Source organism: Calypte anna, chromosome 3 (genome assembly GCF_003957555.1).
Source record: "Calypte anna isolate BGI_N300 chromosome 3, bCalAnn1_v1.p, whole genome shotgun sequence".
Lineage (NCBI taxonomy): Eukaryota > Metazoa > Chordata > Aves > Apodiformes > Trochilidae > Calypte > Calypte anna.
Genome location: NC_044246.1, coordinates 87,931,345 through 88,075,523, shown reverse-complemented (window position 1 = coordinate 88,075,523; position 144,179 = coordinate 87,931,345).

Here is a 144,179-nt window from a genome sequence, read left to right as displayed (position 1 = left end):
TTTCTCTCTTGTCATTTTCACTAATTTGTCTTCTGTTATCATAATTGTTCTTCCTCCATTTCTTCCCCCACTTAAAAGACTTGCTAAAATCATATTTTCAAATAATTCAAATTTAATAAAATTAATATCTTCTTTAATGTCCTAAAGCTCAAGGTGTTCTTAAAATAAGAACTCCTTTTATTGAATTTATAATCATAGTGTCATTAAGGTTGGAAAAGTCCTCTAAGATTATCATGATGTTATTATCATCAACCCTACACCACCATGCCAACTAAATAATGTCCTGAAGTGCCACCTCTACTCCTTTCTTGATATGTCCACACCCCTTCCCTGGGAAGCTTGTCCTCATGCTAATTTCCTGTGAAGAACCTTGCTTTTATAAATTTACCTTAGTACCAAGTACCCCTTACACTTATATGCATATGCACTTGAAGAAATTTTTGTTCATTTGAAATTCTGGAATCCTAACAGTTAATATAATATTGTCAGTCTTGGAAACTCTATAGAATATATGTAGAACTTTGGAAGTAGGTCAAATATCATATAAATCTTTTTTATAGTCCTCCATCCAATTATGATATTTAGGATTAGCCCTCAGGACTCTAAAGCTTCAGACAAATATTGATTATTTGTCAGATTATGCTAATATGGTAAGTGTTACTGCAGATAAATATTTGTACGGCCAAATAACCCTTGACAGCAAATACGTGCATATTGTTTAAGACATAAATGTCAACGAATTCATTCTGGTGATTGACACGGTACTGCATGGATCATTAAGATCCACCCTTCTCTAATGGTCATGGGAACATAAAGTACAAACCTAATCAAAGTCTCCCTTTCTTATCCAGGATTATTTGACAGAAGAAATCAACTGTAGGCCTAAAACGTGCACACTATTCCAAAGTGAGTGTGAGTGAAAAAAAAAATTTCATATATTTACTTTGTAGCATAGTAAATCAAAGATATCTAGATAGCTCCTCTGTAAAAATTAAATTATGTCCTTAAAAATTGATTCTATGTGTTTATTTTTCATTGTCTCTTTTATTTTTTTTTTGCAGTACTTAATGAAAAGTACAGTAACACTTCTACATGTAAAAAACATTAGCACAATACTTGCTTCTTAATTTTATTCATAGGCTCTAGATTATAGGCTAGTATTTTAAAAATATTTATGAGCACTGTGTTTGTCTTTCACACCTTACAGTAGACATACCTTTTAGGACAATTTAGTGCTTTTTGCTTTCATGCTCAAGGCACACTAATAGGTGGTATCTCATTTGTATCATTTTTGTAAGCTGTGCAAGTATTTTGTACAGCATAAAGTAAGGAACAGTACCATTAAATACATTTTGACTAAGATGCAATTATTCAGTCATTAATAATTAACGTAATAAACATTATTCAGACTGAATGAAGTATGGTTCAATACATGGGTGGAATATACCTATTTTTGCATGATCTTTGAATAGGAAATGTACCCTTTAATATAAAAAGATATGAAACCAGATAAATACAAAGAAATGGACTAAAAGCTCAGTGAGATGCTAGGCCCCTCAAAAGTCACTGTAAACAAAAATATTCGTAATGATGATATTACATGTGTATTCCTGGAGCATTGACTCATAACTCTTAGTTCTACTGATGAACTGAAATACAAAACAAAGAGTTAATTAAACAAGAAGAACAATATAAAACAGAAGTAGAGAATGCAGATTTGTCAAGTTGGTTCTGAAAAAGTTTCAGCAATTTTACCACATAATGCTAAGCACGAATAGGACTAGGACTGAGACTAGGGCTAAAACTAGGATTAGGACTAGGAATAAACTCCTACCAAGGTTTGGCCAAAAAGAGATAAATTGATCCTTGAATGTACAAACTAAAATATTGTCAAGACTGGAGATGTTACAACAGGTTTGGTTTTGGCAGTGGAATAGCCATTAATGAAATGTTATTTTCTGTTCTAGTGCTCATAGCTCAACATGAGAAAGTCTAGAGAGGAATGTAAAAAACTGGCTGCAAATCACATGTGATACTGAAAAACAATGAGACAAAATATTTAAATCAGTAAGAGGAGTTCCTAGTGTTTATTTAGTTCAATATACTACTAAGTATTTGAAAGGTGTCAGGTCATTTGCAGAAGAAAAAAAGAGACGAGAATGAGGAGAAGGATCCTGAGTCACTTATACAGCTGAAGATATGTTGGAGAGAAGTATACAGTTACTCAAGGGAATGCTCACAACTACCACCTCTTTCCATCCTAGATCTATATGAGTATATTAACAATAATTTTCTTTTCTTCTTTGTTGTTTTAAGCACTTAGGATCTACATCCAATAAAATAAGAAAAGGACAAAGTAAGAGAATGTGATTTTCTAAAACTAATACACTCCCCATCCTATTCTGTTAGAAATAAGCAGAAGAGTTAAACTTTTGTCCTTTGTTCTGTTAGAGAATAATATTGTGCTGTATACCATACTCAGATGAGTCATTTCTCACAATAACAAGAAGTAATGGCTATCCTTCCAAGGTAAATGGAATTAAGAGCACTTCTTTGGAGCTATGTAAGTTTAAAGTCTTGCATAGTCTTCTAGATAATCTCAATTTAACAAAACAATCCATCTTATGCAATATATTCTTTATGGTGCAGAGGATTCAAACAGATATTCAAGAAGAAAAAATTTGCCCCCCTACTTGCTTGACCTGACTTTTATGCACAGAAATGAACTATATACTTTAGATTTTTCCTTGACTTGAGCTGAATGGCCTCAGTGTAAGAAGTTTAGGACCCCCAGAAAACAAAAACATGAACTGCAAACAAGTTCTTTTACTAATGAGTTGTGCATTACTATAATCTTGCCTCAGTTGTTGTGAGGAAAAAAGTCATTAATTATTCACTTAAGTAATCAAATAGGATTCATATGTCAATGGGGAAGAAAGATAGGGTGGCAGTGTGTGACAACAAAATGCAAAAGCACACTCATCAGAATATGCTGACATGCTTACTACATTTTCTGTAAGAAGGTAGTACAAAGCTAAAAAATTGAAACAAGATAAATTAGCATGCTGTTCATAGATACCATTTTAATAAAAATTTAAAAGGTAATTCATTTGAAATGATGGCAAAAAAGATCACAAAAACATGCCTTATGTTGTATATCATTGAAAAATAAACACAGGTAACTTACTCAGGAATCAGCCCTAGCTGGTGATCCATTTCCTCCTTTATGGTACATGTGTACTGTGTTTATGCATTAAAGCTATTGAGGATGCTATAATACACTTGGAGAACCCCATCATGACTGTCATAACACATGAAATATAACCAGAAGATTGCTCGTAAAAAGAAGATTTTGGTCAAATTCTCCTGAAGTGTAGCACATAGACAATTATTTCTGGAGTTTGGACCCACTCTTTCTCAAAAGCTAAAAAATATTGCAACCTCCTTACTTCTACTTCCTCCTCTTCAGTGGTCAGCATTTTCTGTATAATTTGTTTATATGTGGAACATACTGGGTATTCAGGTGTGCTACTTTGTGCACAAAGAAGAGAATTTTGTGACAGTTGTGATGTGGTAACTTACCAAAAGAGGAGCCCAACATGGTAGATCAATATGATAGTGAAAACAGAAGGAAACAAAAGCATTTGGTTTCATGAGGAACTTGCATATATATGCAAATATATGCATATATAGCATGTATTTAGCACATAGCCAGCTTCACAGAATCACAGAATATTAGAGATTGGAAGGGACCTCAGAAGATCATCAAGTCCGACCCCTAAGCCAGGGCAGGATCTCCTAGAGTAGGTCACACAGGAACACATCCAGGCAGGTTTTGAATGTGTCCAGAGGAGGAGACTCCACAACCTCACCGGGCAGCCTGATCCTCATGGTTAAAAAGATTTTCTTTACGTTTACATGCAACTTCCTATGCTCCAGATTGCATTCATTGACCCTTGTCCTATCACTGGACATCACACCTTTCAGGTGAAGTCTTGAAATTATCTTCAATGGGAAGACTTATGAAACAAAGACTGTAGTAGATGCCTTGGGAATACCTAAATGAACTGTGTTGGACACCTTAATCTTCACCACACAATCATTGGCCCCTTTCTGGAAGTTTTTAAGGCCAGATTGGATAAAGCCCTGAGCAACCTGATCTAGTGGGAGGTGTCCCTGCCCATGGCATGGGGGGTTGGAACCAGATGATCTTTAAGGTCCCTTCCAACCCAAACCATTCTGTGATTCTATGTTCACCAGCCAATGCCATCAGCTTCAAAATTATTATTAAAGCAAACTTAAACCTTCATTAAAAGTCAAAGGATAAACAGAAAATGAAAATAATCTTTGCTTTGCTGCAGTCTACCCTTTGATATTCTTCTCAAAATATTTTCTTGCAAGACTAAGACATATATATCAATATGTATGCTGACTTCATATTGATCTATCTTTCAATACCATGTTGGATGAAAGAACAGTCTGGTCTAGTGGAAGGTGTCCTTCCCGTGGCAGGGAGTTTGGAACTGGATGATCTTTAAGGCCCCTGCCGACCCAAAACACTCTGTGATTCTATGATTCAAAGAACTTTAATATTGAATTAATAGATAAAAAATAAGTAGAGGTAAGCAGTATTATAATGTTGAACACTTTATTGTTTTCCAGAAATTACAAAATTAAAAGTACGTAATTTGATTTATTTACTTATTTACTAAAAAACAGCACTAAAAATCCAGATTTCGTATGCTTCTGAGGAAAAACAACATATCAATTGCAAAATTATAACATTTACTATGGAAATTTATTCATATTTATCTAAAACTTTCATGCTCTTTTAAAGTACATTGTGATCTTATCATGCAAATTTAATCGTTTTTCCAATGACATCAGGATTGTATGTAGTCTCTGTCAAATACCCTTTTGTTTTCTTTATCTTTAAAATTAAAATAAGTTATGGTTGTTGAATCAACTAATAATGCTATATATAGCCAGCTTCCTCAACCAGGAACACAGTCATTTTAGAGGAACCCTACTAGGCTAACATTTATGTCCATGACACTGTTTTCTCACACATTTTCCTAGCACTACCACCACCTTTTTCATCCTGTTCAGAGATGTTCAGTGAAAATAATCCTATCAACATCTTATAAGGATTCCTGTGACACAAATGACAATCTGTACCATCTCTTCTTTATGGATTTTACTGTCTTCAATACTCATACACAAAGAGAATATATTTATATTCTGGATTTTTAAAAAAATGTGTTGTTCTGTGTGAGTAGGAATGCTTAGGAACTGAAATCTCTGCTTCTTTAAGAAAACTAATTGAAACATATGTTATTGAAAGAAGGCTATGCTTTCCTATTTCTCTGCTCATTAACAGACAAAGACCCCAAAAAATCCTGGCAAAATTAAGTATGTTTCTTAAACTTGTATGAAGACGATGTAATTAGATGCCTTTCTAATTTTGTGAAGAGTAGGATAGTCACATGACAGCATTCATACAGGGCATTCATATAGGCATTCTGCCTATAATTTACAGAAAACTACAGTAGGTCACATTGTTCCCTTGAAAACATCATGAACTTTCCTCTATGCTAAAATTTTCAGGTGAGAATCTCAAAATAGATCATGAACAGAAATTGATTCCATTTCTGCTTTTGATATTTGGACAGATAGCGTCTGCTGCAAGAGCAGAAAGCAGATGAAAACACTTTTCAGTGCAACAAGGAAAGCAATCTTTATAAGCAGTTTTGGTTGTATCAGCTTTTCCTTTTCCTGAATGCTGTCAGACAGATAATACTGGTATATGGAAACTTGAAGGGAGACATTCAGAGCTGGCTTCAAGTTACAAAATTGTATGACGTTGGGAAATATTAGGATTCACGAAAACGTATATGGTCATTCTCAAAGAAAACTACAGCTCTCAATTTAGATGAGGAAAAGATTCAGAAGATCAGATTATGTTTGTGTCTTAGACTTTTCAAACTGAGAACAGAAGGGCTTAAATATCAGACTACTTTGGGGAGACCAGAAAACACATAAAATTTTTAAAGTTTTAGTAAGTACAGTTTGGAATAAATTAGGTATTCAATATATTTTCAAGCTTTTCCCTTTGCAAGATATATAAATCTAACACAGTCCTGAGAGCTAAAGATGGTTCTTCCATTGCTGAGGTTCACAGGCAGTGAAACCGTGAACACCTCCTACCAACATTATATATTAAATATTCTTGAGGACAAGACTTCAGATGTTAGCAGGTGCCACACTGACAGGTCTCAAGCATTACATTCTCTAAGTCAAAATAAAAGCCAGTACTGCTGTAAATAAGAGATATCGAAAGAATAACTTCCCAACATATTTTAATTTCTGTGACCCATTTTATGGGAAGACAATGACACCATGTGAAGTAGATCTTCAGTATTTCTGTCATGCTGATTAATGTAATTGGAGAAATAGGGCTGAACCTTCCCTAAGGAAGAAGTAAGTACAACCTTAATGAGTTTCCTTAATACTGCAACTTGCTTAAATAAAACAGGAACACAATTAAACTTATTCAAATGTAAGACTAAATCAGAATGACATGAACTGTTGTTCAGTGCACTGAAGGGTGATATATATGCTTTTATATTTGCTGAAAAATGCCATGAACTTTTAACATTAAAAGCATGGGATAGAGTAATACAGAAAAGAAAGGAAAATATAAATAATAGATAAAAATAGCTACAGTCTGTGAATTAGATGCATAATATAATACATGTGTGAGCGTGAATGATGGAAAAATATCTTTGGCACACCAAAGGAGATAACAGGGCAGAAATTATAAACAAATTACTTGGTCATCTAAGCCTCTGGTTCTGCCTGAAAATTTTATTGTGTAACGCTTCAAGCAGAAGGACATATAATCAAGTAAAGACAATCTGATCCTGCCATTCTACTCTTATGCTCATCAGCATCTACTCAGAGTAAGTTTAGTCTGCTTTAGCATATGCAGTCAAAATTAGGATCAAAGTCTCAGAACTAAATGATGATACATTCATAGGGACAGTCTGCCTCACCATCGTCTTTACCACAGCCTGCAGAGGAGTTTCTGCTCCACTGTCTGGAGCAGCTCATCCCCCTCCTCCTTCACTGACCTTGGTCTCTACAGGGCTTTTTCTCTTACATTTACTCACTCCTCTCTCATAGCTATGTGCAGAATATTTTACCCTTTCTAAATATATTATCACAGAGGCTGACTGGCTCAGCTTTGGCAGTCAGGGGTTCTCTCTTTGATCTTGTTGAAATGGGCTCTGTCTGACATTCAGGCAGATTTTGGTGTCTTCTAACAGGATTCACTTTCTGCAGACCCACTCTATCAAAACATTTCCCCTTTATCCTAGTACGTTCCAGTCCTTACCTCTTTGAAACACATGTTTAAGGATTAACTTTAAAATATACATTCATCTCATAATCTTCACTTACAGAATTCCTCAGAGTCAAAATAACATCATCACAACACTGTCGGAAGTAAGTTTACATACACTCCACTCCTCATCCCTTCACCACAAAAACCTCATCATATTTATACCTCCTGTGGCAATGCTAAGGTCATGTTTTGCCCATTACTTCTCCCACTTGCTGTCCTTATCTCACATTCTTCCAGACCCTCAGGTTGGGATCCAAAATGAGGACTGTGGTAAGCTGAGATTGGCTAGCTGCTAGATAACCACAAAGCCACTCTTTCATTCTTCTTCTCAGCAGGAAAAGGGGAGAAAATAGGATGAAAAACTCATGGGTTGAAATAACTGCAACTTAAGAAAAGAAAGCAATGACCACTTCTGGAAGCAAAGCAAATAAAGATTTAGTCTCTACTTCCTATCAGCAGGTGATATTCAGGCACTTTCTGGGAAGTAGGGCCTTAGTACACATAATGGTTGTCTCAGAAGACAAACACCTTAATAATGAATGCTTATACCATCTCCCTCCTCCTTCCTCTTTGATTTTATTGCTAGGCATGACATCATATGGTATGCAATATCACTTTGGTCAGTTTGGTTCAGCTATCCTGATGTTCTCCCCCAGTCTCTTGCTCCCCCAGTCTTCCTTTTTCTGACATGTTCATAGTTACAAACATTTCAGTAAGATGATTTGATTCTTCTATAAAATTGGTAAGGTTCTGGCAGCAGTGGCATGTGGGGCAGAAGGCTGGTAGCAAAAACTTTGATAATTCAAGTGTACTAGAGATTATAAAGAAATCTGCTATCTTTTACTAACATTCAACTTTCCTGAAGACTCTAAATATTTATCTTCTATCTTTCACCAAATTTTCAGCCATATTTGGTTTTGAATTTTTTCATGTTAACAACTCACAACTCCCTCACTTCAAACCATGGAATAGGTACCTGCTTGATCTACTCTCACAACCACTCTAAGGAGTCCATTTCTATCTGACTCTCCTGCTAGGCCTTACCTTCCTTCTGTTTGTCCCTGTCCCTTCTCATGTCACAGCCAATTCAATGTCCTCCCAGTGACTCACAAGAAGCCAGTGACTCATTGAGCTCACAGTGAATCACAGGAAAGATGGGAGGAAACTCCAGCTACTCAGCAGAGCCTGAAGGAGAACACAGCATTTCCTATCAACTCCTGTGGATGCTGCTGAACAAATGCATTGGATGCCCAGTATTTCATATAGGATTAGACTAGAAAGGACTTTGGGGATTATCTCTTCTGATTTAATGCCTATCTTAAATCTGAAGAAAAATCAATGCATTACAGCATATTTACCCCCAACCCTTTCACCTTTTTTTTTTCTGCTGCAGCAGCAGAGTTCTGTATGTAATTCTCCCACCAGCACTGTTTTCATTGTACTTCCATTAAATGCCTTACTTTCTGGAACAGATTTCTTTTTGTCTCATAAATAGCAGATTTCCTTTCTGCTCTTTCTCTGAGGGAAAGGAAATCTGGAAATGAAACAAAATCACATATACAAAAAAATGCTTATTTTTTTTTTCCCTTGGATTTCACCCTTGGTGCAAACTAATTGCAGCTGCCCAAATATCTTTTTTTTTTTTTTGAGTCCTAGCTTTGTTGGTATTACTGATGCAAATAAATGCTTCTAGACCTGAGGAAACTTTCTTCTTTAATCTCCTACTATTTCAGTCTGAAACTCATTGTCTGTGTCTGAAAACTTGCTTTTCAATTGGTCTCCTCCAGCTATGGCATCTGTTGCCATAACTTTCACTATGTCCACCAATAGATAATCCTTTTTCATCTCAATATCAGTGAGTTTCGAAAAGGAAGTGGAAGCGTCACTGATGCAAGATAAATGAAGAAGAGAGAAGCTCAAGAGCTTGGGTGTACATCATTGGTTTTGCTGCAGCTCTGTTGAATAACTGATGAGATACTGCATATTTGTGTTTCTCTGTAAGAAACAAATCTTGATATTCACAGAAGTATTTGGATGATGATTTTTGTCTGTTTTCTAATATGTGGTAATGTAAGTATTCATTTTGATGGCTACTTGTCACAAATACACACAGAATAATACTCTTTGTAACAATAATATTAATAACTCAATTAGCAGAGGAGAGGATATAATCAAACATACTAATCTGTAAATAGTATAAATATGAGAGCCATTTTTCACTTTACTTGTACATAAAAATAAAATATTACAGCTTTAAAAATCTTTCTAACACATTTTAGATGTTTAATTTTTAATTAGAGATACAACATATTTGTAAGAATACAAGCCAAAAGAAGTGTCAAGAATAGGCTGAGAGACCATATGAGACAACAACAAAAAAAACCAAACAAAACAAAACAAAAAAATACTCTTAGAGGTTACAAACAGAAATAAAGATAGACTTGGCAAGAATGAAAAGAACCCCTTGCAAAAGGAAAAATAACATTGCATTTTTGTCATTTATAAGGATAAAAGAACATAAGGATAAAAGAAAATACGAATAGAAGAATTGAGTATGCTTTTTATTGAGACTGGAATGTCATGAGGACAAACCAGTAGTAATGATAGTGTGTCTGAAGATAGCCCAGAAATACATTTCAGTGAAGGAACCTGAGCATTTAAAGTGTTGGCAAACACAATCACACGTCTAGCAAACAATGATCTTTTCTATATCTGCTAAATGAGAGGTAGTGATAGCATATATTCTGCCTACCTTTGAGAAGCATTAGAAAATTCAGTCTGCCCTGAGTAGTAAAATAGGCTAGATGAGGCCTACTGTCTGCTACTTTTAATGAAAGAGGATGAGGGACAACGTTTGCTATTTGGCCAGGGGCTATGTATTTCCCAGTTGTGTATGACAAGAACACAGAATCCAGACTTGGCAGAGAGCCTTGATAACACCAGCTGGTAGGATAGAAAAGTCAGTGTAAGACTGTGGTGCAAATCAAATATGCAAAACTGTCTGAGAGGAGGTTTGCTCCAAACTGATAGAATTAAACAGGAAGTTGACCATCAGCCATTTTAAACATTAGCCAGGGAATTTCAAAGACATACGCAGGATCCAAAGTGAAAACAAGTATAAATTAAGGAGTAAAATTTGTAAAAGGTGGGAGGAGAGGTCTTGGAGAAGGGTGAGGAACAGTGACCGTGGTTGGACTAGTCTGAGCATCTCCCATGTGAGAGATGCGTAGCTTGCCCCTAACCTGTGATCCACATCATGGGAATGGTGTAGGAATATCTCTTCTTTCAGTGTGTCTGGTTCCACAGCTTGTACCTTAGAGGGATGCCAGCAGTGGCAGAGGTATTTCCTCAGCTGAGGTGCCCACATCTCCACAGAAGGATCTGTCATAGTGTACCCTCACTCAGACATCTTCCTCTATGTCCTAAGAAGGATGTGTTTAGACATGGGAGATGGGATGCTACAAGTTTTCAGCACCCTGAGTTCTCTCAAGGGAGGCCTGTGATAGTCATAGAATTTGAATCATAGAATTTTCAGGGTTGGAAGGGACATTTAAGATCCTCCAGTTCCAACACCCCTGCCATAGGCAGGGATGCCTTCCATTAGATCAGGTTGCTCAAAGCCCTGTCCAGCCTGGCCTTAAAAATTTCTGGAGATGGGGCTTCCACCACCTCTCTGGGCAGTAAGTCCAGTGTCTCATCACTCTCATAGTGAAGAGCTTCTTCCAAACTTCCAGTCAAAATCTACCCCCCTCTAGTCTGAATCCATTCCCTCTAGTCCTATCACTACCTGATATTCTAAGAAGTCCATTGCCAGCTTTCTTGTAGGCCCCTTTCAGACACTGGAAGGCTACAGTAAGGTCTCCACAGAGCCTTCACCTCTCCAAACTGAATAAACTCAACTCTCTTGGTCTGTCTTCCTAGGAGAGGTGCTCCAGTCTTCTGATCATCCTCATGGCCTTTCTCTGGATATACTCCACCAGATCCATGGCCCTCCTGTAAAAGCAGCTCCAGAGCTGGACGCAGTACTCCATGTAGAGTCTCACGAGAGCAGAGTAGAGGAGGAGAATCGTTTCCCTCGACCTGCTGGCCACGTTTCTCTTGATTCAGCCAAGGATCTGGTTAGCTTTCTGTACTGCAAAAGTACACTGATGGCTCATGTTGAACTTCTGTGAGAGTCTGATCTCACTGATTTGCAATTGTCTCAAAGGAGCAATTTTAAAGTGAATAGCCCTGGCTAGGGTGGAGGACCTGGCCAGAGCTGATCAGACGGTGACATGCAGCAAGAGATAAGAACTACTGGGTGGAGACTGCTCCCCTTTTCTGAGGGCCAGCTTTCAATGTGGGGATGTCCCTCCAGGCATGATTACCCTGGCCAGGGTGGAGGAAGCCACCTTGATTGTACCTATCTAAGGTACTGGGTGGAGGTGGATGGAAGGGAGTGGGGAGTGGCATCTGGAAAGACCTGTGTGCTGGAAGTCATACCCCACCCCCTCGAGTCTCTTTGCAATGGCTCTGATGTTAATGAACCCGACCTGGCCGAAGCACAGCAGGGGTGACCCCTTGCAGGAGATAAGAACTGATGAGTTGGGGGGGGGGACTGCACCCTCTGCCACAGCTCCCCTGCAGGCAGCCTGTCTGTAATGGCTCTGATGCCAATGCCCCTAGCTTCTGTGGCAGCTCACTGACAGCTGCCCCTTCAGAACTAAAGGAACTCAGGAGTATATATGGCTGTCCATGCTGTGGCTGTTTTGTAATCTCTTGACTCACTGTCATTTTGCATCGGACCCTGTCCAGGATCAGCACCATCTTGAGGAAACTGACTGGACAGCTGGACAGCTGGTGGTGACTCTCTCTCTCTCTCATTCTTTCTTCCCACTTTCTTACCCTTTTTCTCCACTTTTCTCTCTCTCCTATATCTTATTTTCCTCTCTCCCTCTTTTGTCTGGCTCTGCAATTTTGCCTGGCTCTGTAATTTTGCCTGTGTCAATTGTCAAATAAAGTCTGCTTGCACCCGACCCTTCTGTTTCACAGATTCAAAAAAAAAATAAAATTTAATGTTACCTTGGACCGTAACAAATTCTCATCCACTAGCACCTCCAAGCCCTTTTCCTCAGGGCTGCTCTCAAGCCAGGCACTGCCCAGTCTATATCAGTGCTTGGGATTGACTCAACCCAGATCCAGGGCCTTGAACTTGGTCTTGTTGAACTTCATGAGTTTGGCAGGGGCCCAACTCTCTGTCTGGAGGTCATCCCTTTCCTCTAGCATGTCAGCTGCACCACACAGCTTGGTGTCATCTGTGAACTTGGTGAGGGTGCACTCAATGCCCCTGTCCATGTCACCAACAAAGATGTTAAACAGGACTAGTGCCAAGACTGATCCTTGAGGGACTCCAGTTTTCACTGGCCTCCACTTGGGCAAGCACCTGTTGACAGCCATTCTTTGGGTGCAGCCATCAAGCCAGTTCTTAACACACAGACTGGTCTGTCCATGAAATTCATGTTTTACCAGGTTGGAGAAAAGGATGTCATGCAGCACTGTGTCAAATGCTTTGCTCAGGTCCAGGTAGATGATGTCGGTTGCTCTTCCCTTGTCTATTGAGGTTGTGACCTCTTCACAGAAAGCCACAAGGTTTTTCAGTCAAGATTTGCCCTTGGTGATGCCATGTTGACAAGAGTGGTGGAAGAGTTTTCTTCTGTTCAAACTTGCACTTTTCTTGTTTTTTCCAAGTTTTTTCATCACAGACTATTTCCATTTTCCACTACATCTGGCTGTAGTCCCTAGCCCCAGGCATACAAAGAACTTTGATTTTCTAGGCTGTGACTAAAGGGTACCTCCTCCCCAGCAGGTGCTAAACTAGCAACATCCAGCTCAGGCCATGATGAGGCTGAGCCGCAGGCACTACCTGCCATTATTGGTAATCACAAAGTCATTACTTGTGGGTGTGGAGCTTCTTAAGAAATATGCATGGAAAGCTACCTAGATTTCCTTTTAATTTTCTTGGCACAAAGTTTAGGTGTGCGTTGATATTTTCTCATAGGTCGCATTGGGAGGATGAATTTGATTTAGCTGAAGTAAGAATCAAAACAAACACTGGAGGCTAAAATGGTTTGGGGGTTTTGTAGGGACTAATGAGAAGCATTTCTTTAAGATGCTGTTTTCTCATTAGCTGTAAACTGCTGAGAAATAGAAAAGCCTGCATTAGTCATTGAAAGTCTGCAAGATGCCAGTGTGACATAATACAAGCAGAAAAGTGATCTTAAAATCACACTAGATTTTTCTTACAGAAATAAGGATTTTTTAATTTCTTTGTCTGTAGCATAGATCTTTTCTATAATACTCTACAAAGTTTTTGACCTGCTGAATGGTCTAGGAAGAATATTGCAGATTGCAGCGAGGGCAAGAATTTCTTATAGCTGCAGTGATCAAAAACTAAGCGTAAGATGCTAGCTTGGTGAAGATCCTGGGTAATTTGAATATAATTTGAAAATAAATGAGAAAACCATTGAGTATACAGGTGTGCTAAAAGGTGGCTGTTCCTGAAAGTCAGTAGCCTATTGTTACCTGCAGCCAAGTTGGGCTAATTACAGGGGAGAAAGTCCTTATGATAAATGTAAGACTCAGGGTCTCTCACCTCCCATCTGAAAGCAGCTGTCACTACCACTAGCATCCAAAGAATAGCAGTGAGAGTATGAGTTTTTTGGGCTAGTCTGTACTCAAGTCCACTTCTTTACATGCAGATGTTCCCAGCTGTTTGCCACAGCTGAGACCACCTCTTATTTTCTTCCATCTGATAGATACTACTGCAGCCAGCCATCTATCAACACCAATTCTGCATGACTATAGCAAAGCTGTTTATACTAGTGGTTAGCAGTCTCAACTTGAATGAGATAAACAAAACCTTCTAAAATAAGACCACTCAGGACTGTTCTTCCTCTCCACCATACATGGTAGGCAGCAATGAATAGCACTGCCTTTTCACTGAGACTTGTGTCTGACCATGAATGACATGATGTTGGGATAATTAACAGCTGCTGAAACAGATGGATAAAGAACAGCACTTCTTTAAAACTTTTAATAATAGTTTTCTTAAATATTAACTCTTCTGGCTACAGTTTTTATCAACAGGAGCCTCATCATGGCACAGAGGAGGCTACAACACAGCAAAACATAGTCAGTGTCTTTGACCTGTGAGGATTTCATGTTACGGTGCATTTCAGATGGAGGCAAAGGCAAAGCTCCTGGACTCGGTCTGAGACAAATATACAGTCTAACAACAGCCTCTGTTAAAAAAAAAAACAACACAAGGCTGAGATAAAATTAATATTTGCAAATGCACAAGGACACCAAAGAGATAATTTATGCAGGTAAATGAAGAAGTGGGTATAAATTTACCAAGAGGAAACATATCCAGGAAATTAAAAGGAGGTTCCTAATCACCAGCAAGTAAGGTCTGAAGAAGCAGCAGGAAGAAACCTGGCTCATTTAAAGTTATGTTTATAAATCAGGTAATTGACTATGACAGGAGAAAACTGGATTTAGCATTTTAAGAAATTATTTCAAATCATGTTTGATATTAATGAGATTTTTAGACATGATATTTACAGATATATTTGCAGGGCCAAAAGGTCTAGCATGTCTTGCTCATTCTGTATGAGATCTAGGGGGCAGTTTCTGTTGTTGAAGTAACGCTCAATCATCTTCTTGGGGTTTAGACAGTCTGGGTTCTGTCAGAAAAGTCTTTAACTATGTAGGTAATTTTTAGTCTTATATGCATCAAGACATCTACAGGTCAGACAGCACCAGAATCAGAAATCTTCCTGAAATGGTGAGTTAAGATTTGGGTGATAAAGTCTTTCTGTGGCTTTAATCCAAATCCTTTTGCAATTCTCTCTCTGTTATGAGAGTGGAGAAAAAATTCAATTCCCGTTGCAAAAGCGATCCAAGGGCTGTCACGCTTCTGAGAACAAAGCTAGAGCAAAACCACCCTGAGTTCAAAAACTTGACATGGGCAAAATCCTAGCTGATAATTTTTTGAGTGGATTAGAGAGGCTTAGAGAAGAGAGAGAGGTAGAATAAAAAATAAGAAGATAAGAAATTTTTCCTTAAGTCACTTCTGAGCATGGTAAATTGGTACCTCTAAGATTTTCACAATACTGAACGAAACATTCTCCTTTTTGACTTTACACATTCCAAACGTCCAGACTGAGCAGCACTTGCAGGTTATTCTTGGACTGCAAAAGGGCTCAAAAGAAAGAACAGAAAGTGAAACTAAATACTGGTATTTAAAGATTTTTAAATGATTGCTTGTCCTTTTTTCTGATATTGTAGTTTACACATTTTTATGATTTTGCTTTTTCTTACGCATGATTTGATTCAATGAAATCTTAATATGGTGCTGATACAATATGTATTTATTTTCTACCGGATGTAGAAAGTTTTAAAATCCTGTAATACTATCTTTTTAAAATCCTGTAATACTATCAGTAGGAAATGCTGCACTTGCATTCATCATAACTTGGTAGATGATTCAGATGATAGGTCTTACTGATATTGTTGATATTTTTTTTCCTTGTGTACATGTGTGAAACCTACTTGGTATCTTTAAATAGATTCCCTCATTATTTGTGTATGTGTGAATTATGTTCGTGTATCAAATAGAACTTATCTCTCTCATAGAAAAATATTGACATATTTTTTTGTTTTTATTCCATTTTGGGTTTTGCTATTCAAATGTTTACTTCCATTATAGTTTTGGTACTACTTAATTGCCTTAAAACTAAGCTTTGCAATAAATAGGAGAAAAAAATAAACTATGTAAGGATGTGAAACAAAAAATATTAATGCTTCTGTTCTGTAATGCTTCTGTAGTTCTTTTAATCTCAAACTTCATATATGTTATCTATCATTTGTTCATGGGTACAAGTATTGGTAGTTAGTGTGTATCTTCTTTATTCAGGTACCTAAGAAGCATCTTTGGCTACCTAATCGGCCTAGAGTATTTTTCCTATAACAAAAGTGTTATATGTCACTTTTGTTTACAAAAAGCCTGTGTATGTAGGTCATATGGAAGATATTAAATGCGAATACTGCTAGGTTGTTTCTTATTCTATACAGGTTCCAAACTCAGCTCAGTAGGGACTTACCAGTACCTACAGACTGGTAAATTTTTCTGGTTGCCATTCTATATCTCTACACTCTTGCTAGATAAAATAAGTTCCCTTAAGTGACTGAGGATCAGCATGGCAGGTTACTCTCTGGTGAAGAGGGTTTTGCAGTAAATTGAAGCAGTTGAAGGGGGATCCTAAATCCTGCTCTGCTGAATGTTGTCTTCAGAGAAACCTTTGGCAGAGGAGCCATTGTAAGTAATAGTAAAGCCAAAGAAAACATAGCTTCCAATTATTTACTTAGGGAAAATTAATTAGAATGTCTTGATAGCTGGGTGGTTTTTGAAATTTTATTATAATCCTTGAAGTGAAATAACGGCACATTTTTGATTAATTGCATATATTTTTTTTACAAAAATATTAATGAACAATGCATTGCACAGAATTATCACCATAAGAAAGTCTAAAAGGAGTTTGTAAAGGTATGTCACAAGCCAATTCTTTATATACACTTGCACCAATCTTGTGAGTGTTAACACAGAGCACTTCATCTTTGTTTTGGCTCCATCACCACCTCTGCTACCTAAAGGTGGTTCCTGAGAGCTTGAATTCTAGAATAGCTACAATCCAATGTCATATCCATTTCTTACCTCATCACCCAGATAAATTTCAGTCCCGATCAGTGAGTCTTTTTGTCTCTGACTTTCTGGCTTCTGGACAGTTTAATTCCTTTTGCATTTAGGTCTTTCCATGTGAGATGATTCAGTGGTCAGAAGTTACCATTGCTGAGCAGTTGTGATTTTAATTTCTCCTTCAGTTATCTCAGGGTACTTCCCCTATCAGGTGCTCACATTCTTAAAAAACAGATGACTATTATCCAGTATCACATCTGATAATCTGTTGGAACTGCAGACAAGTGGAAAGGATGAAGCTCATTTCTTGGCATGAGGAACATAATACTTTGCACACACACAACTTGATTCTGCATTAGGGCTTCATTCGTGATAGATCTGCCCCCCTGCTGTGGTGAATAGAAATTCAGGCATTGACAATGACCAGGAGTGGAAACCTAGGCAAAGATTATAAGAGATAGGAAAGCATATTTCCTTAAGTAGCTCTGTGATTAAAACTGCTAGTCAGATCCTTGCTACTGTGTGCAGAGAGCTAAGAGGGACCTTAATGAGGGAAGCTCAATATGTTTATTTTTTCTGTTTCCATTAGAAAGGACATTCAAAGCACTCAACATTATATTGCAGCACTCTGGCTTTAAACCTGATGCAATCCTATTGCAGCAGCAAATAGCACTTGTGAGCCTTTCCTATGGAAAACAAATGAATAAACCTCACCAAAAAAAAAAAAAATCCAAAAAAAACCCCAAAAAACCCAAAGCAAAGCAAAGCAAACCAAACAGGAAATACACTATAGGAAATGGAAAAGCAAAATCAGAAAACCTAGAGCAATGTAGTGAAGCATTAGGCCCAATTTGTTTATTCATAAGGAAACAGAATGATTAGAATTTAGAGAAAAAATCCAAATGTGCTTTTGTAATATATGCAGATTTCTATTGTGCCCACTTTACAATGTTGTCATTATTCTAGAAGGAAAAGAAACAGATTTAAAAGAGGAAAATAAGTCTTTTTCCTTTATATCTGCTTGGTTGAATACTTGTATATTGCTAAAATTCACCCAGTGGGAGAATATATACATTTTAACTTTAATCTTCATCACAATAAGCTATATTTCAGACAGAGATAAATAACCATTGATCTATCTAACAATCCATCCAGCCAAGTTTGTGTCCTAAATTCCTCATTAAAGGATCTGGGACCCTCTTGCCAGACATAAAAACACAACTATAACATGTTTCCTCATTCTGTCTTTTTCCATACCCACTTCATTACAATAGCAGTAATAGCTATGTAGTTATGATTCATTTTGCTGGATGGTTGAGAATATCAGATGGTACAAACTAAAGAACTAATTAGAGCCTCTAGTCATAAAACTGCTGCATACTATTTATACTTAGGGAGGTGGCAGCAGTAATGCGTGTTTTTCATCATCCATCTACATAGTTTCACATATTGACAGTCTTCAGCATATTGTCTGAGTGCCTCCATAATGCCTGAGTATTAGATATTAATCCTAAGTGACTGAGTGTTAGATTCCAACCTCACTCCTTTTTTAGGTGTTTTTATTTTTGCAGCTCTACCTCAATGTAATTGTTCTTAATTTTCACTTCACTGGATGGACGTAAGGGGGAGCAGAAACATGCCACTCAGCATCATTTTGATTACTCTCATGAAATCTTATGCTCTGATTATTTATTTATCTAGAAAATTATTTATAAAACATTCCAAGATAACAAATAATAGTGTTATACACAGAGCTTGTGAGGACATGTGTCCTACAAGGACAGTGGATAATGAAAAAATGTTTAGGACAGAATTAGCCTTCGTTCAGAAGATGGCACTCATTTATTAAGAAGCTTTATATGACAGCACTATCATATAAAAAATATTTTCAGGTGCTTTTTGGATGTTTTTACTCTGTGTAAAATAATTTTGTAAGGAAAGACTAAAATTAAAGCAGAAATATATTAAACATTTGACCTGAAGCACCTTATCTCCACCTTCCATATTAATTTTCATTGTATTATTAATTTTGGATAATTATGGGAAGTAGTAAAACAGATATCTTTAAAAAAGATATCTTTGGGGAGAAAAATTATATTTCAAACTTTTTTTTTTGGTGTAAGAGTACTGAATAAAGCTGCAGAGAATGGAGAGAAGAAAGCATGACAATGAGGAACTAGTAAGGCAGTTTTGCCACAGTCTCAGTCAAGAGACATGTATAACAAAGGAACACACCTATTCAATATTATTTTAATATCTATTCAAACAATAGGTATGTCATGAATTTTGGGTCAGTGTCAACATAGCTTGAGCAGAGTTTAAGGAAAAATTCACAAAAAAGAATGGTCACTGTGCAGTTACTCAGGACCACATTATGGAGTTCGTACTCTTATTGATATTTACTTGTGTAAATCATCCTGTTAGGCAGGATAAGTTTCATGGGTAAACTTTTGATAGCATAAGACCTTCATTATCAAGCTCTTTGTATTTTATTGTTATATGTGGCAAAATTCCATAGTAACATTACAAAGAGATTAGTTTGAGAGCACCACCTGGTCCTTGACAGTCTCTGGAACATAAATAATAGAAGAATCTGCAAAGATAAAATAAAAAAAATATATATAAAAAAGTCTATTTCTTAGTTTTGATTTTTTTTTTCCAGAATCATGTTGGTTTTGACAAGATTTCTGAAGTACAACATACAGTTCTGAAGCAATTCAAAATAAAAATGAGTAGGTGATGACCTAATTCAGAGGAAGTAATTCAGCTTGGCCTTCTCACTTATTTGGAATTGCTTATCCTCTAGGCCCTCAGACAATATTTTCTCATTGTAGGTTGTCCAATTTATTTAAAAATCAAATATTTATATAGACATGGGTCTCATAAATGTAATTCTTTTTTACAAATAACTATGAGAGAGAGAAAAATATAAAACTGACTTTTTGTCAACCTCTTCTATATATCCATCACAAACCATTGTGATTGGGAGAGAAAGTGGTATCAGCAAAGTAGTTTCTTTTCTATGCTATCTCTGTTGAAGGCTTTAGGCACCAATGCATGATTAAAAGACTAAGACATGTAGTCTTCCTTTTTCCTTAAAAACACTTGAAGTTTTTTTATTCTGCTTCCCATGTGACTGGAAAAAAAAACAAAGGAAGAAAGAAAGAAAGAAACAAGACCTAAGACAACCCACCATTTTCCACAATACAGAGAATTGTGCTAAGAAGTTGATTTTCTTCTGTAAATGGCAGGAGGTAAAACTTTATTATATTTCTTCAAAATATGATTACTGAGCAGGTCTCAGTGCCTCTGTGCAAACTCTTTGCTCAGCCTCAATTCAAAACAGGAGTCTTCCCACTTTGTGTTGGATTTACAGTTTCTATAAGAGTAAAGACTCCAGGAAAGTGAGTGTATTAAATAGAATATCACCATTTTTTCTCAGATCAGTTTTACCGATTCCCTGACTGCCTTCTTAGCATTTTAGGTATATAAAAGGTCTGTAATGCCACGTGCATACTGGTAACAATCTACTTTCTATTATTCATTTATGAGTTTTGCTTTCTATTATACGTTTAATGGTAACAATCTTTATATTCTGTGTTACTGGATAGGTATGTTAATAGCAAAAGGAAGACTAGAGAAGGTGTGGACCCCTCAGAAAGGAAACAAGTAAACTACTGACAAGTGATATGGAGAAGACTGAGGTTCTCAATGACTTCTTTACTGCAGTCTTCACTGGCAAGAGCTCCAGCCACACTCTTGAAGTCACACAAGACAATGGCAAGGGTTGGAAGGGAAAACTGCCCACTGTAAGTGAAGATCAGGTTCATGCCCATCTGAAGAACCTAAAAGTGTACAAGTCCATGGGACCTGATGGGATACACCCATGGGTACAGAAGGAACTGACAGATGTGCTTGCTAAAAAGCTGTCTATTATATTCCAAAAGTCATAGCAGTCCAGTGAAGTTGCCATTGACTGGAAAAGAGAAACACAACGCTCATTTTCTAAAAGGTAAAGAAAGAAGATCCCGGGAGCTATTGGCTGGTCAGTCCCTCCTCTGTGCCCGGTAAGACTGTGGGGCAGATCCTCCTGGAAGCGCTACTGGAGCAGAAAAATAATGAAAAGGTGACTGAGTATAATCAACATGACTTTGCCAAGGGCAAATCATGACTGAAAAACCTTGTGGTCTTCTATGGGAAGGTCACATCAATAGACAAGGGAAGAGCAACCGACATCATCTGCCTGGACCTGAGCAAAGCATTTGACACAGTGCTGCACAACATCCTTGTCTCCAAGATGGTAAAACACGAGTTTGAAGGATGGAATACTCAGTGTTTTAAGAACTGGCTTGCTGGCTGCACCCAAAGAGTGGCTGTCAACAGGTGTGTGCCCAACCTGTTGCATGCCCAGCAGGTGCATGCACTCACCAAGTGGAGGCCAGTGATAAGTGGAGTCCCTCAAGAATCAGTATGGAGACCTGTCCTGTTTAACATCTTTGTTGGTGACATGGAAGGTGGCATTCTGTCACCAAGTTCGCAGATGACACGAAGCTGTGTGGTGCAGCTGACATGCTAGAGAAAGGGATGTCATTCAGAGGGACCTCCAGATAGGAGGCCCATGCCAAACTCATGAAGTTCAAAAAGACCAAGTTCAAGGCCCTGGATCTGGCTTGAGTCAATCCCAAGCACTGATATAGGCTGGGAAGTGCCTGGCTTCAGAGCAGCCCTGAGGAAAAGGGCTTGGAGGTGCTGGTGGATGAGAAGTTCAACGTGAGCCATCAGTGTACACTTGCAGGCCAGAAAGCCAACCAGATCCTTGGCTGAATCAAGAGAAGCGTAGCCTGCATATTGAGGGAAGTGATTCTCCCTCTCTACTCTGCTCTCATGAGACCCCACCTGGAGTACTGCATCCAGTTCTGGAGCTGCTTTTGCAGGAGGGACATGGATCTGCTGGAGCACGTCCAGAGAAGGGCCATGAGGATGATCAGAGCACCTCTCCTATGAAGAAAGACTCAGGGAGTTGGGGTTATTCAGTCTAGAGAGAAGGATGTGAGGAGACCCCATTGAAGCCTTCCAGTATGCGAAGGAGCCTACAAGAAAGCTGGACATGGACTTTTCAGGATGCTAGGTAGTGATAGGACTAGGGGAAAGGAATTCAGACTAGAGGGGGGTAGACTTTGACTGGAAGTTCAGAAGAAGCTCTTCACTATGAGAGTGGTGAGCCACTGGAACTTACTGTCCAGAGAGGTGGTGGAAGCCCCATGTCTGGAAGTTTTTAAGGCCGGGCTGGACAGGGCTCTGAGCAACTTGATCTAGGTGGGATGTGTCCCTGCAGAGGCATTGGAACTGGATGTTCTTAAATGCTCCTTCCAACTCTGAAAATTCTGTGTTTCTACAATTCTTTGAATGTTACAGTACTAATCTTCTTTCTCTTTTTTTCCCCCTCTGTTGTTTAAGTATCCATGTTAAAATAGTTCTTGAGGTAAAACAATGAAAGTGAGCTCTAAACACAAAAAAAGCCTCCCACTTTAAACTTTAACCCTTTCTTACAGGCTTTGTTTGTACTTAGCCTAACATCTAGTTCTAAAAGTTAAGCGGGATTAAAAAATTTCCTTCCATTTTACCAGAACCAATTCTGACTGACCCACCAGAATCTAAATGAAGAGCACACTACAGAAGTGATATGTGAATTCATGTACAGCCTTTCTTTCCCTTATTATTAGCTATGAGTCAAGACCATTTCCCAGTTAGGAAATTAGTTTTTCCACTCTGAAAAACACTAGCTACTACATGTAAAGCTGCAATTTATAATCCTACCCTGGCAGTGGGCCTCATCACTTGTCCTCCCAATATGTTGTTCTACTTCATCTTCAGCTGCCTTCCTAAGAATGAGTGAAGTCAGCAGCTTGCTTTGGCACTGGCCCTCAAAAATTAAGAGTATGTACCTCAGTCTTTTGTTGCAAGACAAATCTCTTTTAGGGCACAGTGCTCCAAGGTCCAACCAGGCGTTCAGCAGAAACTCACAAATAGTGCTCTGAGTCTATTGCCCTCAGGGTTGACTAGCCTGGATCAGCATTATTGCTCCAAAAGAGGCTAACCTCTCTCCTGGCTTGCTCACAAGTGAGCTGAGCCTCTGCTTCAAGCTTCACCTTTTATTGGCCCCCTAATCCTGCTCATGTGCAGTTAGGGCCCACCTTAATCAGACACAGGTGGGCTTAACACAAGCTCATGCCCACTACCTGACAATTAGTGGCACCTGGTTGCCTTATTTCACTACAGTCTTTCACCCACTATCCCATAAAAGAGGCAACACCTCAGTAGGAATTGCTTTAATGAAACTATTATTTTCTTCAAATGTATTATACCTGTCCAATACCTTGTGTATTTTCCTAAATCCTCCAAAAAAAATTATGATGGTCATACAATGTGAACAGCTAAATAAACCGAGTAGTAGAGATTTGCACCTTGGGACAGAATGGACATAATAAATAATAGTTACATAAAGTTGTTGTAAATTTGAAGAAAGAGAAAAAAATATCAGGATTTATAAATCATCATTAGACCTGGTATGTTAAAAGTGATTGAGCCAATTTGGAAAAAACAAAATTTAGAGAATTTTTAATTTGAACAAGTTATGTATAATGTATAATGTTGTACATTGCATATTTTCACAGATATAAGCAGTTCTGATTCCTTATTTTAATAACTGGATGATCAGTAAATGCTATGGTGATTTCAGTAGGCAAAAAATGTTCTTCAGTAAATATATCACTATATAATATTTACTGAAAAAAAAAATGTTTATTCTTTTAAATGGGCCTATGTATTTTTCTATAGGATGCATTCTGTACTGCCTGAGACTAATAATTCAGTTTAGGGTCTCTGCAACCATGATTCCTAAATATCACATTTGAAGAGACAAGCTGATAAGAATGTCATAGTTTTCTAAAAGTATAATAGATATAGCATCTGCTAGTTGTCCCAAGATTATTTTTGATCATTATGTGTGTACAAAAAATACCATACTTTTGGAAGGCAAATGTAATACTGGTAGTTTAAAATGTCACCCAAAATAGAAAAACAGTACATATCTCTACAATCACAAAAAAAGGATCATTTTAAGCTTTCTATTGAAGATGCCTTTTCCCAGGTGGGCAATTGCACTTGTCATCTGTTATTTTGGAAAATGTACAGAATTTAATAGATGAGGTATATCAAACTAACTACATTAGGAACATACCAGCTGTCAATATGGCTTCAGCCCAGCAGAGCCTTTTGGGAAAAGCAAATTCTGAAATGCAGACAGAGTACTGTTAGTCTGATAGAATGATTATACGTTTCACCATCTGTTGCATATTTCACAATTAATTGTGATTTGTATCAACAGATATTTTCTAAAATTCATATTTTTCCTTTTATGCAAGAAACAACAAAGCAGAACTACAACACATTGTCTCAAGTAATGATGTACCAATCCCAGAGCTAGATCAGATAAGCTTCACCCTGGTTTAGCAAGGTAGATATCGAGGGTATTGATTACAATAAACAGATCTAAAACCATCAATGTCAGTACAGAAAAATTACAAACCAGATTATATATCCTTGCTTGAAAAACTTACTGATTTTTCTTTTCAAAGCTATTACATTGCACAGTCATATACTATTTATGTTTAACATTTCAAAGTCCATCATTTGAAGGCTATTGGATTGTAATTACAGGAACCTATTTAAGCAAACATAAATGTAGAATCTATGAGCATTTCAAATGCTCTATCTCTAGATCAAAACCATAGAGAAAATGCCTGCAGATAAAACTGAATGTCTAGTCAATTTATTTAATATGAAGCATCATGACAGTGTTTAAAGTTTTATCAGAAATAATTAAAAAATTATTTAGGTTTGAATCTCAGAATTTTGGGCTTTGCTGGTTATTTTTTGCTTATATTCTTTTCTCCACCACATAACCCTGGTTTGTTTGGTTTTTTTTGTTTCATTCTTTCTTCCTTTATTTCTTTCGACATAATCTCCATCTGTTTCCAAGTGATAGGCCCAGTTAGTCCCAGTTCTACTATTCTTCAGTTTGGGCTTTCTCTCACCCTGTCCGACAGAGGATGAGATTGACACAGTGGTTTTGGAGCACACCTGACATTCAGCCAGGGAATGGTTTCTGGTTTCTGGTTCTCCAGAACCAGAAATCTGACTTGCAAAAGTTAACTATGAAAGAGGGGGAGTCAGCTGGATGCATTCAACATTTGTGTTATATTTCTGTGGCTTTATCACAGAATCACACCATAGCTGAGGTTGGAAAAGACCTCTGGAGGTCATCTGGTCCAACCTCCCTTTCCAAACAGAGACATCTAGAGCCAACTCCCTGGAACTGTGCCCAGACTTTTTTTAATATCAGACCCATCTCTGTTTTGTGTCACTAACTTATAGGCAGCTGGTATTTATCTATATCCCAGACAAAACTATAAACAGAAGAACCATTGAGCTGGAATTTTCCAGAGACAAAGAGGAAAATCTTTGTCTTCCTTGTACTGAAAGTACTGCAATTTCTGCTTCTTCCTCTGCTATTCTCATAGCTTCATTGATTAGCAAGAGAAAAATAAAACAGGACCCTTCAGACTCTAACATGAGAGTTCCTTAACTGAAGGAATTGACAGTCCGATATTAAAAATCTCCGGAAAACTCAAGAAATAAAAAGGAAGTAATCTTATAACAGTAAGATAATTCCTTCTGAACTTGACAGCCATAGCAATTAACGAATTGATCTGATCATTGAAGGCATATTATATATAGACTAGTGCAAGAAATTTTTTGTTGGATTTTTTGGATTTGGCTCATGGGTTTTTTTCACTTTTTGTCAGTCAGTCAGTGCAGCAAGTGTTACCTTGTAGCACACCAGTTATTAATCTAGTAGTTCATAGCAAACTCAGAACCAGATGAAAACTAGGCTTTTGATTTATCTGGAAAAAAACAATGTCCTTTGTCTTTTCCAGGACATGTGTATGTGTATGTATACATACATATATATATTAACATTAATAGCTTTTTGAGCATTTGCTGTGACAAGACCTTTGTAGAAGTCAGTATCATGTCCATTAAGACCTGAGCTTACTTCCTCAAATGGTCTTTAAGCTACATATGAACTTCTATAAGAAAGATAGAATTCTGTAGGACAAGTGGAATTCCTTAAATGTTGGTACTGGGGTTGGTGCTGTTTGACATATTTGTTGGAGAGATGGATGGTGGAATTGAATGCATACTCAGCATGTTTGCTGACAGCACCAAGCTATGTGGTGGAGATGCCATCCAGAGGGGCCTTGAAAGGCTTGAGAGGTCCTGCAATGGACTAGAGTAAACTCAAGAATAATTGAGGGTTTTGTGGAGAATGAATTGAGAACAGCCCTCAGGAGAAGGACTTGGGGGTGCTGGTTGGTGAGAAGCTGAACTAGATCCAGCAATGTGCACTTGAGGCTCAGAAAGCAAACTGTATCCTGGACTGCATAAAAAAAAAAAAGAAGCATGTCCAGGAGCTTGAGCAAGATGATTCTCCCTCTCTACTCCAGTCTTGTGAAACCCCACTTGGAGACACCCGCATGAATTGACCAGAGAAGTTGTGTATGTCCTCTCCCTGGCAATGTTGAAGGCCAGGTTGGATACGACTTTGAGCAACCTGGTCTACTGGAAGGTGTTCCTACCTATGTCAGGGGGTTGGAACTAGGTGATCTTCAAGGTTCCTCCCAACTGAAACCATTTTGTAATTCTTTTATTCTATTATATAGAAAAATATGCATGTTCCTTTCTAAACTCCTCTGTTTTTTATAAATAGTTTCAAGTGATAGATCAGATTAAGAGGGATGTCGTTTTTTTCAGAAGCTGTTATTAGTGAAGATCTGTATGTTTTACAAGTACAGTCACCAAGGCACCACTGTGCCTGAATGGATGGGGAAAAAGATTATTACAAATGCACAGAGGATTACTGTCAAGCCAAGTTATCTAGACACAATTCAGTTGAATTGCCAAGGTTATGGCATTGCTGGAACATAACCAAAAAGCTTTGCTTTTGTCCAGTGCTATAAAACTATTTCATAATATTAATAATCTACAGCATTAACAAAAAGCCCATATACAGCAATTTTTGTTTTGAATAAACACATTTACAACATATTGAAAATAATTTTAGATACTTCTGACAAATTTGAATACTATTGATAGTATTTTCTATGAGCATGACACCTACTATAATGCTCTGCTTCTCTAAGACATTTTGTGTTTTCCTTTGGTTATTGGAAAATCACATTTTCTTTCCAATAATCAATATCTTTAGACTAATATTTACATTTTTATAGTTATTAAAGCTACCAGTCAACTGAGATTCATGTTCTAGAAACAGCCTTCTCTTCCCATTCTCCTCAACAGCTCTTGAGTTCAAAGTGCTATGTGGATCATATTTTCAAGTCAATTACCTTAGTTTGGTTCTTTTGGATGCCCTTAATAGATTTCTGAAACTGAAATTATGGCAGACTGCTAGGAAGCAAATCCAGATTCTTCACGTAATGACAGAACCTGCCAGGCTCTTTGCTGCTTCTCTGTCTCTCTTTTTATCTTTTGGTCAATAGCAGCTCCAATAACACTCATTTTCCTTTTCTTTCTGCAAAGCAGCTCCTCCTATATATACATATATGTGTATTTTTTTTCTTCTTTTTTGAAGCTAGCATATAGTCTATTTTTCTGTGTATTATTTTCCATCCCTCTCTTCAGCCTTGGAGTAATATTCAGGCACCTTTCCTTACAGGTCATACTACTTTCTGAAGGATATAGCAATGGAATACTCTTTCACAACCACAGATTTTGGCACAAGATGATATCTTTAAAATCCACTAGAGAATTTCTGTAGAACTAGTTACAACTAATCCTTCTGATTTTGGACTGTTGTATAGCAGTAACTGCAGAAGTTAACATTCTTTTCTGCAATGTGTTGGCAAAGAAGACAAAGAAGCCCTGATTTGCTGCTACCTGCAAGGATTTCTGTAGTACTTGATTATAAGAGCTCCCTCCTAAAACATTCTGAAAGGCTGATATCCAAACATTAGCACTTAGACTTGTAGCACTTTTCTGTGTCTTGACATTAGACATTTACTCCATTTTTGTTTTCAAGCTACCCTTCTCCCCTGTGTTGCTTTTTGTTGTTTAAATCTATTCTCCCAGGGATAAGTAGCTATCTAGATTTCAGCTTTTCAGAATTCATGTTTAGATAAGACATAAAATCAGCAGCCTAATTACAACTGTGACTTTTTTTCTCTGAAAAGCTAAGTGTTCTGCTTTGTCCTAAACCAAGACTGTTAACCACTGATGTTATAACTATTAATCTCACCCATTCTGTTTGTAAAGAAGCAATATTGCTATTGACTTCCTGTACTAAATCACAGCAGAATGTTAAATATTTTAAGTTAGCCTCTGTGATGAAGTGAATTCTGCAATATTATGTACTTTATAATGTTTTTTGAAAGCTAAACAAAAAGCCCCAAACAACTATGTAAATATAAGATAAATCTTAACAGTATGTAACTTAATTCTTCAAAAATTGAAGTAACTACTTTTATGCTGGATGTCTTGGTAATGATTACTCTTTTATATTGTGCCATTTTTCAAATTCATTGCTATAGACTGATAGAGAAGAACCCGTGGGAAAAAGACAGAGGTCTGCACTAAAATCTAGCTTGAATGAACTGTCAGAATTAACTTTCCTTCCCTACAATTAATTTCCTGTCTCCTAGTGTTACAGACAGACAAAAGGTACAACCAATAGCAGGCACAGCTATGCTAATCTTAAATGTATGACTCTCAAAATAGAAAGAATTTTATGCATGGCTGCCACTGTTTCTGCCAGTGAGCCAGGGGCCTGTTTTCCCTGGACTGAGCTAGGGAAGATTTAAGTGTCTCAGAGTAGGATCAAAACCATTCAGCATGCTGGACAAGCTGCTGGAAAATTAACACTGAAAACAATCTATTGTGGAGCTTCCACCTCACTCCAGACTTTGGCCAGAATTTTGGGCATTTGCCTCTTCTACTTCAACTACCTAGGAATAAGTAGGATCTGCTTTTAAGACCTACTGCTGGTGCTATTTTGCATTTTTGTGCAATAGCTGCCAGAAGCATTTCTGCAGGGATTGTTTACCTGGGCTCCGTAGTATTTCAAGATGTGAATTCCTGCCTATCCAGGGAGAAGCCTGAGCAATCAAGTGATGCCATTGCACAGAAAACACAACATCTCTGCCAGAAACCAGAGGCTACAAGACGGGGACAAAATCTGGAAGCAAGAAATCTCTGAACCAAGGAAGTTCTTGAGCCAGAGGGCTTGTGTTAATGTGTCTTAATATTGTTGTCCTTGCTTTGAGAATTCTTGAGCTGATCACTATGCAATGGCTTAGCTTCACGTAAGAGACAGCAAATGAGATTCTTCCTTCTCCCTCCATCAAAGTAACAGCCTTAGAGGTTATTAAACTTGCAAGGAAAATATGAATTTGAATTCTTCCCTCTTTACTCCCTAATTCTTTACATCAAAACTATAGGAACATGTAGACCCAGACTTTGTGAGTGAACTTCTTTTTCCCCAGTAGAAATGTAAATGCTCTTTTTTTTTTTTAATACAAGAGCAAGCTGTATATAAAGTACTTTCCTCAGGAAAGTGACAAATGTCTTATTAGGAAGCAGATTTTATTCCTGTCGGTTTCAGTCCTTTACTAAATAAAGTCCTCATGGCCAAGATCAGCTGGCATCAACATTCCACTGAAAGCATACAGTCTGCCTTTTACAACGATCCACAGATCCACTACTGATAGTAATGAAAAAAAAAAAAGATTAAAAAAAGGATCACCTACTCCAGTAACTATATCATCCTTGGTGTCTTCTGTGACTCCTTAGTTTTTAGTCCATCACCATCCTGAAGGACAGTACTACCATTAACAGTGTTGCTCTGATGCCTTCCCTCTCCACCTTTGAGAACCAAGAGTTCAGTGAGAGCCCTTTCAACCAAATTCTTGCCTGTTAGATACAGCTGCTTCTGTGATTTAATTCTATAAAGGAGAAATACATTGTTGAACCAGAGACCTGGGACAAAGTCTGCTTTTTAATGGCCAAACAATATTTTTATGTCCTAAATTGTCTCCATACTGTCTTTAAAACCAGATGACTCTACATTAGTTATATTTTGGTTTCTAAAACACAGGCTGTTAATCAAATTGAATGCTAAAAAGCTACCACCCCAATAGATATGAAATCATCAAACTTGCATATAATTTCAATGGTTTCTGCATACTTGTCGAAGTATTTTTAGAAGCAAAGGTTTTTAAATGAAGGAAAAAGCCACTAATTGTGCCTATTTGCAGAAGCCTCTATTTCTAGAAGTTGCTATTTGTAGGACTCTCACTGTATTTAGTCTTTTGATCAGGAGCTACAACTGCCAATCTACTTTAATGTGAAGTTACATATTAACATTTAAATAACTACAGTGCCTGTCAGATTAGTTATACAATATTCTTAACCTTTTCATGTAATAAATATGTACAGCTACTAAAAATTCTGTCTCTATAAGAAGATTTTTATTTTAAGCCTGTTTACACTTTTAACAAGATGCTGTGCCATTATGTCTTTTGTTTATACAGGATTATACAGGATATGATTTATCTGTTCCTGGAAACTTATATATATATATATATATGTTAGAGATATATGATATATATATATATGATAGAGATCTTACAGGTGTCATCAGTATGTCAGGTATTGAGATTATAAAGATATTCAGAACATCTACATAAAGTCTCTTTGCTGTAGATGATAGGAGCTGGAATAGAAATGTCATAGCAAAACTTATGAAAGTTTTTCACAGGGCAGTGAATAATTACTTTAAATATATAATAAACCCTCCTTACAGGTGGAGAAAAAAGCTGTTGCTGCCATGACAGAGCAAAAAAGTTGCTGCTTTTATGATCTGTTAGAGCCAGCAGTTGTGATGGGCATGGCATCACCAGCACTGTCATCATCGGCACTGCTGATAACTCTCTGGAACTGGAAAGAGGTATGAGAATATTCTGAGAGAAAAACCTTATTTAAAAATTAACAAGACCTTCCACTATTGGAAAATTAAGCTTAATGCATATAATAATGCATGAAGGAAGCTCTTATGAAAGAGAAAGGTTAATTTTAGTCTACAGCTCCATGTTTGAATTTAAAAGATAAGAAGAATACGAATAAGATAAGAAAAGATAAGAAGATACGAATCTCAAGGTGAGATAAAATAGCAAAATTTTAATATTTTTTCATGTTCTTCTGCAGTTATATCTATGATGGTTTAAGGGTATAGCAATGTAGGTTTTCGAGGAACAGCAATACATTTTACTAGATCAGTGAGTGAAATATTAAAAAAACTTACTTTCAGCCACACAATATTTTGTATGGGCTTTCAGACCTGATCTTTTTAATCAGGTTAAGAAACAAGGACAGTCTTATAGGCATGAACAACATACAAGTGGCAGAAAATTGAGTATTGTGTTTACAACTCTTTACTAAAAGTTTTTCACATTTTAATGTCAGGTCCTCCTCTGTGCTGACAGATAACATTATGTACAGAAAAAAAAAGTACAAGAATGAGAACATAAGTATCTAATATTTATGGAAGATGCCCTTCAGAAATGGGTTTACTGTACAACAAACTGAGATGACAAAATAAGTGCTGGTATTTCATTCCTGTGAGATAAAATATAATTTTTGTTTGAATGTTTTGCTAAAGTCAGGTAATAATAGTTTACTGAGCTTGACATCTGTGAACTTTTTTGTGAAGTACAGCCATCAGCAGCAGCTATCACTGCAGAACAGTAGCAAGCAGTGAGTTTGGGTATCCAAAAGCAAGAGCAGTTCTCAGCTGTACAGAATTTTGAAGTCCTGGTTTCTCCACTAGTGCATGTTTGGTACTTTGTCCTAACCCACCCTTTCCTTGTTTTACCTGTAATGTCTCTCACTAACCAGCATGTGAAACCATTCAAGAATGTTGTTTGGCACTCTACATGCACTTGATATATGAGTGGTGCTATTCATACATTTTCTTCATTTCCCTCAAGGTCAAGTTGCCTTTTAGCATTCCAGATACTTTTTGAAATCATAATCCATCTGTCTAGCCATTTAGCTGCCTTTCCAAGATTTTATCTTGGTGCTTACCATTGCACTGTTTGAATACATCATGAAGGTATTTATAAATGATGCATATATACCTGTTCTTTCCTCAGTAACATGAGGAAAAATTTACATCCAAATGCATATAAGTGAAATTTCAGCTATGAAAAAAAGAAAAAAAGATTATTACTTCAATGAGCTTTCAGCAAGGAGGAGGATTTGCATTTTACTTAGCCCTTAACTGCTCCATTTTTGCCCCCGTATGAGCAGTTTTACAGATATTGACAAATCCACAAAACCAGAAACCTATCTGTATAAGCAAATATAATGGAAGTTGTTCTTATTCTATTTTTCTGGTTTTGGGTTTTGTTTTTTTTCTTGTTGTTGTTGTTTTGTTTTGTTTGTTTGTTTGTTTTCTTTTGTTTTGTTTTTCCTGGCATTGGATTTAAATTCACAGACATTGCTGGGTTAATTTTATTTACAGCATTTACAAACTTAGGGCCAGAGAGCACTACTGGGCCTTTACTGCCCTGAATTGCATGACAAGGGATGCACACTGCTGAGCTACATTGTAGGAGTGCTACCTTATCTCTGACAGCTCTCACTGACTGAATGTCCTGCCTGGATAGACCTCACTCCTGACTCATTGCCTCACCTTGCAGGGACTGTCATAGAACCCATCCATGGCCTGAGGACAGTCAAACTGAGACTGGGTGCCTGCTCTAGCCTGTACTGGAGGGGCTTGGCAGCTCCTTTCTTTCTTTTCCCTCACCCCTTGTGCATGTTCTAAATGCTTCAGACAAAACTGACAGATTACTGCATTATAAACTAATCATGAGGCATGCAAGGGAAAAAAAAAATCAGTATAAATGCTGAGTGCATTACAGAAATTCAGGAATAATGTCCCACTGATTTGTTTATTAGGCTTTTATTGGAAAGTAACTAAAACAGATTGCTGCATCTTTCCAATCAAGAAGTCACCCGTAGTAATAATTTTTTTTAATTCACTGAAAAAATTACCCATTTTCTTATTCACATTCCCAGCAAGGAAATATCATAACAGATATAATGATGATATAAACTACAATGAAAAGAATAAAATTATCGTGTTACTAAGTAATACAAAATTAACGTGGTTATTCATGACTAAAAAGCAGAGGTAGGTCACAGAAAGGTTTGGACAAAGACTGACCAAAATTTTAACAAAGAAAATTTTAGATAGACAATTGTAAATACATTCAGAACACTGATGTAGCTTACAGTCATTTCAGGGTCTTGTGCAAGATGCTTAAGCTGACTTTGCTATGTGCAGGAGGGTTGAACAAGATCACTTAGGTCTCTCTGAACTCCTTCTTTCTGTGATTCTGCAGTTCAAAAGTTTCATAAATGCATTCCTCATCTTTTTATCTCTTCCAAGAGCAGTAGCCTCTGATTAGCCAAGTTTTATTTTCACTCTGATGAGCATAAAGAGAAAGTCCAATCAATGAACTCAAATGTAGATGTGTGTCTTGTAGTTGTTTACTTCTCTTCAGGCAATAACTTAAATGCCAGAATGGTAAAAAAAAGTGAAATTAAATTAAAAGTTTGTAGGCATTTGCCATATATTACTGTGCCCTCTGGTGTTCCCTGTGCAAATACATATGGGCATCCAGCACACATCTTTATTACTTTCCTCTTTGAATAGAGAGTATAACAGTCATTTATTTCAAACAGAGATAATTAGGACCAAACTACTACTACCTAATACCTAATTACTCCTATCATGAGATACCATGGTTGAATAGTATAAGTATGGCTCCATTCAATTTTTATAGGAAAAAGTTTTGAGGTCCTAATTTGAGTGACTGATTCACTCAGACTGCCTGTGATGTGGCCTCCCACGTTCATTATACAGTTTCTTAAGGATTAGAGAAGGCCGATGGCATCCTGGGGTACATCAAGAAGAGTGTGGCAAGCAGGTCAAGAGAGGCTATCCTTCTGCTTTGCTCTGCAGTGGTGAGGCCCCTGAGCTCTGGACTCCCCAGCACGTGAAGGACAAGGAGCTACTGGAAAGAATCCAGTGAAGAGCCACCAAGATGTTTAGGGGACTGGAGAATCTATCATATGAAGAAAGGCTGAGAGAGCTGGGTCTGTTCAGCCTGGAGAAGACGGAGGGGATATCTCATAAATGCTTACAAATATCTAAAGGGCAGGTGTCAGGAGGATGGGACCAGACTCTTTTATGTTGTGTCCAGTTATAGGACTACGGGCAATGATCACAAATGGGAACAAAGGAAGTTCAGCTGAAACATGAGAAAAAACTTCTTTACTGTAAGAATAATAGAGCACTGGAGTAGGTTGCCCAAATTGGTGGCAGAGTCTCTGTCTCTGAAGACATTCAAAACCTGCTTGAATACTATCCTGTGCAACTTACTGTAGCTGAACCTGTTCTGGAAAGGGGGTTGGATTAGATGATGTTCAAAGATCCCTTCCAACCCCTAATTTTCTGTTATTCTGTGATTCTGTGAACTGTCCTGGTCCTGCTTCTGTAGAGTTCCTATATACCATGGAATGAGATAAGGTTCCTGTAGTGCACACAAGGAAGTGACTAGGGAAGGCAGTGTGGGTTGTTCCTCCTTTTGGAAAAGGAAAGACTATTAGTGGATTTTAGCTTGGTGGATAATACAAAAAGATGGGGAGATCTGGTTTGTACCTGAGGTAGATTTAACCTCAAGAAGGGAGAAATTAGCAGTGACGTAAGTTGTATGTCATAGAAGGTAATTGTAATATCAGCAGGTAATCATAATGTATCAGGAACTACTCAAATTTTGCAAGGAACTGGGTGAGTGCAGCAATGACCCAAACCAAGCTGATGTTGGATCCCAGCAATTAAACATGCTATTTCTCCTGTCCTGCGCAACCACTGTGCCACAAGGAGCACAAGTCACACAGAGCTGGTGCAGTGGCAGAAGCACTAAATAGCCACAGGGTTATTTATTTAAGCCACATTCTATAAATCTATGTGTTGGCTATAAAGATCATTTTAGTATGTAATGTTACTTGTAAGTTTTAGTAAGAATGGATTTCAGTAATTATAGGCAGGTACAATCAGATGGTCAGAAGATATGTAAATGTATCAAATTACATTGGTCCTAACCATGACGGAAACCATAAGGAATAAGGGGATGAGATTGCATTGGATTTAGTTGGGAAAGAGATAATTTTCTCCATAGAAGCCCATACAGAACTTTGCTTTTATTTGTAGCTAGTAGGGTGTCAATAACACACCAGTGTTTTGGCTGTTGTCAAGCAGTACTCCTATAGCATCAAGGTTGTCTCTTTAACTTCCCTCCAAAGGCATGGACAAGAAGCTGGGAGAAAACACAGCTGGGAGAAAACACCTGAAATAAACTAAAGGGATATCTCCTACCAAGTGAAATCATGCTCAGCAATAAAAGCTGGGAGGAAGAAGGAGAAAGGAAGGGCATCTGATCAAGGCCCTGGCCCTCCATATTAACCACTATGTATACTAAGGCCCTACTTGAATAAGTCAGAAATTATCTTTGAATTAAGTGATAATATTTTCTTTGACTCCTGTGGGATGGGAATTTTGTATCAGTTTGTTTTCTTAAGTTTCCCCCAACTAATTGGAAATCAGTTCTGAATAATTTTGTATGTTCATAAAGTAGTTTGAAATTTCGTGTTTGGGGAAAATGTTACTGCTAGCTATACAAAATTGTCGCTGTGCTACAAAAAGATAAGAAAAAGAAAATCAAACTAGCCAAAGACATCTAGTCAATTTGAGAAACTGCTGTCACAGCTAAAGTAAGTAATGCAAAATTGATGAAAATCCTTTTTATTTGAATACTAGCAGTTAAAATCTACTGGCTTGCAGTGAGTTTTTGTCATTTAATTCAAATAGATTTACATGGATCCATTTCCATATTGCTCTTTAAATATGAATAAGGGTGAAAAGATTAGCTATGCATTTAACTAACTCTAAACACCCATCTAATAACTTTCAAGCAACAGTGCCATGCAATTCCTGTGAAAAGACTCTTTATTAACTTATTTTAAAAAATTTCTCTTTAAGGTATTGTCACAAAAATGTCACCCTTGAAGATGGAATTTCACCTGCTTTTATAATCGGATAATGTAGCTGTGATAAAGACTGCAGTTGTTACCTCCAAGACTGACTGATTTGCATTATGCTGATGAAGGAGCCAACCAGAGGGTCCTGGGTGGACTATTGGGAATAGTTGTGTCCTTATAGGGAGAAAATAAAGGAGTTTGCCTTAAAATGTGGTCAGATATTTGCTAAAAAGGTTGAGAATATGAAAACCATGGGCTTTTTTTTTTTTTTTTTTTTTGAGGCAGTCTCTAATGTACAGTCCTTTCTGACTTCAAATTTCTTCTCAAAGCCAAGAACATTCTTTCAATGATAATATTTCAATGATATCATAGTAAATGGGTTCCTATACTAGCTCTATCACAACTGAAGTTATAGTCCTAGCCTCCAATTTGACAGTATTAATACAAATATCTCACAAGGCTCAACTGAGCTTAGTTTCAGGGCGGGTTTATAATTCTGGGTGACACTACAGTAGAAGATAATTAAATAATTTCTTTCTCCATTCTCCCTGTCTTTTTTCCCTTTATTTTTATTTTTTCCTCTTTCTGACTTCTACTCCACTTTCCTAAAGTAATTATTTAAAATGATAACTTCCCACAAAAAGTAGAAATTAACATTTAAAATTTTAAGATTAAAACCATCCATAAAATTCATAGATTTATTTCATAAGATAATTTCATAGCTTCACTTAGTCTTCTTATGAATAATTCTTTTAGATCCTAGTCTAGTATTGTTCCTGGGAAAATAGCCGTTCCTGATTTGCAGCATGCTCAGTTTATCTCAAGCACCTCATCCTTTCAAGGGGCTGATGAATTTTGATGTCACATTTTAGAATTCACAAAACAATGCTCTTCAAAAGGTGAGAGGTAGACAGACTCTACTCATTGCAGCAAGCTACATAGCTCATCACTTCACTCTTTTCTTTCACTCACTAATAGGTTTTGATATTTTTGTTTAAACACATTAAATACACATAAGGCTTCCCTTGACTTAATTTTATACATTCATAAAGGCAGAAATACAAGATTGACTGAAAAAAGGTATTTCTTCACAGGGTACTTTTATAAGCATGAATGAGGAAATTCCTAATAAGAAGAGTCTACAGTTCTTCTGTAATTTCTTCTTATAGTAGCACACAAAATCCTAAAATCCTTAATAATTATCTTATAGTGGAAAAGCCATGCATATTTTTATATTTGTTGGTATAGTATAAATTAAGACGTCAGTAAATAGCAGGTTGCAGCTAACTAGATATTTTAGTCCTTTCTTTATCAGAGTACCGATTTTTTTATATATATAAAATATGTTATCAGGGGGGTTTAATTTAAGAGTGAAACAGAGCAATGAAAGAGAGCTGCCAGACATAACTTAAATAAGAAAAAATTCAGAAAACAGGTCATTCAAACCCGATTTTAGCATTTAACGTTTGTGTAATATTTTATTTTAATAAGTATACTTTATATCTTAAAATGGTACCAAGTTTCTATATAATTAAAAAATACAACAGAATTTTCAAATTACAGTTACTTCATACTAGCTGAATAAATAGTATTAAACACATAAAAACATGAGGTTGGAGCATATAGTATTAAATATGGTCATAGAAGTTAGTTAAAAATAAGGTATCACCTAAGAGTTTATTGTATGCCTGTAAAAGACACAAAAAGAAACATTAAAACTAATGGAGATGGGAAATTTATGAAGTTACCCACTCTATAAATAAAGGGCAAGTATTCTTTGGAAAATTAAAAGAGAAATCTGTTTACTTTGGTTAATGTATCTTTTTTTTTTTTTTTCCCCGGTGAGTTGCACCCTGATGCTGAGTAAAGCATATATGAGATTAATTCTAGAAAAGTTAAAGATAGTAACTTTGGTCATATAATTCACAGTGAATCTAAGCTATAAGTTTAGAATAAAAACTTTCAGAGATTACTGCAGACCTAGCAGAGAAAAAGAAAGCAGAACTACATCATCTGTGTAAAATAAGAAAATAATACAAGTCATTAAACAGCTGTGATAGAAATAAAACATGGATTATCTCATAACACTTCTACTTACATGCTGTTCAGCTTCAATTTCTATGTAAATTATAAGAAACCTGCATGAGGTAGTTACAGATGTGGAAACATGCGTCACTGAAGAGTTTGTAAGGAATAAAAACGATAATAGTATACCTAATGGGTTTCAACCTCCAAATCCTTCAGTTATTGGACCATAAAACCTTAAACAGCCAAAGCCCTGTCAGTATGACCATTTTAAATGAAATATGTTTTATGATCACAGTGTTCCCAGGTGTACTAAAACAGTTCCCTCAGACAGTACATACATACATATACTTATTTTTGTGTGCTTTTACTCACAAGCAAGCCACGAGTAACTCTTAAATTACTGTTTACTGTTCCATTGGCCTCCAACAGGACTGAAAAAATAGATCGTAACTAGGTTATCAGTTTTTCAGTGATTTAATTCTTCAACACATGCATCCTTTAACCTATTTTCTATGTGTGACCTTCATCCAAATTCTTGATGAAATTACCTCTCTAAATTTCCCTTACTTGGACTTGGATGTTTCATGTGTAAGCTGCTGCTTTGCTGATATTTCCAGGTTGGCTGCCATTTCCTTAAATCGTCTAACTTTTATAAACAAGAGTACATGAGAAAATAAGGAATTTTTCTAAATATCTTTTGGACATAAGTGAAACAATCTTTTCATAGAGAAATTAGTCTTTGCTATCTGCTTAAGCATTTTGATTGAAAGTGACTCCAGGTTGAGGTATTTTGCATTTACTACTAAAAGGAGAATGAAAATAATTTCAAAAAGTGCTAAAGAAGGCATGAAAAATAAGCAGCTGTGATTTGTAACACATCTTGTAATCATAAAATATCCAAAACTAAAGAAAGTCATGAATAAAGGATTAAGACAAGTCAGAAGTGGAAAGTAAGTTACTGATGGTGATGATAAACACTGCTCCAAAGAGAATACATCATAAGCCAGTTCTGCTAAAAGTGTTTTTAGGATTTTGTGCTACACTTGGAATTGCTCCAAATTTTATGATTATCTATGTGATTTAGAGCTGTATCTTTTCCATCTTATCTTCCACACTATTTTCTTTATTAGCATCACTGAGACTATTGCCATCATATTGAATCATACTGTGAGCTACTGTGCTTTGTTTCTTCAGTAAACATAACAATTTTAGAGACATTATGAGTTATGTTTCACTAAGCAGACAGATAAAAGTTAGCATTTCTTTCTTCTTTTAATGAATCTTAAATTTATTGGCCTACACAATGATAGCAAGAAGTCTTTTTCTTCTGCTCTTTATTTGTATAAAGTATGTTCACATTAATTTTAAGGATAGGGTTGTGTTTTTCTGAAACCTAGCAGTTACCAGAAGAAAGTTACCATTTTTTTTCTAGCTATTATGAAAAAGTTTTTACTTTTCTTTTTCAATAAACATGAGTTTCTTACTGGAAAGCATGCAAAGTAGAATTTGTTCATAGGTTGCAAAGTAGAATTTGTTCATAAGTGCAGTGAATTAACCTTGGCTGACTGCCAGCTGCCCACAAAATTGCTCTATTACTCCCCCTTCTCAACAGAATACAGAGAGAATATACAACAAAAAACTCATGGGTCAAGCTTAGGACAAGGAAATTGCTTAGCAAGTAGCTTCATGAGTAGGAAAGACTTGAGGAAATAAATCTAAATGACAATTAAATGTTGCAGAAAAATGAGAAATAACAAATCTAAAAATACCTTTCCATCTACTGTTCCATTCTTCCCAGGATTAACCCTACTCACAGCTCTTCTGCCTCCACCCTTTAAGTAGCGAATGGTAAATGGGGACTGTGGTCAATTCATAGAATGTCACTGCAGTTCCTCCCTCCTCCTCCTCCTCCTTTCTTCTCTTGCTTCAATCTAGCAATCTTCTCTTGATTCAAACATAGGATACAGTTCTTCATCAAAATTTCCAATGTGTGTCCTTCCCATGGGGCTGCAGTTCTTAAAGAACTGCTCCAGCAAGTGTCTTTTCCATGGGGTACAGGAACAGACTGCTTCAGAGCTTCAGAGTCAGTGAACCATGGGGTCACAGGTCCTGCCAGAAAACCTGTTCCTCCGTAAGCTCCACTCCATGGGCCACAGCTTGTGCCAGAAGCCAGCTCCAGAAAAGCCAGCTCTTAGTGGGCTCACTTTCCTTCAGGGCACATCCACCTGTTCCAGCATGGGATTATACATAGACTGCAGGATGAAAATTTTTCCCACCACGGAAGGAGCAAAATCTATCACTATTGTCCTATCTGCAGACCTTGGTGCCTGGACACTTGTCACTTATTTCCTTCACTGATCTTGCTGTCTGCATAGTTGTTTGTCTCATGTGTTCTCACTCTTCTCGTCCAGTTGATGTTGCACAGCATATTTTACCTTCTGTTAAATATGTTATCAAAGGGGTGGAAGCAACATTATTGATTTGCTCATCTTTGGCCAATAGTAACCACATCCTGGCTTGATCTGGCTGTGTCTGACATGGGGGCAGCCTCTGTTGTTTTCTCACAGAAATCACTCCTGCCACTCTCACCAAACCTTCACTCCCTCACCCCCCTAAAGCCTTGGCACATAAATATTAGTTCTAAAACAAAAATACCACAGTTTTTTTTTTCTCTGATTTTTGAGCCAAAATCCCACACTGTAGGTCTTAAAATCTATTTAAATCTTCTTGAAAACTTTTCTGTTTGCCCAGCAGCTTGCAAGAAAAAACAAAAATGTTAACTTTCAAAGAACTCTGTTAACAGAATGATTGTAAATATTTGCAAATAAAAAATAATACTAAAATTTGGAATCTCACTGCCCTACCATTTTTTTAACTTACAATACTTTCTTTTTTACTGTCAGTTCTTGTGCCTTTGTTTGTTGGTTTTCAGAAATAATTGTAAAAAGAAAGGAAAAAGACAAAATCAATATAGTGAATATACTTTGTATTTATTAAATGCAATATAAAAGTCTAAAAGTCAAATTGTTTTCCTCACAAATGGCTCATGCAAATATACAGACTATAACTACACAGATGATGCAAATATGTCATAGTAAACTTAATTATTTATAAACTTCAGCAGAGAAGTTAACCAAATACATCCGATGCAATTTGAAATAAATATGGATTTGGGTACTTTTTGTTGGCTTATTTGGATTAAATATTTCATCACACTGTGTAAAAGTAGCAACAAGATAAAATTGCTTCTTTGTCTCATAGTTCCCGTATTTCATAGGCACTTTGTTTTTCAAGCCAGAAGAATAAGAATATGTTAATTTTATTTATTTATTTATTTATTATTTTTTTTACTGTATTACATTCATATACATATGGCTTTGGAACAGGTTGCCCAGGGAACTGGTAGTCACTGTCCCTAGAAATGTTCCAAAAACATGTGGCTATAGCATAGAATATGGTTTAGTTGGTGGTTAGTGTTGCTTTGCTGGTTGCATTTGATGATCCTAGAGGTCTTTTCTAACTTTAATGATTCTGCAGTTCTGAGATTCTATTTCTATTATATGACAAGAATTAACAAATAACATCTTTTACATATAGATCTATAGAATAAATATTTCTCTAATAAAATATTTAAGCAATGATTCTTAATTAAATATTTATATTTTTATTTTTAAAATGGGATACAGTGTTTATAGAACTCATATAATGATAATCTCTTTTTTGGCTGACTGTTCAAAGCATCAAATTAATAAATAATGAAAGTTCCCATCTTCATTTCACTTTGCTTTTTACTGATTAAGACAACAAAGAGTTTTGGTTTCAAAGATTTTTAATAACAATGAATACTAACTGGTCCTCAGGACATTCTTCATACGGGCAAAACAACATTTAGTAACACTCATGTATTTCCACCTTGCAGTATAACAGCTGTAGTATTTACCTTAGAACTATTAAGAGTTTCAAGAAAAGTTTCTTGAAAGTTCAGACTTTCAAGAGACTAGGTCTCTAACATTGATTTCTTAAAATTTAAAGCATTAAATTTAAAGCAAACGTTAACCAAGTGCTGGTGATCACAGAAATAAAGAAAAGGTATCCAGCCAGCTGTTCATCCATTGGGCCTCACACTACCTGGTAATCTTTATCTTTCATTCAAATTTAAGATTCAAATCTTAATTCAACACCTTTTCACAGCATTAGTTCATTGACTTTGTAAAATTGCTGGTTTACTGTCTTTGCTACCCTGCAAAGGGATGCCTTTCTCAGACAAGTTCAAAAGCAGTATTATAGTCCAGTAACTTGATATTTGATAAATTATTTTTAAAAGTAGCAGAGAAAAGGTAAAAATAGATTTCTGATATTATCACACTTCTACTGATTTTAAGTTCCGAACATAGCCTTCAGCAAAGGTGCAGGGAGAGGGCACTTAAGTATGTGGAGGACATGAAAAATAATGCAAGTGAAAAATTTAAGTCAAGATTAAAAATATTACAGTTTAAACAAATGTATGAACATTGCAGGTAAAATGGTCATCTATTTTCATTCCTGAAGGTCTGGGAAACTTTAAACAACTGTAGAAGCACTGTAGCTACACATTTTGTTTGCTCACTCACTCTCACAAGTAAGAGACACCATTAATATTAGGTGAATAGTTATCACTTTAAGACTTAAGGAGCATAATAGATAATCAACTAGCCTTGGATACAGAAAAAGAGTTCAAAACCTTATGAAATCATTGTTCCTTTCCCAGGCATTTAATATAAATAGTTTATTCCCCACAGGAATTTGAAACTGCAAACTACTTTGAAGAACAATGAAATGTTTTAGTTACAATTCTCAGAACTGATAGACTGATTTTAATAATAAATAAAAAGACAATCCTTTGAGTGCTAAAAGCATCTATTAAAAAAAATCAATGCATGTAATGAATAATGGAAAAATTATATAGAAGTTAACAATTACCTACTTGCATATTTTCCTAAATAAGCAATAATACTTTTCGTCAGGACCATCCTTTAGTGTTCATTAATTTAACACTGAATGTTGAGTCTCCAGAGAGAAGTAAACATATTTCTAACTGCAAATTTTATGAATATAAGAACCAAAGGACCCTGTTAATTAAAAATATTTTTACCTTGTCAATTACAAAAGTAAGCATAAAGCACTGTTGGAGAGTGCAAAAGATAAGAGAATGGAATCAATGAATTTTGAATATTCAGAAAGAACTCCAAACCAAATAAATATGAACAATGGGTTTTATGAACCTTGGAAAAAAGAAGCAAACAACCACTAAATTAGTGAGCTCCTATAATTTTAGCTTTCCACTCCTGTGACTCTTCAACCTCATGAAATAAAGTTCTATATTTGGACAAAAGTTAAACCCATGCAAATAAACATACATATAATACACAGGCTCAATGGAACAACTGACATATTCATTGAAGTATTTAAATAGCTAAAGTAACTTGCTAAATACTATAGTCCTTACATTAAGCTCAGTGATGAAAGGAAAGCACTGGTTTGTATGGAAAAACAAGAAAAATCACTAGGGTGTAAAAACTCATTTGTGTTCATACTTCCAAATGTATGAGTGCATTTAACAGAGTGCCTATAAACTCAGTAATATATCTAGTATGAAGTAATTTTACTTAACAGAGTGTATATAAACTCAGTAATATATCTAGTATGAAATAATTTTACTTTCTTGTAACACGCTTTGACCGTATACATCAAGATGAAGTCTGTATCAATATTGTAAATACGAGTTATCCAAAAAGGTCATTACTGCGATACAAAGAGAAGACTAATAATATAAGCCATCTGTACACAAAACATGCATCAGGCACGGGAGGGTGAAGGCATTATTGTCATTATTATATTTTGAATTAAATATATTTCTGGCTGAATGCTTAGTTATAATAAACTCTTAATATAGCTCTGGATCAAAAAGAGAGAATGTTGAGGGGCTTGTAAGCAAAACCTAGTTAGGTAAAGATCCTATCTGAGGTAATCTGGTGTGCCTAAAGATATTGTACAACATTAACATGGTGCTTGAGTTTCCCATGTGTCGTGTTGTATTCAATATTATATTATGAGTAAAATGGGATTATCCTATGAGGAAAATGAGACTGCCTTATATGCACATCGAGAAACCTATTTTTCATCAAATACATACCTGAGCAATCAACAAACAGCTAATTAAAACATAAAAATACACTTATTATTGGCTCTATTACACTGGTAATAATACAGTCTGAATGATGCAATTAATTAACTAATGTTGTCTTAATTTATCACTGTCATGCAAAAAAATTTTCTATTTCTACTCTTTTTTCTCTGGAGCTATATTCATCCTTCCACTGCCTGTCTAGGTCTTGAGGATGGTGGTACCCCCAGATGGATACATAGGGTTGTGAAGAGTTGGCAGTGCCAGAAGTTCTTCACTAGAATTCAGGCTTCCTGGAGAGGGATTTCTTCCTTCTCTGTCTTTGATCTGCTTAGAGTTACCTTCATATGTTTCTTTATGCAGACTTACTTGTCTATAGACTTAATGACTGCTTGTTTGTTCTTTTTTCACTATTCCTCTACACAGATTCATTGTAGTTTTATCCTGTACGGTATCTATGAAAATAACCAAAACCCTTCAATAATCGATCTTTACCCAACCCTTGAATAAATGTTATGACAGCTGAAATAACCTACAGTCAGCTCCTTCCAAAGCAGACAATTGTTTAAGTTTCAGTGGTGGCAAAAGACCATATAATTTTTAGTCACGGCAAGGACATATTTCTTGGGCTATAGGGCTACATTTTCAAATATTAATTAATCCTTTAAAATGACCTTTTGTGCTTATAAATAAACATTATGGTAAAAAGAAAATATGGTACTGGATAGCCCACATCCACAGAGGAGTGCTATTTTGTAGGTTGTTTTTTTACACACAGTGCAGGAGAACAAAAGATCCTTGAAGTAGCCTTGCTTATAGCATTATTTGGAGTTGACCTAATGAATTAAGACCATATGAAGTTCTCTGAACTGAAGCTTTCTCTTATCAAACTGGTCTTTCTTCACAATTATTCCTGAATTTTTCAGGTTTCTCGGCACAGGTTTCTGTGAGAAATAAAACTGAATTTTTTGTCATAGTCTTGAGGTGATGGGATCATATTTTTGCTATTCAAATATACATAAAATTTTTACTAACCAGACAGAATGACTTATCAATGCTATCTTCCATGCCATTTAATCTGTGGACTACAGTAAGAAATTAATCATTTGGGATAATAGTCTATCTTATTCTATGCACAGAAAATTTATTGGGGAAGATAGAAATTTTGTTCTGGCATCTACGGAATGGTCCTCTAGGACTGAACTACACTTTCCAATCATTTCTTTACCATCACAGTTTCAATGATGTGAATCGAATTAGCCATTTTATTCTTGATAAAGTATATACCATATGAAATCTAATCTCCAGATCAGAAAAAAAAAATTCCTACATCACTTAGGAGTAACTTCTGAAGTTAAACATTTTGTTTACAATTTTATTTTGTAAACAATATTATTTTATATTGTAAACAATTTTATATTGTATATTTTATTAAATTCTCAACAACGATTTCAACAAATGAAATTTAGCTTAATCCCAGAATAAAGGTTTCATGAGAATAATTCTGTCCTGAGAATAGCAGGAATTAAATGGCTTTGTGTATTTAAAAAAAAATAAAGATTTATTTTTGCATAACCTCAGGATTTTTGACCTTAAGTATTTCTTGTCCTATAAGTTTCATAGTCATGACTAAATCATTATTATTATTCCATAGTTTTATTTATGTGAATAACTAAGAAAAGATGTATTATTGTTGATTTAGTATTGGGTTATTTATATACTGTTATGAATCACTAGTGATTATTTTAGAGTGGAGCAAAGCTGATTTATATAAATAGCTACCTTAAGATTGAGACTGAGTACACTAAATCTGTTACATACAAATCACTACTCCTAATTTCAGAGTAAGTTTAATTCCAGGGAAGAGAGGAGGGATTTGTTTGGTTGTTTGGTGTTTTTTTGTTTGATTGTTTTTTAATGAATATGGTAGTGAAAAAAATTATCATATGCAATAAAGATCTACAGAAGTGTATTACAATCAATGGAGTTGATATCTTTTATACAAAAGAAGATACAGTGTAGCAATTACGACAAAAATAGTATAGACCAGCCACTTAAAGACATCAGCCTCATATTATCTGTATTACATGAGATTTTATGATAACCATTCCCTCTAATAGAACTAATGGAATTTTAATACAGTTTAAAAAGTACTACAAAGCCCATTTCTATACCTGTGCTCAGGCTGCTGAGCTATGAGCTGTGGTGTTATTTGAGACACGTTGTTACATTTTCTCGTTAATACGATCTTGAATTATGGAAGCTTAACAATGAAGATGTGGATAATAAAAAGATATAATATATAATAAATATATCACAAATTCAAGCATACATTGAGAAGTAAGAAACTTGTTTTCCCTTTTTTGTTTATTTTTCTTCTTCACATTGATTGTCATCCTTAATAATTATGACAGTGGGAAAGATCTTATAGATGATAAGATGATACTAATGTAAATTAGCATATCTAGTCATAAAATGGCAGCACTAAAGTAAGTGAGACTTGTCTCATGCAGCAAGAGGGGAGAAAATATCTTTACCTGTTACAAGACTTTGAACATTTATAAGTTAAAATTCTACATAATTCTAAGATAGAAATTTATTAGACTTTTCTGGATGATAAGATAAACTGCTCCTTAAATATCTGTCCATAATACATGATAATAATAAAGTTGGTGAGATTCAATCCACTTCATTCAAATATGTATCTTCACCATTCAGTCGGAGACTATGGCCTTTGAATGCCTTCAGAAGTGGACTATATAGACTATTGAAGCAATCATAGATGTGCTTTTTAAAGAATGTGTAAGCATCTGAAAATAAAGCCTACAAACACAGGAAACCTCTGACCTTGTTTGTGACTATTAGTTCACTAGGACTTAGGTTTAGTGCCTATCTTAGACACTTAACTTTAGTGTTGGTATGTTGCTCCTGCTTTCAGATGGGGTTTGTACTAGAGGATCTGCTAAAGTCCTTTCCTACCAGAATCATTCTATGAACTTCCAGTTTTAGTCTGAAGATTATGACTTATATTATAGGTTCCATAAACCCTCATTACAGTCCATAAAATCCAGTCATTGCAGCCACTGGAGTCTAAAAGGTACTTATCTTAACCTAAAGCTGGCATCTGCATTTGGACAGATTAATAGGTCTTTGAGCTCCACTGACTAAAGTAGTTGGATGTCTACTGACCATAACAGAGAGTTGAGACTTCCAGTTCCTCTACAGATGTCTACATTTGTAGTTATGTGTCTGCACATGAAAGTGAAACACAGTGCTCTAAAGGGGATTAAGTTGTATTAGGATTCTGCAGGAATAAGGTTTTGCTAAAACAGGATTTATTGTTTCTTTGATAATAGAGTTTGGAGTCAGGGGCTAATGAAAACTATTAGTTGCAGAGTTAAATAAAAGGTATTGGTTAAATAATCATGAACAAGTAAGAATGTGGTTTTTTACAATTAATTATGAGATTGAACAGGGTGAAATGAAGGGAACTGTTCTGTGAAGTAGGGAATTGAAGAAAATTTGTCTTGGAATTTTAAATAAACTGGAATACTCAGCATATATAGGGCTATATATTTGACTCCGTGTATAATTAACAAAATTAACAAAAATTATATTATTGGTCAGTGTTTTGAAACATTTACTATTCAGAAATAAGAAGCAAACATTTTGTTTCATTAGTAGATGTGTTTCCAAGAAATTCTAAATACGATTAAGTATATTAATACTAAAGGAAAGAAAGTTGCTTATCAGAGTATTTCTCAGTGTGAATATATTTTCATTGCTATTCTGTAACAGACATGAAAATCAGAAATTGTACTGAGAGAATGTAAGCTGTGTACAGAAGGTCAGAATGAAGTACATAGCCTAAGTACCTACTCCTGTGAAATTTTATGCATTTGTATTGATTTCATTCCATGGGTGTCATTGGGTAACGCACAGACATGGAAATGCTAAAAAGGGTGAACATCCACAGATTGAAGTTTTTTATAGTTTAGATTCAATAACAATTAAAATAGCTGAACAAGTCCATTCTGCAAGACCCATCTGTTACTCTGAAAGCTTAAAAGATTTGAGAATTTTTCATGTATTTCTAGATATATGTGAACTCCAGATCACTATAAAAATCTTGATCTGATCACTAAAACAATATTTATGACTGTGTATCAAGATTGTTTTCTTCTATAAAATGTATAAAGAAAAATCCTAGAATTAAGATTCAATATGTTTGGCTTTTTTGCTCCACCTGGATGCAAACATGAGAACCTTGTTAGCAGGGCACTTGAATGAAATGAACTCCAGAAGTCCTTCCCAAACCCTATAATTCTATGATTCTGTGATTTTATCTTATTATATACAAAATATAGAGTACAAATTAGAAAAAAGCAAACAAAACCAAAAGCAAAACTAGTCTATTTCCTCTTTGGAGTTATAAAATAATGCCAATCCAAAATTTTATTCAGGAATGGCTCGTTTTCTGTTCTGTGCTGTTCCTCTGGAAAGTTTTAGATCCAATTTTATTTTACAAATATGAACATAAACATCTACATGCTACAGGTAAAATGATAGTGGTAAGCCTCTGTCTCAACTCATCCACAGTTTGTGCATGCATGTGCCATTTCAAAGAATTTTATAGATGTGGAATCTCTGTATTACCACTCGGGACCTGTGATCAATAAGATGTGAAAGTGCTTTCATAGTCTCTGTACATACTCGACTAGCCCTTTAATCCTTAGGGCCATGTAAAACACAGCTAGCAGAAGTCTTAAGAAAATATATTATAATTTATTTAATTTTTTGCCAGTTAGAAAAAATATCAAGAATTTATATTCAGGAAGCACCAAGGTCAGACAAGGAAATTAAAGTTAAATATTTGGAAAATAGCTAAGCACTGTACTGTATAGTAGGAATACTCAAGTCTTTATCAATGCAAGGTATCAGCTGTTTGACTTAAATTTATATATCTCCTATGCAAGACATAATGACTGTGGCACATCAGACAAGAGGTCCATAGGGACCAATATATTATCTCTGACAGTGACAACTGAGATGGCTTAGAGAATTCTATAAGAATATATCAGCACACAGAAATGTGATGATACTTCACCAGAAAGTTTTCTCCCTCAGCACTTTGAGGCTCATGAACCTCAAGGAGATCTTCTCTTTCTACATGAGAGTGCAAATAAACTTTTCTTCTGTGTATTCGTCCATCAGCTCTTTCAGAATTCCCTGAAATTGCCTGATGTTTTGTGGGATTTATTGTTTTTCTTTTTTTTTTTTTGCATATAATAAAATTTAAATGAAATAAAAAACATAATTTTAAAATATCTGTTGTTATTGCAAAAGAATATCTCTGCTAAAACATGCTGTGAAATTTTATGATGTTTGTTATGGGCAGCACAGCTGGATTCTTTTTTGCCTTTAGTAAACTTATGGTAGATTAAAGCTACTGACAGTAATATTTTAATGTGTACAAAAACAGTGAAATTAGTGTCATGTTAATGAATGTGAGCAAGTTGCACTGCTGGACTGCTGGCATGAGTGGATGGGTTTGTGACTATAACTTCCTGTGTTTCCATCATGTAGATCAGCTATATTCTGGTGATGTGAATGGCTTTTGTGAAAACAAAGAATGTCTTAGAAAATCTCTCTCTAAATCCTTCAGTTAAATCTTCTATGTCTATAGCAGGCTCAGCTACATCAAGGCTGCTCAGGAATATGTTTAGTTGTTCAGAGTATATCCAAGTAAAGGGACACATGTTCCTGGGCAACGCATCCCAGTGCTCAATCAACCTTACATTAAAAAGTAATTTTGTATTTTGAATGGGCTTCCTGGTGTTTCAGTTTGTGCACATTGCCTCTTGTTCTCTCACTGAATACCGCTGAGGAGAGGCTCTCTCCATGTTCTTTATCCTCCTATCAGGTATTTATATACACTTCTCTATGCTTCTATAAATAATTTCCTAATTATTAATAAAATATAGGAGCCTTGTTGCTCAGTGCTTTTACAGGATACTTTGGTGTTATTCTGTATAAATAATGTGGTTTATTTAAACAGTTTTCTCCTGTTAAGCTCTGCAAGTGTTTAGAATGTTTAGCAAATGCCATAAGAAAAATCATACTGGTCTGGTCCTTGGATTATGTCCTATAGACTCTTCATTGAAATATTATTTAGATACTTACTATATATTCATGAACATTTATGGCTGTTCTAACTAGTGAAATATTTGCTATAATAATAACTTAATATCATTATAAGAAAGTGTAATTTCTATGGAATACCCACACTATATGATTTTGAAAAATCCATAACCAATTCAAAACAACCATGTTATTTCATTCATTTTCTTTTGAAATAAATTTAAAATGGAATTATTTCAATTACACACGTCAAACTTTAAAAATGGTAAGAAGAAGATTACTGGCAAACTAATAAAACATACAGACTTCAAACTTTGTAGGATTATTTTTTGTGTTTGGGAAATTTATGCTTAAAGAATGCATAAAATTTATTACAGCAATTTGAAGGTGCCATTTTGAAAGGTTTCACTTTGCAGTATTTAGCATTTCATTTGTCTAAAATGCACTAGAATGCTGTTATTGACATGCATGATGGATTCATTAATTTAAATATATATTGCAAAGTGTATGCAAGTCAGCTATATACACAAGCAGATTCATACCTATCAACCTCCCTCCACTGAAGTTACTCTCTATTTGTTTGTATGGATAAGACCAGAAGGCCCTCTAAGATGAGTAAAATAGGCTTATATTTAACTGTATACAAGAATACTTACATTTATTGCAGAAAAAAATGTGAACCATGTCTGACTGTTGTTTCTTTATCTTTATGAAAATACACTATGCATTTTTCAGGCAAGTTCTATTTTTTTCTAGACCCACATATATCTGGCACACTCTCTTTAATTAAAATGTTCAGCAAGGTGTGCTAAAAATGGCTAATCACCTTGCATCACTTGCAAGTTACTTCTAGCATGTTTTATTGTTTTTTATGGTAGGAAGGGGTAACTTTCCTGCCATTACAAAACACAGAAAATAAAGTTTTAATGAGTCACAGTAAGGAATGAAATCCAACAGATGACATCCTTTTAGTAACTACCTTACACTTATAACAAGAAACACCACCTCAGAAGTTGCCACTGGCATCAAATGTAAGATTATGTTTATGAGAAAGTGAGCGAAACAGAGAAGCTGAGACACAATAGATATATCATAGGTTTATACAAACACTTTGCACAGCCTGCAGAACCTATTGACAGCCATTACTTTTCAAAAAGCGGTGTGACGTAACCACAAGATGAAGTTGTGGTTAACAAGGATGATCTACACATTATATTGCTTCATTCTCTGAGTAGCCTCAAGGTGGTGACCAATGTATATTTCATCACACCTGTATAAAAAAAGGATAACAAAGGCATGGGAACATGGAAAATTTTCTCAGGTGCATTCTTGTCAGTGGATACAGATTCAAAGTTTGGGACTGGATACAGTTATTTGACCACAAAGTGCAAATCCTGAGGATAGCTTAGGTTACTACCTCACAACCAGCATAAGGTGGAATAAGGCTGTATTTTTTTTGCAAAGTAACAATCTTGCATTTCTCAATTATGGTTTTCAGCAACAAGGAGAGTTAATTTAGCTTGAATTTTAAATAAACAAGTAGCATTTAAATGGTATATTATTAAAAATCTACCAACTCTTTATTTTGTTTTTCCCTAACTACACCCACAATATCTGCTATTTCAGAACAGGTGTCTGGGAAGTTCATAACCTGAACTAATGTGATTGAAGAATTATTTAAGATTTAGAATTATAGAATCATTTTGGTTGGAAAAGACCTTTAAGGTCATCAAGTTCAATTTTTGCATCTAAATATAAATACTGCACAGAATACCTAAAAGTAATGCATAGACCAAACCCTTCAACAAGAATACAGATGAGCCCGTTTCAACATCAGACATACAAGCTAAGATAGATGCTTGCTAGGGAAAAAAAAGAAGGAGAACAAAACATAAAGATGTATATCAGTATGTATTCATTGATATAGCATCTATGATGGTTACAGAATAAAAATAGATACCTATTTTAAGATCACCATTGTAGAATAGACATGAATTTAAGTCTCCCACATTTGAGGAAATTTCTCTATTGGTGTTTTGGGCTTACATCCCTGTCAATTTTTTTATGAGGAAGTGTTTTACCTGAAAGATGTATTTAGAGAACACTAACATATTCACTTTCTAACTGCCCGAAATCTATTGGTGGCAGCCCTGAGCACTGAGCTATGGAGGTGGTCTATCAACCCTCTTACTCATCCTTTCTCTTCTGGAACTGTGAACAGAAATTGCAGTTCTGTTAGCATCAAGACTAAAGCAGTTTTGCCTGTGTCCACTGACTTAGGTCCTTAGATCAGACATGCAGACGTACTCTGCCATCTGATGTCAGACAGCAAAGAATTATATCCAGATACATTTCTAGTCAGGGACAACCTGTGCAGAGTCAAAACAAATTCATCAATATCCATTTTTATCTGAACAGCAAACCGGTATAATTTACACAAGCCAATGTAAAGCTCACAACAGTAATAAATTAACTATGCAAATTATTACATTATGTACACATTCCAATTCACTTCATGAACAACCAATCTGTCATACAACTCTTGAGTTCCTCTATTTTAATTGACCTGTCACAAACCATTTAATTTGACACATAGGCAGCAGCAGAATGTCACAGGCTGATGAATTCCACTTCTCTCTAGGCCACTAATGTGCAGTAGGCCCTTACATGTGGTACTAAAGTCAAAGATAGCGCAAAATTAAATCCTTATAGAAGCATCTAAATTGATCTACCAGCTTTTAAAAGAAATTCCAGAGATTCTACAAACATGACTGCTTTTGGTTTGAGTTTCTCATAACCACCGGAATATATAGGTATTCAAAAAGCTTCAAAAATAAGACTAAGTAATTATATCATATGGATTTTTGTGCCTGAAATTGACAAACTGTATGGATACTGATCTTATTTTTAAATAAGTGTATTTACATAATACAGGCATTAAAATTATGTAAATGCCTGTATTTGTACCTGCTTCTCTAAGTTTTAGATTTATAGACATCAGTGTTCTATTGGCAAGCAAACTTTTCTTGCACCTTTCTGCACTATGGCTTCCAGTGTCTTTGGTGGCAAGTCTTCATCTTCACTCAAAACTGTTGTAGCTGCTTCCTGTAGATTCTTGCTCATATAACTTAACTTAAGGTTTTTATGAAGGAAATATTTTTTAATGATCTGTTTATCAATTTTTTTTAAAGAGTAAAATTTCTCGTCAAACAATATCCACTGCTGATTTACTTCTGCAAAGATTGCTTCCTCATCATTTCATAATGCACTGTACTACTTAATTTACAATACTAAACAACTTATTACACTTTTTCAATATTAAGTAGAGGGTGCCTGAAGAAAATTAAGAATGCCAGGATTGATGGTTATCAGTCATAATAACTGCTTTTGTAAAAGTGCAGTATGTACTAATATCGCAAAGCTACAATAAACGTTAGATAAAAGTTACAATAAAAATAAAAAAAAATATTTATTCATTCATTTATTTATTTTACCATGATATGAAAATCAAGAACACAGAAGAAATACTGATTCATTCCTATCTCGTGTAGACTTTTTGGTTATGGTAGTCTGTTTATGTTCCGTGCTAAGAAAAGGAGCAAGAAAGAAACATGGTAAAAAGCTTCTTAATCTCTTTTCTTGCAGTTTTTTGTGTATCCTTTCTAAGCCAAATACTCTTAGTCTGTAGATGGAAGATAGGTTATCAATGTATATGAGCAAAGATATTTCAATTTTTTGAGTTTCAGTGAACATCATAAATTTTGATACAATTTCTGAGGTTGTTAAAGTGGGGTGAAACTTCAGACTTTCTGCTCCTTTTGGTATTTCCTGTGGCCTTGAGAAACGTTATCATCCCTTCACTTTCCTACCATTCTCATTGGAAAAGCCCACCCAAGTGCTGATGCTGTCATAATTAGGATGCCAAATCCAGAACCGATTTTACTAATGGAACCAAATGCTTAATTTATATGTGTTCCAGAACTGAGTATCACAGTCCTTAGCCTTGTGTATTAAATGTTAATTTAACTGGTTGTAGCTCCTGACACCACATGGGAGAGTAGGAGTAGTGAGGTTTCAGCCTGTTCTCCCTATATAATAAAAACAAATGGGGTAAATCACTTTGCCTGGAAGGGAAAAGCCGTAGGAGGTTTGCCTGTGAGTTTATGAATAAATCTGTGCCTAGCTCTTTCATAGCACAGGTAACTGCTTGGGGACAGTGAGATCACAATTTGTACACTCCTGTGTTTCATCTGCTTAGTTTTAAAGTGCCAGTTTTCTTGTTATCCATCTTGACATACAAGATATAATTCTGCCAAGAGGTTGGCATGGCAAAGGGTAAAGCAAATACTTGATTAAATTATTCTGTGGTGTACTCATATCTCAGCCACCTGTAAAAGACTGCTTTCACATAGCTGATTAATAAATCAGACTGACCTCTCTGATAGTTTAAACAAATTTCTTCCTTGTCCCTGTAGCCTTTGGTTATTGGATTTTCTTTTTCCTCCATATTAGCTGATACTTCATGTTTGGTACAGTACACCATGTACCCAAACACTGTAGAGTAATTTATGTAAGTTACATTTTTTAGCATTTCAGGTTCAAGGTCATTTGACTACTAGGAACTATCTTAATATTAGTCACAATATTAGCTTCAACTAGCAGCACAAGTTGTATCAAGTATTCTAATTTTTAGCATCTTCTTAGCATCAGAAATAGCATTGGATTTTAGTTGTCATCAGACACAGTAAACAAATAAACAAATCCAACAAAAGGAACCTGGAGATATCGGTCCCACGACCCAACAGGTATATTTGTACCTTGGTGTCTTAATTCCAGCTGAAATTTTGCCATGAAATTGTCAACATGCTACAAATTCAAACTGCCCCTAACATTTGTAAAGCAAATTCCCTCTCAGGAGAACCACCCTTTCCTTTATCTCATCACTATTATCTGAGAATTTATGGTATCAGTACAAATTGTCATTTTAATCCAAATCCCAACTCACATAGAACAATTACAATTTGAACTCATTCTTCAGACCCAGAAGTTCAATTTTCTGGCATAAAATCACATGTAACAATGGATATTAAACCAGTGTAGTTTCTTCAGCTAAGTGACAGATTTTTTAAAACTCAAATTTTTGAGCTGACCCCTACTTAAAGCAAAGTAGTATCTTATGTCTTAGAAAGTAATACTGCAGAATCTTACAGAACATCAGCCTGCTTGAATTCAGCCCTCAAATTTTTTTCCTCATTATGTGAAATAGAGAAATTCCATGTATATAAAATACATTAAGAAAGAGATTCTAATTTAATTTTGTCTGGGAAAAAAACCAAAGAATGAAGAACATTTATAGTGAGACTTCCTTATGGATTTTAGGTTTTTTGATCAACAAAATTTTTAAATCAATGATCATTGCTACTAAAGTGACTACGGATGAATATTTCGATTTTGCAAAATTATTAACCAAGAGAGAGTTATTATGAGTTTATCTGCTTCTAGAATATGGTAAAGGCATGCAATATCTTCTTGGCTGGAGAGACATAGTTGATTGAATGCTTACCTTGCCCATAAATGCTATAAAGCTAAGACATATATGCATTTGATATGACTGTGCATGGAAAAACACTTTTTTCTTTATGCTAAATAAATCAAGACAGCATGAGAACTTAGAAAACAATCAAGTCTACATTTCCATCACATAAGTATCAAGTGATGCTTTCCCCCTAGCTGATTTCTGTTTCATTACCTGTTTAGTCTTATCTAAGCATGATAGTATTTTATCACAGAATCAGCTTGGTTGGAAAGGACCTCTGAGATCATCAAGTCCAATCCTTGATCCACTACCACTGTGGTTACCAGACCATGGCACTGAGTGCCACATCCAGTCTCTTCTTAAACACCTCCAGGGACAGAGAATCCACCACCTCCCTGGGCAGCCCATTCCAATGCCTGATCACCCTCTTTGTGAAGAATTTCCTCCTAATATCTAACCTAAACCTCCCCTGGCAGAACTTAAGTCCATGCCCTCTTGTCTCACTGGTAGCTGCCTGGTAGAAGAGACTGACCCCCCCCTGGCTACACCCTCCTTTCAGGGAGTTGTAGACAGTGATGAGGTCTTCTCTGAGCCTCCTCTTCTTCAAACTAAACACCCCCAGCTCCCTCAGCCCTTCCTCACAGAACTTGTGCTGGATCCCTTCACAGCCTCCTTGCTCTTCTCTGGACCTGCTCCAGGACCTCAATCTCCTTCCTGAACTGAGGGGCCCAGAACTGGACACAGGACTCAAGATGTGGCCTCACCAGGGCTGAGTACAGGGGCAGAATCCCTCCCCTGGACCTGCTGGCCACACTGTTCCTGATACAGGCCAGGATGCCGTTGGCCTTCTTGGCTACCTGGGCACACTGCTGGCTCATGTTCAGCTTCCTGTCAATCCAGACTCCCAGGTCCCTTTCTGCCTGGCTACTCTCAGCCACTCTGTGACCAGCCTGGAGCTCCCCATGGGGTTGTTGTGGCAAAAGTGCAGGACCCGGCACTTGGCCGTGTTGAACCTCATCCCGTTGGAATCAGCCCAACTCTCCAGTCTGTCCAGGTCCCTCTGCAGAGCCCTTCTGCCTTCCAGCTGATCCACACTCCCCCCAACTTAGTGTCATCTGCAACTTTGTTAACAGTGGACTCAATCTCCTCAACTAAATCATCAATGAAGATATTAAACAGAACTGGGCCCAACATTGATCCCTGGGGGACACCGCTCATGAGCAGCTGCCAATTGGATCAGCATCATTCACCACCGCTCTCTGGGGGCCTCCAGCAGTTCCTAACCCAGCACAGAGTGCTCCTGTCTGAGCCCTGGGCTGACAGCTTTTTCAGGAGAATCCTATGGGAGACGGTGTCAAAGGCCTTGCTGAAATCCAGGTAGACTCCATCCATAGCCTTCCCCTAATCCACCAGGTGGGTCACCGGATCATAAAAGGAGATCAGGTTGGTCAGACAGGACCTGCCCTTCCTAACCTTGTGCTGACTGGGTCTGATCCCCTGTCCAGCCCTGTAGGTGCTCTGTGATTGCACCCAGGATGATCTGCTCCATAACCCTGCCAGGCACTGAGGCCAGGCTGGCAGGTCTGGAGTCTGCTGGGTCCTCCTTTTGTCCCTTTTTGTGGATTGGTGTGACTTTCACCAACTTCCAATCATCTGGGACCTCCCCAGTGAGCCAGGACTGTTGGTAGATGGCTTGGCGAGCTCTTCCACCATCTCCCTCATCACCCTGGGGTGGATTCCATCTGGTCCCATAGACTTGTGAGGATCCAGATGGTGCAGCAGGTCACTGACTGTTCCCTCCAGGACTACAGGAGGCTGTTCAGCTTCTTATTTCTCTCTGCAAGCCCCAGAGCCAGCTGTCCTCAGAACAACCTGTCTTACTGTTGAAAACTGAGATAAAGAATGTGTTAAACACCTCATTTTTTCCCTCATCTTTGGTAACTATTTTTCCCCTCATATTCAACAAAGAATGAAGGTTTTCCTTGCCCCTCCTTTTGCTACTGGTGTATCTGTAGAAGGACTTTTTGTTATCCTCAGCAGAATTGGCAAGATTAAGTTCAAATTGTGCTTTTGTCTCTCTAATTTTCATTCTACACAACCTAACTATATTCCTAAACTCTTCTTGAGTAAACAGCCCTTTTTTTCATAGTTTGTAAGCTCTCTTTTTTACCCTAATTTCCTTGAATATCTCCCTGTTCAGCCAGACCTGTCATCTTCCCCTCCAGTTTGCCTTTGGGCACACAGGGACAGTCTGCTCCTGTGCATTCAGGACTCCCATTCTTGAAGTACACCCATCCCTCCTGGACCCCTTTGCTTTCAAAGGCTGCTTTCCAGGGTACACTCTGAATCAGTCTTCTGAAAAGGCCAAAATCTGCTCTCTGGAAGTCCAGCACAGAGGTTTTATTTTTGGCCCGCCTTGCATCCCTGAGTATTGAAAACTCAGTTATTTCATGGTCACTCTGCCCCAGGCGGCCTCCAACACTACATCTCCCACCACCCTCTCTCTGTGAACAGAAGGTCTAGTGGGGCCCCATCCCTGGTAGGCTCATTTACCAGCTGGAGCAGGAAATTATCCTCTATATGCTCAAGGAATCTCCCAGACTACCTCTTCCCTGTGTGGAGTTCCTAGACATCTGGCAGGTTAAATTCACCCATGAGAACAAGGGCTGGTGATTTTGAGACATCTGCCAGCTGCTTGTAGAATCGTTCATCACTCTCATCATCCTGGTTGGGTGGTCTGTAACAGATTCGCACCAGGATATCAGCCTTGTTGGCCTTTCCCCTGATTTTGATCCAGGGTTTCCTTCCTCTTCAACATTATTTTTCGCTGTCATGAAAGGGAACAAAAGCAATTAGAAACAAAAAACTTAAATGTCCTTATCATTCGTGTGATTCAAAGCTAACAGAAAGTAGATTTTCCTGCAGATCTGTACTTCTTCACCTTGAAATCTGGCTCGGAACACTATAGGAAAGGATGCCCAGGTGACCATACTGCATTACTGCCTTACCAGCATCTGCCATGTAACGCCCCTCATCTAAGAAGATGAAACAGATTTTCTTTGTTTCTAAATACTATTTCAGGGTTTGTTGCCTGAGACCACTCCAAACTCTGAGCTAGTAAACATCCATATGAAGACATGACTGTCAGGAGAATGGTGGTTTCTTTGAGAAACCTCAGGTAAACTGATCTGGATGATCTTAAACTGCTGTTTATATGAGGATGAAAATAGGCAATTACTGCACTGAAATGTTGACTTTTGTGACAATTTTTCAGATGTTAAAGAGATTTTCTGGATGTAGGATAAAAATTCAGGTTGGTAAGATTTCCTCAGAATCAGAGAGGCCCCTCTAGCCATTAAAAAGTTGAGACCCTTCTGAAGTATGGTTTTCTCCACCCCAGGTTGATCTCTACAGGAATTCTCTGTGAAGCAAGACCATGACACAGTCCCTAAGTGGACAGATCAGATTTCTGCACTCAGGTCTGGGCCAATGTTCTTCTATATCTTCATCTGGCCCACCTGCATCAGGGCTAGCATGTACTTCCTGGAGGCATAGTTTGAGACCTCTAAGCATGGTCTTTTGTCTGTAGTTTACATTCATGATTGATACACACTGAAAGCCTTCGTTTTGATACAGATCACTCCTTTTTTCCAATGTTCCATCAAGGACTGATGGTACATATGAAGTAAATCAAAACAGAGGAGCTCTTGTGCACCATAATTTCTCTGTGAATTGAGGCGTTTCTATAAAATAAGGCAACTGGATGAGCCACTTTGAAACAGCTCCAAACAAAATATAGATGTGGATGTGGAAAGTGATAGAAGTACAGATGAGTTGTTTCAGTAGCTTACAATATCACAATCTAGACACAGATATTAACAGAGGTTAACACAATTTCAAGACAAAAAGTGATCAGGAAAAACAGTGAATAACAATTTTCTTTTTTTTGAGAAGAAAAATTCCTATAAAGAGAAATGTAAGACGTTTTTAAAAGCCTTATATTGCTATGGAATTTATAATATTCACATTGGTAGCATAACACTTCCCTTTTAATTTCAGTCACTGAAGTGAAGCATCCCAAAGTTTCCTTTCCAATCAAAGAAAAAAAAAAAAACAAAATTTTGAGGCTGTCTCAGATCATATTAAAAGTAGTAGCAAAATTCTGTGGAGCTTAAACAGCCTATGAGACTACACACATTATCTGGGATGAAGACTCTGTAAAGATCTGGAAGTCTGTGAAAATACTTCAGTGAACAGATGTCATCTTTAAAGCACTCATATCTAAAGATATGCTATTTTTTCTCATGTCTCCTTTTGCAATCTAAATTTTCTGCCTTTCAGTTCAGCAACAATTTAACTTCTATATTAATACATGTTTAAAGAGAAGAGGAAGAAGGAGAGAGAAACTGATATAGGAATAAGAACAAGATCTGTGAGTGTGTTTATAAATAACAAAAATTATGTTAGCACACCATTTTTCTTTTCCCTATACATTCATACTTTTTTTATGCATAGGAGCCCAATGTCTACCCTAATCTATCTATGAAGTTTCTATTATAATAACTGAAAGTGGGACATCTGTCCCATTTGTCTCTATGTGGTCTAGTTGCTGTATTAACACTTTCTGGGGCAGACCTTTACAAATAAAAAGACACTTATTATAAGCTATGAGAGAAAGAAATTCATGACGACTTCATTTGTGGAGTTGCTGCAATATATCGAAAATAAATAATAAATCTTTTTTACAATATTTTATTCTAAGCTTTATTCTGAGCCTCTATTTTTAAATATTTTTTTTATCTTTATTTCATAATGAAATTGAATTGTTAATAAAAGTGCTAAATTAACTGATCAAAAGGTTGCCCTTTTGGTAAGTAAGCTCAGTATCTTGTAGACAGCTGGTCTTGCATGTAGGTGGTATACATAATAAAATATATCATTAAATTTCTAATAAAAACTAAAATATTAAAATCAACCATATATTTTGGTGTTCTGGGGTTTTTTTACAATGTGCTTCAGACATTATATTTCACATTTCCTAAAATATTTTAAAATAAATCACACTCAAACACTCTCACAGCTATGACTATAGACTATAGAACTCCTATATTCTTGAGGTGACTGTCAGAACACACTACAGCAACAAAGAGAAACAAAAATCACCAAGAACTTGATTTTGTCTTCTCCTGTACAGGACATCAAACAATTAATAACCACATTACAACATTAGTGAAGTCCTCAGAGAAGCAGTGGGACTGCTGACTGATGTATTCTGCTTCAAAGAGCTATTTGGAGGACTTGGGTAGAAATGTTGGTCATATCAGGTCATGTAACTCACGGTTCTCCCTGGAAAAACTTGTGAGATTGAACAAAATTCTATTACAGGTGCTGTGCTGTCAACATTTCTGTGACATTGCATAAGTCATATGCAAAGTTCCTAAAGTTTGTGACACTCTTTTTTAAAAATGTATTTTGGTTTTATCTCTTTTTTGCTATGGAGTGGTTTTTGTTTGCCAACAGGAGGTCTGATGCATGCATTACTAGAAAATAACATCCTATTAACAAGATGAGAGCTCACTGCTGTACATTTTGTCATCTTGCAACAAATTCAGGAACTCCTTATTAGAAGCTGGTAAACATTGTGTGAATCATTCCATTTTTAATATTTGATAAAGCCTTTAAAAAGCTCCCCACCCCAAAAATAAAAATAATGAAAAAAGGAAACATCCTTTGACAAATACAGTTTTCTTTCAGCTATGTACTATAGATAGGGATTTATTTTTCTTCCTTTGCAAACTTGCCAAATTAATAGTATCATTGTTTATTTTCCTTTGAGAATTATTTCCTCCCTAAAACAAACACTAGGTATAAAATGCTGATGTCATGAAAGAGACATGGCATGAAAGAGATACAGCAGGTCTGGGAAAAAATCCAAAAAGTTTCAGACTGATTTTTCTGCCAAGCGCAGAATTTTTTAGCCAAAGATTTCAGTTCTCAAAAACAGCGTTATCCTTAAAGGTAATGGAAGTGCAATTTGAAAAAATTAGACCTGTGTGACTGGAATGCAAGCTGTCTGCTTCTTTCAACAATAGAATTAAATTTTTTTCAAAAGAGGAAACAATACCAAAATCCATTGCTTAATAATTACTTAGACACTTGTGATCTAGAAATGTAATTTTGAAGTTGAGGTTTTTTTCCCCACGATACTAAATATTTATAAAACTTTCCCAGCACCACACACATTCCAATGAAGGTTTATGTGGTGTGGGAGAAGGGACACATTGTAATAACTGCTTTTTCTTTAGGAACGAGTTTACATGTGCAGTCAGCAAAACTACAGGAACAAAGAAGTCAGACGTTTAAATTCTACCATTAGCAATAAAAGGGACATCAAATAGTTGTCTCTTGAGAGAGAGCATGCTCTTCTGCATTTCAGTATTTTCATTGTAAGTCATGAAGACCCAAGAAGACTTTAGAACTTAAGCTAACATGTAGAAAACTGACACAGAAAGTGAGAAAAAGGCTGGACTTATTTAAAGCAAAGACATTTTTCTATATCGAACAAATGAAGAGAAAAATAAATAAATCGCTGTTTAACTGCCAAATTAGGAAATATGTTTTTAGGACAAAAACCCCCCAAAATGTAAACTATTATGAATATTACCAAAAAAATCTTAAAAAAACCTCTCTGTTTTTTCCAAATGTGATACAAGGAACTTGTAAAGGAGGGCTTATAGTTATAAACTTCTGCAAGGCAATTTTCATACTCCTTGTTTGCTAATTCAAATTGGAAAAATTCCTTCATAGTGAACAGTGCAGTGATTAGACTGGTCAAACAAGTATATTAACCAGCAGCCTGGTTCTACTTGATTGGCCTTTTTCATCTCCTGTCCCTCCTCATTCTTTTTCCCATGCGTTTTTTGCCATCCACATTATTTCCCATCCACCTGCCTTTCTCTGCCCTCATCTATTCTTAAAAATAGAAGCTATCCTTTATTACTTCTTTCTCAGTTCTAGCACATTTGTGCACCTGAATTTGGTATTTCTGTAGTGATTACCTGGGTTATCTTCTCCTTTTGTGCTATTCATAATAGGTAATTCTAGTCTTATCAGATTTGCCACTTCACAATGTCCCTAATGTTCTGTTGAATTATCTGTGGAGTTTTGCTGTCCCTCATAACTCTCCTAAGCCATCTGTGAAGTTGGCCATATCTCATGGCTTTATCTGCAAGTTCTGTGAATTTCTAACTCTGTTATGCTCACCAGTTTTTTTTGTGCCAAATCCAGTAGTTTTTCACAGTCTTCTTGCTCCCCTAAACTGCAGCCCAGGACCAAGTCATGTCTCTGTGATTGAACAGTTTTGCAAAACAGAAATTAAAGATTAATTCTGATCCTTTCTGAGACACAATCCAAAACTCATTCTGCACAGGTGTCTATATGTAGTCTAAGTGCTATACTTCCTTTACAGGACTGTCATCCTCTATGGTGACAGAAACAATAAGTGAAGAGGTGAGGACTTTCATGTCCGATACCATTGACTGAACAGGAAGAGGCAGTTAGTTATACCTGTACACAAAAAAATAATTTGCAATCTAATCAAAACAGTAATTGTCTTGTGTGAAATTCAGAATTCCAAATCAGAAACCCTAACCAAATACTTTGCTTAGGCATAAGTATTAGAGCAGCATTTAATAACTAGATTATCTAAGATGACATCTGAATCTTAAGACATCCACAGCATCTGCATGGATCTAGAAGATGTAACAGAGGAGTTAAGGAGAGATCATGTACTAGTAGATACAAGCCAGGGAGGAAATCTGGCCCATCTCAAATGATAATATGTGTTGGCAACTGAATCAAGACTTTTTTATGTGGTGTCTATCCTGGTGGATGTTAGACACTCTGCTAACATGCAGATATCTAAATCATGGGCTGAAACTTCATCCCTAGCAGCTGACAGCTGAATTGCCCATTGACTTGATTGTCACAATACAGTCTCTGTTGATTGTAAAATAGTACAAGTGTAGACTCTCCATCTGGAGTCTTCCGCTAAAATGGAATTTCACCCTTTGAAACATTATGCAAAGGTCTCTAGGACATCTACCACCTTGGGTTCTTCCTCTGGAAATACTGATGGAGTGAACAAAACTGGAGTCCTGGAAAGATTCATATGACATACAGCTACAAAAGATTATGAGTAGATTCAGTTCTGAATCACACTTTATTTATATGAAGTTCTGTGCTAGAAGGTGAACTTTCATTAACTTATCTCAGCCCACACTGCTCAGCTGTATATACAGAAGTTATTTTCTTCATTTGTTCTCTAAACTCTTGAGATCATTTTTCTCATAATCTATTTTTGCAAATCTTGAAGTACAAGAACTTCCTGACCAAAACCTCCTTTCCTAAAGTGGACCTATATACTACCTTTAGAGTAGTAACTGAAAAGTTAGTGGTTATGTTCCCGGGCACTGAGTGCAGCTGGTAAAAAAGAAGCATGCATCTATGCTAGTAAAATGTTTTAGCCTCCAGAAGAGCATAGCTGCACATGAAATGCATTGGAATTAGTCTATAGACTATTCTAACTTCTAAGCTACTTCCAGAGATAATTTTGGAGAGTTCAAGTTCGCACAGACTGAAAACATCAGACCTCCTTAGCAGTTAAGCAGGAGAGATGATTGAGTTTCAGCACCCAGGAGTATTTCAAGAGTGTTTAATCTACAAGTAGAACCATAGCCATATGGTCTCCAAAAAGAAGTAGCACCTCATCATTCCGTCTTGTTAAACTGACATGTAAATCTGCTTATGCTGACCAGGAAATCCTTGTGCTTACTACCTGCATCTTTCAGAGTAGTCTCTGGAAGAGTAGAATAATCTTCAGTACCTGCATATGGCTGATAAAGATAAAACAAAAATCTAAGTGTAGCACAGGAATTAAAAAAAGGGAAGGGGAATTTTTTCTAATTGTAATAAAAAAAAAATGCTCTTAAAAATAATCTCCAGAAATTATTAAGAAAGCTGCTGAAGACATTTCTTCTTCCCTGCTTAGTTAAGCTTAGTATTTCACTGAGCTCATTAGAGGGATACAGATATGCCTTGAGCTATAAAAATTTACCATTTTTTTAGCTTAAATGCACACGTTGAAAACAGCATATCTATAGATGGGAGGTGAGCTATCTATTATTCAAAGGAAGAGCATGGCATGTCTATCTATACATAATCAAAGACTGTACTTCATCTAAGAATTTATATACCCACCATCATTTTATCTTTCATATAATTCACTTCAGAAAAACCTGTGTGATTTAGGTGAATATCGACATCATAAACTTGCTGATCAAAAGCCCCATGCTACCATAGTATTGGGTTGTTGTATTTAATGAAACTTATATTGCTTTAAGCATGTGCTACATCTGTACGATAATCTAGTTTCTCAAGTCACTCCTGGTTGTCTGAAGTACATATGTTTTCATTTACAAAAATCCATCCAATTTTTCACCATCCATTTTCACCATAATTTTCACCAATCCAAAATATTCTGTACATCAGGTTTTGGAAAAGCTGTGTGATTCACTAAGCAATATTCCTTTTTCATTTTAGGCAATGCACATGATGAAAGAATGAAATAATTTTTTTTCTTTAAGACTGTATGACTGAGGAGGGTTTGGATTTATTTTTCATCATTTTATAGATTTTTACAGATTATTCATATTACATAAAATTGCCATAAGCAGTAACAGCTCTGTGTGAGTCTCCAACTCTACAGGGAAAAATATATATTTTCTGATTCTGATCATCATAAGATGGCTAATGGTGGAAAACATGGTGTGTATTTTTCAGAGGCATTGCAAATCCAAGTCAATATGAGTAAGCAGGCTTCCAAGTATCTTGCTTTTAATAGCAGTACTATTATAAAGTTGATTTGAGTTTGTTAGATATTTTTGATCGGTAAAATTAAGCCTAAGTTCACTTTCCTCATACATTTATAATCTGAAGGAGAGAGGAAAATCATGAACATTGTTTGTTGGTCATTCTTGTTCCAATAAGGGTGATTTGTTCTGACAGTTTGCTGAAAGAAGTGGAATTCAAATGTGCTTCAGCCTATGGAGAAAGAACATGGAGAATTGAACTCCGCTTCTCCTATATTCTCCTATATTCTCCTATATCCATCTGCTTCATGCCATATATAATACTTTATACTCCACCTATTTGTTCCAGATGACCAATATTTTTTACTTTATTTTTTTATGATACTCTTTTCAGTGAGAAAAAAAACTGTGGTTTTTTTTAACTTCCATACTTATATAATTATTACCTATTTTCTTTTTAGTATGAAATGCCAATCTAAAGAAGTTTGGAAATACAATTTGTTTAGATGAATTTCCAAGCCACTGATTCATAAGGTTCATCTCAACAGAACAGCAGAAATGTATCAGACAGATTATCTATACCAACAGACACTGTAGAATCTGCTGGGTGTTTCTAGTGACAATTTCCAAAGACCAACTATGGCATAGCATTCAAAATATGAATGCAAAGTGAAACTATATTTATATAGACTTCAGTCTGTATTCTTTATTCACATCAGAGCATATTAGAGATGATGACTCACAGTTTATGCCTTCGAAAAAAATTATACAGATGAGTTATTGTAACAAGTGAAAAGAAAGCTATTCAAATGCATGCAGGAAAAGAAAAGATCTGCCCAAGTGTAGAGGAAAATACTTCTGATGCAAAATTTGTCCTCATATTCAAAGCCTATCTGACCTTGTTTCTTACTCAGAAATGCTTCCACACATTCTCCACATATTTATTGCAGTGTTTACAGACAGCTAATACATGGGAACTCTCATGGCATAGATATTCTCTTGAAAAGGATATGTGGGTGGCTCAGTGAAACGTATTTGAAAATTGTTGCACTGTATGTCTACTTTTCTACAGCTGTATACCCTGAAAACTACGTAAAGCAGTCCTTATTATCTTCTGATTCTCCACCTCACTGAAAATTTAAATTTTTTGTTTAGAATCTTTTTTCCTGTGTGTGTTAAGCAATGTCAGGTTTGACAGACTTTTGTACACCATGTTTTCAACTTCTTTTGGAAGTTTCAATACTTTATGATGTAATGGTTTTAGTTTTGTAATGCTTTTTTCTTCATGGCAAATATTTTAACCAGTAAAACAGTAGGTTTCATTTGGTTTGTTTATATACAAATAAACTTTTTAAAAAGGGAAAATATATGGTCAGTATAAGAAAGTGGGTTCATAATTAATTTTTAACTGTACATATTTAATTTTTAAATATATATCCAAATAAATTAAATTTTAAAGTATTTTCAGAACTGAATTTATGAAGATTATTCATTTAGCTTTTGACAGGTATCATTGGCTTGGAAGACGTCACTTATACAGTCTTCATATCTATAGAAGTGTGATATGATCCTGTACCACTGCAAGATGGCAGATGAGATGATGAGAGATGGCAGAGACTATGCATTGCAGTCATGCTGACAATTGCAGAACATCTGGGATAAATATGCTGGTATTACTGAAATGATACAGCTAGCAACGTGAAGAGGCAGCTTACTCTATTTCCTTGTGCATGGGTAGTTCTCAAAGGAAAATATACAAGTTGAATCTCTGGGCCTTTCCATAATTCTCTCACCACGTTTTTGTAACACTGGGGAATAAAATGTGCCCAATAGCTTGGCATCATCCATCATCCAGACAGTGTATAGTAGGAAATGACATGGATGCAGTGCCCAAAACCACTGTCTGACTCAAATAGAACCTGGTTTCAATTCATCAAATTCTTAAAGCATTATGTCCCACTTACTGAGCATGTGGGTGAAGTAGAAAAAAGCACGGCACGATTTCTGTGTGAGTTGGGTTTTTCTGTTGTATTATAAATCCATATAAAGCACTTTCATCTCTCAGTGTGGCAGGAACAGGTGATGATGAGATAAATTGCCAGCATATCTATTTGCACTTTACATCCAGCTTTGCCACACTATTCAACAGGCACTACTAGAGTTCAATTAGAAACAAGATTGGAAGAGTGCATGTTGGAAACTGAAAATTTTTGACATTTGTCTTGAAAATAGCAGAAAATTATTAGCATGTTTTTCTTGTGAATAAGGACACTATCCAAACCAATAATTTACCAGTGATATTTAATCCATTTTGGTTTGGAATATCCAAGACAGGCTATTTTACCTTGAAATACATTATTTGTTTGTACTGCAGAACTGTACATTCCAGAGGCAACCTGGTTTCAGAAGCACTTCCACCATTGTTACCTATCCATAGAATTAAAAAAAATCACAGATCGGTTGAGGTCAGAAGAAACCTCTGGAGATCATGCAGGACAACTCCCCTGTACTCAACCAGGGCCAACTATGGCAGGCTGCCTCAGGACCATTCCCAGCTGGGTTTTGAATAACTCCAACAATGCAGACCCTACAACCTCTCTGGACAACCTGTTCCAGTATTAGACCATACTCATGGTTTATTTCTACTCTTAAATGGCACATCCTGCATTTTGATTGTGTCCATTGCTTTTTGTCCTTTTACAAGGAACCACTAGAATCTGGCTGTATAACATGGCTCTATTTCCTTCACTTTCTCCATCAGGTATTTATAAACATTGATAAGATCCTATGTGAGCCTTCTCTGCTTGAGGTTAAACAGTCTCAGCTCTCTCAGTCTTTCCTAATTTGAGAAAGGTTCTAATTCTTTTATCATCCTTGCTGGACTTGCTCCAGTTCATCCACATTTCTCCTGTACTGGGGACTCAATTTGGACCCAGCACTCCAGACATGTCTCATCGGGGCTGACAGAAAGGATCACCTCTCTTCAGTTGCTGGCAATGCTCTTAATGAAGCCCAAGATACTGAAAGGGTTCGTGTTTGTGTTCATGTTCAATCCATGGTTCACCAGGTCTTTTTTTGGATTATTTGCAAAACTGCTTTTCATATGGTTGGTCTCCAGCCTGTACAGCTGCATGAGGTTATTTGTTCCCAGGGTCAGAACTCTTTATTTCCTCTGCTGAAATTCATGAGTTTCCTATCATATGTTTTCTCCAAACTATCCAGGTCCCTCTAAATAGCAGCACAAGCCTCTGATGTTATCAACTACCCCCCATGGTTTTGTATTATGTGAAAACTTTAATACCAATTCCTATAAATATTCCTGTATAAAACTCAGGAAGTGAAGTCTGCTGTGTGTCTTATCTATTAGTTATTTTTGTACTGGTTTGTTGGTGATGGTTCTGTGCTATACTTTATAGAGAGAACTTGGCTTTCCCATCATTTCCATAGTACAGAGAATACGTAACTGCAGGGATTTCAGTATAGGTATTGATAAGATCTGAATTTCCCATAAAAGTAAGCAATTGTCATGAAATTTTTATCTACTAAATCAAGGTAACTCAAGTTAAAAAGTAAATTGCAGTAGATAAATAGGGAAGTGATTATTCTAATATTATTTGTATATTTTTCCCCTTTCCAGAAAGTTCAGAAGTTAGAAGAGTTGTTACTTCAGTAGGGAAATAGAAACTATGAAAGTGCAAGTAAACAGAATTTCCTGCACAAAAATAATGTGGTTTTTCTCAGTAAGCCATTAAGAAATTTGAATGCAATGAATGTTTTAATTTTTATCACCTTAGTATGTAAAATGATGACATGTTAGTTTATAACTTCACTGAATATTTTACAGTTTGCCTTATATTCAAGATTTATTATTTGTGTTTCAAAATTAGGAATATCATTTCTATATGTAGCAACACCAGTTCTGGCATTGAATATTATTAGGGAAGTTGCTATATAGAGAGCCAACTGGTACTGCTGCCAGTATGATGCTAATTTAGCAAAACCTGACCCACAATAGCTTTTAACAAGAGTCTGAGTAATCTAAAAAATCACATGCTTAATGTTAAGGATGTATATGAGAGCTTTTCTGAAGGTGGATATTATAATACTTCTGTAATTACATACTGAAAGTCATTAGAGTTTGTTTTTTTCTTAGAAACATAACCATTTTCCTTTCAGACTTTTTCAATTCTTTCTTTTAAACGATTTTCTTAAATTTTAGCTTCTAATTAACATAAGGCAATACTATTCTTTTTTGAAAGCAGTTATATTTACATTGGAAGATTTTTTTTTAGTGAAAAATAAAGGACTCTGCTACATACCAAGTAATTTAATGACCTCTGTGCATATTTAATATGCTGGATCTAAATATCAAAAATATCAAAATAAGCTTTAGAGAAATTTACAGTAGGTGTACTAACTTGTGAATTTGAAGTCATTAAATACTACTAGAAATTCCATATTTTAGAAATAGATATTGGAAGGTTTGTTTCCAGAATCCAATTATTTATTTTTTGCATCTTTCTTGTGTGTCTTAAAAAGTCAATCAATATAATATAAAATATCAGTCAACATATATGTATTTATTTTGAATTTTATTTTCAAATATAATGTTTTGCAACTTAGGTTTTGGCCTGAATCATGCCCTGGACATCAAAGGGTGAACTGATGATATGAAGTGTAGGGAACTGCACTGCCATTCCCATTAGCAGCAACGGCAGATGCACATTTAATTCCTCATTCACCACACGAAAATTTTCCCCTCAAGAGTCATGAAAGCCAAGAAACTTACTGTGGGGGTGAAATGCTTGTAATGGACTACTTAACTAAATTCTGGTACCTGGAGAGAAAAGAGAATGAAATTTCAGGAGCTGTATTTAACTGATAACATACTACATTCCAAAGAAGACTGTACAAGGATAAGAAGCAGTGTTAGAAAAATGGTGCCAGAAGCAATGATTGTACAGAGAAATAAAATGTAAGGGATAAAAGGAACAAGTTGTTACCCTTGGGACTGGAAGGAACATTAAACTGCTGTAGGTTATACATAAGAGCTGTTATTCTTGAAATCCTATTCATGACAGGAGGGTCTCCTAAAGGAGCTTACAAATAAAAAGATAAGGAAAAGAGGGAACGGTAAAGAAGGAGGTACAGCAACCTGCAATAATGATCCACAAAGAAGAGAAAGATAAAATTATTATTCCAGTCTATTATAGGTATATCTAGGAAGGATGAATGTAAGTGGCAGTGATGGACTTTACCTGCAAGTAAATGTGTAAGGATGGGTAATGAGAACCAGCAGTGGTATCTCTTGCTTTTATAGAATTTGGGTGGAATGCTAGTCCTGTAAAAGTGAAAAGGCACTTCTGTAAGTAGGATTTCATCTTGTAATTTCTTCTTAATCTTTCTTTTGTCTACTCCTCATTGCATATTCACTGTGAATAGTCGTAGAGGACCTCTCCTTCGAAGTCACATTCTTATGTATTACTTCATTTTTTTCTGAGTTTTACTCAATTAAAGTGATACTGGAAATATTTTTTTCTTTAGTCTTTGATTGTCTCTTCTTTTTTTTTTTTTTCATACTGTTTTACATTTACAGTTGATACTTATTCAGTGAAATATTATTTATATACAGTTATCTGAAAGTTATTTCAAAAAAAAGTGTAGATTTTTTCATGTATGCTTAGACATAATTTATAAAAACCCACCAAAGTATGTTTTTACTTTAAATCTTGAAGATCTATGGAGTCAGTGGTAAGATTTAATAAGGGTCTTACTATTCAGATTGAAGGTCATTTGAAATAAAAACAGTACCCAGAACTGAAATTCTGTATTCCATTTAAAAAAAAGCAATGCCAGATTGTGAGTGTAGAAACTTCTGATTAGCTCCTGCCTTATCTTGAAGGTAGAGAAAAGTAATGAGCATTGTATTGTTTTTTATTTTGAAGTTTCCTCTAATGTAAGGTTTTAAGTTTTCAGTGTGCTGTAAGCATTTAGTTTACACAATCAATAAAACATACAGATGTATACCTCCTTGTTGACTCTCAGCAAAGTAATCACATCATGTAATTTAAGGTATCTAATTTAGCTGGTTGGAGTCATCTACTGACTGTACAAGAAACAGGGAGTTCTTATTTTACGAATTCTACTGGAATGAAACACCTGAAGTAAGGGATAAGAATAGCATCACTCTTTGGCTAGCTCAATTCAGCCTATTTTAAAAAATCAATGAAATACCACCAAAAACATTCAATATGTTAACTAGCTTTCTTCAGTTACACTTGGCCATCTCTTTTAGAAATCTTACTTCTTGAATTAGGCTAATTGTGAAAATGTGCAAAAGCATATATTTGCGTTTTTTATATTATATATATGTAAGAAAACTCTTCTGTTACACATCTTGAACAGTGAGAAAATTAATTTTTCTCTAAGAAAGGAGAAGATATAAGTTTGTTCAGAGATGGGTGTCTGACTTGAGGACAGGATGGATTGGTTTTAGGTTACAACTTTCATGGGTTTTTCCAGAATAAAAATTCTGAGCCCACAGGAGTCCCATGATTTTGGTTATTGATTTCATCTTCTGTGTTTAAGACATGTGCTGAGTTTTGCTCTCAGTCTAGGACTAAATACTTCCAGTTAATTCCTCTAGGATCAAGTTTGAGCTAAATATCTAATTCTTTCTGATATTAAAGTACATTACTCAGACAGCAGAGTTTTCACCAACAAACCATAAAAATATCTACTGAGTCACATGGGAATAAACATTTTATTTTTTATTTTGGCACAATCAGTTCCACTATTTTTTGTCACAAATAAAGGAAACAGTCTCTGTATGGATACAAAATAAATCATTTCTATTAGGGAATCAAGATTGGGAGCTGATACTGTTGCTTGTTTTAATCAGTCCATGAAATGAAAGCGTTTGTAAGCCACACCAGCACAGTGTTTCCCCATGAGTCTCTTGTAATTGGGATGATCATTTAATTGGCACATTGTCCTTCCACTGGGATGTGCCATTTAAGAAGTATCTAGTTTACTGTGCAGTTACAGGGCTTGTTATACGGTCTCTTTATCTAATATTACTTGTATTATAAAGAAAAATTGAAAAGATATATAGACTTCTCATCTTTATTTTGTCAACTGCATGAACCACAGGAGCTTTGGTTCTCACACTGAGCTGAAGGGGAAAAAAAAAGACAATTATGCTGTTGGGAGGAATGTACATTTTTCCACACTATTTAAAGCATCAAAGGAAAAACCTTCAGTAGCTCCATTTCAGCAGCTCCATTGTTGTGCAGTACAATTGACATTGCTATATGGCAGAGAGATGAACAGGGAGAAACACAAAGAGAGGGTAATATAAGAGAAAAAATTACAATAAAATAAGTAATTTGAGGTAAGTACTGATTCTTGTGAACAGGTTTGCATTTACTTATTTATTTATTTATAATAAACATTTAAATTTATAGAAATAGCAGAATCTACATTAAGTATATTCCAAAACTTATGTGAAAGGCACAGTGTTAGATTACTTGTTCTTGTTCTTCTAGCAAGGTGTGTAAGTGAATATTAATATAAACCAACTCATCTCACTCATCAGCTTTCAAGCCCCAGTGAAGGGACACGCATCTGCTCTGCTAATGTAACTCTGGGCATTCCCAATGTCTTCAAAGAAGGTTCCTGTTAACAAAAAAAAAGTGTCTCACATGTGTTTTCTGCTCTCCAGATCACAGATTCACTGCAACATTATAAAAAACAAATTAACTCCCCCCCCAAAAATTGCTAACTTTAAGAAAAATAATGATAAAAGCACAGCCCAGCTGTAAGTTATGGTCAGCAATGCTCCAGTAATAACTGGAGTGACTAATAAAACCTTGCAAAAGAAGTCTCTATATTTTCTCTTATGTTTGTCCTGGTACAAATATGACCTAGTAATAATGTTTAGTTTACCTCTCCACAGGATAAGAATACACTGAACATTCCTTTAAAATAACAACCAGAGATAACAGAGCCCAATTAATATACTTGTTATATATTTGTACATGTTTATGGTGAGTTGAAACTCAGAGGTTCATTAAGCTTTCAAACCATGGAATAACAGAAAGAGAGGGTCTTTATTTAATGCACATGAAAGAACTTGGTATAAGCCACTAGGTATTAATTCATAAACATATATCACTTTCACATACAGCAACATCTTCCCCTTGCTCTTTGGCCTTGAGCCTAGTGGGGTTTTTTCCATAGTCCTTTTGATTACTTTTTAATGGGAAAGGGCACATCTGTGGCAGGTTTGGCTGAGGTCATACTTAGAGGGGAAAAGGAAGATTTAGCATTCAGAAATTTTTTACTTTTCAGCACCTGGACTAAAAGGCTGGCAGTTTCTCATGACTTTTGAAACAGCCTATGAAAACAAAATACAACTGTTTATGATACATTTTTTAATAAGAACACTTCCTTAGAAGTGGACCCATTTTTTGCTTTGGTTTTACTGCTTATGACCATAACACTTTTACATTTTTATCTTTGACTTATTCAGTTCCATAAATGGCTTTCCTTGTAACTCATTTTTATTGTTTGGGGTTTTTTGTTGTTGTTGTTGTTGTTTGTTTGTTGCATTTTGTTGTTTGTTTTTTTTTTAATAATGAAAGATTCATCTGTCACAGAAAGGTTATTCCCAGAACTGAGAACCTCTTTTTTTCTCTTACATAATGCTAGTTAACAGGTTGGTAAATATGGCTTGTAGAGATGTGATCTTTAAAATCAGCCTTGATGTTTTCTAGTAATAGATATTAATTAATACAAGAGTGGGAAGGGTGTCTGACACACCACAGGGCTGTGCTGCTATCAAGAAGGACCTCAACAGGCCAAAAAATGGGCTGACAGGAGCCTCATGAAATTCAGCAAAGGAGAACTGCAAAGTCTTACACGTGAGCAGGAATAATCCCAGGCCTATTCTGTGCTGGGTGTCTAGCAGCTGGAAAGCACCTTTGAAGAAAAGGGCCTTGAGATCCTGATGGAACAGAAATGTGCCCTTGTAGCAAAGAAGGCCAGTTGTATGCTGGGCTGCATTAGGGTTTTTTGGCCAGTGAGGGAGGTGGTCCTTTGCCTCTGCTCAGCACCAGTGAGGTTATGCCTTTTCTGCATACAAGAGAGAGATGGACAGAGTACAACGAAAGTCCACAAAAATTATATAGGAACTGGAACATCTCTCCACGAGGATGAGAGAACTGAAACTGCTTAGCCTGGGGAAGAGAAAGCTCAGGAAGAATCTCATAAATTGATATAAATTTCTTAAGGGAGGCTAAAAAAAAGACAAAGCCAGACTCTTCTCAGTGGCGCCCAGAGACCAAGGTGATGGGCATAAACTGAAACACAGAACATTCTCTCTGAATGCCAGGGGAACAATTCTTTCACTGTGGGCGTGAGCAACTACTGGGACAAGTTGCCAAGGGAGGTTGTAGGGTGTCTGTCCTTGGCGATATTCAAAAGCCATCTGCACATGATCCAGATGAATAAGCTTTAGGTGATCCTGTTTGAGGAGAAGGGTTGGACCAGATTACCTTCAAAAGTTCCTTTCAGCCTCAACCATTCTGTGGTTCTGTGATTTTTTGATTTGGTAACTACAAGGCTCCCTGATCAGTTTACTGGATTTGTTATTGCTCTAGTAGGTACCCAACTCTCTCCATGCGTTTTATATGGAATTTCAAATGTATATTTACCATGGTGGGGAGCATGCACAAGAGACCTGGTTTTCCATGAATGAACATCTTCTGCTTGCTTGCTCTAGTTCCAAAACCTCATGCTTTTCTACTAGATCAATGTGACTCAATGGCTGACCATTCTGATTCTCAGATGTATTGGACTGGTCACATTCTAACAAAAGGTGTTTTCAAACAGTTCCACTGAGAAAAAATGAATGACAGCATGAAAGACTGTCTTGAAAGGCGCAAACTATGATACTCAACAATCTTAACAGCATAAGCTTCTACTTTAATGTTGTGAGGATTAATGAGATTCCTGAATATAGAAAAGAAGAGCTAAAATTAAGATACAGGGAAATGCCCCAAATTACTTTGGTAATTTTGTAGTAAAGTTAATGTACCCATTGGAATACTGTGCTGCATTTAATTTTTCTGACCATTCTTTAAAGGAAATATGAAATATCAAAACTGTTTATAAATGTTACACACACACACACACACACACACACAAAAATGTTCATCTGGGAAATAAATCTTCTAAGTCTTAGAAAATTTGACCTTACCAAAGAGGCTTTCAAAAGGTGACTTAATCACTATACAAAGGAACACACGGCAAAAACTATTTGTGAACAGAGACTCTTCACAGAAGAACAGGATATAGGGGCGAAAAACTAAAATTAGACATATTTGTCCTTGAAATAAGATGTAATCTCCACACAGTGAGGTAATTAGATATTAAACAAAGTTCTAGGGATCTGGAGTTACTTTCAGCTGAAATCTTCTGGGAGAGATTTCATTATCAAAGATTAAGTTCTACTTCAGTTTGGGAAATAAGATGTTTAAGGATGCAAAGGATTTGAGTCTTTTCTTATGGTCATTCCCAGGTGTTCAGATGTGTATGTTTGTACCTGTCAGATATTAATTGATTTTCATAAACATAATTACTGTAAATAAATATCTAAAGCCTCCTTTGATTGGCTTTAAACACTTAAAACCATTTTTCTCTTGAAACAAAGTTGGTGAATCTTTATATATGTTAATTCCTCCATCCTCTTTCCTACCAAAGACTAGTCACCATTAGAGAGATAACATTTGACAGAGGTAATTAATATATAAGATTAAGTAGAAAATATTCTTTCTCAGAAACCAAATCTTGCTTACGTACCAAGGCTCACGATAATCACTTAGTTTACAGTTATGAAGGAGTCTTTTAGTCATGAATAGAAAATTGTCTGCAACAAAGAATTTGTATTAAAATTTAGGCTGAAGCCTGATGTAAAAATGATATTGCTTGAATGGATTAAGAGTTCAAAATATAAATACATGGGAGATCCAACACTAGTACAATGATTAGATATATTGTGTATTGAAATAATTAAAATGCACAGATTGTCCAATAGTAAAATTATGAAGAAGCCATCAAATAAAAACTGGAAATGTATCCTATTCCATTAATTAAAATATTATCTTCATTTTATTCTAGATAATAATAAAGAACAGGAATAATCATTGGGAAAAATGAAATTTTTAATCTACTAAGAATTTATTTTGAAATAAATTTTTGACTCTTTCAAAGACTGTAAAATTATTCCAGAAATATTTTTACTTTATATATTTATTTTATTAATATATTATGTATTAATACTTTATTTGATACAAACTATACTGAAGCCTTTCCAAATATCTAATGTTTTTGACATTGACTTTTAATGAGTAACTGTAGGTTTACCACATCTCTAAATGATAGCAAGTTTGCACTTTACAGGGTGCTAATTTTAGTTCACAAGCTTGCTGCCACTAGCCCTCAGGCTCACTCTTCATCTGGAGTTTGAAGTGTTCTGTTACCACTTTTATAAACAGTCTGAAAAATGAAAAAACCATCAAAGCACTCAAGTGGCTGAAAATATAACTGCATAAAAAATCTGCTCATATGTATCACCAATCTGGGGCCATTGAGGCAAACTTGCATATTATTACAAAGTAAAAAATAAAAGAGAAGAGGAAAAGTGGGTACGTGAATTGGTAATGAACAACAGTCCTTCACCTCACAGAGGTGGAAAATCTGGAATGACTCATTATAGAAACTAAAAGGATTAGTTTTGACACAGGATTTAAACACAGTTATTCAAACTACAGTTTACACAACATTTGGACTTTAGAAGTGAAAAAAACAGCAAATAGTTTTATCACGAACTGTTTGCTCATTCTATTCAGTCCCCCTAAAGTGAGAGCACTGAGCTGAAAGAAATGAGCTGAAATCTGTCCCTCTGATACTTAAAATTGGAACTTCTGACCACCTTTAATTTGTGTCAGAACTTCATTTTTAGGGAGAACACACCTGAAAACTGTAAAGTATATTGCCTTTCTTCCTCCATCAAGGAAATTACCTACATCCTTATCTAGAGAGTCTCACAATAAAAAAAAAAGAAACAATGGCAAGGCATCATCAAGAGGAAAGGAGGTATCCTGAGAAAGTTTGAAAACTATCTAGCATAAATAGATAAAGACTTGCATTGACTTTTAAATCATGGAAAATTAGGAAAAAAATGAATTTTAACCTGTAAGCCTTCAGCATTATTACAGTATCTTCAAGTGATGAAATTAATATATCTCAAATATATTGAGATATTCTCATTTTGAGAATGAAGGAAGGAAGAAAAATGGATACCAAATTGTTGAAATTCCAGATTTTCACTGTTGGGTATGTATGCTGAAAAAGGTAGAAAAAGGTATGGGCTTGTTTCCAATTCCTCAAACCACACCAGATCAGAAATATTTGGAATCACTAACACAAATATTATGGTAGTATAAAAACTCAGGAATTCCTTCTCTCACCTTCTCTGTGCCCTTTCAGAGTGACATCTTCAGTGTAGTGTATTGACAGTAGCAGCTACAGAACAGTGGAAGTTGCCTCATCAGAAGCAACAAGGAAGAAACGTGATGACCTTAATTGATAGACAGCCAAGAGACTGCACAAAATCTACATCTAAAAAAAAGGCAGTAGCAACCTATGAAAAGATGATGAAACCCAACAGCACAGTGTAACCATATCCATGTCAAGGAAAGATCAAGGAAAGAGTATCAAATGGCAAATATATCCCACCTCTGGTGTCAGGTGTGAGAGTGGCATCCAAGGAGGAATGCAAGAGGTGTCACTTAGAGATTCTCACAGTTTGATACTTAACTCTTCCTTTTCCTTTGAAAATCCCTGCTCCTCTCTCCTACTGAAACCAATTGCCTCTTATCAGCAAGGTAAGTAGTGAAGATGTTTGCAGCCTTCCCCACATTTATGGGATGTACCCAGAACTGACTAGAAAGGGAAGCCCTTTTAAATCATCCAGTCACTAAGGATAAGGTTATTTCACAGCCAAGGTATTGACTAAGCTCAAAGAGACACCACCTAACAGCTAAACACTCAACTGAGCTATGTGACCTTAGGATTATAAGGAAAGGTTGTGCTTCTCCAAAGAGAAATGGTAATAGAGTTTCTCTCAGGGGGAAGCTGATAAAAGTGTACTAGAGAATTAATAAAGCAGTGCTGTTCAGAGACTTTCTGTTGGAGAAATCATCCTTAAAAAGTCATTTTTTGCAAAGTCTGAAGAGAATATAGCTGTGTATTCTTATTGCATAATTTCAAGGAAGGAAAATGTAGGGTGCGTCTCAAGGGCTATTCAATCATGGCTTTTTTTTTTTTATGCACTGACATTGTCACACTTGGTGTAAGCTCATAAAATAATGTGTACATATGGGAATTATGGCACATTGTACTTGGGATGTAGGTTATTTGCTTGTATCTCAGAGGTATCAGATGATGATTAAAGAATCCCTTGAGCATCTAAGCATCTCAGACAGCTTAGAACATTCTCTTAAATTTTCTTTGCTCACAATGAGCAGTGTGATCCTGAGTTATTTACACTGAATATGGAAACATTAAGAAGGATATACTAGAAATCTTGCATATACATGGATACTTGAAATGCAAGGGGCAAAATTTCCAGGAAGAGAGAGTTCACCCAGAGAGAGTTCATTATCATGCAGATTACGAAAAATTGGTCAAATAGGTGTGCATGCTCATACAAAGACAAGTGCTAAGTCTGAGATCAAATAACAGCTGATCTCAAGCTCTACACAAAGCTCTGAGAAATTAAAAGGGGCAGTAAGTATACATTGCTGCAAAGAGGCCTCATTTTAGCTGACTGAATGCTGTCTTTGAAAATAAGTTTTCCCAAGGCAAGGACCCACTCATCTTAAGGAATCTTAATCTGAAAACATATACACTCTGTCTTCCCCAGTAACTGATGTCTACACGGACCCCCATCAGAAAGCTTAACTACTAAATACCTTCATGGACTGGGTCCCTGAAGACTTAACATCTTGCTTTAAATCTAAAACTCCTTTTTCTGTTTGTATGTGCATTTCAGCCAGCTATAAATTGCCTCAAGGTCTCTGAAGTCATTATTAACAAAAGAGATTTTCTGGTTAAGCAAAGGTTTCTCAGAATCCACGTAAAACCAATTTACAAGAAATTCTTCTGTTTTTTCTAGGAAAGAAGGTAATAACATTTAAATTGTACATTTCTCCCAAGGGCATTAGGTGTTACGAGTGTTGTACTCCAACAGAGGAAAAGCCACTGCAGCTCCATGTCCCCAGCTCCAGCTAGGAGTGAAGCTGTTTACTTCCTTTGGAAGAAGGGTTAGGCATCTCAGAATGAATACAGAGATCTGGTTAGGTCATATAGAGAAAAAAATCAGGAACGCAAAAACCCAGCTGTAACTCAATCTCACTGCTATCATAAAGGACAATAAAAAAAAGATTTTAGAGATACATCAATAACAAAAAGAGAGACAGGGAGGATCTCCAGCCCTTACTGGAATGGAGGGGGAAATATGCAATCCAGGAGGAGGAAAAGGTTGAAATACTTATTGTCTTCGTTGACGTTTGGACAGAGAGCAGCACAACCCCCCGATAATCGAGGAGGAAGCAGTTAATGACCTGATATGGCACCTGGACATGGGGCCAGATGGGATTCACCCAAGAGTATTGAGGGAGATGGCAGAGTAGCTCACCAAGCCTCTATCCATCATTTACCAACAGTCTTGGTTAACAGGGAAGGTCCTAGATGACTGGAGGCTTGCCAGCATGGCACCTATTCACAAGAAGGGCCAGAAGGAGGATCCAAGAAACTACAGGTCTGTCAGTCAAACCTCAGTGCCAAGAAAAATTATGGAGTGGTTAATATTGAGTGCACTCACATGGCAAGTTCAGGACAACCAGAGGAAAAGGCCCAGCCAGGATAGGTTTAGGAAAGGCAGGTCCTTCCTGATCAACTTGGTCTCATCATATGACCCCCCTAGTGGATGAGGGGAAGACTCTGGACATTGTCTACCTGGACTTTAGTAAAGCCTTTGACACCATATCCCATAGCATTCTCCTCGAGAAGCTGGCAGCTCATGACATAGATATGTATACTCTTCATTGAGTTAGAAACTGGCTATATGCAGGGCCTAGAGAGTTCGAGTCAACTGAACTAAATATAGCTGGTGACCACTTACCAGTGGTGTTCCTTACGGCTGAGTTTTGGGGTTGGTCAATATTTTCATTAATGCTCTAGATGAGGTGATTGAGTGCTTCCTTAGTCAGTTTGATGATGAAAACAAGTATTGACTTGGAAGTATTGATTGCCTGAGGGTAGGAAGGTTCTGCAAAGGGACCTGGACAGGCTGGACCAGTTGTCCAAGGTAAATAAAATGAGGTTTAACAAGGCCAAGTTCTTGGTCCTGCACTTGGATTACAACCCCATGCAATTTTACAGGCTTGAGGAGGAGTGGATGGAAAACTTACAGGCAGAAAAGGACCCAGGGATGTTGGTTGATACACAGCTGAATATGAGACAGCAATGTGCACAGGTGGCCAAGAAGGCCAGCAGCATCCTGGCTTGTATCAAGAACAGTAAGACCAGCAGGAGAAGGGGAGTGATCATGCCCCTGAACTCAACACTGGTGAGATCACACCTCGAGTACTGTGGAAGGTGTCCCTGTTCATGGCAATAGGGTTGGAACTAGATGACCTGTAAGTTCCCTTCCAATCCAGCCCATTCAATGATTCTATAATTTGTGCAATTTTTATTAAATATGCATATTCTGAACCAGGTGACAAGATTACAAGGAGAGAATTCACAAAAATACTTCAGTGTAAGTCTGCACTCATTTTGCAGGGCCACAGGGAATCTGAACAAAACCATTACCTCTTAAAACTTCCCCTAAATCATTACTACCTTTTTCTCCAACATAATTAGCATAGTATCAACTAACAATACATTGAATTAAAAATTGTTCTTTGGCTTCATTATCAAGTTGAGGCAGTTGTTAATTCAGTTTCTGTTAATTCTGTTTCTCTACCAATAAACTCCTTAACGTAATGAATTGTAAGTACTGAAGCAGCTGAACCTGCATGAACCTGCAGTCGTGTTCATGATACTTAGAGACAGAAATTCATAAAAATTGCTTGGATGTTTTGTATTTTGATTGTTCCTCGGTATATCACACTCAGGATTCACCATTAAGATATTATTTTTTACCAGTTGTTACCATGGTGTCACTATAGTTACTTTCTATTCATGACCTTCTACAGGGAAACACCTACAGAATTCTCTTGAAAATAACTGTCCCAAAAAAACCATCCACAAAGGCAATTTACATATTACAATGACTGAAATGTTGTCTCGGTAAACAGCATGTAGTAGCTACCTCAAGTCTATGTTGGATTGGATCCTGTATGTGGTGCTATGTGAGGGCACTCTAAGGTGTTCTCTTGATTCACCTTCTTCCTGATGCTTCCTAAAGCAGTAGTCATTATGCAAAAAAGGAAGTGTTTTCTGTTTGCTACAACTTTCTAATGCTCATCTAAGAAGTATGGACAATTGATTTTATTTTTGCTTTATTCTTATTCTAGACCTGAAACAATAGCAGCACAATGTCATCAATCAAGTTGACTTTCCTACTGTATAATTATTAAGTAATAATTGCTACTTGTATGGCTTTAAAACCTTTTTCTTTATCCATCACCTCTTTTTTTTTTTTTTTTTTTTTTTTTTTCCATTGTCAATTTGTTTTGCCTTACAACATGCAAAAAAAAAAAAAAACCAAAAAACTTCTTTCAGGCCATCCTATTCGTGGACAACTCTAGCTATTCCTGGTGAGGATTTTGAAAATGAGTATGTTTGGTATGTTTGGCCCCCTCTCTCTCTCTCAGATAGAAGTTGTGCCTCAGCCATTTTCCTTATCACTGACAATGCAGTCAGTAGTATTCTGCCACTGACTTATTCAATCCATATTTAATGCTGTGTACTCTCTACAGTGGGTTATCAGCACTCTGAACCTGAGGTTCAAGTTGATGACTTGGCAGATTTCTCCTTTGCTCTCATGTTAGTCTGTCAGCCTTCTTATTTAAAAAGAGATACTAATAAATTATACTACTACTGACAGATGCTTCTGCCTCCTGCTAGGCATGTCAGACTGTTATACCATTGACAGATAAAAGAACTCTTCAGGTTTTCAAATAGTTTCCTCCAAATAGAAACCAGCCCCCACCACCCACTCATCCTTCCTGATTTCTCATCACCCTCCCCTTTGCAAACTAGGTAAGTGGGCAGCAATGCAAGACAATGCAGTGACAGCTACCTTGAAGCAGGCCCTTTTTTGAGTCGTTTAGTGCTGCAGGGGGAAAAAAAACCCAGTACTGTTCTAATAAAGTGGTGTGGTTTTGAAAAAGACTCTGTCATTTAAGCCTCTGAAAAAGTGGGCACAATCATACCTGTGCAAGTATGTGCATGTGTCTTTGTTTGTTTATGTATGGGTGAAACAGTAAAGCAGGACACACAACAAATGGGGGGGAAAGCCATCACTTTTTACCAAATTTCATTCTTCAAGACTAACACATTTAGCAAAAAGTTACATCAGTACAAAAAGGAAAAAAATGATGCTTCTTGATATATACCTCCCCCAAAACATAATAATAATAATGAATCATCATAGTCAACAACTGCTTGTTTTTATTCTTCAGACACTTCAGAATTGTGTTGTATGAAAAAATGAGTGGGACAGCTAGCATTTAAAGTGTGTTTTTCTTGAAAACTAGCTTAAATAATCCTAGCTAAGACTTCCTCAAATGGAGCGATTTTTCACTGGAAAAAAATTGATTTAATCAAACAGAAATATCTTATGGAAATGTTCTGGAGACCTTTAACTTCTGTAGAAGTAAAAACTGTCAACAAGCCTATCCTGCTTTCCTTGACACTTTGCAGGCAGCTTTCTTGGGATGTTTGGACTTGAGAGCTTCTGTTTCTTTTTCTTGTCTCTACAGTTGCCTTCCAGGTCCTCAGTCTCTTGACAAGCCACCATGAGAGCCTTTTAGCCCAGGGGAAATGTGGATGGATAGGAGGGCTACAGTACTTGGAGAGCAAGTGTTTGATGGAGTGGAAAGATCAATAGCACCCAAAGTGTGCTGAGGTCTCAAGAGTCCTGCTGTATCAGTGGTGCTACTTCAAAGTGCTACTTATGTAACTCACAGTGCTATTTATGATTTGATAAATACTGTCCTTACTTATTAATGATGTTTATTTCATAATGTCTTTTTTTTTTTCCTTCCACTTGAATTTCCCACTGTTCTATTTTGTAGTGGGTTTTTTTCATCCTGTTGGATACAAAGCTGATGGTTAGATTAATTTTTCTTTCCATATCTATGTTCTTGCTCTTATGATTCAGATTCCCTGCTTTGCTTGAGGGGATGGTAGACATTGAGAAGAGCCTCAGAGAGTTAATAATTTCTGTCTTGATTTCTAGTTTTGCATACTCTTTAACAATGTGATCCATCTCCTAGGAGACAGTGAGCGCTAGCAAGAAAGCAGTGTACCTGTTTGAAAGCTGGTACAGAAAAACTGTCGTAAAGTTTATTTTTATTAATAGTAGCTGCAAAGCAGGAAATATATACCTCATTTGTGTTCCATCATCTTAAAAAAAAACAAAAAACAAAAAACCAGATACCACTTTCTAAGCAAAATTATAATATCAAATGCTAGTGATTTCAGATATAGGGATCTGATCATCTGGTGATCTGATCAAAGATTTTGAATCAGAATTTTTATTTTCTTCTTTTTTTCTAAATTTCTTTGCTAATGATAACCATTTTTTCTTTTCTTTTCTTTTGATTAATGTTGCAGCAAGTATCCTAAAATGAAAATAGAGAGTTACACACCATTGTTTACTTATCTTTTTCTTTCAGTGTCTATCTCATTGACAAGTAGTTTCTTTAAAATTGCATATTAGGAGAACATCTTGGTGTTATAATTAGAAAGTCCACAAAGCATTTGCACTCCTACAATGTGATCATTTCTCTAAATAAGTAATTATTAAAAAATAAGTAATTGGGGTTCTATTGTGAAATAGTCAGCAGAGGGAAAAATGCCCAGAAAAAAATCAGTGCAAAACTTCCTTAAATTTTGTGACAAGACAAGGGGCAGTGGGCACAAGATTCTCCTGGGAAGATTCAGATTGAACACAAGAGGAAAATTTTTTTACTATGAGAATAGTCAGACGTGGATGATCTCCCAGGGGTGGTGGTGTTCAATCCACCAGTTTACTGGTGGGTAAAACCCACCAGTTTTAAGTCTTAAGATTTCACCATTCTTCACAAGACATAGTGAAACATTAGAAAGTATGAATGAAAGAATATATCATCTTTGACATTTTAAATAGATTGATATTTAGATGATGTAACTTTATAGTTCTGTATACAGGTTGAAGCATGTACAATAATTCTTTTTTTTTCAACTATATAGAGCAATCCCAGACCTTAGAAATTTAGAAATTTAGAAATTTAGAAATGCAACGACTACTCTAGACAGAGTGGCTAGACATTTGATTAGTCTGTGATGCAAATTTTTTAAAATAAGACTCTAGCTTAGTCTGAGATTATCTACTTCCTCCTCAGAAGTCTTCAGTCTTGGTGTGACAGACTGTTTGACTTCTCATCCAAGTGTTGTTTTTTTTTTTTTACACCACCAGCAATCAGGAGGGAGGACAGGTTTTTCCCAGTCCCCATGGAGTGACTGAGCTTGCTCAGCAGGAAAATGCTTCCAGACTGAACTGTATTTCTGAGAGGTCATTAGAGAGGGAATCACAGCAAGAAGCTGAGCGTAGTAGCTCCCATGAAGTCCAAGACACTCTGAAATCAGCAGCTAGCAGCAAGCTTTTCTTCCTAAGGACCAGAGAGAGCTTCAGAGACATTTCTGAAACCCAGAGCCCAGAAGGCTCCTTATTTGACTGAGAAAAAGATATGGAAGGGAGCAGAAGAGCTGTTTACAGACTTTCTGCTTCCTATTTGTCAGTATTTATTGCTTAAAAATTCAATTTTTAAAAAAATCCTTTTGTTTTTTTAGTCATATTTATGCTTATAACTTCCTTTGGTATAACTTCCAGAAAAATCTACTGTACAAGCCTGGACTGCTGTGTCTACACTTATGAAACTTTCCTTATAAGAGGTTTATAGCAATCAAAAACACTAACAGGATGTTTGACACGTTTTGTCTTTTGTAATATTAACCTTGTGTAGGTTAAAATCCTTAAGGCCTTTTATCACAACACATATTTTCTAGTTTCTCAATGATCTGATGGCTACATCCAAACATTCTCTAAGCTATCAAAATACTACACATATTGTGGATATTAGACCTGGACAGAATCTGATCATACAGAAGAAGAGAAATAATTTTCTTACTGTAACTAATAGATTACATAAGGATTAAACTGCTGGTCTTTGCCACTACACTGAATAAAGAATTCACGTTTAGCTGATTCACTTCAAAATCTCCCAAGTTCTTTTCAATGAGTCTATAACTCATTGATAAAGTTGTAAGTGCACAGTCAGGTACTACACATGTTCCAATTATGTTCTGTGTTCTTTTTCTTAGATTATGGCTTTCTGATTGGCTGAACTGAAATTAATTTTGCCTCCTTCAGTTCATGCAAACAAGTAATAAATATCTTTTTGCACCAGAACTAATAAAGAAATGGGGAAAAAAATCATATCCTTAGAGAAAGTTAACTCCTCCTGGAGGAATTCAATGTAGAGTTAAATCTGCTTTTCTACACTACAAAGTACTTTTGTGGAACAAAAACAAGGACAAAGCAACATCAAAAAGTCTATTTAGGAATACTGAATAACCTTTTGCTTTCTTTAAAATGTTTTTTATGTCCTTGAGTAGCAGAAAAACTCCAGAGCATTTAAATTTACTTTAATAATAAGGTGTGGCTAAATGTAGAGGTTATTTTAGGAAGGGAAAATGTCACTCCTACCCTTTTAAGCCATCTCACAGACTTCACTGCCAGATAACAAAACCAGCCCACAATGTGTCCGCTGTCTGTTTTCTGAAGGAGGAAGGGTCAAATCTTTGAGTTATTCCTTGTGAAACAGCATTGCAAATATCCAGCTTCCATTCCTCAGAATAATATTTTCTCATTTAGTCAACTTGCATGAAGAAGAAAAAACCAAAATCCGTCTGAGGATTTTTAGAAGCTGTTTTATATGATTTTTTTCATAGTTTATATTTATGTAAACATAGCTCCCTCTGGTATTATTCCAACACCTATTCTTTGCCATGCACAAACCAGAAAATTTCCTTTGATTTTAATGGACTAATAGTTAAATATGGAACCTTTTTTTCTGTGCTTTGATTAAGAATTATTTCCTTAAAGTTTTAAGTACCACTATTCACTTTTTAGGACTCTCTAGCTTTTTTTATTCATATGTTTGCAATTATTCAAATCAATTCTTTCGTTTTTGACAGGTTTTCAGAATGAAATTGATCTATAAATAAATAACCAGCCAACAGTAATTTCATATATTCCATCCAGTTTTAGATTTACCAATACCACCAAGGGGGATCTCATCGGGGTTTCTAATGACTTGATGCCACATGCTGGGTTTGTTATTCATGCAGCTTTGATTCTTCTGCTCACTTACTGCACTGACATCCAGGAGGTATTGAAGACAATTTGGCCTTGTTCATTTCTTAAAGCTCTTTCCAAAGGCAGTTAGAGTTAATAGTATTTTTCATTTATGTTTTATCTGTGAAGCTGTTTTGTGCAATGTTCTTGATTCTTTGCTCTGTGCAGTACTAGATAGTAAAAATTATCCGTTGCAGAAAACCACTTTCTGCAGTCACGTGCTCTTGACCATTGTTTCTCTTATGAACAAAATTTTATAGTATAATACTATCTGTCCTGGGACCTATACTAAATCATACATGATATCTTCATAAATTATCATATTTCAATTTCCTTTTCTTCACTATAATGCAAACTTATGTTTGTATTTATACTTTTCTATCACCTGTTTTTCTGTTTCTCAATATTTTTCAGAAGAGATGTGCAGCTTTTCTCCCATTGTAATGCAGATAAAGTAATTTAAGTAAAATACAGCCCTAGAATATGTAAAGAATTTATCCCTAATATTGTCTGTAGCAGCTAACCTCAGCAAGCATGAAGTATCTTCTGTTGCTAAGACAGTGTGAAAAAAACTTTATTAAAAAAAATGAGATAACTGTGATAAAATATCTTCTTCCTTGTAGAATCCTCCTCAGATTGTGTTATTCCTGATAAATAATTACGGTAAACATAACTGTCTTGTAGATGTGGGGCAGAGATAGGATCTTGTGATATACAGACTGATACGGTAATTGTGCTAACGCCTACTGTCAAATGACATAAGGAGAAAGGGTGGCCTTGAGCAACCTTATCTGGATGACAGACATCATGGCAGATGATCCCTAAGGTCCCCTCCAACCTAAGCCATTCTATGATTCTATAAAATCCAGTCTTTCAGTTATATATCACTAATTTAAAATAATAAATTCTCCACAAAGCAGACAGAATGTAGGATGAAATGAGGCTCCAAGGAGCTCCTCAGTGATGTCAAGTCTATCTACATGAGTGTGTCTCAATCTTGGTTATACAGGCAAGCATTAAGAAGTACTGCATGTCTTGAGAAAGCTCTGTGATTGCTTCTGTTAATATTAGAACAGTAGATCAAATTATATTTATTTAAACAATAATGATAATGACAGCATATATAAGACAATTACAGGATAATGCCCAGTAATTTTTTTTCATTTTATTATACAAAATCAGTATAATATCAAGGCAGTGAATGCATAATTAAGAAATAAGAAAGGGATGAAAAATAATATGATCTAAAATAATAAGCTAATGCAAGAAAAATGTTCAGGACCAGGCATCACATCAATGTAAATACTGGAAAAAGTGATTCAACCTATTTTTTTAATTTGTTTTCCCCCAAAGCTATCAACCCACAAAAATATATTCTAGACATACTGCATTTGAAGTAATTTCTAATGTAAATTTTTTACCATATGGTATTCTTCCAAATTTGCTTGAGGTTTAAGTTTTGGTTTAACCCTAGCTGACAACTAAACTCCACACAGTGACTCATTCACTCCCTCCTGTTGGGATGGGGAAAGAGAACTGGAAGGGTACAAGTGACTAAACTCATGGGTTGACTTAAGGACAGCATAACAGGTAAAGCAAAAGTCGTATGCTCAGGAAAGGCAAAGCAAGGAAATTGTTCACTTCCAATCAGTAAGCAGATGTTCAGACATGTCCAGGTCAGCTGTCCCAGCTGTGTCCCCTCCCAGCTTCATGTTTATCCTCAGCCTACTAATTTGCAGGGTGGTGGAAGAAGCAGAAAAGGTCTGAGTCTGTGTAAACATTTCATAGCAATAATAAAAACAACATTGTTTTCAGCACAAATCCAAAACATACCCCATACTACTATGGAAAAAATAAACTTCATCCCATGTAAAACCAGCATAGTTTACCAGAATTAAGAGTTTTCTATTATAAACCATTCTCCTATAAGTAAATAGTATTGATAGTTGAGCTAAATGCAAATTGTAAATAATATAATAAAAGACAACTTGATCATTTATCACCATCTGTGAGTTTGAACAAAGCAATTTCCATGGAGAATATATCCATATGTAATAAATATTATAGCCTTTCTATCTCCTATTCTGCTGACTTTCAATATTTCTGAGAAATAGCTGAGAACTGCAAAGCCAAATCTGTTTGTCTGTCTTAGGCTTGTATGAAGAGTTTCAAGCAATAATTGATTTACATGTTGAAGTTCCGTTCTCTAAATTCAGCCTTTTTTTGTTTGGAAATTAAGGTTAAATATTCAGGGCTTTTTTTTCTTCTTCTTCTTCTTCTTTTTTTCTTCTTTTTTTTTTTTTTTTTCCCTTGTATTAATGGCATTGTAACCATTTTACAAGATTACATCCAATCGCACTGTTTTATAGCTCTGCCTATAAGGTAATCTGCCAAATAGAGCAAGAGAGAAAAATTGTAGGAGAAAACTTTTCTTCTGACATCAGCTGATTTATATGGAGTTGCACAAGAGTAAATCATCATGCAGCTTAGCCTCTTCTCATTATTGAATCAAGCAATATAGATTGACTTTAGTAATTAGAGTATTCTAGGTTCATTCCAGACATTAAAAAAAGCACAATATCTGGAAGTACAAGGATTGAGAGGTTGTGCATGAAAATTATGCTTTTCTGAGTTAGCTCTTAGCAGTATCCATAAATATATATCCTAGGAAAAACTTAACTGTGAGTCAGAATGGGAGTGCAGAGGTTGATGAGAAAGTTTGAATCAGTAATGAGAGTTACATCAGAAAAAGCACAAAATAATTTTGCAGATCACATACAGATGAAAATCTGAATATAGTAAAGAGGTACAATACATCACTATTATGGAAGAGTAGAGATCCTGCATATGATTTGTATATGCCTTGGAAAATACTGATAGCCAAGATGGCCCCCTTTCCAGTAATAGTTTTTGTTCTCCTCCTCCATCATGTTGTGACTAAAATATAAGTATTGTTGCATATTTGAGTGCAGGTTAGCATACACAAAGAAATGCAACTTATCAATTATGACGAATCTACTTCAGCAAAATTCAGTAATCATCTACAAAGGCAGACAATCTAAATTATAGATAGCTTTCCTTGATGAATACCATGTGATTTTTTTTGTTCTGACATCAATTTATTTTTTATGTATTATTGCTACTATACTACATTTCTTTATTTCAAATTATAATAATAATAAGATTTCACATTTTAGTGACATATTGCTATAAGCTATCTACCAACTCATTTATTTCTTGACCAGAAAAAAATTACATGAAATTAGTGAAGTTCACAGAAGTATTTAATGTACAGTATAGATGAAGAATAAAGTGACAAATGTTTATCAAGAAATATTAACTCAGCTGAAGGAAAAGGAAATTAAACACATCAAAAAGTACCTGTCCACCTTGTTCTTGAACCTCTTCTTTTCATACACAGAGTTTTCTATTCTCTGGTGTTGTAAGAAAGAAAAGAAAAAAACTAAAGCACAGATAACTGAAGATATGTGTGCAAACAATAAATTCAATAAATTCAATTAATTTCTGCTTTCTTTTCCCATCTAATAATATTCAAGGTAAAAAGATTGAATAAAACTTGTCAGACAGCTCCTTTCAGCCTTTGAACAGGCAGTAAAAAAGCTATTTTGTTTGGATTTTTTTTTCTTCTACTGTCTGCATTTTACCATATACTTGGCATAAAAAAGCATATTTATTAGTCTGGGGAAAATAAAACAGTTTTTCTTTGGTCTATGAACCTGTTTCTGCTTTCTGAGATTTTCCTTACCTGTTTGCTACCTTATAAATTCTGAATAGAGATAAAAAACAACCCCCTCCAAATCATAGAATCATAGAATCATAGAATTGGCTGGGTTGGAAGGGACCTCAGAGATCATCAAGATAAACCCTTGATCCACTACTGCTGCAGTTACTAGACCATGGCACTGAGTGCCACGTCCAGTCTCTTTTTAAATAGCTCCAGGGATGGAGAATCCACTACTTCAGTGGGCAGCCCATTCCAATGCCTGATCACCCTCTCCTTAAAGAAATTCTTTCTAATGTCCAACCAAATTCTCCCCCGGCACAACTTAAGACCATGCCCTCTTGTCTTGCTGAGAGTTGCATGGGAAAAGAGACCAACCCCTCCCCTGGCTACACCCTCCTTTCAGGTAGTTGTAGAGAGCGATGAGGTCTCCCCTGAGCCTCCTCTTCTTCAGACTGAACAGCCCCAGCTCCCTCAGCCTCTCCTCATAGGATCTGTGCTCGAGTCCCTTCACCAGCCTAGTTGCCCTCGTCTGAACCTGCTCCAGGACCTCGATATCCTTCCTGAACTGAGGGGCCCAGAACTGGACACAGTACTCGAGGTGTGGTCTCACCAGCGCTGAGTACAGGGGCAGAATCACTTCCTTGGACCTGCTGGCCACGCTGTTCCTGATACAGGCCCAGGATGCCATTGGCCTTCTTGGCTACCTGGGCACACTGCTGGCTCATGTTCAGCTTCCTGTCAATCCAGACTCCAAGGTCCCTATCTGTCTGGCTGCTCTCCAACCACTCTGTCCCCAGCCTGTAGCGCTGCATGGGGTTGTTGTGGCCAAAGTGCAGGGCCTGGCACTTGGTCTTGTTGAACCTCATCCCACTGGAATCATCCCAACTCTCCAGTCTGTCCAGATCCCTCTGCAGAGCCCTCCTGCCTTCCAGCTGATCCACACTTCCCCCCAGCTTAGTGTCATCTGCAAATTTTCTGATGGTGGACTCAATCCCCTCATCTAAATCATCAATAAAGTTATTGAACAGAACTGGGCCCAACACTGATCCCTGGGGGACACCACTGGTGACTGGCCGCCAACTGGATGCAGCCCCATTCAGCACCACTCTCTGCGCCCGGTCCTCCAGCCAGTTCCCAACCCAGCACAGGGTGCTCCTGTCCAAGCTGTGGGCTGCCAGCTTTTTCAGGAGGATGCTGTGGGAGACGGTGTCAAAGGCCTTGCTGAAGTCCAGTTAGACCACATCCACAGCCTTCCCCTCATCCACCAGGCGGGTCACCTGATCATAAAAGGAGATCAGGTTGGTCAGACCTGCTAAAAATGCTAAAAAACATTGAAAAAAAATCCCAGAGAGATAATTAACCCTCCACAAACAGTTCTATAGTTGAGAAATTCCCTTTGAAAACACATTTATATGAGTAAACACAATTCATTATGCTTATTTTGCCAAGGTACAGTTATCTGGATTCCACATTTTTTGGGAAATGGCCATTACTGGGTACCTCTCTGAAGTGGGTATACATTAAAGTATATATCACAGGGAACAAATGGGGGGAATGAGAGGTCAGGGTGCTGTGGCAGGGATATCATATCTTGGGATCATGGAGACGGGGAAGTACAGATCACATAGTTGTAGTTCTGCAATGTATGGGTGGGAGTTTTGCAGGAAGAAGAGGCCAGCAGGACAAAGAAGGGAGTTGCCCTTTACATAAAAGAAAAGTGGGAATATGAAGACTTTTGCCCAGAGGCAAATGAGGAGCCAAGTGGGAGCTTAGCAATGGGGAATAAAATGCAAAAAAAGGTCCAGGTGTTTGCTTGGGCATAAAGAAGTGGATGAGGTCTTTTCCAGACAACTGGAAAAAGCCTCATGTTTTCAGGCTTCATCCTTGTGAGAGATTTGGACCACACTTCTGCCTCAAAGGACAACACAGTAGGGCACAAGCCGTCCAGTTTCCTAGTGGACATTGATGACAAGTTCCTAATACACATGGTAAAGGACATAACAAGGGGAGACTCACAGCTGAACTTCATGCTTACAAATGAGTAAAAATTGCTCAGGAATGTGAGGATGCGAGGCAGTGATCACAAGATAGTGGAGCTGAGGATCCTGAGATGAGGAACATAATAAAAAATCAAGGTAACAACCCAGAGATCTGCTTATGGGAATCCCAACTAGAATTGTGTCTCTTACTGGGGTTCTGGGGTTCCCCTGGTTGCCATTGCATTTCTTGCACCCTGGTATTTGTGGAGAACAGTCTTTAAACACATAGCATAACTTTGTTTTCTTTTGATAGGAAAATTGATGGTTTTGGAAGTATGTGTTAACTGGCAAGAACATGGTAGACAGGAAAATTCCATTTTCCATGGTTCTCTGAAAGGAAATAACTTTAATTTTTTCTCACCCAACTTCAATGCCAGCCAATTAACCACTACTAATATAACTGGTGAGATAATTTTTTTTTTTTTCGGTACAGAAACAAGAAATTTAGAGATTGCTCCCATTGCCTGTTTCAATTTTGTCCTCTTCTTCCCACCATTCTCTTACAATTGTACATTGAGAGAAAGGTTTCCCTTTCATATTGCAAGCCTTTACGGATCAACATGACATCTAATTGCTATAATTAATTGCTGTGATAGGTTTCTGATACTCCTGATACTCTTATTTCATAGAATCATAGAATAACTTGAGTTGGAAGGAACCTCTAAATATCATCTAGTCCAATCCCTCTGCAACAAGCAGGGATACCCTCAACTAGATCAGGATGCTCAGAGAGTTCTCAGTCCTCACCTAGAATATCTCCAGGGGTGAGGCCCCTGCTACCTCCCTGGGCATTTTCTCACTACTTTCCACAAGTCTTGCCTAGTTCAAGAATGTATGCACTATTGAAAGGTATTTCCCATGCTCAAATTTATCTCACTATTACTATCTTTCCCAGATTTGCAGTATAACTATTAGCAGCCCTGTATATTTCATAAACCTTGTCGAAAATCAGTGCAGGTACTTCTATGCAGTCTCCACCGTACTATGGAGTCTTTGCACCTTTTGCATGTTGCCATGGCAAATGAAGTGATCACTGGAGTGTTGACTTCCACCAGAACTTCTTCAATTACTGCTTCAGGTGTTCTTCAGCTTCACCAATGGAAATTGTGTGCAGGCATCTGAAAACAAAGTGCAGCTTTTTCTCTGGGAAGCTTGAGACTTATGCTGTTCCTTTGCTGTTTTTTGGAGAACAAAAGGGAGGAGAAGGCAGAAAGCTGGGAGCAGGAGCTTGTTCTGAAACAACAGCAGCAGATAGGACCTCCTGTCACTTATTGTTGTGCCTAGGAGTACCCGCAGGGTCAAGATGTACTTAGGGCTCTGGCAGATTATTGCATGCAAGGTCCATAACTATTGCGGTGTATTCTGTTTATTTATACAGAGAAGAAAACGATGTAGAAATCTTGATTTTTACTGCTTTCTAGACTGTTCTCTGGTCTTTTTTATCCTAGCTCTATACATCTATATTTGTTACTTTCCTGTCTGTAAACTCCTCTCCCACTGAAATCAGATCAGCCCCATAAACCTTTCATTTACTTAGACATGCTAAAGCAAATTTATATGCTGGACAAAATAAAAGTTCATGCATTTACAAGTTAAAAAAAATCAAAAACCAAAAAATGCACTGACAAAAAATAATCTTATCTTCAAGAATGTCTTATTAAGAGTGTTTGAGGATACTTGTGAATGCATAGTAGATTAAAAATCACTGAGGGCTGGGGAAGAGGGTGTTTGAAATCATACCCTGAAGAAATATTTCAAATTTTCCCATCAGCTGCTACCATTGACATCAGCTCTTGTAAATTTTTCTTCTTATCCTAAATGAAAGCATGCATTAGTTCCACTGAGGCATCTAAGTACTTCTGCATTCTTCTTGTTTGTTTTGACCTTCTCTACTCATTCTTTGATTTAATGTATTCACTGGATACACAGGAATAACCAGGAAGCCTAAAACACAGCATTGGAAATATTGTCTCCAACGTAACATTGCCTCTAAGAGAAATATATTGGAGACTAAAACATCCATGTGGAGCCAGACAAAGCCATTGGAAGGAATTCAGATTTGGGGACTGCTCAGAGTTTCCAAGGTGCCATTCATCTGCTCTTCAAACCTTATTTGGTGTCATCTACATGCCCTAAATATCATTCATGGCCTCCATCTGATATTCCAGAATGGCTGAGATTTTCTACAGATTATGTGTCATGTTTGCCACTGGATGTCTTGGATATTTTAAAGGGCCTATTAAAGAGAATTGGTGCTTACGTAAATAAAAACATATATTTCATGCATAAAAAAATGGGACTACCTACAAGGTCTCAATTATTCTGCTGGGGGTAACCTGCTCAGTTTCTGGAATGTGGGCACTTCTCCAAGTTGTCTACATTGCAACACAGTGGGGAAGATCATCATCAGACTGTTATATAATTTTTTTTTTTCCAAGACAACAAAGAGCCCAGATAACATTCTGTTCTGATATCCTAGTCTAATCTCTAAGCCTCTGTAGATTTTTTGGATATCATGTAGTACATCTGTAGTACAACTGTTCCAAAAATGGAACAGGTTGCCCAGGGAGGTAGTTGAGCCTCATCACTGGAGATATTCAAGGTGAGACTTGGCAAGACTCTGAGAAACCTGATTCTAGTTGAGGACGTCCCTGATTACTGCAGGGGGGTTGGACTAGATGAATGGACTATGAACTGAGTGTTCCACAGCATTTCTAGTGCTGTGTTCAGCACAAAGTTCAGATTGAGGTTCTCACCTGAAAGGGTTAAGAGTTTTTTCACTTTCGTAGCTAACAGCTGCTAGGTAAATGAGCTTTAACACTAAGAGCACAATTAGCTAATTGTGTTTCTTAATATTTTATAAATTTATATGTAATTCAGTAGTAAGATTTTTTTTCTTTTCAATGGCTTTGAAAGTCAGAGCTTTTTCTTTCATAAAATATTTGTCTTTCTTTGTGTCACTGAATGAATCACAGAATAAAAACTGTCCATAAATTTAGTTTAAAATATTTTTTCCTAAAATGGTTTTTGTTTGTTTCCTTCATGGTAAAAATGCGTCAAACTGTTCATTCATGTCTCAGGCTGGAGGGTCAGCAGTTTGCATACGAATGGGGGATGTTATTTTTCTTGAAATACAGATACAACATCCTAGCAGTCCATACCTATAATATCTGTACTCTAAAAACTGTGTATAGAGATGGCATAGTATATATCCTTCAAACTCTAAGAAGTTGCTCTCTTTAAGGAGGTTTTCTTCCAGCTCCTGAAAAGATATGATACTTTAGTGTAGCTGGAATTCTAATCACGCAGAAATCATTAAGTAGACAATTTCTGTTCTGGATGATTCTGGTTATTCGTAATGGAAAACAAAATGTAGTATTGTGTCTTTGGTCTGGCTGTAGAACTATGAAGCAATACGCACGGAAACAGCTTAGGGAAGAAAAATCTTACTGCCACAGAAAGAAATGGACCAAAGTGAGTGAATGAGCAGGAGGATATCTTCTCACAAATGAGGACAACACCTCGCTGACATCAGAGGACTAGATTTCTTACAAAAGAGAAGGAAATTATGATGCAAGAGGTGTACAGCATAGCAGCGAAAGTTCTAGTTAAGAACTGGGATAAACACATCATGAAAAGTGTGTTGAACAAGTTCAGCCTTTCAAAAATTTTAGATCATTTTTGACTGAGCAGATTTTTTTTCTCCCATTTTACTTTCACATCAGTGCTTTAACCCAATAGCTTGGTGCCATGAGAATAAATTTCAAAGCAAACTTCGTACATGGGACTATGACCTTGCTGTAAATGATTCAAAATCCCTTAATTTTTGTAACTTCCTATAATATGGATTTCTGAACCAGTTAATACCTACAATTGAATTCCAGTAACCTATTAAATGATATTGAATGCTGCATATATTTTATGCACATATATTTTAACTTCATGTTTATTCCTTCCTTATGTAATTTAAAGAAAAATAATCCAAGTACTACAGTAAAATTTCTCTAAACTCCCACTGTTAAGCATCTATACAAGTTTTAAAATGCCAGTTTTATTCTGATTTTCACTTATCAGTAGTGAACCCATGGACTAGGTCAAATAAAGGTAGAAGGTAATTTAATTGGAGTAAAGCTTCCCTCACACCCTCTGTGACCTCAGATTAAATTGATTTTATTACACTCATTAAAACCTGAGTACAAATTCAGTTAGGATTATGAAGGTACTGAAAATTCTGTATGAATATAGATGCACCTAAACCCGTTTCAATCTGAAATACCCGGGAGAACAAGAAAATTATATTTTAGGTTTTTTCTTCAATTTTTTCACCTTTGTCTTCCCTCTCTATAATGATCAAATATGCAGTTGTCCTACGAAGTGAGACACTATACATGCTGGAACACAGTCCTTCTTAAAACCTCAGCAGAGATTTATAGAAGGAAAACATCAAGAACCACTTTCTTCCCACCCTTAGTAACCTCAGCAGCTTTACCCACATGCATTTTAGCAAGTCTTCAAAGTTGTCTAGTTCTTACTGAGGGCATAAGCCAGGTTCTGTGTAAAAACCTCTAGTGTCATCCCAGTGGCACTACTATGAACTGCTTTAGATGTTTTCCAGTTGTTTCTGTCATGCATTAATACATCTTCAGCCTCTCTTTAATTACCTGTGACTTCCCTGTGACATCCACAGAGCAGGCCCTTGATCTAGTTTTTATCTGTCACTCTAAGAAGGAGTAGGATTCTACCCTCCTTCCTGAGAAGCCTATCAAAGTAGCAATGTGAAGGAAGTAGTTCCTTTCATCTCCTGCTTAAACAAGACAAAAATTAAATGAAAAATTACTTAAATAAAGAAAATCTGGTAACTGGAAAAGACTCATATAGAAAGAAAAGGGAGCAGGAAGGAGAGATCTATAAAAAGCCTCAGGCAGACCCTAAAAGACTGGCAAAGCTCCAAACCTCTGAAATAGAAAAATCAATTAGATACACCAAGCAGAGATACAATACACCAGGGTAAAAAGGAAAAAAAAAACAGAGACAGAGAGATGTAAATACAGACCCATATCTTTCTCATCAGGAGCAGTGTGAGGCAAATACACACCAATCACTCAAGAAAACCACAATCAGATCTTTCTGGACTTCTTCATGAGTCTCAACAAATTCACAGCTCAGGATTTCAGACCCTGAAATGAAGGCATTCCACTCACCCATCAAATACCTACAGTCTTGAAGCTAGAAAAAGACAAGCTAAACTTTATTTACGGAGGGGGTGGTAATAAAGGTAATTAGATCAGGCAGACAGAAAAGTCACCCAGCTGAATAACTTGTATGCCATGCAGAGTTCTTTTTAACTCCTTTCTCTACTCAAAAGCTTTACAGAGCCACGTGAGAGCCATTTTCCCCTGAAACAGACAGTAAAAGAAATTGGTACAGAAACTTAGTAAAAAAACTGTTCCTGACAATAGTTCCCCAGTCAGATGTCACAAAAAACTGAATGAAAAACCTGGTATCACTAATTGCCAGGTGAATTTAGCTCCCCTCTACATGTTTAGAACGTCTCCAAAGAAATGTTTTAGCACTTAATATCAAATAAAGGAACTGGAAATGGAATGGAAATGTGTAGCCTTAAGAGAAGCTCAGGGATAGTGTGGTGTCTGCTTAGGGCTGTGGGCAGTAAATTATTATATACTTAAGACATCTAATGCAACCTGAAACTCCTTGGAGTATAGTGAGAATTCATCCTTCACCCAGTATGGAATTCTGCATAGAAATGCCAGGAGTTCTTTATTAGGACTCTCTATGGAAGAGAAAAACGCAAAAATTAAGGTATAAACTCAGGAGCTAAGTTTCCCAGGCAGCAATTTACAGTCTCCCATGGTGCTAAGCAGGTCAGATGTTCCTAGGAAATATTCTTGTTAGGTGTCAGAGATCTGCATTAACAGAAAACCTACATCACAAAAAATTGGTGCAACTGTCTTCTTCATAGAGCTGTTTGAAGCTCATGGTGAAGTCATTGTTAATTCTATGTGTCCTCATGGGCCCCACTGTCTAGGCATGCTCTGCACAAACCTAACATATGTTGACAACACTGAGTTAAGCCGAAAATGCGAGTCAAACTCCATTTTATTCAAAAGTAGAGACAGACATCCTTATGGATGGTCTTCCCCAACTTCTGATCAGAAACAATTTCTAGAACAGCTTTCATAGGAGAGTAAGCTACAGAAAACACCAGCCCAATTTTGCTGTGCAAGCAGTTTTGTGAGAAGGAGATGATGCGTCTCACATATGTTATGGATTCTACCTGTTTTTATCTAATATTTTCCTAATTTAAAATATATAAAATATGTCTGTGGTATACAAAAAACACATTTATCCCTTTTAAATATTTTAAAAATATACCCTAATTTTTAGGTTTCTTTTTCAAGCTTCCTCTTTCTGTCTGTGGTGGGTTGGCGGTAGCTGAACTCAAGGTACCAACAAAAGCTGCTCTATCACTCCCTTCCTCAGCTGGACAGGGGAGAGACAATATCATGAAAGGCTCACTGCTCAAGATAAGGACAGGGAGATCACTCAGAAATTGCCATCACAGGAAAACCAGGCTTGACTTGGGAAATAAAATTTGATTTCTTGCCAATTAAATAGAGTAGGCTAATAAGCAATAAACATTAGATCTTAAAACATCCTACCCTTCCATTTTTCCTGGGCTCAACTTCACTTCCAATTTCTCTACCTCCTGCCCTTCTACGGTGCAGGGGGACTAAGAATGGGCATTGTGGTCAGTTCATCATATATTATCTCTGCTGCTCCTTCCTCTTCACATTCTTTCCCTGCTCCACCTCATCCCCAGTCCTAAATAAACTTTTCCAGTGTGGGTCCTTCCCACAGGCTCCTGTTCTTCATTAACTGCTCCAATGTGGGTCCTTTCCATGGTGTACAGTCCTTCAGGAATGGACTACTTCAGTGTGGGTCCCCCATGGAGTAGTTCTGTTCCATCATGGTCTCCTCTTTCCATCAGTTCACAGGTCCCACTAAGACCTTGCGCCAGCATAGCTTCTCCACAGTATCAAAGCCTCCTTCAGGGCAAATCCACCTGTTCTCATGCTGGATTCTTCATGAGCTGGAGGTAAATATCTGCTCCACCATTAGCTTCCACGGGCTGTAGGGGGAAAACCTGTCTCACTGTGGTGTCTTCCAGGGCCTACTCAACACCCCCTGCATATTTTCATGCAAATATGCAGGACCAAACCAAATTTCACAGGCACTAAATTGTCCTTGACCCTGTGCAGGAGAGAATTTTAGATGTCTTCACTTTTTTAACTGTTTCTGTTGTTTTGAGTTCTTTTTTCTCCCCAGTGTCCTCACACACAACTTGCAACTGTCTTTGAGAACTATATTCAGTCTGAAGAAGAGTCAGCCATCCAGCTGAGGGATGTGAGCTCTTGTTACCAGTCCTGGAGACCTAATTAATAGTTTAGGTGAAAACTGGCATAGCAATATCTAAATATCCTTTTATGCCTCTCTCAAGGCCTTGAGGCAAAGCAAGGTGTCTTGCTCCTTTTTTTAACTTCACAAATTCATGCCTTAATGCCTTAAGATTAAACGAAACCACAGCAGGAATATACTCAGTGTATAGAAACAAAAAGCAGGAAATATTTCAAGAGAAATTCTACTTAGACTAACAGGGTACCTAACATTTCCAGTCCACCTCATTTACTATTTGAATGCTAGGATCACATTCAAGGTGTACAAAAATACTTTTTTTTTGACACTTAGCTGCTGTTTAAGTGGCCTGCAGTGCTAATGAACATGTGATTCCTAATCATGGTGATAAACTTTAGCATTTTTTGTATGCATGGCATAATATTTAGCAACACTGAAAAGAGTTAATAAATACTCAAAATTAAATTAATGTTTTAGGAGATGTAAAACAGAATGATTTTCCTACTTCTTTTTCTTCTTTATGCCTGTTTGGAGTCCAGAAGCAGTCCAGACTAATTTATTGCATTTATAAACAAATATCTATACAATTATATGTGTTGTACTTTAATTAATTTCATTAGCATGTGAAATGTAAACCAAATATCTGTCAATTAACTCACGAAATACCTTTCAGGATAAGGCCTGACTGAAGCATAATCCATTAAAACTTTTCCTATTTTTTATTTTCCCACAAAATCATATACCATTTTTGTAGGATTTTTTTTTCTGTCCAAATAAATGACTGAAGTAAACTTCTTTGCAAGTAATTTGAGTTGACCTGCCATCTCTGAATAAATATTTACTGTCTGCTGAACAGAAATAGGTATGTCTATACCTGCCCATCTGTAGTTTTGTAGAATGAGTCCTTCCTTACTCATAAATGTGGCAGCTGGCTAGATTAGCTAAGATATGATTTTTTTATGACTTGCTCAGCCAGACAGAACATAAGACCTCCCCAAAAGACACCAAGAGATTAGTTACTTCAGCTTCAAGCTGCAAAAACTTTTGTTACTAACTTTTGTCAGAATCCCTCCACCTTCCCCTCTTTCACACACAGTTTATGTGGGAAGGAAAACTACATTTTTGATATCTTTCAGTCTTGAGCATTATATATGATTCACATGAACATATGGTTTACATGAGTGTTCCAGATACTTATTTTGTGCAATCCAATGAATGAGGGAATCAAAATACAGTTTTAATGAGTTATCTCAGACATTGTTCAAGGATGATTTACCAAAGCCTTCTTAAGTTAAATGCTTAAAAAGACACAGTGGCACTGTACGTGAGAGATCGTCTCAATCTGCCTGCCATAGCCTCTTGCTTCCTTGGAGACAAATACATCAGTTGTCAAATTACATTTATATTAAATTATCATAAAAGGGAAAAGATAAAGCCATAATACCATTACCAGTGCAAACATATACTTGAATTAAAGACACTGTTTGCACTTTAATAAACAGTCTAGAGAAAAGTTTCAGCGAACAGAAGGTGTTAAGTGGTGATTTGAATTACACTCTTCAAATATTAACAGGAAGAGTGAAGGTCCCTTTCTTGAAGTTTGCACTAGTAATTTGTCCTTTTCTGTTTAGACTCAATGGGGAGAGGGAGATGATGTTTCTTTCACTGTTGCCTGGCTCCCGTTTAGTAGAATGTCACATTAATTTTAATTTCTCCCTCCACAAATTTAAAATTTGTTTCTGGGGAAGAATAAAATATTCTAGAGATCTTTTTAGGAAGAAGTTCTGCAGAAAAAGAGAAAGATAAGTTCATTTCTAACTTTTTAATTTTTATACTTATTTATACTTTCAAATAAATTATAAAGCAATATGAGCAAAAATTTAGCAGTGGAATGATTTGAATTAAGGTGGAATCCAACCTTTCCCTCTTTCCCATACCATGAAATGAATGGTGTATAGGTGTCTAACAACCTCTGCATTTCTTTCTTACCAGAATATTACTCTAGCTCTTTTTTTTCCTAACTGCTGTATGATATAGCACATTATTATATAACAGCACTCTAAATAAAGGCATCAGAATTTATTCATAGGCTTGGTTTCCTTGTATGTGGAGGATACATTGCACTTCACAAATCAGACGTCAGGGCATTTATCTTCCTTAGTAGCACTGTCTTTACTCACTCTGTTCTCTTTTTACAGCCTTTTACCTTCCCTCCAAATTCATGGTTGTTTCCCTATTAATTTCATTACTTCTAAACTAAAGCCACATATTTTTCAGACACTTCTTCTCTCAGGTCTCCTGGTCAACTTAAATGTAATATGCCCAAAATAAATCTCATACTTCTCTTCAGTGTTTTTTCACTAGTAAACTTCTGCTGTTCTTGAGAGGACTGTAGCTTCTTTGTGCTGTTGAGAAGCATCTATCAATCGATTGGTCCAAATCCATTTTTTCTTCTCTCTCCTTCCTCTTTGCACACAGAGTCTGTCTAAGAGGTCCCTCTTCCGTTTTTTCTGCCCTACTTTGATTTGTTTAGTTTATCAGGCTCCATATCTACTGCAGATGAACCTGCCTCCTCTCTGTCTTTCTTTAGACCCATTGTATATTATCTTTATGCAGTGTGAGGTATCTTCTTACATGAATCAATCTAAATAAGTAAGTATATGTTTTAAATCCATTCGCTAATTTCTCCTACACTACAATCCATAAATTAAGGATTGCCTTGCTCAGTTTGCAATGTGCAACTTTTTCTCCTCCTGTCCAAGTCACTTTGACCTTTTATACAACTTCTTGAATGTTATTGTTCTTTGGGGAACATAACACTTATATGCTGATAACCCTTTTCTTCACCACACATGCCAAAATTGCACTCAATGGGGAATGCAGATGTCTCACACTGAACCCTTGATGGGTTGCTGATCATCTAGACAACAGTAAAATGGGGTTGCATTCTGCACTAACACTTCACCTTCTCACCTCTGATGAGACATTTATTTTCTTTGTGTTTCAGTTATTGCTCAATAAAAGAGGCATTAAATTTGTCCTCTGTATCTAAACACATATACAATATAAATATATCTATATGCACATGGTATTATAAAATAAATCCTATACATATATTAAAATTCAGTTAAAATCTGTCTTTAACACCACATCTGACCCATTTTTGGTTGATGTCATGGCAACATGAAGATTAAATCTATATTTCTGTATTTTGAAGTAGAAAATAGCAACATGTCATCCATTAATCTTCAACAGAGGAGGATGGGATGCGTAAAATAAAAGTACTCCGTTCCAGTTTTTATTTCCTTTATGCTTGTTCTCTGTTTGAAAAAGGAAAATAGCTGTATTTCCCTCTGTTGAAATACAGCAATTAATTATCTACCAAGCAGGCATTTTAAAAAGAGAACTTAATCAACAAACTAGTAAACAACCCCTTAGAGTTCATTTGGATCACCATGGATTAACGAATAGTTTATTAATTAAACCATAGAGGAAAGTGTCACTCACATCCTAATTAACTTCTCTAATATATCTGTTGAACTGGGTTGAGTTAAAGGGACAAAGAGAGGAATAGATGGGTTAATTATGTGGGAACAGTGCTTGCTCATGTCAGAATTGTATCACCCAGTCTGAAAGATCTCATGTTCATTTCCATATTTTCTGCTCTGTCTCTGCACTATGCAAGGAGCTCCTCAGCACTGGTGCATGCTATAACTTTTCCTTTTTCTTTTGTACTTAAAAATAGTATTTCTCCAAGGATATTCTAGGGAAATACCTGAAGAAGTTATTTCCACTGGAATTTTCACCTCAATATTTTTAATGGTCATTCTAACATTTAGCCTTTACAGTCTGGCTGCATAAAAGGAAGGAAATACAAATTTCCATCTCCTCTTTTTCTTAGTCATTATTATAAATCAATGAGTTTAGTCACCACAGTCAAAGATTTAGAGATTTAGCTATGATATCCAACAAAATATAAAAAGAAAAACAGTAAAATACATCTAGTATGTTATTAGATGAAGAAGGAAAAGCATTCCTGGGGTTACTAGAATGTCATGTAACTGTTAACACACTCACTACTTTTCAGTTCTACTGCAGCCACATAAATCATGTTAGCACCAACAGCTTCAAGAAGAAACCTGAGCTGCATTAGGGAAAAGAGGCTCTTGGGTTTCCTAGGGGTAACATTTTCCTTTTAACTATGAGCTGTTTTATTAAAAAAAAAAAAAATTTCGGAGTTTCAGAGAATTAAAAATACCCATTTTCATTCATAGCTAGGCTAATCAGCAATTCATACTTCATCTCCTGGCACTCTCCAACATCTCCACTCTGTAACTCACTCTTGTAATTCCACTCTGTAACTCACTCTTGTAACTCACTCAGCACTCTCTAGAGCTGGGAAACACTTCTTTTCCAAGCAGTTTTCAAACAATAAGTAGGAAGAAAACAAATAAACAAAAAAGAGAGAAAGAATGAGATTTATAACAGTCTCTGAGACCCTATCTAGAGACTGGAAGTATAATCATGTCCACCTGAGTGATTTCAGTTCAACACTGAGCTAGTGTAAATGTGTTCTTAAACTGATTTATTTGGAGAATTGTGGTGTATCATTAGACCACCCCTAGTTGTTTTGTTCTTGTTTTTAGACTGACTATCTTCAGCAAGGGCCTCTGTATGTTTCACAGTCATAAAGTGCAGAGTATATTTTCTGTTCTCAAAGACTTATAACTGAAAGGGTATTTTAACCCCTCAGCTCTGGAATCAAGATTTTTCATATATACTTCACTCCTGAAATGAATGTCTATATAAATGATAAATTTGCTGTAAGAATCCAACAATCAAGTGAAAATAACCACTTTTCATAGGTCTTCATTTTGGTCAAAATATCAGGAGATGTGGTATTTTAATAACTGGATGACATTTAGAGCATGAGTTTATTTTTGCAGTGATATATGATTGTGCAACATCTTATCAGCTGAACTACAGTAGCCTAATGGCTTCAGAACACTTATCAAAAATCTGTCTGTGAGTGTTTCTACACTGTGTGTTGATCATCAGGCTGTGAAGCTTTAAAAAAAATATTTTTATTCCCTAGACAGAGAACAAGAAGAGGGAAAAGGATAACACTTCTGTTATGCCCAGGAAGGTTTGTCATTTTGTAACTGAAAGAAAAAGCAAAGCCAAAACCAGCTTTTCCACAAGGGAGTACATTTTAAAATGAATTTTTTAAATTCAGTTGGGTAAATCTGTGACTGTTATTAAGTAACATGTTAGTCCAGTATGCAGAAGAAAATGGGTTTCTATCGGTATATAGCCTTTTATTTTTTGGGAAGGGGGATGGAGAGGGGTGTTTTTTTTCCCTCCATTCTGTTCTTTGTCTTCACTCTTGTCTCTCAGAGGTTTCAAAATCCATTCTGATGACCTGTTTCCAGATGGTCCTCCTCTTGGCAGATTTTATATGCCACGTCACATAAAAAGCTCATAAAACTGAAGTGGCATTCACTCCATACAATGCTTTGATTATCAGCATACATACAGGGAATGGCACAGCATCTCACTGCCAAACGCTTAGTGCCCACTGGTTCCATAATCCAAGCTGAACATAGAATTTCACAATTTTAAGCTTTTTTTGCAATTGTATCTGCTTGGTCTCTTTTGAGTCTAAGAACGTACACATGAAGATGAGTGGCATATGAAAAAGACAAAAAAAAATTCTAGCTTTAACAATACTATTTAACACACAGTAACAATGACATTCCAAATGTTACTGCCATTTTGGGTTTTTTGATGTTTATTGGAATGTTTGTTTATATATATACTCTGTATATATCTACATATACTCTAATTTTGGCAGGATAGAATTCTGCAAAATTTGAGAGATAAAAGGGCTATTTTATCAAATAAATTATTATTTTTGCAGCTGAAATTAAAATAATATTTTTAAGTTATTTTCAGCAAGACAGTTTTGTTGACTTTAGTTAAGCACTACCAGCAGTAGGCTAGTTACAGCAGCCTGGAATTGTTTAAGTAGTATAACTCCCCATAGATACTTTTTAAAAGTGTAAGCCTATTCTTGGTATGCAGAACATACATTCTGAATTACATTCTGCTGCTGGAAAAACAGCATGTTTACCCTTTTGTAGATTTAGCACAGTCAATGCCATCATTACTGGTCTTGTCAAAGCAAACAAGAATAAATACGTTAATGAAGAGATGGCTTTCCCAGTGAGTATAGTACATACATAAGCTTTAATTTCTTTGAGTTTGTTAGGTTTGGGGGTTTTCTGGTGTTTTTTCGTGTGTCTGTGTGTGAAGGGGGTTTTGCATTGTATAGGTCTGACCTGGAAAACCAGAAGCTTAAATGATATAGGAGGACCCCTTCCAAGAAACAAATAGATCAGTGGCCAGTCCTAAAAACTTCGATACCTGCCTGCTTCTTTCTCTTTCAACCTACCTCTTTAGGCCATGAGCAATAGCTCTAAAAATAATGTCTCAGTTTGGTGTCTTTTTATTATTTCTTTTTTTTACCTTGGAAACAGACATAAATGCTTAATCTGAGAAGATGAACTATAGTTCCCCTGGAATCAACTGAGAAAGAGAAGTTCTCCTGTATATTATTCAGTTCTTACAAAGTCATCTACAAATTTCCTTCTGCCTTGACTATGCGCACAGCAACCGGACTTCCAATTGAGGTATTTCCAAAAAATACTTAAAATTAGAGGTAATAAAACCAATCCATGGATTGTGAAAGTTTAAGCAAAATTCCATCCTTCTTAGTCTTATTGAATTGTGAAGCAATCTGAAGAGGGAAAAAAATAGTCAGTGTTCTTGAAATCATGTTAGACTAATTTATGTAACTAAGAACGATACCCATTTATTCTCTGATTAATTTATTTATTTATTTATCTATCTGTTTGGAGAGGAACCTACAGGAGATGACTTCTGAGGTAAAAACTAGTCAGTTGGGAAACAGAGAAAACATGAAAAAGAGAAATTTAGGTTCCTAGATTCCTGCCTACTTTGACTATTGTAATACTCACTTTTCTAATTCCTTTTTCTAAATGTGTTTTCTCATCGTTGAAAATATGTTCTTCATAGTAAATGAATAAATATTTTAAAAATTAAAAATAATAATTTTATGTGTACCCATTCCCTTTTATAAAGAGGAATAACAAGATACTAAGCAAGTCTTGTTTTTTGTTTGTATTTATTATTATTACTGATGCTATGATCACTCTTAGTTTCTCCTCCAGGATCCATTACTGTAGGATTCAAGAATTATATCAATGTAAGTTAGACATATGGCATTTATAGGTACAGGTCTACCAATTACTACTTCAACAGTCCAATTAACAGTTTCTTTCTCTATGAGAGTCTCTCATAGAGCCACAGTGAAGCAGCTTACAAATAAGCACTTTATTTTGCAGAAATCCATGTGCATTTTGAAATGCAGTGGGTAGTGCAAAAAATATTACTATTGCTAGTCTTAAAAAAAAATTTCTTAAAGAAAAAAAGTGAAATAATTACTGGAGCAATAACAAAAAAGGAAAACCAGAGTCTTAAAGTAAACTGAGAAATATAGGTGAGCAAGAAGCCAAATTTAAGGCTAAATCATTGATTTCTCAGTTGAATGTAAGTTGTTTTGAAACTGCAGGACAAATTCCTATTGCAGTTACTGCACAGAATGGAGTGAAAGGGCTTTTGTTTGTTAAAGTGGAAGGATGGTGGGTTTTCATTTAAAAACTAAGAATCTACACAAGAGATGCTGTCAGTAAAGTTAAGAGCTCTATATACTGTGAAGTCACCATGTAGATATGAGATCAACTCCTCATCCTAATACCTCTGTTGCTGCTATTATCATTTGAATGAATTTAATTCCAGAGTTCTGAAATCTGTTGAGATTAAAATAATGCATAATGAATTGCTGTCATTAAGAATGTACTATTTATTTTTCCTTCCCTTTCTTTTACATAATTGTATGGACTGAAAAAAGATCCACATTTGTTACATGACCAAAAATTAATAATAAAACAATGCACAGCTAGCAGTATTATCTGTTTCCATCAATTTTTAGGCAACCCAGTCTTATCCCTAAAAATCTCCACTTGTGGATAATAGAAGGCAATTCGATGGTAACTCAGTTATAAGCAGAGAGTAAGAGCTGTGGCCTTGGCTGAAGTACTTCAGCTTTTATTGGGAAGAAACATTACATCTTCTGCCTATAGAAATGAATCTATTTCTGTCTGCATCAGCTCTTGCTTGAACGTTTAGCTGTGTAATAAACTTAAAGTCAAACAGCTATGTACCAGAGAGGCATAACTTTATGTGTGCCACTGCTGATCAATCTATATATATTCTTCCTTGTGCCAGCAGCTTTTTCAAAGCTGGGCTTGGGATCAAGAGACATAATAGGAATATTCTAATGAACAATTAAGAGGCACAAGTATTCCTTCTACTCCTTTCATCCATAAGTTCTTATTATAGCAGTGGACTTTAAGGATGACTGATATGACTTAACTCCCTGTGCTGATAATTCTTGATGTAAGAAATACCTGTGGTTATTAATAAGCCATTATGAATTGGGGATTTTCCCTTCACCCTGTGTTTCTCTTCTCATTTCCTGCAAGAACCATTTGGCATTAATGAAAGCTGTTCCCAGAATTTTGGCAGAGAATACCCTACTTTATCAAGTGTGTATATAGGAGGAATCTTATGTTCCTGCCAAAGATAACCATCAGCAAAATAAAAATCTTCAGCAGGTCTACAGTATTTTATTTGGCTGTTAAAAGCAGGCAGCCTTGCTTTAACTCTGACTCATTATAGTTCCCACTTGACATTACCTATCTTTAGTATATCCCTTGTCTTGCATCAGTAATGTCTGTCTTCAGATGCCTCAGGCTGTTCTTAGACTGCTTTCAACTCCTTTCTGTTTTTCCCCACTTCTTTTTTTGTTTCTCTCTCTTCTCTATTTTTCATGACTTTCAAATTATCTTTTGACTGTAATTACATTACTTCAGGCCTTTTAGGCTATTTTACCTGTTAAGATTTTTTGAGTACATAGAACTATTTTGCTTCATTGGGTGTTTTATAAATTATAAGGTAGTGTCATATACACCTGTTAACACAACTATTATTATTATTATTAACTTCACAAGCACACAAAAAATGCAGTATGATCTAAAGTCCTATAGATGGTGAGTGCCTTTTGGATACAGACTAAGAAATGTGCAAGCCTAATAACCAAAATTTAAAAAGAATATCCAAAAATCTGAGGGCAGGATTTCCCGATGCAATGTTTCTCTCTAGAAGATATTTCAATTAGGAATGTGAAATGTGAGGTAAAGTACATAAAAATAGTTTGGTGCACCTATTTAAGGAATAATCTAAAAGAAATGAAATTACTTCAAGAAGCAATCAGCAGTATTACAAAATAACATACAACTTTTTTCAGAAAATAAAGATAAATGTAAAATAAAGACATGTATGTAATGAAAATAAATAAAAACACAGAGTCATATCTATAATGTCTTCTGTTTTTAAAAATTATTCTAGCCACTGCTGTTTTTATCAGTTCCTAACTATTTTCATGCAAACACCACTGAATTATGGTCTCTGTTATTTATGTCCAGAATTGACAGAAACTCTTCTAAATCTCTGGATATAAACTTGCTTATACTTTTGCTCATCACCCGTGGAAAATGCTTTAGATTTCTAAGTGATGAGGTCTTTGATTATTATTGTTACTAATTTATACTATGGACTGAAAGTATTTAACAAAATATCAAAGCCTGTTTGTGCTATGTCATGTATACCATCGTCATTAAAACCCATCCCTCATCCTGAAAAGTTATGAACCAAGAGTAAAACTGTAAAACTGGATGGATAGAAGAAAGAAAGGGGTGAGGCAATGACAAAGTAACAGCATGACAATTATGAGAAGGATCTGAAGCAGAGGTCACAGAACTCCAACTGCTTAGACATAGATACACGTCTTCTTTCCCCAGGTTTCTTCCTCTGTGTTTTAACTAAAAGTAAGTGGTCTTAAACACCCAAACCCTTCACTGATTTCACAGACAGTTGTGGGTGTCAGCTGCATTAGGCCTGGATTATTTATCTTTGTAAAGTTCATAACATTTATCCTTTAAATGTGAGTGACTAAGGAAAAACCTTGGTAATTATAACTTAAAGGAATCAAATAGTGCAGAGTTCTTAGAAGAACAATAACTTAGCATTCTATAGTTGTTTTTTTTTTCCTCTTAGGCCTTTCTTTCTTTCCTGTTGTGGTACCTCTTACTTAACAAAATTCTTATCCATTCTGATTGAGGGAAGTGTTTAATAATCCTGGGCCAAGTTTATATTGTTCTCTCCCCATGTTAAAGCAGTGTAGTGCTAGGCTTGGAAATTTATATACAGTTGTGAATTTCAAGTAATAGTAAGGTAAACAACCAGAAAGTATCTATACTATCCGATTTCTTCTTGTATTCATACCATAATTCTTTAATAATAAGATACATGGGAGATCTCAATCAGTGTAATGGTACTCACTTTTTGTATTAGAATTAAGTTTAATAGGCATATTTATTGATTGATTCTTTGGAAAGGTTCTTATAGGATTTTAAAAACGCATTTTCATTTAACTGCAAGAAACCTGTTACACCAGTAATAGTAATGAATATTCAGAAAAACCTGTGAAAAAAACCTGAAAAATAAAGTGAACAGTAATGTTTATCTGTGTTACCATTATCAAAACACACAAAAGCTGACAAGAAATTTTTCATTTGAGCTGAAATAATTTGTATGTCTTCATAAAAAGATCAAGTTAATGTAGCATGTCCTAGCTTCTCTTACCTTCAACTTACAGTTACCTTCAACTTACCTTCACTTACAGTTCATATCTTCATTTCTGGTTTCTTTTAACATAAACATTTAGTTATTCTACCAATTCCATCATAAGATATTCTAAACAAGATCAATGTTCTGGGGTTTCATACCAGAGACTTCATACTTTAAGACCAGGTGAACTCCCTGTTAGAATATTGCATAACCCTGTTGTAATATTTCTTTGTCAAAGAAGGAGGAAGAGCCATCACTATGACAGAATGCTTTACTCCTTTCTGTTTTCCAGTTGTTTTGTACTTAGTTGTGTATGGGTTCTGGAGCTTCCATTTCTCAACTGAATTTGATATTGACAGTAACAGGGATAATATACTTTGCTCATACTATACTGTATTAGCATAGAAATCTTCATAGATGCTTAGGCCAGGATGACTCGCAAGCTTCAAATTCCTATGGTCCAGATTGAAGCAGCTCATCTGGTGGCCTGCATTAGGAACAGAGATACCTAAGGGTTGTCATATAAATTTCTAACTAATAGAATTCACTCAACACTGGCTTTCAATGTTCATGAATATTCATGCAAAGAAAAAAATTTAATTTCAGCTGTAGTTGAGTCCCCTTTGTGTTCACTGTCTCTAAATATTGAAGGGACTGTTCATAGACTAAATTTTGTCTAAGAGCTGATAATAACCTGGCTAAAACTAGAAAGAGATACATATTTATATTTCAGCATTACGATATGTGTTATTTATGTTTTGATGTGCATTGATTATAAAGTCTCTCCTTTCCCTCTGATTTCAGATACATAATATTTACTTAAACAATTTAAATAATTTGTTTGTTTGTTTGTTTATTGGCCTGGAAATGTGAGTGGCTTGTTTCTTTTATGTCTGTAATTAATATACGAACAGTTATTTCCCAGAACTGAAGATAACAAACACAGATTTCTGTTTTAAAAGCCTAATTCTGTGATGTTATTCAAAGCCATAAATATAATTATTTGTAATGTAAATTTTCACAGAGTAGTGGGAAATATGTGTTGCAAATAATTTTAACATTGACTTTAAAATCTATTGGACTCAGACCAATGAACAAAACTTTGACTTTAATTATCATCAGACTTTTTAAATTGTTCTCTACTGAGTTATTAAATGTCATAATATGCCAGTTCTCATTACACATTTGAATTTCTTTTTTCATCTTCAGTCCAAATAGAATATGTTGAAGGTCACAGAAACCAACTGATCAGCATTACCAAAGTCCAATTTTGTGCTTTTTGCAGTCAAATGAACTTAGAAGAGGATGGTATTTAAAGCCTATAACCATTTGTGATTCTCTGTCAATTCAAGTAAGCATTGACTGCTTTCCAGTCAAAAATTACAGAAATCTAAACCAAAATACAAAAAATCTTGGTACGATGGGCTATAGAGATCTTTGAGCAAAATATCAGAAAAGCTGACAAAGTTACAGACATATTGATGAAAAGTTTATGTTCTGTGTCATGTCTTTTATTAAAATAAATATGATGTTTCATATTTTGCAAAAAATATTGAGAATATAAAAGTAAGCAATACAAAAAGACAACAAAGCACTGTCATGTTAGAAATAATTTTCATATTTCTTCAGAAAGTAGTCTAACCCATTTCAAATATTATTCTTCATTGCAACAAGAAATATTCTTGGGAATAGAATTTTGATTTTCCGTGTAGACATAAAGAATAGTACAATAAGGGAAAGTAAAAAAAAAAATAAAAATCTGCAAGTACCTTGTTTTCATTAAACAGTGGTCAGATAGCAACTTTTTCTGACATAGATTGAAATTAAATAGAATCCAACATGTAATCCTATGTTTCTCTAAACAAGTTGCACCCAGCAATATTGCTGAAGTTTAAATTTTTAAGATTCCAACAACAGCTAAATTTGATTGCACTCAAACACCTGGATGAACCCCACCTAACTTTGTGCTCTGAAATGATTGATTTTGAAACAAACAAACCATGAAGAAACCAAAGATGAACTTGTTCCTGTCTCAAGCCTCTTTGTTAGCTGCTTAAAGCAGATGTAGGATAAATTGTCTATCTACTTGATGTTCATCCTTCTTAATTCTTAGTGTTCCCCTCCTTTGGTTTATCCCCCCATTATATGCTGTCATTCTTAAATATATATTTCCAATATCTGCTGCATTCTAATATTTATACCAGTATATCTTTTCACATTTGTTCACACATACATTGCTTAAGTACTGTTTTACAGAAAAGGAGAAGCAGTATACCTGCTAAGTGCAGTGAGATATTTATTAAATTCTTAAAATAACACAGGATATAAGAATTAATGCAATGATTTGTAATCTCCATAGTATTTCTGTTTCATACCACAGGCTTGGACAAATAATTATACACTTGAATAAAAGTTAGTTGAAATAGAAATTGTCTGTTTAGTGGTTATTTTTATTCTTATACTAAGTGATAAGCTTACTGAGCAGCATCAAAATTCTGGTGAGACATAGAAAACAGAAAGTAAGATCTTAAACAGTCATAATTTGGATTAATATACAGATACAAAAAAGTGTGATAGAGAATCCAAAATATTCAGGAATATATATATATAAAGGAATCACTGAATGGCACTGTTCTCAGGTTTTTTCTCATTAGTGTCAACATCAATACCCAGATCACTTCCTCAAGAAGAATAATTCTCACTGCTACCTTTTAAATTAATGCAGGACTTCCGGAATACACTTGAATGATGTATATGTCATCAGCAATAGATGCCTTTGGACTTCTACCTTGGATCTTTAACTACGAGAATCAGACTAGTATTAAAAATGACATGGTGATTAATTCATGTCGCTCGATTAACTTTCTGCCATCAAACTTGTGACAACTAGAAAATGTTTCAGCTTTTATGAAGACGATGATAAATCATTATGAGGTGGCAGGGACCCAATAAATGTGATACTGTGAGTTTGTATTGATTTTCTTACATTTACTGGCTTGTGTTGCTCTACTTATTAATGTCTGTACTTAGGTCTGTGACAATGTCTTCAACATTTTTATTTCTCCTCATGTTTTTAGTCTGTCCAGAAAAGATTTTTGTGAAATATAATCATCTTTATATGAATCAGCAGCACTCTGATTCCTGTTGTAATTATGGCTCATAGTTCTTTGTAGGCACTTGTCACAGCTCTAAGTACTTAAACCCTGTTTTAATTTCTCTGTAAGGCCTACAGTCAGAAAGTGTGACATCTGGCGTCAAATACCATGGCCATTTCATAATAGACAATAGTAACAGTATAACCAGCACAATGAAGAAGTGTTCAAGTATTTTATGCACTCATAGCTAAGATTTTTTCTTGAAAGAAAAGGTGGATCTTAGTCATTCCTAACAATCTTGTGGATCTTCATTGTACATATTTTTCTGTGAGGTGGTCATATTTCCACTCCAGAATTCTGTAAAGGAAACTGTAAAATAACTTGACCACTTGTCTATTTTTATCTTTGTTTAGGTATTGTTATGCACATTCATTAGAGTATTTGCCTGGAAATATTCAACTAGTAAACAATGTCCATACTGTATTTTGTATGGATAAACAGTAAGATTATAGATTGCTTACTTTTCTGCAGCAAAGTTTCTTGTGATATTACTGTTATAAGTACAGAGCTGGAAAATAGTTGGAATCCATATTGATTAAGCCTGGCTGATATTCCAAGGAAATGTCTCACACCTCAGTACACAATCTTCATATATATATAATTATGGTAAGAACTCAGAATTTAGTGCCTACATATGCCGTAAGTATCTGGGATTCTGTTGAAATCAATGGAATTGTCTCCATAGAAGTACTCAGCACCCTATTAGATATTCTTCTTTATCAAAGAAATACACGAGACAGTGTGACATAGTAGAAGACATATGCCAACCCAGAGCCACAGCTGAAGGCTAGAGAGGGTATTCTATGGCATCTTAAATGTGATTAGACCCCAAAGGGTGAACAGCTGAAAACAGCATAGGAGACTTAGGCAGCACAATAAACAAGTCAACAAGTCTTGAGACTTTTTCAAATCTGTAGCCTCTAGATGCTTGGTTTAGTTGCTCACTTAAGTGATGTCTAATGCCATTTGAGTTATCCGAGGCTGCCTGAGATATTATATAAGACAATCAGGTATGGCACAGGGCCTGTGACAGACTCATGCCCTTCTGAGGTTCTACCAAAGGCCAGACAACATGTCTAAAGTATTTAAAATTATTCTAAACACCTACACATGGGAAAAAAAATTCCTATGTTCTTAAGGGTCAGTTGAAATACTCTATGGAGTCCACTGAGTTTATTGACTAAATCTCTCTTGACTGTGACAGTGTGTTAGACTCCTACACATCTGTAAACACCTACATAGAACTAAAAACTGCTTTATGTGTGTATCTGTCTTTTAGGGGGTCGAGTTTGTATTTCCCTGGATTCTCTATCCAGGTTGTGACAATAGGTGTGCTTTCCAGTCATTTCCAATCTTATTAAGAGAATCTCTAAACTAAAACAGAAATCCACAGGAAACTGACCTTTACTGATTTTGCTACTCATGGTCCTGCCTACTTTCCACATAGCTCTGGAAGCTCTATAGTGGCCCTGGCTTTGTGTCACTGCTATGTCTGCTTTGTTGCCTTCTCTTTAGTGCCAGCCTCTGCAACAAAGCCTGATGAATGATCTCTCCAAAGCCTGCTGCCTTATTTGCAAAATGCCTGTAATCATTGAAACTTCTTTGGATTTCTATGGTATCCATTATAACAGTCTCACTTCAAATAAGTAAACCAAGAAAAAATGTTGTTGTTTAGCATGCAGAATAACAACGGATTTTTCTCTTATAGAGAACAGAGTGATGGATTAATACTCCTTGAGCCTCTTGAAGAGTTCATTCAACATTAAATTATTTTTACACAAAAACTTTTAAAATATCAAGCTGTGTGTTTTATTGAATCCCAGAGCTAAAATATTTTGCACAATTTTGCTCTATGAAAAACAATCAAGTTCTTTTGTCTATTGTCTTACCTTAAACTTTTCAGAGTAAAAGCCTCCTGCTAACTGGCTTTGTTATTTCACTGAAAATTAAATAAATATGTTGAAAATGCTAATCAACCCACTAAAAGACTAAGAATTTCGAGTAATGTCTGTGTGATTAGTCCACAATGTAAGATGCATCTAAATATTCTAAATATTCTGACTGTAAGCGTTTGTTTTCATAGATCTGTGTCTAATAGTTGTGAGAATGAGTCTCATTATTGTTGGTATAAAGATGAGTTTCCTATTTCCACCATGATGACAGTTTTTCAAAAGTTCATGGCCTGGCTTTTTTTCCCATGATATCACACATAGTGTCAGCTTGTTTCAAAAGAAGGTGATAATCAGTGAAATAATTCCATAGGCAAAGAATAATAAAAAACACTCCACAACTTTTCAATTGTTTTAAAATGTCTTTGAAGAGATGACATTATTATAATGAAAAGTTTATTTTCAGATTTCAACAATTTCTTCTGAACCTCTGATTTTTACAAGTGAAAAGAATTAAGATGGTTGTTATTTAGTGTTGAAAAATAGCTTCTGGGCATACCAAGCAGACATCATTATTATGCTTTACCTTCTGCATTAATACCTACAATAAATCAGAATGGAACTGAAATAATTTCATTGGCATTTGATTGTCCTAAAATCACCCTTTTATTTTAATTTTGATGGAAAAAGTGTGTTTAAATTTTAAATTGCTATTATTCAACTAGATGTGCAAGAAATAATTGCAATGGCTAGCCAATTATTCTGACAATAAAGGAAAACCATATTGACTTTTTGGTTGAAGAGGGGTCATTATGTTAACATTAAGAGAAAGCAGTTTCTGAATTCGCACGTGAGCATTATCACTTCAAAAATCTGTATTCTGAGGCAGTCTTTTTACTTCTTTGTGTGTCGTACTTTCATATCATTAAGCCAGAAGAAATCAAATAACAAAAGTTGATATGTAAAGAGATATTGGTCATAATTCAATATGAAACAAATAAAGCCATTAGCATAAAACTCTTCACTTACTATGTATATGATGCTTCCCTGTCCCAAACATACTTCTGTGTGCAGTGACTGACTACTAGAAAAAAAGAGAAAAAAACCCAAAACACTAGAAAGTTTAGCATATTATTTAGGTGGGAGGGTGGAAAGGTGGCGGTCTCATTTTTTTTCTGTGTTTTCCCACCAGTCTTTTCTGTCAATTGAAAAAACCAAAAAACCCCCCAAAACAAAAACCCAAAACAAGACATACGCCCTTTTTTGAGGAATAGATGAACAGACTCAATACTACTCTCAGATCATTGTGCTTATTCTCTTTGTTTTTTTCAGCAGAGATGTCAGGCTATAAAGATATTTTTTCCTCAGCAAATGCTTTTGGCTCTCTGGAAGAATTCTCAGGCATCTGGACTGTCAGCTTTGGTATTGTCACTTGGACTGTCATGCAGATTTACTGCTGGTTAGTTCTTCTAACTGTATTCATCTTATTGTCATTGGTTTTTGTCTTGTTGATGTAATTTTCCTTCTACTGTAATTTGTACTCTTATATTTTTGATAAACTTTCATAAGGCCTGTTTGTGAGAATAACATGATAATTTTTATCTGAGCTTTTCTTTAGCTTCCCACCAGCAAAACAGTGAAAGACAGTACACTAGTAAAAGCATCATTTGCTCACCTAGTTTTCTTAGAGAGTCAGGAAAGAGTCTTCTGATGTAAAGTAAAATTCCTATGTAGTCATGTGCTGGGCAAGACAAAATCCATATTGTAACTTTTAATAGATATAATGTATTTAAATCCACATTTGGGCCTGAAAAAATATCTTGATGTGCTTCTGAACTGAATTAAAAAAAACTTGAATGATCATTTGCAGGGAAAACAGATAATACCTCAAGAAATAAATAAGTTTAATGCATCAGTTTATTAAAATGTTACAGGTACAAAGAAACTTTATAGATAAGACAGAAAGGAAATCTCTAATGGAAATATGGGGAACTGTAGTTGTTTTCTTAATGTCACCCAGGTAGGTCAGTCATCATCATCTTCTCTACATGGTATCCTTAAATATGTAAATAGTGTTTTTCTCTTCTTTAATAAATGTGCTTGGTTGCTATGTGCATTACGTTATTATTACATTAAATTGTTATTTACAGCTATACTTGGTAATAAGAGGTTAATCAATGGGTGAATCCAGAGGTAGAATAACAAAAAGTTCAAAATAGGTGACTCACAACTCTTTCCACATTTTCACTCTTAAACACAAAATATCTCTTGTTAAATTTCCAAGTAATAGCATATTCTTCTGTCAGAATCTGATTCAGATGACAAAAAAACATGTGAAAGGGAGGAAGATTATTAAATCTGCTACACAAAGTATTGTAGTAATGACAGAGAGGTAAAAAGGATTTTATTCTTCTGCTAGAGCCTGTCTTTCCTGCTTCCTCTGATATAAACAAATAAAATGGTACTGAGAATAGCAAACCTAAAGTCAGTGAAAATTCTGTGTCAAATTTTGATGTTTGATACAACATCTGAAGGAATTGCTGAATGAAAAACAGGCTGAAGGAAAATGTCTAAGACTGTATCTTTCAAAAAAGACAAATCATGGTGAAATCTTCCTAGGAGAATCATTGAAGCCTATTAGAGAGGCTTTTAGCCAGCTGTTCCATAGGATTAGGGCAAAAGAAGAATAAAATTAAAAAAAAAAAACACCTCTAACAAACAAACATATAAAAACCAAACAAAAAACCCAAAAAAACAAACAAAAAATACCCCCAAACCAAAACTGAAACAAAACACAAAAAAACCCACGTGGTCTCTTTAAGACAAAATAGTTACAATGAATACAGCAGATCTAAAAGGCTTTGGGAGAACTAATATAAAAGATAAGGAGACTGTAACTACAGGTCACTTATGGTCACTTATGGCTCTATTGGGAAGAAAATCATCAAAACAGTATTGTTTGACTGTGATGTCCCTGAAGGCTTTTAAGAACAGAGTTGATGTGTCATTCAGTGCCATGGTCTAATAAGCACAGCGGTAGTGGATCAAGGGTTGGACTTGATGATCTCAGAGGTCCTTTCCAACCTGGCTGATTCTATGATTCTGTGGGTAATGTGTATTCTTGTTACCAAACGAAAGGATTGCTTGGTGAAGAAGATTCTAAAAATTATTTGGAAATCTAAAAAGGCAAGAAAAGACAGGGAACAGAGTGGAGACTAACAGACAGTATTCAGCATAAGCTACAAAAACTAGTGCTATGAGGAAAAGATTAGTTTTATGTTTGATGAGAAAGCAGCAGTTAGAAAGTTTTTTTCACCTATGTACAGCACTTCTAAGTTGAATTGAAAACCTTTTTAAGATCAGTAGCAAAAAAAAAAAAAAAATCAAAAAACTGTGCTGCCACTAAGCAAGCCCATGAATAAAAAGAATTACAAATGTACTTCAAGGGATGGAGTAAAGTCCTTAATGTTAAGATAATTGAAAGAGCTTGATCAATAGGTTTTTTTAATTGAGCACAAGATTTAGAAACATGATAGCATTAAAAAATATATTATAGAAAAATAAAAGCAGTCAAAGCCTACATAAAATATTTCTATATTTTTTCTTACACTTGAAATCAGAATTCATTTGATTTTGTTTCATATTTCAGATTTTTTCAGAAAATTATTCTCCTGAATTTTTCAGAATGACATAAACTTTTATGAGTTAAAAAACAATTTCTCCACCAGGTCTAGTTATAGTGCATAAGTATTTTCATGGGTAGAAAGTACTGAAGTTTTTTTAATGAAACAGAGAAAAGTACATAAGAATCAAAGACTGGCAACAAGCCAAACTCAAATTCCTTAGCAATTTTTTAAGTGAGCATCATTAACTTCTGAAATAAACAGCCAGTAGAAGTAGGAGATGCTCCATCATTGAACTCTAAAAGCTATAATTGAGAGCCCAGCTCAGACTGTCCCCTTTGGTTTCCAACCCCATGAAGACATTTGCCTTGTGCACCATATCAGAACTCCCAGTGGATTGTCCTTTCTATAAAGAACATAAGGACAGAAATACTACAAGGATGATCTGATAGACTTGACACAAGCCTTCACACGTTATCCTCATGAACCATTGTGATAATCAACATGAATATGTAGAATTCAATGTAACCTCACTGAATAAGAGAATACTGGTGTGGAGGTTCATTTCCCAGTACTTTGAGGAGCTACTTGGACACAATCAACAACAAACAGAGGTGCTTCTAAACATCTTGCAAAACTGTAAGATTTCCCATCTAGTTTGGATCCAGAAGACTAAAATCTGTCCTGAACATAGCCACCTAGATGATCATCACATCACTCACTTATGGAGAGTATTGCTATACATATGAACTCAAAAGTATGAACAGGAGGGCAGTTCCCCAGAATGTGAGAAACTGAGTGTGTGCTCTGCTTGTTGTTTTTATTGGTTTGGGGTTTTTTTGGTCTCTGTTTTGATATGATTTTCTGTTGATGTCCAGGTCTTCTGTTTGCTTTAGAATTTATTCACTGGTAGCATCACACCTTGATGTAGCTGAGGCCAAACCAGCCTTGTGCATCCCTTTAACTATCCTGAATATTGCACTCTAAATTTTTGTCAGCAAAGTTTGCTAATCTGAGTAGCTACCAAAATGCCAGTGCAGAAACTTTGAATTGCATGTTACTGTGGGTTACAAGCTAGGAAGTAAAGATTTAAAGATTAAAGTATAGGAAGCCCCAGTGAAGAGATGGGAAGAAGAGATGTTTAAACACTGTTTTTCCTTCTTACTAAATTACTGCTGGTTTATAGGGTTTTTTTAACAAAACAAACAAAAAACCCACACCAAAACAAAACAAAAAAAACAAAGAAACCTGGAAAAACCACAAAACAAACAAGCAAACAAAAAAAAGCAACGCACAAAACCAACCAACCATGTTGAAAAGTAGACACAGTTGGATCATTGGAGTGAGCCCCTTAAGCACACAAAAGTTCAAAAACTATCCAGAATTTCTACAGTGAAAACTAGCTACCTCCAATGGAAAGGGTGGCACAGAGGCCCAGGTCTGACCTGCACAGCACATTCTTTTAATTTTTTGAACATAGCTTTGCTTTGTTTTTACTAATGAACATGATTACTTTAGGACTGTAGCACCTAAAGGCCCCAGTGAGGATAGTGCTGTGTGCTGTACAAATACAGATAAATAGCTCTCACCCAGCAGAGCTTATGATCTGAAAGGCACAAAGAAGTTGAGGGTTGTGAGTGGAGATATAACTTCCGAATAAATGAAAACAGTGATGATTGGCAAAGCTCCGGTAGCTGAATCCTTAGTTGCTAATTTGTCTTTTCTAACAGGAGTAGAGGTCAAATAGAGGGAATGGCAGGACTATGGAAGTTAATAAAAAGGGAACAAAATATGAAGAGGAAGGATTAATCACAGCTTGCTGTCTGTCTGGTTTGTTCTACCTACAAGAGTAAGTAATCATGATATCAGAGGGAGTTTTAAAAGATTTAAAGAATTTATCATGTTCCTTTTCAGATGTTAGCAGATTTTTTATTTAAAGATATGGAAAAAATGTGGGCACAGGTTTTTCTTAGCCTTCAAGTGTCTATGAAAATATTTCCTTAAATAAATACCTTAGGAAAAGAGTGAGAAAAAAAAAAAAAAAGAAAAAAAAGAAAAAAGGCATCTAACCAAACCTTTATGTTCTAAATATGAATTTGCTATATAGCTGAATAACACCTTCTTTTCTTTTCAGGAATTCATGTACTCCAACCCAGCCTATAACTAAAACCAGAACTAAAATAAAAATTACAGATATAAGTTTTAGCATTGTTCAAAAGGCAGAAACTACTAGCTTAAAAAAAAGGCTTAACTATTAGCTAAACAAGGGAAAGTATTCTAGATTTAATTTGGAAACCTGTGGATGCCAGGAGAGATTGCCATCTCTTCTGTTTTACCATCTGGGGTAATAATTCCTGGGGTATAATTTCTTTAAAGACTCCCCTTCTCCTAAATTGCAGATGTGGACTGAGATTTGTAAAACAAGTACATCAGAAGGAGGAGGGCATGGTGAACTGCAGCCCACCTGGCATTGAGGAGAGAAAATTGGTTGGAGCAAGCCAGCACAAAAAGCTTTCAGACCACTTCTTTTTGGCACATAAGCATGTCCCCTAAGTGGAGTTTATAATTTTTCAAAAGCTATCCATGTCTACTCTTTTAATGTGATCATGGCCACAGTACTCTGTTTCACCAGTGCTTTAGAGTGGCTGTTAAGGATACAGTGCACAACAGCTCAACCCCTCTTGTCTGAAGGGATTCAAACTCAGCATCCCTTCTTTGCTAATGAAAATACTGTAAATTGTCAACAGGTTAGTTAGACTGGTGTGACAAAGAGGTGATCTCAAAATTCACTGTTAAATCACCTTTATAATGCAGAAAATACAATGATACAGAAAAATTCAATCTTTAGTGAAACTAGCATCTGGTTCAAAATTCAGGATTGATTTCAGTAGATATACTTTTAAGAAGTGGAAAACATACATTTTTAAATGTTATGCTTTCTTTCTTAAAACAATACAAATGGTGATACAGAATACACACTGATTTATCATACTAAAAGCATAAGTAGCATACTAGTTATCTTGCCTAAGGTTCTAACTTTAATTCCTAAAAAATATGCAATAAGCAAAAAATATGTCACTGTCTGAAATGGAACCAGTTGCTCAATTGCTATTACAGAGTTGGAGTACACTAACTACCTTCAAAAATGCTGCATTTAAACCTGAACTAACATATTTGTTTATTTTTTAACTTTGGTACTTGACTAATGATAAGAGAGGAATGCATCAGCAGTTCCACTCAACACTAAAGTTATCTTTAAAAGGCATTTATTTACAGATCAAATAAACAAAGGGAGAATTCTTCCTTCTCTTTCTGCATTCCTGTGAATATTTATAGCATGTTCTGACATTTTGGAAACGTTTATTATTGTAAGTGGGTATCTAAGGTATTTTCTTATAATCTCTCTCTCTCCATAGATACCACAGGCAGCTAACCATAGGTAGGGTAACCAGTAAAAATGTTGTGTTACAGACACAGGGAACAACAGTTAGAGATAGTAAAGAATTTAAGAGACTTGAACATATATTACTTTAAGTGGTGGAGAGTCTGGAAGTTAGACAAACAGCTTAGGAAGTGAAATACATAAACCTGAATTAAAAGCCTAAGGGTGCTGTTCATTGATGCTTTCCTCTAGTGGTAAAAGCCCTAAGAACTTTCAGTTTTCTCCTCTGTCCCAGTTATTTATTCTTAGCCTACACAGCAATGTGATGTTTTCTCAGTCTGCTCTGATGCAGCTGTGTGCAGAGAATATTGCACATGAGCTCACTAGATAAAAAAAAATAGCTTAACAACAGGAACAACAGTGAAGAGGATTTTTTTTTTGTGACCTAGTCCAGGTCACTTCAGTGATCCTGTTAATAATATAGTTCCACAAACCTTAGCTCATCTGACAAGGAAGTGAACTATGGCTTCAGGATGCATATCATTTATTCTTGCTGAGCTGCCAGAGAAAACATGTTGCTGAATCCACACCTGAGAAGAGGATTTAAAAAAGGCAGATCTATGAAGGTGTGATCCTGTACTCATCTGTGTTATGTAATTTCATAATAATTTTATGCTGCATCTATTGCTGGATCACAAAGCACTGCAGATCAGCTTGGAGCATAGGACTGTATTTTTTTCCAGGTAATCAAAGCAGATGATGTGAATTTTATGCTGACTTCACACTTTTAACCAAGATTTATTCTTACTCAAAGTCAGTAGATGACACCTGAAGCAGCATAAAACCAGAGTGGCACAGACAGGTGATATTATATAGAACATAAGGCCAAGAAAGAAAAAAGCTATTCCTTCAAAGGCTTATAAACCTGCTTGGTGAAATAGTCATGTCGCTGAAGTCCTTTGATCCAGTAGTAGGTACTCTAAAACCATATTTATTATGACATCAAATCACAGCATGAAATGGCTGAAGTCAGCATTTAGCTCAGGCATCCCAAAGTGTCAAAAACAGGTTTGGTTGACTTTTCCACACATAGCAAGTTATGTCTGCCCTTTCAGTGTGAAAAATTTTCTTCCTGTTTTCTTTATCAAATTATTCATTGATGATATGCTGGTTTTCTGCTCTGCATGTTAGTCTAGCTGTTTAAGTATTTGATTAGAAACTTAAAGTTCTGTACTCCAGTCTGTCATGGTGCTGAAGTAATAAAGCTCTTGAACTGAATATTTACCTATTGCTCTAAGCATAGAGCTACTGAAGGTCCTGAGTGGACTGTGTTGGACAGCAACCAGCAACTGGGCAACCAGAAATGAATAATTTAACCAGAAAGTAAATGAGCTAATGTGCATCCATAGCCTTAAGAGATCTCAGAAGCCACTTGGGAGTTTTTGTCCTTGCTCCTAACAGACTTTGTGACTTTTAATCCAGTGATTTTTGGAAGCATAAGGAAGTCTCTGGATTCTCATCTTTTGTTTTCTGCAGTGTGTGAACTGCTAGTAAACTACTATTCTCTGTGCAGGAATAAGTTATTCATACTGTGCCTGTTCTCTCCAGAACAAAACAAAACAAAACATAACAAAAGACACAGCAAAAAACAACACTCAAAAAACCCATCTCCACACACCCTGCTCCAAGCAAGCCAAACAAATAAAAAGCACAAAACCAAAGCTAAACAAAACAAAAGCAAAAAAAAATCAAGCAACTTAACTCTTTTTAATTACTAGTGGGGTGGTTCCTGCAGGAACAGTGATTTACACTGGCAAACTGAAACAGAAAATACTTCTGTACTATTGTACAGAAAATTGTTTGTACTATTCTTAGTACAGACAAAATTGCTTTCCCAAATGGTATTCAGTGTTCCCCTGGACACAGTAAGGATGGATATAACCCTACATACTTCTTTTTCCTGGATAATCCCTTTCAAAAAGCTACAGGCTAGTGCAGTTATTTTAGCTAGAGCCAGAGGTGACTCCTTCCAGACCTCATTAGTGCCATTCATATATTGGACAAGGATGATCAATTGCAATACATAGCACTTATTTCTCACACAAACAAGACAAAGATAACCCTTTTCTTCAAGAGGTGATTTATGACTGCCTAAAGTCACTATCTTAGACAGCCCACCAGGCTGTAATATGATATGAAAGTTCTTCATCGACAAGGTAATGAAAACTTTATTCTGGTGTAAGTACTTACCACTGCAGCAGTACATGGGTCTTTCTCAGACTCACAAAATGTTTACTTACCTAGCTTTCTGGGGTAAGAAATCACAGCCAGGTTTACATTGAGGAATGCATAACCATATCTGTTCCTACTAGAGTGAAATCAGTAGCCTTGAGCCAAGTATCTCCCCTGTTTTGATATTTAGGTGCTCAAGAATAAACGTAAGCACTAATTTTGCACCTTGCAGAATAAGCAGGAAGACGTGAAAGAGAATGGGTCACACAGGTCATGGATACTTGACTTCAGCATTTGCATGAACCTTAGTAACCTGACATTCCTCAGAAATGCAGTTTACATTCAGAACATAGCTGGGTGAGTAACTATTATATTTTAGAATAGAAGTAGAGGGTGTTCTTAATCATTAATTCAGTGAAATGAATACTCACATAGTTCGAAGGAACCATGAGTCCCTGGTTTCCTCTACCCAATATACAGCTTTCATTTCCCAGAAAATAATTTATATCTTCATAGATAGAAATGTTCACCAAAATGCACTTAAATATTTTCAGGTTTCCATGAACCTGTGTCCAGTGTCTCCTACCCACTTAAGTCTTAAAACAGTAGGTTATTATAAATAGCTGTATTTCATTGCCTTCACTTCAACTGAAGTGTTAAATCACATTTCTGCTGTTCTCAGAGCAATTATTATGCTGACTAGACATACATAGAGGTAACATACATTAATAAAATGTCAGTTCTGTACATTCTGATCCCCTTCACCCATGCTATAGAACTAGGTATCTAAATTCTTCGGCTGGAGTAATTTGGGATTCAACTAGAATACAAAACTTCAGAAATCAGATCATCTTCCAGTTGGGATTCAGCTAGAAACCAGTAAAAAGGAAGCATAGGGAAATTAAACAAGGAAAAACACAAATGGATCCCAGGAGAGAGGAGGAAGAAATTCCCACAATTAAAATTATAAACCTCCTGGTAAACACCTCAGGCTGTTGTCAGCTCATAGTAAGCACCCTAATCTTTGTAATGTTCCAACCTTACATCAGTGTAGATATGAAGAAGACATTCAGTTTCTACTTCTGTGGGCATTCCACATATCTACATGTGTAGTGCTTTTGATGGAGTTAGGAAAGCTTTCCTGGTTCTCACACAGATAATGATTGATATCTATGCTCCAGACAAACTTTCCCTAATGATTTTTAGGAAACGTTTTTGAACAATACCAAGACAAGAAGGGATCTTACTTTTATGAAAAAAAAAAAATTCACTATTTAAGGTATAATGATGCAGCTGTTTAGAGTGTCTTAGTTCATCTATAAAGGCTAAGGACCAGTAAATTCCATGTCATAAGGGAAGTCTTTATATTTGAGGATAATTTGTGTTAGGGTGCCCTATATACTTTAGTCTAGTGTTTAGTCTAATTCTAGAGGAAACTGTAACTTTATTTCCCAACTAACTTTCTAATTCTCAAATATAATAGTCCAAAAGTTTTTCAAGGTCTATTATCAAAATTAGAGTTCCTGTATGACACTGTTTACAAGCTGGACATCAAGAGACATTTTTGTCTGCATAAGTGCATATAATATATAAATAAGTGCATCAGTTTTACATTCAGATCTCAGTAGGTCTTCCATGTGCAATGAAGCAGAATGGTTAAACAGCAAAATTTAGTATTTTTTTTATTTCAGTAATTGGTGTTTATTATCATTATAGTTTATTGATAATTATTTGATTAAGATATGTATTTATTAATGCAAATAAAATGAAATTAAGTGTAACTTGAAGCAGAAATTAAAATTACTAAGAGGACATCTGAAATGAAAGTAACAAAAGCCACAGTGTAGAATTTATGAAGGCAAAATTAGATTTTTAGTTTTGAGGTAGTCACCTTAACTTATTTGGAGTCAGTGGAAGGAAATCAATACTTTCAAGTCAGCTTCTTCTCAGAATTACAGCAGACATTTCAAATATCACAGGTAATTCACCTGTTTACTGTGAGTAAATGGTGATTGGATGTAGATGTCATCACTATAGAAATCAAAATTTAGATGATATGAATCACACACAAAAAATAATTGAAACCATATATTCTACTATTTCTAGTACAAATGATGTTCTGTTAACATAACAGGATGTGAAAACCTTTGCTGTTTACTTAGGCTACCAGGGAGAAAAATTAATAAGGAAACAGGAACACTACATAGTTGATGGCATTGAAATATGTAATATCTGGGATTACTAGGTAAAAAAATATGGGCACTCTTAAATACCAAATAAGCAAAAAAATGTTTACTGTGAGACATTTTCATTCATTTCTGAACATGATGTTGATGCAGTTAATGAATTAGCACTGCTGATGTTGATAAATTACCTCCTTGGGCATCAATCATTCAAATGCTTTTGGGTTGCTGACTGGGCAGGATCCCACTATATCTAGAAAAGTTCCAAGGAAACAGTTCAGAAGAGGAAGAAAAAGGGAAGGGATGGGAAGGAATGGAAAGAGAAGAGAAAGAGAAGAGAAAGAGAAGAGAAAGAGAAGAGAAAGAGAAGAGAAAGAGAAGAGAAAGAGAAGAGAAAGAGAAGAGAAAGAGAAGAGAAAGAGAAGAGAAAGAGAAGGAATTTTATTACGTTAGCAAGCAAGCAGATAAAACATGACAGCTATTACCTTTTAGCTCTCTCTTGATAGTTTCTGGAGTCTGGAAATTTCCCACCGCTTGGGTTTCACAGAATAGAGCCACATCCTAGAAGTAGATTCTTTTGATGTAGTGAAATGAGGCAAGCAGGTGCCACTAATTGCCAGGGAGTGAGCATGAGCTTGTGTCAAGCCCACCTGTGCCTAATTAGGGTGGGCCCCCACTGCGCATGAGCAGGACCAGGGGGCCAATAAAAGGTGAGGCCTAAGACACAGGTGGGGCTCAGTCCTGAGCATGTCTGCAGAGAGGCCAGTTGCTCTTGGAGCAACAGCATTTTGACATTTATTCCAAATGAAAACAAAGCAGTATTTACTGGTGAAGTAGAATAGTAGATGTATCTGACATTTACACTATTTTTTTTTTCCCACTTAGCAGCTGAAGACTAACATTATATTTTAGCTCAAGGAAATGCTAACTTAAAATCTATCTTTACCTTACTGGATTCAGCTCCAGTAACTCAAAAGTATTTCAACCACCAGCTTCGACTGCTCTGCAAGAGGAACCAGGGCATCCTTTGCATTTCTTTTGGAATGGATCCAAACCAGTTTCTAAGAATGGCTTGCTTTTTGGCTTTACTTTAGGATTACTTATATGTTTTACCTTATCAAAGCACAGATAAATCATTAAAAGTTTGTGATGCACTGGAATTCATGAAGCCTCAAATGAACATACTAAACAATCATTGGACAAGATAGCCAGGCTTACATATATTTTCTCTGCAATGCTTTTTTAAAATCATATACAGAGGAAAACAATTTTTATTTTTTTTATGTTAACTTAATAGTACTTCCACCTTAGAATATAAAACATTTGGAAACGTGGAACGTAAAGATTTGAACTCCTATCCACAGACAGAAATTGAGCTTAAGTTTCTTGTCTGATCTTAGGGTCATGGTAAAAAATGTGACTTCCATATCTTTGCTTTTAGAAGACAGGTTTATGTTTCATCCACTGGGAAAAATATATGCTTATTCTTCAAGAAAGAAAGAGAAATAAGAGTTTAAACGAGTCTGGCAGAACTTTTGATGCAGCCAAGTTACTCTCTATTGTCAAGACCAAGGTGTGTATGTGTTTGTGTATATATATATATATATGTGTGTGTGTGTGTGTGTATATATCTGTATAAGTAATATTTCTGGAACTTAAGCAACTTCACTATAGAACTGCAGGAACTTATGCACCTACCATATCTCTAGTCATCTTTCTAAAGACTTCTAATATAATTTGAAATTATTTGGTATCTCAAAATCAAGAAACTTAAAATTGAGTGACCATATGTAGCTGTCTACTGTTTCCTCTTTTCCCATAATTTCATCCCTACTCTTGGGTGAGTTTGCTTAGGCATATTTACCCAGGTAGGAAGACTCTGAAAGTAGGATATAGTCTAAAAGTATAAAGCAATTATGTGTTGGTTAACACATATAAACAGTATATAATAAGCTATGATGCCACACTCTGGCATTAGTAATGAAGAAAGGGTCAGTGGCGACAGCTCCTTGAAGCCACCTTCAGGGGTATGAAGCTTCCTTTTGTTGATGGCTTCAATGGCTTGAGACCAACCAAGTAATTCCTGACATCCTAGCCCGGTGAGCCACTGCTAGTTGATGGTAAAAGAAACAAGGCTAGAGAATAGCAGACAAAATCTACCAGTTGTAATTGGTAACAAATAACACAAATAAACACAGTCCTGCTCATCATCTTGGGAGTGGCAGTATGTGCAGAGCTCAGTTGGTACAGCATTGATTGCATACCAGTCAAAACTAAAGTAATTGGATGGTAACTCCAGTGCTAGATATCCAGATCAAAAGGGAAATAGAAAGAGGAAATACTACGGTTGTGATGAGATACTGCAGCTCTTTTTATAGATGCGTGATTAATATAACTTATTGCTCCAATGGGAATTTTGCTCATGAGCTTTTCTTGGAGACAAATGCTACTGTAGCAGTGTCATTGTTCCAAAAGGTGGGAGGTCATCACCCTTTTTGTCCAGTACAGTCTGTAAAGCCATATGTCACATGTGACGATACAACAATGAATCTCTCATGGGACTGCAAGATATTTATTAACAGCTTGCAGCTGAAATGCTCTTAAACAGTGTTTGCTAAAATGAAGTGTGAAAAATTCCTAGTAGGTCCAAGAAAGTAGTCCTGACCCTCATCCTTTGTTGTTTACATTGTTCTTTTTTTCTTACAGTTCACATTCCACTTCAAAGACATGAAGATGAGAAGGGATAGACTGAGAACGGGAGTGCTCCTCAACCACTCCTGCAAGGAAAGTGTAGCTGCAGTCTATAAAACATTTTTTTCCACAAAATTTCTGTAGTGGTCTATTCATTTTGCCACACTGACACAGACTTTAGTAAAACACATAGACTCAGTGTATTTCTATCCCCATACCTGTCGCATTTAATGGGAAATAATTCATTTCATTCCAGACAGCCACACCAAATGGAAGTAAACTACCCAACATGCTTGCTGCTAAGTTTTTCATCTCAGTGTATTGATTTTAAAGCTTGTAGCAATTTCTGCCAAATTAACCTTTTGTTTTCTTGAGTTATATTAATAAATAATGTGAAGGCAAGCAAGTAAAACTGAAAAAAAAAAAAAAGGAAAATCAACAGCACTGCCTTGAGATCCTGAGCAAATCACTCTGAGCTTTCTTCAAGGAAAAACACTTCTGCGCCTCTCATCTCATTTTATGGTTAGATGTGTCAGTTTTACTGATTCTAATAATATTAACCTGATCAAAATTTAACAAAGATAAATAGAGATATCACATACATAATACATAAAATAAAATTAGATGCACTACTCTGCTGGAAATATTTTGGTTTTATATAAATCTGTTATTCCTTAAAATGCTGATTTCAAATGCTAAACTGATAAAGAATTTATGATCAAAACTCTAAACCTTGCCTCCTGTGTCTTCTGATATACCCTTAAAAATTGCTTAGCAACACTTTATCTTGAAATAGTCACTGAAATATAAACAATCTACTCAGTGTTATGTCCAGGTGGTGCTGCAAATTCTAGCTATGAAAGAAATGGAGATTACAATCAGAAATGTTCTATAACATGCTTGCTAGAAAAAAAATTGTCAAATAGTCTGGTAAAACCTCTTTCTTACATTTAACTCAGTGGTGGATACAGAGTGGTTTCTGCCATTTCTTATAAAACTCCAAGGTCCCTTATCTTGCCCTTTCCTGTAAAAGAGTCATGGTGTCTGATGTCAGCATCCTTTTTCTCTTTCTTTAAAGTGAGTTTTGTTACTGCAGGACAGTATGGTGCCTGACCCTAGACGGCCTGTACTGCCCTATGAAAACATGGCTTACTAGAGAAGTGAGTAGTCAGTTTAGTAGCTGCAGTGTATCTGCAGAAGATACTGAACTCTTTGAAAGGCAATCTCCCTCCCACACCATCCAGCCTTGGTTTTCTTCACAAAGCTATGGAGAAAAGCTGCAACCTGGGAGTGCAGAGAGAGAAGAACGTTTACAACCTTGAAGTACTTAGTGTTAATTTTGAGAGGGATCAAGAGTTCAAGAAGAAAGTAGAGATGGCAAAAACCTGGGATTTACTTGACTGCCCAAGAATCTCTCATGTTTTATTATTTTTGTTCTCTGAATTACCTGATTTTTTTCCATTTGTTCATCAATTCAATTTTTTTCTTATAATAATTCCCCAGTAGCAGCTGCAGAAATTTGCAGAATAGGCTTGGATATATATTGTTTTACCCTTTGGCTAATGTTCTAAAAACTTTTATGCTTCTGGCTCCACTTCAGGGATTGCAATCCTCATTTTCTTTCTTTCTCATTTCTGGGATCATTTCCAGATTTGGAACCTCACTTTTGTTTACATGGCTATACTCATTAACATAAGTGGGATCATGACACCTTGGGGTTGAGAATCTATGTTTTAGGAACTACTGCAATATAACGGAGAAGTAAGAAGAGGATGAAAAAGGGGATGAGAAAAATATTGAGAAAATCAAGGTCATATCAGAACAGAGACAGGAAAATGACCAAATGAACAGATGCAATTGATGATGATGAAAAAAAATTTAAACAGCTAGAAATCATATGGAGGAATGCTACAGAATATTTTTAAGAGAATGCTTTGAAAATGTGTTGCATACATATATCCTTTGTAATTACCTTCAAAAACAAAGAATTGCATCTTATGTATATACGTACATATAAAATTTCTTTCATATTATTTACATAGAAATACACTGCTTTACCTTGAATGAGTTTGATTCTTGCTCTAGAAATTGCTTTATTCCATAAATAAAATGCTATATCAAGTCACAAATATTTTGAGTGTTATTTGTCCTTTATTAACTGATACATACTTTGTAAAAATTTTTACAGTATGTTTCTGATTCTGATTGATGTCTGAAATCCTCTCCAAATCAGAGCCCCTACTGAATGCCTTCATGTTGTAAGTCACCTTCAGATACTGTTAAATGATATCTACAAATGAAAAAAAAGTCATGTCAGGTTTCTGACCTTTTATTTGCTAGTATGCTGCTGAATAAAATATCACATGGATATAAAAAAAATCAGGAATATTTCTAGTGCAAAAGATTACTTTAGGTATATTGTGAAGAAAAATCATGTTAGAGTGGCCATAGAAAAGAAAGCCACATTAATGATTTCTGATATTGCAAGATTTAATTGGCTTCTTAGCTATGCGTACTATTTCAAACTGGTAGATAATGGCTGTACAGAAGAAAAAAATAAAACAAAACATCATTGCTCCTAATAACTCTGGTGTCACAATCAATAATAACTGAAAGTAAGAGATCTTTATAATATTGCCTATTCAGTTAAAACTGTCTTACTAAAACAAAATACAAATCTTGAATCCTCCTGAACAAAATCCAAATTCCTCCTCAAAAGGAAAAGCATTTAATTTCCTCATCTATCCTGAAAGACATAACCCCTCAGTGTCTTAATCTACACCTGTAAAAATGTATGCTGACTCCTTTGTCTTGTTCTTATGCATTTCATGCCAGAGAGTGTGCTAGTTCTAAAAGCTGATGTTTGGTATTTTAGGTTGACTTTCTCTCAGAACCTGAATGTTCAAGGGCCACTAAAATGATACCATCACTGGTGTATAGTAGAATTTCTGAATGAACTGTGGTGACTGCTCTCCTGGCAGCAGTAAATAACTTCAAAAGTGTTTGTGGGTGAGATTTTAAACATCTGATTTTTGCAAAGGAACAGCTAGCTCAGGCATGAGAAGAAAATGCTAACTGAAGGAACCTTGCCACATCTTCCAAAGTTAGTTCAGCATGTGTAAACTCTCTAAGTATTCATATGCTTTATTTAAGGAAGGGGCAAGCAAAACAGCAGGGGACTAAAACCTGATACTATGAATAAATCTATCATTCCTGCAAGCAGTTACAACAAAGTGGTATTCCATCCTCTGCTAATTCTATCAACACCTACCTGTCAGCTTGTGAGTCTGGCCCCATTTTCTATTTAGCAGCCTTGAAATGAAAGTCTGCCTGTCCCTACTGTATGTTGACCTGCATAGTTGGATTTTAAATGCTAGGACAGGAAGCAAAAGGCTGAGATAATAAAGAAAGATAATGAATTCTTTTTTTTTTTTTTTTTTTTGCTAACAAAACTGGTCCTGTTACAAATGGTGCTTTAGTTAGCAAAGTGAGATCATGATAAAAGCCCTATCCAGCCTGCAAATGAGACTTCTCAGATTAAGAGTTGAAAAATATTTTGTCCAAGCCAAAGATGATAATTAACAATTGTAGTCAAAGTATTGTAATAAACATGATTTACAGCATTTTATGCTGTATTCAAGTATTCAGCTACTAAGGAAATAATTCTCTTGGCAGTCCTTTGAACTATACAAACTTGTATCCTACATGTACGAAAACTGGCAGACACAGAAATAGGCTATGATTAGCTAGACACAAGTGAACAATGTTTTGTAGTTCAAGAAATTACTGGTTCTCTCATCTCCGAAGAGATAATATTCGTCCTGCACAATCCTCATCCATTACAGTTTAGCTCTCACAAAACTTAGATGATAAACCTCTGGATATGGGGCACTCATAATGCCAATAAGCAAATCTTAACTGCAGGGTAATAATTTCTATCTGAGGGACACTAACTTCCTGACATAATTCCAGCCTCATCTTTTAGACTGCTTGTGCATAACCCATGTCAGATCTTAGTGGTAAATATAAGAATTCATGCTTGTTGCCCTTGCCTCACATTCTTAGATACAATTAGACTCATAAAAATAAAATCAATTCAGAACTAAAGCTATTAAATTGCATGCACATCATACACCAGGAAGGTTTTCAGAAAAGCTTGGAAGTTACAAGTTATGCAAAGGTATGAAGTATGCAGTATGAAATTAAAAATCACACACAATTTCTATTGCCCAGTGTGCATCAAACTAACCCTAACACAGATTTACAAAACAGAGCCTTTCAGTCTAGCTTATAAACAGACAATCTGGGGGTCAGTTCTGTTGCTTTAAACCAAATAACATTTAAAAGTACTTTCCATTCCAGTGCTGAAACACAAATGTCTTTTATTTTAGCCTCATGTGCAAAATCTCAGAGGTTAGTAATCTCTTCTGTTATCTTGTTATACCTTTGAGCTCCTAGACTGCTTAAGTTGTTAAACTGAACAATGGTACTTTGGGTATTGCTTTGGGAAATGCTTCTAATACACAAAATTTATATGCATACCTATGTTATGATCAGAATCAGTACTGATCTGTATAACACCTCAGCATTGTGTTATTGGTGACTGTTCCCCTGAAGCTAATTTCTTTTGGAATAAGCACAGAGAGAAGCTGGGCATTCCTTGGTGTTTTGCCTATGACAGTCCCTATTACTCATCTGTTCTATGAACATTCTTGTTTAGAACAAACTCAAATATATTTTTGATACTATGTCCTCTGATTCAGATGAGCAGAAAAAAATTAACCTACATTTGGCTACACTTCAACTGCAAGAGAAGTGAAACTTAGGTATTCTTCATCCAACCCACAGGGGGAATTTAAGTCTCAATTAACAGATTTTTGTATGTGACTTTGAGTACATTAGGAACTATTACTCTACAGATGAAGAAATAATGACTAATTTTCTATAACAGCTTTAAATAAAAATGAATATTATGTTAAATTCATAGTTTTGATCCATATATACACTTGCAAGTAAGTTATTTGAAGAACCAAATTATACCTTGTCACATGTATTCACCTATGTTTTTAGCTATATATTACGATCAAGACCAACCACAAAAAGCAAAACACAAAAAACCTATACTTATTTGCACGCATTCAAAATTGCATTAATAAATGCAAACTCTATTTTTCTTTCTGCATAAAGTTATAGACCTTACCCAGTATAATATTTGAGTGCTTTACACTAATGAATGCATGTCTTCTCATATTTTTACCTCTGAGGAAAGAATAACTCATGCTCACTGCTCTAGACATGAGACATAAATGCTCTGAGAGAAATTTAAGAATGTCTAGCTTCCAGAACCATGGAAAAAGTAATGTTGCCTACACTTTATTATCCAGACATGTAAAGAATGGATGCCCATGAAACTTGCTGAATTGGGAACTAAATGATCTAATGACAGAAAAATTGTGTCAAAAGCCCATTTACTTCAGATACTTCTGTGATCCATTGCCAATTTATCTAAGCACCTCACAGAAAGCAGTCACTTTGGTGTCCACTCATATTTGGGATAAAGCAGCCACACTCATGCAGCATTGTTTTAGAGAAGGAAACATGAGTGTAGGCACATCAATGGGGCCATATTGTTGCAAAGTCCAGATTCATTGCTGCTGGACTGATTCCATTATTTATCGATTTTCCTCACTATCAGCCATATATTTTACTAGTGTCTTTGCCACCCATTAACAGGGAAAAAAAAAGTCTATCCACGTATAACTACCTTTAAAACATTTTCTATTACAAAGTCTTGTGATCTCTACCAAACTACTTGCAGTCTTAGACTTCTCTAAGAAAAGACACTAAAATGTTTTTATTCTATTTATTCTATTCTAATTAATACAGTCACCTATTTGGTGACTCAGGGATGTGTTTCGCTCTCTATTTGGTGGATAAAGGTTACCTAAGTAAGACAGTGTAAGTTGTTTATTCTGATGTTGTCTTATCAATCCTGTTTCACTTAAAAAAAAAAATTAGTTGAAAGGAGAGCCAATGTCCTGATTCCTAGGAAGCAACCATTTCTACTTTACATAATATTCTGCTATGAATACGTGAGAGACCCATTATATTAAACATTTGCCAAAAGACATTCCACACATTCCAGACACTGGAAAATATAAAAACTTTTATGGACTTATTATACATTCTCCCACCTCTGGAACAGGAGGTCCTGATTCTCTTTCCACTTTTGCTGACGTATCCAAGAATCAAGTTAATTTTAATGGAATTAAATTAAGTAGTAATAAAAAGAGAGGAGAGTCTGGCACAAGTTTTCCGGATCCTTCTCTAGCCTATATAGTTTCCCCTTGAATTTAAGACATGCAATATAGTTTACAATGTATTGATTCCTAAGACTGTGTGGGAAACAAACCCTTTATTTCTTGGCTGATTTTGAAAGTTTTTTCATTCCATCTCAGAACAAAGTGGAGTTCTTTTTCAATTTTCTAAAAAGAAGGCACAGAGACTGTAAAATGGATATGCATACAGCAGCCCAGCAGACATGGTATTTTGATATAATAAGGATCCTTTAACTGAAAACTCCTTTTTCAATACTAGCAGTATGTAGTAATCTAATCAGCTGATTGAATAAGATTTTTTTTATCTCTGGACCTGTAGCTGGTTTTGAGTCACTGTCTTTTGCCAGCATAAGCTTGCTGAAAATGTCTCAGTGAGATTTTCTTCAAGCTTCCCTCATGGTTAAAACAATTTCTTCTTATTACAAAAGCCTTTAAGTAAGAATGATATCTTGCTCCTTATATATGTAGTCTCTATACAATGATGAGTTATTGTTTTGTTTTGAATTATTATTGTAAGTACATATTACAGTGTCAGATACATATTCACATCTCTTTTTTTTTTTTTTTTTTCCAATTCTACATATAAATCCTTGGACCTTTTGTTGTGTTTCATTCTGTTTTCTTCTACAAATACATTAATTAGTTGTTTTCAAACATTTTGCTGCAGCAAAACAATACTCCTTTTCTTCAATTTGTGAATGAGATCTTATTAGTGGTTAAAAGGCCTGAAAACTAATTTCATGGTGGAAAGGCATGCTGTTCAGAAATGTCTCCTTTATAAAAGCTTTGTATATAAGCATGCCTAGAAGAGCTATCCCTTTTACTGGGAGGCAGTGTAATGACAGCACGCAGAGTTTACATGCCTCACTCTGGCTCCAATGCAATTGCCTTGGGCAGCTTTGCTGCAGACAGCCAAACGATGCTCCAGGCTAGAAAGAGAAAATTCAGAAGACATCTAGATACTGTCTATTAGTTTGGTCACTCCAGAGTTGTAGCAATCAAGCACTAAAATATTTCAAAAACATGCCAAGCTCGCTTTAGAATACCAATATTTGGAATTCAGTAGCTGAGTTCAATGAAGTTAACTTAAGAAAAATTTTTAAGACTTTTTTTATGGCTACAGAAGAGAAGGTTCCCATACAGGGAGCAAAGTACAGCATATCACAGTTAACACTTACACCTTTAAAAATAGATGTGTCTAAGTGGCATTTAAGAAATAAAGAAGTCCATTGATTCCCTCACCTGCATGGGCACTGCTCATCTATGAAGTCTTTGGCTTTTTACAAGAAAAATAGAAAATATTTTTAAGAATTTGTTGTATTTAGAATTACTTTATAAGGAATTAATTATCCATTTTCAGATATAATTTTGTCTGAATTACCATACTGATGTTGTCTATGACTGCCTTAAAAATTTACTGAGAAGAAAAACTTAATGTACAGAGATTTCCTTTTTGAGTCTCTCATTTACCATCTGTTACAGCAGGACCAGAAATGGCAGAAAATTTTGTCAGACATGGGGAAAATGGAAAGGGAAAGTATTGTTTCCATGTTTTTCTTACACTTTTTAATTCATGTTTAAGTGAAAGTGACATTGGCTCCAATGAGATACTATTACTATCCAATTTCTGAGATACCAATAAATTCATTTGGTGGCTGGTCACAAGTGGTGTTCCCCAGGGCTCAGTGCTGGGTCAGCTCCTGTTTAATGCACCCTCAGTAAGTTTGCAGATGACACTAAATTGGGTGGGAGTGTCAGTCTGCTAGAGACTCTGCAGAAGGATCTAGACAGGCTCAACAGATGGGCTGAGGCCAATTGCATGAGTTTCAATAAGGGCAAATGTTGGGTCCTGCACTTCGGCCACAACAACCCCCATCAGTGCTACCCCAGGCTTGGGGAGCAGTGTCTGGAGAGCTGCTCAGCAGAGAGGGACCAGGGTGTCTTGATTGACAGCCTGCTGAATGTGAGCCAGCAGTGCACCCAGGTGACCAAGAAGGCCCCTCCATCCTGGCCTGCATCAGGAACTGTATGACCAGCAGGACCAGGGAAGTGATCCTGCCCCTAGACTCTGCCTTAGTGAGGCTGCACCTTGAGTACTGTGTGAGTTTTGGGCACCGCAGTATAAGAAGGACTGGAGGTGCTGGAGAGGGTGCAAAGAAGGGCAGCCAAGCAGATGAGGAGCCTGGAGAACATGCCTTACAAAGACAGGTTGAGGGAACTGGGGCTGTTCAGCCTGGAGAAGAGGAGGCTGGGTGTAGACTTAGTTCGAATCCTGGTATTAAAAATGGAGAATTACAAAAAAATAATTATTGTTTCCCCTTTTCTAACTACCATTATTTCTGAGCCTTTGAGGAGGTCTTAGACTATATCTGGCCCCCAGAGTGATCATATGGATGGCTCTACCCTACTAAATTTTTAATCACGGGAATCTAGCACTACAACTATAGCAAAGTAGAATTTTTAATACCCTCTACTAAATTGGTGTTCAGGTAAGCTGCTTGTTTAAATTTCAACAACAGTGGGGAAATAAGGAGTGGCAGTAATTTCCATATTTCTAGAAGTAAACACTGAGAAAAATTACAAAAGCATTTTTACATTCTGATTATGTGAATATTAACAGTTTTATATTTTTACTGTTACATAGTTGCTAATGGGTGAAAGGAGATAAATTTACCTTATTGAGAATGTATCTTTCACAGATGGAAGGTGAATTCCGTCTTTCTCTTACATTGTATAAAATCATATTTCTTGTTGAATAATTTTACTAGCTTGTCGTAGCTGATATATGTTTTCATTTTCTTTTAATAAAGACCTCAACACTTTAGACTCCAATTTGTATTGCACCATACATAGTGTTTCCAAACTCTGAAATGCATTGACTTATAACAGTGCGTAATTTATTAAATGATATTTTGGGAATATTCTTAGTACAGCTATGATTAAAGAATTAATATTTTCTTTCACTCATCCTCTCTCTCCCCACATAATACAAGAAGCCTCCTGATTGTTTTAACAAATTAGCATGCCAGCTGTATGACCCTGTGTAAATATAGCAAAAAACCAAAACAAAACAAAATAAAAAAAAAGTGTATGTATGTGTAGGAAGAGGGAATTATAATACCATAACTATGAGAATTGAAATTATTTGCATAGTTATTTCAAGTGACATAAAAAAAGAAAGCCTAACCTCTTAACCTCTGTTGCTTGGAGATTAATGTAAAACAAGTGATACATCTCTGCAGATCTGTGGACATCTGTCCTCTACATACCCGATTTGTCTCTCTGAAAGGATGGTTGGCTCTGTGGCTACAGTGCTGTGGTTTCCAGTCTGTATGATATTCAACAGCAGGCAATAATTGAGAATCACTTCATTTAACTCTGGTTTTCTGACTGACTATTGCATTGCCATGTCACCGGAACCACAGGCAAAACAGAAATGTTTTAAATACTCAATACATGCAGCTGGACAGCCCTGAATGTCACATCAGATGGACATTCCTGAGAGAGAAAAAAAACCCAACATAACTATTTTACCTTGTTAAAATAGCCAATAAAAAGTGAATACTGCAAGAAGGGGGGGAAAAAAAAAAGAAAAAAATAATTAAAAACAAGATTGGTTGATGTATCTCAAAAATATAACTAAAATGTAGAAAAAATAAACAACAATGTAATTGATTTTATATTCAAGGGAAAAGTCAGTGTATGTTAACTAAGATAGAACTTTAAAACAGTTCATCACTGTTATTCAATGCAAATAGTTTAGACAATTTAGTCTTTGGTTTAGCTGAAGTCCTGAACCAACACCTCAGGTATTTAATGTGTTCTGCATTTTAAGCACAAATAGTACCTCAGATGTTAACATGCCAGTTAGACATGTTTATGTGTTTTTCTGGATCAAAATCTCATGTTCTGTGGCTCAAGTAAAGAAATTTCACCTTTGAAGTTTCCTTTGAAGAACATTCAACAATGTTATTCAGAGATAGACCTTTTTGCCTTAAACCCTATCAAAACAAACCATTCGTTTTGAATTACTACCAACATGAGTTATTTTCTGTTTCTCTGGGCTGTTTTCACTGCACAGTATGCTTCCCAGGCAGAGAAAATGGTGTACATTTGACATCCTAACTTTTTCATGAGGATCTCTTTAAGAATGTGGTGTTTAAACAGACGGTTGTTCTGGTCATATATGGTCTCTGTATACGTACTGGGATCTTCCAGACCTTCATCTCTGCAGAGTGTTCACAGAAGCAAATGACAGCCTCATAAGGTTAATTTCCCTGGAATTGTTCTTTAAGTAAAGGAAAAAGATATGTTTTTCAGAGGGCAATTCATAATGGTGAGTTGAAACACCTCTTCTGACTTACTATTCCAAGGACCAATCATTGTCCATGGATTACTGCAAAAGACAAGGGAAATTAGCCTCATTAGGCCAGTTAGCCTTTATGATTACTGCCTGTAGCCTTATATTTTATCTCTATATCATGAATCATAGCTGAGCCTGTGTTGCCAGGTGATAAGATTTGGACCATTAATTCAGAAGTCAGTAAAATATTTCTAATTCAGATTACTTTTTTCGTACCATGTTATGAAAGACTGCCAAACAAGCAAATACACATTTTCTTCATTAAAATAAATATATTGTGTTACAGTTCATTCAGAAGTTATAGTAATATACACTCCATGTCACATGTTTGCAACCCTACATATCCATACAGAGTGTGCTAATAATGTAATAATGCAAATCCACTCAAAATTTGTGTCATTTTTAATCACAGCCACAAACGTGAGGACAACAATTTTTGATACTACTTAAAAGGCATGAATATTTAGAAGAGAGTCAAAAGTCCAAGTGGCTTATCATCTTCAGAATTTGAGAAGAAAAAGTAAAAACCTGCAGGTTGAGAATAAGCATTACTATAGCAGGAGCACATCAGTTATTCTGCTATTTTAAACCTATAACTTTTATCAAAGATATACATGTATGATAAATGGGGCACTTTCCTTAGGCTTCTGTCCTTGTTTAAGAGGACCAGAACAGAAAAAAAAAAACAAAAACAAACAAACAAACAACCTGGGACACCACCAGCCTGATGAGGGAACAGTTATAATGAGAAGCAGCTGAGCCTATGAGGAAGAGAGGATGGGTCAGGTGACCCAAATGAACCAATCACAGTATTCCTTTCCATGGTGCTCAGTATAAAATAGCTCCCAAGAAAATCTTGTGGCTTCTGTGGCTGGGGTGCTAGTTGGGTTGAGATATGTCTAAGCAGCCACTGCTCCCACCAGTGCTCCCTATTACCTAACCAGAGAAGAACCACATTCACCAAGCCAAGTAACCTTCTGCCTTCCCAAGTAGGACGAGTTCAGTTGCTCTAAGACTCTCATGAACTGTCACGGAGACCTTGGACTTGGGCACCCCTGTCTGCTTCCATGTCCAGTATGGGCCCAAAACTGAACGTGGCATTTGATGTACAGCTTCACCTGTGCTGACTGCAGGGGAGAAGTAGTTTCCCAGTCCTATTGGCCACCTTGTTTGTTTCTGATACAGACCAGGATGCTGTTGGTGTTCTTGGCTACCTGGGCACACTGGTGGCTCATCCTCAGCCAGCTGTCAACAAACATCCTTAGGTCGCTTTCCAATGGGCAGCTTTTCAACCACTCTTCTCCAAACCTGTAGCATTATATAAGGTTTTCATGACCCAACACAAGATGCTTTGTTGGGGCTGTTATGCTGTAGCCAGAAACCACAAACATGAAAGGTATTTCTCCTGTTTCAATACTGCAAGTTTGATTCAGCCACTGACATAAGTCAGATATTGTTGTCAACCAAGGTCATGCTGCCCAGCCAGCTGATCTCTTTCTTTCTCTTTTAAACTCAAGAAATAAGAAACAGTGTGGACTGTACTCTACAGTAATAAATAACTTCTAATGGACTGTAGTTACAAGATATTGCAGAAATATGTATATCATCAGCCACCAGAAATATTTTTTCTACAGTGTCCATTAATGAGAATTTATTATATCAAAAACTATGAGCACATCGAGAAATGTCTGATAATGACAAAAAGAAATCATCTTCTTACCTGCAGGAAATATAAAATGTCACAGCTCATCCTTTAAAAATGAGATGTTTGTGAAAATGAGACTGTTTCGTATTTCTTAATTTTATGCAAAGCAAGTTAAAAAAATTGCATTCTATACAAATTGAACTAATATGAGTAAACTGGTTAGAATTACATTTACAAAGCATCCAGCTGAAGTGTTTGTGTTGTCACATTGATTAATGTCCAATATCAGTGCCAAACGTGCTGTAAAACTCTTTTGTTCAAGTCCAGTTAATGTGCTAATGTTCAGGATAAGAAAATACATGCTATCTCATTCCCTGAATAATAGCTTTATCCATTGTCTGTGGAGTTGGAGTTTATTTCCCCACAGACTCTAGAAGTTGGCCATATTGTTCCATATTACAACTCCATATGGGACTTCCAAAGTATAAAAACATTTTTTCTTCAGCACAATCTGATTCCTTGACCTTTATTTAAGATGAAATTTATATAAATGACCTTAGTATTTCAGGTTTTCACTTCATCCCTACAGCTTCTATGGGTATTTTAAATTCTAACTATTTCATTCTCTGTGTCAAATTATTTTGTCACAGCTTAAAGCTCTGTAGGAAAATTTATTAACTCAACATAAGCAAAACATAAAACTATTTGAAGGAATTTAGGATAAGAGTTTTAAATCATGAACTACAGAAACTGTTGTTTAATTCAATGGTCAGCATAGGAGGCAATTCAGCAAGTTATACATCT